The sequence below is a fragment of the Mus musculus genome, chromosome 7 (genome assembly GCF_000001635.26).
Source record: "Mus musculus strain C57BL/6J chromosome 7, GRCm38.p6 C57BL/6J".
Taxonomy (NCBI): Eukaryota; Metazoa; Chordata; class Mammalia; order Rodentia; family Muridae; genus Mus; species Mus musculus.
This window is the reverse complement of record NC_000073.6, coordinates 92,731,796-92,856,282: the sequence shown is the minus strand read 5'-3', so window position 1 is coordinate 92,856,282 and position 124,487 is coordinate 92,731,796. Positions and strand designations below refer to the sequence as shown.

The 124,487-nt window shown below is 42.1% G+C and overlaps 1 protein-coding gene and 1 long non-coding RNA gene across 6 annotated transcripts; one reads left to right on the top strand and one right to left on the bottom strand.

Moving 5' to 3' along the window:
- Positions 1 to 11,747: 11,747 nt before the first annotated feature.
- Positions 11,748 to 114,646, bottom strand: Rab30 (RAB30, member RAS oncogene family). 5 transcript variants are annotated; one of them, XM_006508294.3, is made up of 6 exons: positions 114,441 to 114,646; positions 53,622 to 53,955; positions 36,200 to 36,300; positions 32,402 to 32,485; positions 26,574 to 26,757; positions 11,748 to 20,594 (listed from the first exon to the last, which is right to left on the bottom strand). In XM_006508294.3, exons 3-6 carry the CDS (start codon positions 36,290 to 36,292, stop codon positions 20,344 to 20,346), a joined length of 612 nt encoding a protein of 203 aa, XP_006508357.1. In that variant the 5' UTR covers positions 36,293 to 36,300; positions 53,622 to 53,955; positions 114,441 to 114,646; the 3' UTR covers positions 11,748 to 20,343. The 5 variants fall into 5 exon arrangements, with proteins under 5 accessions (XP_006508357.1, XP_030098935.1, XP_006508356.1 ...); XM_030243075.1 differs by lacking the exons at positions 53,622 to 53,955; positions 114,441 to 114,646 and adding an exon at positions 114,124 to 114,170; XM_006508293.4 differs by lacking the exons at positions 53,622 to 53,955; positions 114,441 to 114,646 and adding an exon at positions 78,593 to 92,153.
- A 177-nt stretch (positions 114,647 to 114,823) lies between these two features.
- Positions 114,824 to 115,577, top strand: 4632427E13Rik (RIKEN cDNA 4632427E13 gene). The gene is made up of 2 exons (NR_015510.1): positions 114,824 to 115,221; positions 115,307 to 115,577. It is a non-coding gene; the product is annotated as an RIKEN cDNA 4632427E13 gene (long non-coding RNA).
- Positions 115,578 to 124,487: the final 8,910 nt, after the last annotated feature.

Below are 124,487 nucleotides of genomic sequence, written 5' to 3'. Positions count from 1 at the left end.
AAATGCACAACAAAAATATTTTTGAAAATCAAAAATCCACGTTTTTTGTTTTTGGTTTTTTTTGTTTTCTTTTTTTTGTTTGTTTGGTTTTTGGTTTTTCAAGACAGGGTTTCTCTGTGTAGCCCTAGCTGTCCTAGAACTCACTTTGTAGACCAGGCTAGCCTCGAACTCAGAAATCCACCTGCCTCTGCCTCCCAAGAGCTGAAAAATCCAAGTTTTAACAGGTTTTTAAATCAACCCATTTTACACTGCAATCTAAATATACATTAATTTGTTACTGACCTAGTTAAGAGTGACCATAGAAATTATGTCTTTGTTTTCTGTAATTAAACTGTAGGCAGAAAATTGTTTATGAGCAATGAAAACACTATAGTTCCTGCTACACTTGTTAGCATTGCATGTTATAACATGCACAGCTCAAAGTGCATGGTATATGTTCAAAGCCAAAGCTACACTGAAGTCAGAAAGAAACACAGGCACCTTGGATTTCCTTTTTTTTTCTTTTTTTCTTTTTTTAAGATTTATTTATTATTATACATAGGTACACTGTAACTGTCTTCAGACACACCAGAAGAGGGTGTCAGATCTCATTACAGATGGTTGTGAGCCACCATGTGGTTGCTGGGATTTGAACTCGGGACCTTTGGAAGCATAGTCAGTGCTCTTACCTGCTGAGCCATCTCTCCAGCCCCTTTGGATTTCTTCTACATTGCTTTTTTAATCCAGAAATTGGTACTACCAAAATTATTTTTTAACTCCCAGCAGTAAATTGTACAACCCCTAATGGGTTCACAGCTCATTGATTAATAAGCTAGGCCTAGTGTATGTAATCAAACAATCCAAATCTATTATGTTCTGTGATAGGAGATGAGCTTAGAGTGTTAGTATTTGGTTGTCTCTTTGTCCTTCCAATGCCTTAGCTCTTACTTTCCATAACACTGTCTTATATGAAATTACTTTTGAAATGTGTCCTACATTGGGTTTGTATGTTTGATTCTTTACACTATCTTTGTCCCTCTAGTCCCAGTATTTACTGTAAATCAGCTCTAAAGATTTGATTAGATTCAGATTGCACAGAAGTGTTTTGTGGGTTTTCTTTACAGACTTATTTATGTCTTTTATGTATGTGAGTTCACTATAGCTGTACAGACGGTTGTGAGCCTGCATGCGGTTGTTGGGAATTGACTGCTTGCTCTGGTCGGCCCCACTAACTCCAGTCAACCCCTCTTGCTTCAGTCAATCCTGCTAGCTCCGGCTCAAAGATTTATTTATTATTATGCATAAGTACACTGTAGCTTTTTTCAGACACACCAGAGAGGGCGTCAGATCTCATTATGGGTGTTTGTGAGCCACCATGTGGTTGCTGGGATTTGAACTCAGGACTTTGGAAGAGCAGTGCTTTTTTTTACCTGCTGAGCCATCTCGCCAGCCCCTGTTTTGTGGTTGATGTTGTGTGTTTACATTATCTCATCAAGATACACCATATCAAATTGCCCAGCTCTATGATAATAAGGTTAAATTGCTTAGTTAAGATGTTGCAGGAGTGCCTCAGCAGTTCACAAGCAACTACTGCTCTTGGAGAAGACCCAGGTTTGGTTCTCAGCACTCACATTGGGCAACTCACAACCACCTGTAACTCCAGTTCCAGGAAGTCTGATACTTACTTCCAGCTTCTGCAGGCACCTGCACTCAAGTACACATATACACACAAACTCATGTGCACACAAGTATATTTTGAGTAATTTTTAAGAGAAATTTGGTCTACCAGGAACTCTAAAACTAGAAGGGAGGTCCAGTGGATTCGCTGAGGTCCATGGTAGAAGAGATTATTATTACTACATGGAAGCGGCTGTGGAGGACCTGAATGACTTGGAGTAGCATATATTGAGTTTGTAAAGGGCTAAAACAATAAAAAGGGACGAGAAGGCCAAGAGCCACAGTGGGTTCCTTAAAAAAAAAAAAAACAAATATGGTGATTTCCTGATAAAATAGTGGACTAGAGGGTGTTTTTGTGGCAGCCAGAGAAAAATAATAATAATAAAAATAGTCTCAGAGAGGAAACAAGAAAGGCTGCAGACATCTGTGGAAGAAGAAAAGGATACTAGACAAGAGCAGAACTAGAGACATCATCGCATAGATTAGGCCGGATGCTGCATCATCTGGACAGTTTCCTGGTTAGGGGACAGGACCCAAAAGCTGCTATCCAAAAAGTAAGCCAGGCAATTCTTACAAGCCCACAGTCTTCTATCTTCAGATCCCCTTGTGGGTATGAGGGAAGCAATGATTCTCCAGCAAATGGGGTAAGCAGAGAGAGATCTCACTTTTTGTCATGTTCTGTGACTAGGAGGACAGTGGAGGAGCACCATCCTGAGAATATTATACACAATGACCCACTGGGGTTAAGAGCCTCAATTTGACCTACCACAGCTCCTGGGTACAAGAAAACCCAGACATTTTTAGACAGCAAGAATCCAAAGGATGCAGATGACAGAAAGGTGGCTCAAGCTAAAAAGAGCTCAAGGATCTAGCACTCTTCCTGGTATCAGGGAACAGATCTCTTCAATTGAAATCACTATGAAGTTTAATAATTCTGCTCCTGAGGCCAGCAGTTGGATCAAAGCCTGGAGTCATGTATTCTGTCATTTGCTGCTGGAGAGCCAGAGAACTCTTGAGATTCCAGGGCTGTAGATGATTGAAACAAAGCAAAAACAGCTGGATAGAATTGTAAGTTAAAATCAATGTACACCAGGAACTCTGCTATGAGACTTTTGCATATTCTGTGCATATGCCTATAATACCTACCGAGGGTTATACACTGTTCTTTCTTTTCACTTCCCGCACATCTGTATTGAAGTGACATGCTATTGTTGAGGCCCTATCCTATATAAAATAACAGCACTGTACCATCACTACCTTGCTTCCTTGTCCTGGCCTTACTGTCTCCATAGTAACTATCAACATTTGACATACTATGAATTTCCTCCTATTTCTACCACTTTCCATATAATGCAGATCTCTGAGAAACTGAATTTTCATTCTTGCAGTGACTAAAACATGATTTGGCTTATAGCAAATAATAAATAGGCAGACGCTGATTTTGTTGTTGTTATTCTATACAAGAAACTCAAGATTCTATTGGCCTGCTGCCTGCAGCAAGAACCCATTGGAACATGACTTGAGCAGGATCAAGATACTCTTTCTACTTTCTTCCCTCTTGTTTCTAGAATCCCTGGGGAGTGCTCCCTGAGGTGTAGACTTCCAACCCTGCCTCCTCATCTGTGACCTCCCTGATGCCAGTTGTGCGCTTTATGTGAAGGCACTACTGGCCGCACTGACCTTCATAAATCAGCATTCTCAACTAACAGCATAACATGAGAGATCCAAGGAAGCCTGAGATTCAAAGAGGATAATTTGTTAAAAGTGTTAGATACTTTTATTGAAAACCTTTGCCTAGAATGCTATCTTCATCTGTCTTTGCCTAAAACACAGTGCTTTTCCTACTCCAAAGATTGCTTTAAAGTGTTGTGATTTCAATAGGTATTGTTTCCATAGACTCATGTGATTGAAGGCTTGGCTACAGGAAGTGACACTATTAGGAGGTGTGACCTTGTTGGACTAGGTGTGTTCTTGTTGGAAGAAGTATGTCACTTGGAGGTGGGCTTTGAGGTTATATACGCTCACGCTACACCCAGTCTCTTCCTTTCTGCCTAGAGATCAAGATCTAGAACAGAGATGTATACATGATATTCCTTCAGTACCATGTCTTTCTGCAAGCTGCCAAGCTTCCTGCCATGATAATGGACTAAACCTCTGAAATAGTAAGCCAACCCCAGTTAAATATATTCTTTATAAGAGTTGCTGTAGGCATGACATCTCTTCACAGCAATGAAATCCAAACTAAGATGAGTTTAAAAATGAATTTTAAATGAGCATCAATAAATTGTATAGTTTCTTAAGTTCCTACAGTATAGATCAAAGTAATAAAGACTGTTTCTCTTGCTTATTTTTATTTAGATAAGAAGATACAACTATTCTCTGGAAAATCAAATATGTTAGAGGTGTGAAAATTGAAAATGTCTTGTATTATTAGCGTTGTTTCCTGAACCAAAACAAAACAGAAATTTCAGTTCCAGAAATAGGCTACAGTTCTTGAAATATTTGGTTGTGAGCACCTAGCCCAAAGCACACATGTGATTGTTACTGTAAATATAGATCCAGGTTTCATCTCGAGACTGGATCCACTTAGGGGTATACAGAAAGCTTATATTAGGTATTGTCTGCCAGTTACCAGAAATGATTAAGTCTAATATAAAAATTATTCTCATAGTTTTTATGATAGTTTTTTAATTTATGAAATACTTATTTGGAACATTGCATTGCACACATGAAGTGCATAATGATTTAAATCTGGATATTTGGGGAATAAGCAATATTTATACCTCTCTTGTAGTGACCAATATTGATGTATTTATGAATGAGGGTTTTTTAGTTTTGTTTTGTTTTTTAGGATTTATGCTGATTTACAAGGCATCTATCTCATTTTGCAAAAGGAAAAAACAATGTGTGAGATATAACTTTCTAAAGACTCTTGATGGAAAACTATGATTTAGGGTCAGTGGTTTTCCTCTAGCTAGCTATAGTTGTTGAACAGTCCCTGCTACTTAGAACTAAGTAATATTAGAATCATGAAATTGCCAATATATGACTAGTTTTGACCTGTAGTGACAGTAGTCTTAAATGATTCAAATGGTAAGAGAACAGTTAAAAAATGTAACATGGGTAAAGTCAGAGCAGAAATGTTGGCAAACATCTCTGTTGTGTGTTCCAAGAATATACTCAACTACTGAGGTATACTCCTCAACACTCTAAAAGAAGGGACTACATAACAAAATTGAGAATCTCATATCAACTTCAGAGCTAGTGTCATTGTATAGTAACAAAGTCATAATTTTATTTTGTCAGCCCCAATAATTTATAGACTCTTAATAATGACATTCAATACAGTTACATTCTACCTGTGTTCAACTAACTGAAGAACAATGTTCCGGGGACCTGAAGTTTATACATCTGATCTTTCTATCATCCTATAGATTCTACCTGCTTTTTTTTTTTATTTTTTAAGGTTTTATGTAGTGGTTGTGAGCCTTCTGTGGTTGTTGGGAATTAAATTTGCGACCTCTGCTCACTCCAGTCTACTCCACTCACTCAGGCCCAAAGATTTATTATTATAAATAAGACTGTAGCTGTCTTCAGACACAGAAGAGGGCGTCAGATCTCATTATGGGTGGTTGTGAGCCACCATGTGGTTGTTGGGATTTGAACTCAGGACCTTCGGAAGAGCAGTCAGAGCTCTTACCCACTGAGCCATCTTGCCAGCCCTCTACCATGCATCTTAACAGACTGTACTCTTTAAGGCACACGCCAGTTGTGTACATACTGAAGTTGCATGAGATAGTCCCATGCGTATAGATAGTGTGTATTAGACACACAACAACCCTTCTTCCACTCTTATTCCTCCCTACCCAAAGCACCATTTGAAATCCTTAGCAGTGATCACCAACTTACTTTCAAAGCAACTGATAATATTTTTTAAATTTACATAATGAGCAAAACATAAAATATTTGGTTTTTCTATACTTGGTTATTGTACTTGATACTATATACTGTACTAAAATTTGGGTGCAAATGATATTCTCTTTGGCTGAATAAAACTTCTTTGTGAATATATACAATATTTCCTTATTCATCCATTGACTAGCAATTGGTTTCATTCTATACTTAGATATTACGAGTAACGCTGTATTGACTATATTTTCATACACACCTCCCCCAGATAGAAAGTTAGATAAATAGATAGATACATAGGTAGTAGATAGATGACAGATAGATAGATAGATAGATAGATACTGAATGGCTGCAAAGAGACATCATAACCAAGGTAACTCATAAGAGGAAGAATTTAATTGGGGCTTGCTTACAATTTCAGAGGGTAGACTATGACCATCATGGCGGCAGGCAGGCCTGGTACTGGAGTAGGAGCTGAGTGTTTACATATGACAGGAGAGATGGAGGTAGAGTGAGACTGGATTTGGAATGGACTTTTAAAACCTCAAAGCCTACCCTCCTTGACACGCCTCCTAATCCTTCCTAAGCAGTATTCAAGGACAGAGCCTCTCGGAGCCAATCTCATTCAAACCACCACAGTAGCCATTAGCATTTTGTCTATTGAGACAAGTCCATTCAAATCATTTGCTCTTTTAAAAACAAATTTTTTTATATATTTTAATGGAACCTTTGTATATATCTGGGTGTCAAATGAGCCCCATTCTGTGGGTTGTCTCTCACTCCATTGTTGTTTCCTTTGCGATACAGCTTTTCAGTTTGATGTAATTTCACTTGTCAGTACTTTTGTTTCTTATACTTCAGAGACTCTATCCATACAATCATTGCCTGCATCATGGTCTTGGAATATTTCCATATCTTTTCTATTAGAATTGATATTGTTAGAATCTTGAGTCTTATAGTTAGATCTTTAACTCCTTTTAAGTTGATTTTGTATAGAGTGAGAAGTAAGGACCAACTTTCAGTCTTCTAGAGATGGATATGCAGTCCCCAGCAACATTGGTTGAAAGACGGTCCTTTCTCCAGAGTATGTTTTTAGCAACTGTGTTGAGAATCATTTGGCTACAGATGAGTTAACTCATTTCTGAAATCTCTCTTCTATTCTACGGGTCTAGTTTTATATCAGTACTGTACTGTTTTAGTTATTATGGCTCTGTTGTATATTTTGAGATGAGCTATATAGTATATATGGATCACTATATATCAGCTATATAATGATGCCTTCAGCTTTGATCATTTCTTTCCCAGTTTGGCAAAGAATATCATTGTATTTAATGGGGATTACATTGTTCTGTAGGCCATTCTGAGTAGCATGCATACTTTGACAATATTCTTTCAAACTGTGGGTCTGGGAGGTCTCTGAATCCTTTAATCAGGATTCATCAGGGAACAATCTTACTTTAGTTAAGTTCATTTCTAGAGTTTTTTTTGTTTTGGTATATTGGGGGGAGTTGTGAATCGTGTTGGTTTCATGATTTCTTTCATAATAAATTGATGGACATATAGGAAACTCATATATATATATATATATATATATATATATATATATATATAAAATATTTACATCTCAAATGTTATCCCCTTCCTTGTTTCCCCTCCACAAATCCCTTAAGCCATCCCACTTCCAACATGCTTCTATGAGGGAGCTCCCCCACCCACTCCCCCACCCACTCTCACCCCAATGCCCTATCATTCTCCTAGCTGGGGCATAAAGCCTCCACAGGACCATGGATCTCCCCTCCCATTATTCTGATTTTGCATCCTATTTTTATATACTATTTATCTCCTCTGATAGTCTTGTGGTAGAGTCTTTACAGTTTTCTATGGACAGACTCATATCATTTTAAAACAGGAATAATTTGCTTCCCTCTTGTTCTAATTGTATATGACTTTTATTTTTGCTGTTGTTGTATTGCTCTTGATAAAATGTACTACACAGTGTAAGAAGGTTGTCCTGGTTAATTTTTTTTTCATCCTGACCCAAGCTTGAGTAATCTCGGAAGAGAGAGCCTCAACTGAGAAAATGCTTCAGTCGTATTGGACCTTAGGCAAGTCTGTGCAGCATTTTCTAGAATACTTGACAGATATAGGAAGGCCCAGTCCAATGTGGGCAATACCAGCCTTGGGCAGGCAGTCCTGGGTTGTGTAAGAAATCAGGCTACGCCAGCTTTGGGGAAATTAGCCAATAGCAGTCATTTTCTTTATGGCCTCTGCTTCAGTTCTTGCCTCCCAGTCTGTGCCTTGCGTTCCTGAACTGACCTTCCTTCATGATGTACTAACTAAGCTGAAATCAAGCCTTTCTTCCCCAAGGCTTTTTTGTTTGCTTGGTCAGAATGTTTATCACAGCACTAGAAAGCATACAAGGACAAGTGATAAAAATAAACACCAGCACCTCCTTTCTGTAAGGCTGTGCTTTCTGTTTCATATTGGCCTTGGGGCTGTGTGCTTGCTGTACTGAGGAAGAAGCCTTCATGCCAGGGATTTTACCACGAAATAAAGTTGAATTTTTTTTTCTTTTTATTCATCTACTGAGAGTATGGTATTATTTTTCTCCTTCATTCTCTTTATGTGTGGCATATTTATTCACTTGTATGTATATTGGACCATCTTTGCATCCCTGAAATGGAACCAATTTGATCATGCTGGATATCTTTTAAATGTGCTGTTGAATCTGATTAACTAGTATTTTCTTGTGTCTTTTTGCATCTGTGTTCTTTTTGGATCTCAATCTAAAGTTTTCTTTCATATGTCCTTTCTATTATTTCTCCACTTACTAAGATCGAGGGTGGAGTCTTTTTGGCAAAGGGATGACACTGGCCTTAAACATTTTAGTATAAGAGTTTAGCCAAACAATCTGTTCCTGGGCTTTTCCTTTTTTTAAGATTTATTTTTATTATTTTTAAATATGTATAAGTGTGTATATGTATGTTTATCTGTGGGTATGTGCAGGAGTGCAGGTGCCAGGGAACACAGAGACATTGTATCCCCTGGAGCTAGAGTTACAATTGTGAACTTACAAATGTGGGGGCTGGAATTAAGTCTATTCTTGGGTCCTCTAAAAGTGCAGCAGGCAGTAACCGCTCTTAATTGCTGATCCACCTCTCTAGCCCAGCCCTATAGTTTCTTTAGGTGTGATTAGTGAATGTGAACACAATGTATACACTGTTTGGGCTCTGTGGTCCACAAACACACCCAGCATTAAGCAGAGTGAAATAAGGTAATCTAACCTCGAAGTACATCAGGCAGTAGTGACTTCCTTTGGCGTTGTTGATGTTGGCTCTATTTCTAAGGGTCTTTGGCACTACCTGTACCAGGAGGAGTGAGGGGCCTAAAGTACTTGTGGTCAGTCCATGGTCATAAGCGGTACAGGGCTGGTAGAGGAGGCAGTATAAAGCAACAGGAACTGTGGTGTTCTTTGCTGCTACTGTAGAGATGTCAGGAGCTGTCCCCTTGCCCCTGCCCTGGCATGAGCCAGGACAAAAACCACTGACTAGGGCTTTTCTCCTTAAAAATCTTTGAGCTGAAGCTGAGTATGTTACAGCCATTCCCAAGGAAAGTTTCTCTTTGGACCTAGTTAGGGCAGGTAGCCTAGGACAGGGCAGCAGCCCAGTGCTGGGACATTGTTTCCAGCTACCTCAGAATGGCCTTGTGAGTTTTGGGCATCTATAGAAGCCAAACTTCCCTCTCCTTCTGACAGATGCCCAAGTACCACACTGAGGAGTGATTAGACGGGCAAGGGTGACTGATGGTGGGAACCTACAGTTCCCTGTGTTTCTCCTTTCAGAGGGCAAGTGTGGGGATCTTGCTGCCCTTTTCTTTACAGAGACATTTGGTTCAAGGGGATAGCACCAATACCGACTGGAGCTTTTATAAAGGCTTCATTATTGATGGTATCACAATGGCAAGAGCACACAGGGGAGATTGTTATCATTCGGCAAGATATGCCAGACAGGATCATTCTCTCCCTTCCTCTCTCCCACTCTCCTTCCCTTTTCCCCTCCCCCTCCCTCTCTCTGACACAGGGCCTCTCTGTGCACCCCTGGCTGTCCTGGAACTCTCTCAGTAGACCAGGTTAGCTTTAAACTCAGAGATGTGCCTGCCTCTGAGGAGATGCTGAGCAGGATCTCTCTAGTCTAGATCCTCCCATTTCCCTGAATTTTATATCACCCATCTGTTTCAATATAGAATGAATGTTCAGCAGTTTTTGTCAAAGTCACTCTGTTGGGCCTAGTTTTGTTTTCAAGGCCATAGAATATTTGCAACATCTCAGAAATTGTATATACAGGGATTTCTGATATTCCTTTTTAAGATGGTTCCTCAGTACAGCTTAGAGTAGGCTTGCTAGGAAATGATATGAAATCCATTCCCAATGCAGTGCTACTAAGTAGATTTCAGGCATATCTAGTTACACAGGCCTACAAGGGTTGCAAAACTTTCCAGTGTTACAAGAAGCTTGCTGGTGGCTTTTTTATCCTCCTTTAACCCACTAGAGGGTCAGTAGATACTGCATATTTTCTCTTACTATACTGTATACTTACTATACTGTTACTATACAGTGTAGTATACTATACTATACTGTTGCTAGCCTGGTCTACTGAGAGAGTTCCAGGACAGCCAGGGGTGCACAGAGAGGCCCTGTATCAGAGAGTGGGAGGGGGAGGAGAAAGGAGAGGGGGAGGAGAAAGGAGAGGGGGAGGGGAAGGGGAGGAGGAGGGAGGAAGAGAGAGAATGATCCTCTGGATCTTACAAGGTTCCAACTTCTATTCAGCTGATGACTCTTCCTAAAATGTAGCTATATACTTGTTGCTTTGGTTTTTCTTTAGAGTGGAGCAGCTGAGTGTTGGGCGCTCCTAAAACAATCCACCTGTTACAATCAATCTAAGTCGGGCACCTGTCATATGAATATTAGAAGACAGAAGGTGAGAGAGAAGTATTGGAGGTAGAATGAACTTTGAGAAAAGGTACATATCTTTGGCTCTTGCTGTAGAAATAGTGAGAGGCAGGGTGACTCTAAAAGGCACATTCCTGTTTGCCTTATTTTCTTTATTATCATTATTCTTTAATCTTTTTTTTTACAGTCCAGTCATTAACCCCCCTCCCACCCACCCTCTGACTGTTCCTCATCCCATACCTCCCTCCCGCCTGCCCCCCCCCATCTCCAAGAGGATGTCCCCACCCCACCAGCCCTCCCCATTCCCTGGGATCTCAAGAGTTAGGTGCATCTTCTCTCACTGAGGCCAGACTAGGCAAGCCTCTGCTCTGTGTGTTTCCAGGGACTCATATCAGCTGGTGAATGCTGCCTGGTTGGTGGCTCAGTGTCTAAGAGAGAGACCTCAGGGGTCCAAGTTAGTTGAGTGCTGGTCTTCCTATGGGGTTGCCCTCCTCCTCATCTTCGTCCAGCTTTTTCCTAATTCACCCACAGGGGTCCCCAGATTCTGTCCATTAGTTGAGTATAAGTATCTGCAGCTGACTCTTTCAACTGCTTGAGGGCAGCCATGCTAGGCTCCTGTCTGTAAGCATACCATAGCATCAGTAATAGTGTCAGGCTTCAATAATGGTGAGTATGTAAACGAATGGATGGATGACTTACTAGTAATTAATAAGTACTTCCATTTTGAATTGTGTAGAATAACACCTTAAGTGATATCTCTTCAGAACTATGCAATGTATTTAGCTACACTTAAGCTAAACTTAGAGATACTCATATTTTGAAGTTGAAAAAATTAAAGGTTGAAAAGTACAACTCTAATGTCATACCTGAGACAGGAATATAGTTTATATTCCTGCTTACCATTGCATTGCCCCATCTAATGCATCACAGGATAAAGTAACTTTCTCAATAATTAACAAAGATGATTTTCACATCTGAATATGACAGGGTAATCTTAGTGTTCTAACCTAAGGAAAATTTAAAGGTGATCTAGTATAGGCCCTATCATAGAGGAGAAAAAAATATACAAAATATTCAATGACTTGTCAAAGGTCTGCCAGCTACAGAATTAACACTCAAACGCAGAAGATCTAGAGCCCTACATGCAGGGCACATTCCAGGTTATACTGAAGGACACAAGTATACTTGAGCTGATTCAGTTTTGACGTATTGACATGGTATATAATCCTCCAACTGGGGGCAACAGGAAATGTTTATTTATGTACAAGTACATGAGAAATCAATTTCCATTCAACTTTTAAAAAAATTGTTACAAATAAGAAGATTTTGTTAAATACATTCATTCTTTGCACACAAAATACATTCTTGACACTTTTGCTCTCGTTATGAATTACTTCTTAATAATAAAAACTTAAACTACAACACTCAGGAGGCTTGGCAATTTGATGATCTTTTTTCCAAGATGCAAATGTTGAGATAGTTAGAATGTAAGAAACCACACCTTTAAAATGCTCCTTCATTGACTGAATGGTCCTACCAAGTTTAAGGAGTGCCCGCTCCAGTATGATTGATAGCTGTCTTTCAAGGAATGTGGAGAACTTTGAAATTCTCAGACAATGTAATTTCTACAAGGACTCATGAAATTGATAACCATATCAAAATGACATCCTCACAAAAATATTCTTACAGACATACCTGACAGGCATTATTCTAGAGTTCAATTGACCACTTTAATCAAGATCATAAGTTTCATTCTCCAAGCAGGACTTTAAAAAGATTCTATTTAAATAAATACAAATTACTTAATTTGTTAATCTGTTTTTGAGATGTGAAAGAAACCATGACCACATACAAAAATTACATAAATGTTCTAGCAGCATTACTTATACTAGCCAGAAAGTAGAAAAAATCTAAATGTCCAATATTTGATTAACTTGCAAATAAAATCTCTCTCTCTCTCTCTCTCTCTCTCTCTCACACACACACACACACACACACACACACACACACACACACACAATATTACTTAGCCATAAAAAGAACATACTGACTCATGCTACAATACAGATGAGTCTTGAAAACCTTAATAGAAGCCAGGCACAAGAGGCCACATTGTCTAATTATATTTATATGAAAGGCAAATCCATAGTCAGAAAGCAGATAGATTGTTCCCAGATACTGTGGAAGGAGAAGGTTTGGCTGCTAATGGATACAGAGCCTTTGGGGAATGACATATTCTGAAGTTAGACAGTGACAATGTACAATATATTGAGTATACTAAAAACACTGAATTTTATACTTCAAAGGGGCAAGTTACTGTGTGTGAAATTATCTGAAATTTTTAAAGATACAATTTTACTTAAAAATGCTTTTTTTGAGTTCCTGGTTCCTCTTTGTCCCCCTTTTGAAATTGGACTAAATTTTTTACAAATCATCTTTCTAGACAATGTTTTGAACTAATTATACTCAGGTTACAAATGGCTTATATTTATAATGGCCTTTTTGTTAAGTAAATTCAATACATGGACACAAAATATATATTGTACAATTAATATCTGCATATCACATTTTAAACCAAGAACTATGCATCTATTAAAGCAGATGATTAGGATTTATATAGTGATATATATGTGTGGCGTTTACTGAGATCCTATGCATAAAGCCAGTAGCCATATATTAGGAACTGAGTTCATAAAATATACTGGTCAACCTGCTTGCTGAAACTGTATAAAATATTAGTGCTTTAATGGAGAGATAAGAAAATGAATAAAATAAGGGATTTTCTAAGTCTCCACAAAGCAGCTTCTACAAATATTTTAACTAGCTGTGGAGATTTCCAGAATGAAATATTTTGCATCGTATGTTATCCTTATGCTGAAAGTCATGCATTACAGTGTGTGCAATAACATACAGGGCACACTTTCTTCAAAGTCTTGTCTTTGTTCTTTATTAGTTGCAATTTTTAGAATTTTTTTTCTTTTCTGAAAACAGCAACTTTGCTCATGCACTACTTGAGAAAGATTTGTGCATCTCGTTTCCACACCATCAAAGGAGTGCTAACATCAGGCAGAGCTAGATGGACACTCCAATGAGCGAAGTGAGAAGCCAGCATTCCAATCATTTGAAATGTTTTATGTCAGGGACCTAAAAGTCCCAATCAGCCCTAAAAAGGATAAAAGTACTTTAAAAAATTCATTTAATAAATCAACTGACATTCATTGTCAAATAGTCTACAATAAACTTCCACTAACATTCTGTAATTGTATAGAACATGAAAATATTTACTCCTAATGATTACATTCCAGAAGCAGTACGCTTAGCAGCTGTTTTTCAGAGGGCTTTATCAAGTTTATTATTATTATTTAATCCAGGCATAACTGTGTAATATTAAACAAAAGCGATGTGCCATTCATCAGCTAGTGAATTATTCTAACCAAACAAATTCTTTTCTTAACCCTGCACTTGAATTTTTGCTCTATTAGGAAGTTAGTACCCTAATTTTTATTTCAAAATGTAGCACACACATAGAAAGGGAGATAAAAACATTTAAAGTATTAGTAATACATTCATACAATAATGTTGATGTAGAATTAAATCTAAAAGCAGATCACATAACTGGGATTTATGATATCATTTCTACCTATAGATGGAGAAGAGTCACAGAACCAGAATTAGTCTTGCTGGGATATCCACTATACATTATTAGTAAAGGGAGAAATGCATGGATAATTAAAGAACTAATCAACAATAGGATTATCTAAATCTGATCCCAGTAAGAAATTAAGAGCTAGTCAACAACTGTCCTGATGTTCACCAGGAGGATAAGGATCACCGCCACCTTCACACACTGTTACGACTTTGTTTTCAAATAGCTGACAATGGGCAATAACAGACAGCAAGTGGGACCCCTGACAGATAACAACCAAGCCATTTTCTTCCCATGGAGAATGAAATCAACAAGAGGTTTGTATTGCACTGTGAGGTATTTCAGTTCTAAGAGAAAGTTTCCTGATAACGAGGAGTTTGCAACCCTGGAATCGTCTATTGAGACAAAAATGTCTCTCAAGGTGTATGGGAAGAAACAGGTGACTGACATGTAAAAGCAAATCGAATCAGACACTTCCTTTTAAGGAACCCTCATCGAAATGGACTTCTTTTCTTTGTAACAGACTGACCCAAATCATTCCTTACAGTCTTGAGATGGAGTCTCCTGTGCTGCCTTAGCTCCCACCTCAGCTTCCCAAGTACCTGGGACTAAAGTCACATGTCACTGCTCCAACTGCCAAGGCCTATTCTTAACTAAGAGGAGAGAAAACAAACAAACAAACAAACAACACAAAAACCTAATATTTGAGTTTTTCCTGTTTGCTGGGCAACATATTTTCAGTTTATCTCATCTAATTTTCAGCATATTCCTAACAGGTCCGTCTCACAGATGGAAAAAAAAACTGTTCAAACTTTGCTTAAACCCCCAACTAATTTTTCTATTGTAGGGCTGCACACAGCCAGCCTAGTGCCTGCCTTTCATACCTTTCTATATATCATTGTCTGAGCTACCAGTCATCACTGACCAAGAATTTAATCAGAACATGGCTCAGCCTCTGTCATTCTCCTCTAACTCAGCTGGGGGAAAAATGTAACTCACACACCTTATAGGGTCAAAGCAGAACTAGCCTTTATATTCTGATTTCTTACCTAGTCAGAGAAAGTCTCACCATATTCAAGTGTGTTTCATTCCATACTGATTCAAGAGCAATGTTTTCCTTTTCTAAAAACCAAGTAAGTCTATCAGACTGGAAAGGGGGCAAGGAGCTTTACAATGTGATCATTTGGCTCACACATTTTAATTAGCAAACATTGTTTTTAGTTATTTTATTTTCACGTTAAAGACCTGTTTTGTACTTTGTGCATGCATTTACTTTATATATGAAGCAAATTGGCCTTCACTCTTTTAAATTCTCTTTCTCCACAATCAGCAAAATCTCCAAATGTCATTTGAGACTTCCAAAAGCAGATCTTAAGGATGCCGTCCTCCCTGTGATCCTCCTGTCCTCTCATGAACACTGAACTGTTGGGGATTCTCTAATGGAAGGTTCTCCTATGCTAAATTACTTCTAACATCCTGAAGAGAACACACTGTTTATTAGGCCAAATGAGATGAATAATTTCTATGATTTCATATAACCTCTGCCTAAATGATATTTCTTCCATTTTTAACCCGTAAGCCAGTTTGATTTCAACAGGGACGAACAAGAGTTTTTAGCTTAGGACTTAATGGCAGATCAGTGTCTTGGTCTAAGGACATGTGACCCAACCTTTTCCCTAAAAGGCTGTGACAGAATATAATGCCTTTAAAAAAAAATATCATCAACTGTTGGTCAACATATATTTAATTGAGCATAAGAAAAGGTACTGCTATTTAGGATTCTGAGTTTATAGAGCATCTGGGCCAATCCTCTCAACTCTATAGGTCCTGTGCACATTTTCTTTGCTCAGTTTGTATCTATCATTTGTTTGACAGGAAGGCGGCTACTACAGAGGGTTCCAATTTTTTTCACGATATTCTTCCCAACACAGCCTAATCTGTGTTTCTATGGCTTGGGTGTGATAGTCTTCATTCTATTTCTTTCAACTGTGAAGTATCTTTTATATTCCTCTCTATGCCATGTCCTACAAAAATCCTCCAAATAATCTTCAAATATCGTGTGTTAAATTCATTTACCCCCACTAGTTACCCCTCCATTTGTTTTTAGTTTCAAAGAATTAAACCATGGTGGCTTGTTAATTATAGTAAGACTAAGGGAAGAGAATTACCATGAGTTCAAAGCCAGCCTGAACTACATTGTGATTTCTATGCCAGCCTGATTTCTGGAGCTATAGACTGAGATCTTGTCTAAAAAAAAAAACAAAAAAAAAAAACAAAAACAAAAAAAACAAGATAAAAAGTAAAAAGCAGTGTCTCCCCCAGAGTAATTATAACATGAACATCCTGTGATTTAGGAAGGAGGCGAGGAACCATCTATATTACTCAATAGTAATGACTGACCTGAAGGGATACTATCATTAACCAATATTGCCTGTATGTATAGTATAAGGGAAAGACAGCTTTCATAGATAAACAAACATAGATAAACTCGTGCCACAGGAACAAAAATCCCAGAAAAGAACATCTATCTTCTTCATTTAGTGTTTAACAATAATTGCTTATGTGGAATACATCTTGTCAGAGAAGGAGATGTGAAACACACCTGTCAAGACCATGCTTGAAGGAAGAAAGGAACCGTCGCTGTTAAAAATTCTTTAAAAAACAAAACAAAACTACAACTTCTTTCAGAAACTAGTAAGAACGTGATCCCTAGTAAGTACATCCGGCCATGAGATGCAGAACATTCTGGAGGACTAAGACTCAGAACTTTCCCTGTCTTTAAGGCCACTGATAGGACACATGGGGGTAAAAATCAGGTTCGAAATGATTTGCAGCTGTTTGTTCAGAATTAGTCTAAGTGAAGTTGATGCTGTGGGCTAGCTCAAAGAGTAGACTGGCAAGTCCCTGCTCTAACACCGGGAATCACTCGGGTCCTTCCAGGTACACTCTGATGAAGAGAAGAGAAAGATTCTGCTTTCTTCCTCCCTCCATCGAGCCTCACTGCTTTCAATCATACTAGTCCAGACATCTTGTTTTGGTCAGTGGTTTCTTAATAATTTCAAAATCAAAACCTGACATACTAGAATGCTAATACACTTCAGTTTCATTTTTAGTTAGGGAAAGATGCTGACATAAAAAAATGACTAAACTACGGGTGGGGAGAGGGGATGAAAGCCGGAAAAAGCCAATGATGTAACTTTTGAAGTCTACACAAACCATGATTGGCTCTATGTAATTAAATATTAATATAATCCAACAGATCTAATGAAAGATACAAAGGAACACGGCTCTGTGTAAGAAAGGAGAAACCGCTAAGTTCTTTGAGGACACAGTCTATCAGAAACCTACAATCCTACAGAGTTTTTCCAAGCTTGACTCTACACCCTGAACATGTATTTTCATTGGAAATTGAAAAGGTGGTCACATATTTAATAATTTTATTAAAAAGTAAAAAAAAATTGTCATACTACAAATAGAAGAAGCGATGGCCTTGTCAGGATGAGCTGACATCACAATAAACCAAAACTTGGGGGGGGGTTTCACCATTGAATAATTATATGTAAAGGAGGCTTATCTGAGCAAATATTGCCCTGGCAATAAGAATTATTAGGCAAAATAATATTTATGTCCTGCCCTAGATTGAAATGATTCTATCTCAAGAACCACTTTAAGGACTTTCACTTTAAAATAACAAACAAACAAAACTCTTGGCACTGACTCATTTATTCAATTGGTATTTATTGCACCTACAGTATTGTCAAGGATTGTTCTCAAACTTGAGATACATCGCTGAACAAATATCCCAATGGCCTAATCTTAAATTCACAGAACTGTGGAACGGAAGGGCCCAGCTTCTCAAGTGTCCACACTAATAGGCCAAAGATTGGTGACTATGATTTACTCAAAGACTCAGAGACCCAGAGGGAGATGGACCTGTGGCAGAGCTCTCTGAGCTGCTTCTGAACTCGAAGGGACAGATGGGGGTGCTATAAGCCCAAAGGAATGAGAATAAAATAACATAAATGTGACCCCAAAAGCTGTTATTCTGGAGCTAAATTAGTCCAATCTAACAAAGCCCTTAAAGTTCACAAAGCAACGTTATTTTTAACACAGTGCTGTGAGACAAGGCTGAGTCATCTTATGCTGGGGAGATCAGAATTTTGCCATAAAGAAAAGTAATAAATCTAAATTTAGGGACATTCACAGTAGAAAGATATATTTTTCTGTAACTTTGATTAGTTTATCTTCTGATGCCTTTGGTTGCTGGCTATTAAGCAAAGGTAATTATAGATGATTTTGATTTCCATTAAAGTGATTTATTTCCCCTTCCTATATAAAGGGAAGACAGTTCAAACTTGTAGGAAGCCTTTTTCTTTCCTGTGGAATCAAGAAGAGCACAGTGAGCCAATCAACACCAACGACTGGTAATAATACACGCAGTCACAGGCGAGAAAGACTGGGCATTCTGGACTCTGTTAGAAATGCTAGAAATGTGTTATCAATATCCTGCCCTGTTGAATCATTGCTTTACAATTCAGTAGCTTTCCAAGAGTGACATGTCAGGTCCAGGATTGTCACCATCAATACCGACAGCGGAATTTCCCGTCATATCCTCATTCAGTGACTCATACTCAGTTATGCTATACAGCAAGCTTCAGCAACACCAAGAGCACACAGACTTAGTTACTGTCGTATTTGCAGCTATGACAGTGAACAAACTGGAAGGCATCAAGCCACGGCACTGAAGAAACAGGAAGTCATTCAGCAGCACGTGTCCCAACTTGAGTCCTGTTGTGAAATCGGCTAAGTAAAGGCATATACACCTCCATCGGAATTGGAGACTTCGAGTAACACGTGCATACCGGTATGGGGAGGAAAGAGAAAAAGAAGGAATGGGGAAAGGAACACTACAGGGGGAGACTAGGGAGAAGAAAAGATAAAGGGGGAAGAAATGTATGGTGACGAATCTGAGATCAATATTAATATTAATAAAGGACAGCTCAGCCTGCTTCCTGAGCACACTTTCCTAAGTTTATTGAAGATACAAAAATGATTTGTGAGACTTTTCATCTCTTGCTATTCTCACTTATTATACTAAAAATGTCTACAAAATCCTAAACCTTGGCCTCTCCAAGGCTAGTTCCCGAAAGGAAAAGGCGTGACCTGTTAGAGAGCTGCACTCTGTCTGGAAGTCTGCCCTGCAGTCAGTCCATAGTCCACAGTATTTTGGTCATATCTGCTCTGTTTTCTCATGCTACTCAACATGTCCTACAACTAATCTTCTTTATTAGAATGTCATAATTTATATTTTTCCCCATTTTTTTAATACTTTGATTTACCTAAAGGGCACGATAAGTGTGAAAGAATAGAAGAATGTTAATAAATTTCAAGGAGAATATGAAAGAAGAAGGGCTTCTCATATCCAAACCCATCCTAGAAATGGTGGTAATGAGACTGAAGAAGACTGCTGACTCATGGATTTCCCCCATTCTCTTTTTATTTTTAGGTAATACATCTAAGGGTATCAATGTACTAAAACGTTTGGTCTGTGAAATAGCATAATCATTAGCACCAAAAAGAGTCATGGAGCTTGTATATATTGTTAAACAATAATTTTTACTGTTGGTCGTGAGAAGAGTTCCCATTTTTATATCCCAAAGGTTTTGAAAGTGCTTGTGGACAAAAGAAATAACACTTTTCAAAATCTCCATGGGGTCCTCAATAAGTACTACAGAGACAGTACTTGGCCTTTCCAGTTTTGGTTTACCTGGTAGTCAAGAAATCCATGGGCACCAGATTACCACTGAAGCCTAAAGAATAGCCCCTCATGCACCCGCTGACACACAGAAGGATTCCTACAGTACACGATCCCCTGCTCTGTGTTCAGGAATGCATTTTTTACTTGCTTTTTTAAAAACAAAAGCAACATGCTCTGCAGATCATGGAGCGCTTAGTGCAATTTTCTCCTTGCTCCAACGCCAGACTGCAAAAGGGTGAAACCATTATGTGTTCTGCTAATGCTGGCCTGCAGTCAAGGCCCTTGGCCTGCATGCTTGGTAAGCTCTGGAGCCTACAGGAGTCAGAAGGTCCAAGAGCGGGAGCCATAGTCATTGCCAGATTCCCTAGCAACGTACGGCCCACCAAGGCAACTACTGATTCCCTTTGATTCTCTTTGCCTCAGCCTTTAGTTGAAATTACAACAAGTCAAATAGCTGATGCTTTTCCCCTCTCCGGGTAAGGGTGACGATACATTGTTCACCAGTGTGTTCTGTCTTGCTTCGCTGATGAGTCGGCATGCTAAGTCAAGGAAGAGTTTCTCCACATTGTCGGATTCCTTGGCTGAAGTCTCCAGGTAATACATGTCCTGAGCCTCTGAGAACTCTTCTGCTCTCTGCTGGGAGACCTCTCGCCTTTCAGCCAGGTCAATCTTGTTGCCTGTAACGAGGGTAAAACAAAGAATCATCACCTGACTGTGTTTCAGCCAGGAAGCATCGCGACTCAATTCCAGACTTGAAGTCCATCAGGAGGTTAAACAGATGAGTGAGCGAGTAAAGCCCAATAAATGTGACCGTGATCGCGGTGTTGTTGATTTTAAAACACCAGTGCCTTGCGTGCATTGAGAATATGAGCACAGGAAGCAGAAAAAAAAGTATAATCCTCAACTGTCTAAATTAAAAAAATAGACAGAAATTCCATTTTTTCTTACATTTTAAGAAAAATAATAAAGCAAGATTGTAGTTTAAAAGACAATGGGCACCCAGAAAGAGAAACGTAGAGAGCACAGGGGCGGAAACCAGCCCTCTCTGATCATATTCTGCTTTACAGATATGACCTTAGAATCTCACTTTACATAATTGAACAAGATAATTATGTACTTAATACAAAATTAAAATTTAAAAGTAACCTGTAAACTTGTTAGTTATATAGTTGCATAAGTACAAAGATTTCAATTGAATTTAAAACATTATGATTTAACCCTGCATCCTTAGGTGTGCATGCTAAGGACAAAAGGAAGTTGAAGGACAAAGTCTTGAACACATTCAGTAATCATAGTGCCAATGGCCGAGCTGGTATTGGGATTCTGAGTCTGCTATGTGTGTGTTAAGGGATGGAGCAAGTCATTAATTATGTTGGTGCCACTTGGAACTGAGGTTTTAGACATGAGAAAGATGAAATACAAGTATGAGATTAATGATAAGATAAAATTTTTACAGTTTTAAAATATAAATCTAAGTATTTGTACAATTAACTGGGGGGCATATATTTTATCTTTTTAAAGTTTTCTACTCCTTTTTCTAGGTAGGCTGACAATAATCAACTCTGTTATCTGGTAACACTGCTTAAATGAGCCAATTGATAAGTTACTCTGTGTATGAGTTATAAGTACCTAGTAGACAGACAGACAGTCATAACGCTGGAAAGTCCTGAGTACAGATTCACCACTGAATCAATTCTGTCCATGATGTTTGTGGAGCTGTTCGTGTGGGACACAGAGGCATCTAAGGCCAGTGACTCTCTTGTACTTGTCACAGTGAACTTTGTTTCCTGATACCTGGGTCATCCAAGCCTGCCAAGAGGACCATGAGACCTGATGCCAGCCTGCCATCAAGTCAAGTGAACTGTCCTGCATCTTTCTAAGTGAAAAGGATGCCATGTGTGGCTTAAGATTGTCCTGTAAGTCTGAACACAACTTGTTGAACCTAATAAGGCAACACAATTCACACACTTGCATACATATCACACACTTGCATACATATCACACACTTGCATACATATCACACACTTGCATACATATCACACACTTGCATACATATCACACACTTGCATACATATCACACACTTGCATACATATCACACACTTGCATACATATCACACACTTGCATACATATCAGCTTTTAATACAAAAAGTTTAGAAATGGTGACCTACAAGTAAAGATGATTCCAACACTGAGGCTGGGGTCCCTAACTATAATCTTCACATTAGAAAGAAAGATCACCTCTTAAAGACATTGTCAGCTGTAGGTGTGGGGCATTAAATGGTATGCCTGAATATTTGCCGTATCAGAGAGCGGGAAAACTGTTGCAAAGATGCCTGGAGTAATCCTAAAGGATTTGGGAGCTTATCTGAAGACGCTTCCCATGTCAATGACGAAATAATAGGAACTTGGGCAGTAATAACTGCACAGGATTAAAACACACTGAATGAACATTTAAGTCCAGAAGTCCACAGCATATTAAAAATACAAGTGAGCCGGCCGTGGTGGCGCACGCCTTTAATCCCAGCACTCGGGAGGCAGAGGCAGGCGGATTTCTGAGTTCGAGGCCAGCCTGGTCTACAAAGTGAAGTCCAGGACAGTCAGGGCTATACAGAGAAACCCTGTCTCGAAAAACCAAAAAAAAAAAAAAAAAAAATACAAGTGAGACAGGTGTGGTGGTGCATGCCTTTAATCCTAGCATTCAAGAGGCAGAGGGAGATGTATATCTGTAAGTTACAATTCCAGCTCACACTACAAAGTGAGTCCAAGATAGCCAGGGCTCTCTGTTACACAGGGAAATTCTGTCTCAAACAAACAAACAAACCAAAAAACAAAACCAAACAAAAAACACCACTAGACGAATGAATTTTAATGGTTAATTTTGGAAGATCCTAAGAAAGCAACTCATTACATTGGAAATGACTGAACAAAAAGGGAATAAAAGGCCAGTCATAGTGATGTGCACTTTTAATCCTTGCCCTAGTGGGGCAGAGGCAGGCAGATCTCTGAGTTCAAGGCCAGTCTGGTCTACAGACGCTAAGTGTCCATGACCCCAGCTGGCTTTGGCTGGCAATAAAGAATTGCTTTACAGCCAAATGGCTAGGTAGGTAGATAGAGCAGGGACTTTTGTATTCCACAGGCAAGGGACCTAGGGAAGAAGGAGAGGAAAATCACCATGATTCGGAGGCAAATGGAGCAGATGTAAGAGCTGTAGAAGAGAAATGAGCCAGCAATGTAGGTGGAAAGGGAAAGCGGCCCTATGAGGAGGCTGCCCAGAAGGTAACAGGGCAGCAAAGATAAAATAGAGATTTAGAAGGTGTTAAGCCAGGAATACCAGAGGGTACTATGTGCTAGCCATGGGGAGGTTTAGAAATGCCCAACTACTGAGCTAGTCAAGGCATATCAAAATTAGCTAATGTGCATGCGTGTGTCTGTCTGTCTGTCTGTCTGTCTGCCCGCCTTTTATTTGTGAATCCAGAGCTCTTGGGTGGGTACAGAGTGCATGCAGGAGCCAAAGAGCCAAAGTGGATTAACTATTCACTGCTACAGGGCTCACAACCAAAAATATATGCGATTTCATCTTATACACATCAGAATGACTGAGATCAGGAAACCAAGTGACAGCTCACGCTGGCCAGGGGGAGGAAAGGGAACACTCATCTACTTCTGGTGGAAGTGCAAATTTGTACAACCACTGTGGGAATCAGGGTGGTTCCTCAGGAAGATGGGAGTCATTCCTTCCAAGACCCAGCTATACTACTCACTCTTGGGCATACACCCAAAAACCACGTCATCCAACCACAACACGGACAGTTGCTCAACCATTCGCTGTTGTCATGATAGCCAGAAAAGGGAAACCTAGATGTCCGTCAACAGAAGAATGGATAAAGAAAATGTGGTACATTTGCACAATCGAGTAAAACAAAATGAAATTAAGAAATTCACAGGTAGATGGCTGGAACTAGAAAAAAAAGTCATTCTAAGTGAGATATCCCAAATCCAAAAAAAGCAAATATGTTTATGCATTCACTTACATGGGGATATTAGGTATTAAGTCAGTGATAACCAAGCTACAATTTAAAGAGTCGCAGAAGTTAGATATAAAGTAAGGGTTTAGAGGGGACAGTTTAAATAGCAGAAATGGTTATGAGGAGAGACAGCTAAAATTAAGGGCCAACTGAGGGGTAGTATGGAAAATTAACACGAAGAAGCTTCCTAAGACATAAACAGAAGTGAAGGCAATCTAAATGAAATCTCCAAAGAGAGAAGAAGAGTCCCCAACTGATCATCTCTTGTTAGTAAATGAAGTTTCCATTACTGGGATTGCGTTACATCTCCTTGAGTTGTTGGCCAAAGGGACCCCATAGGATCCCCCAAACAACCTTGGTTTTTGCCAAGACTATAGGTTGCTCTCCACAAACTGACAGCAAGGCCCCATTGCAGAAGACAATACCTATACAACTCACTAAGCATAGAGAAGTCAAGCTGGTGCCTACATTGAGCATTCATCCCTGTGGTCTAGTTAGTGTCTTTGGTACACTGGTTGATGTCTTTCTGTACACTACCAAAAGAGAATGTGAACACCAAGCTAGCCACAAAGTCTTAGATCTACAATGCTGTCCTGCCTACAGGATATACTAGGGCAATAGTAGCACAAAGCTTGTGGAAGTAACCAACTAATAACTGATTTGACTTAAGGCCCACTCAACAAGATTGCACTCATACCAACACTACTTGGGAGTCCAAGAACCAGAGAATGGATAGCCCGGAGACCTAAGGTAAAACCAAATACTACTGTTGTTTAAAGGAAATAAAAACGTAGCAATAAAATTACTCTTAATAACAATCTGCTACACTCATAGATCATATCAGGACCTTGCTCAGCTATAATCAGAGAAGCTCCCTCCTGCAGCAGATGGGAACAAATACAGAGATCACAACAAGACATTATGCAGAGTGAGAGACCTTGGAACACTCAGCCCTAAACAGGATGTCCCCATCAAATCCCTCCCCTCAAGGCTCAGGAAACCCTGTAGAAAGGAGGGTAAGAGCCAGAGGACACCAAGAAAACACAGCACTCTAAATTAATATGATCAAGGCAAATATGAACTCACAGACTGAAGTAGTATACACAGGCCCTATACAGCTCTTCACTAGGTCTTCTGCATATATATTATAGCTTCTAATTTAGTGATTTTACAGGATTTCTTTTTTTTAGAGATTTATTTGTTTTATGTATATGAGTCTTCTATCTACATGTATACCTGCAGGCCAGAAAAGGGCATCAGATCCCATTACAGATGGTTGTGAGCTACCACATGGTTGCTGGGAATTGAACTCAGGACCTCTGAGAGAGCAGCCAGTGCTCTTAATCACTGAACCATCTCTTCAGCCCCGTTATAGGATTTCTGAGTGTGCAAAAGACTGCATTTCTTATTCTTGTGCCTCCTCTTGGGAGTTTTCCTTCTGCTTGTCTTGTCAAACACCAATGTGTGAGTTTTTGTTTTATCTCATTATTTTGTAGAAGACTGTTTATTTTACTAATGAGAGACAGAAATGGTATGAACTTGGAAGAGTAGAGGGAGGAAAAACTATAATCAAAATATATTATGTGGGAAAAAAATCAATTTTCAGTAAAAGAAAAAAAAAAACATTTGCTCAGCTTGCTGATAGCCATAATTTGTAACTTAAGGATGCTTTCTGTAGTTTTCTATATTTCTAAAATTCAAGTCATGACAGCAGAATTCCTTCCCAGGGAGAAAATATTTTAACAAGTAGGTAGTTGATGCCGCTTTTTCATCACAACCAGAAGAGCTTATAATTATATGATCCATTTTATAGCAATCGCATGTATGTGTGCGTGTGCACACAAACATGTACCTGAAGACCAAAGGTCAAACTTGTTCTTCAGATGCATTCCACCTTAGTTGTGTTTTTGGGTTTTGTAACAGTCTTTCAATAAGGCCTGGGACTCCATGATTAGGCTGCCCACCAATGCTCAGGGGTGTGCCTATTCAGCCTTCTGTGAGATTACAAGCAAAGGCCAGCACACCAAGGTCTTTTCCCTGGGTACTAAGGATCTAACGTGGGTACCCATGCTTGTGCAGCAAGCACTTCACCAACTCAGTTATCCCCCAGGCCCTGTGATTCCATCTTAATGATTGCATTTGTCACCATAGAAAATCAAGGGTTATTTTTCTGGGTTTCTCCCACATTAAATAGACTCCCTCCTCCTACAGGATGAAACAAACTGCAGCATTTCCCTTCATGGATTTCCGAAACACAGGAGGGATGTCTGAAGTCAGCATAAAGTAAGAAGAAAAACATTCACCAAAGTAAGCTAAAAAAGAAACAACAAACAAACAAACAAGAAACCCTGCTTCAATATGAATTCCTCATCAACTTCAAAGATTTCTTTTATTTTTACACGATCTTCTATTACACCCACACTGATAGGAAAGTCAGCAATATGTTTATTTTCCTAAATCATCACTATCGTATAGAACTAATTTCAGGTTCTCAGTTCTATAACTGAATGTTGACTACAACTCAGGAACTATACTATATTCTTGGAAGGTACCAACACATTAGTAATAAATTATCATAAATTTTCTGATGCACTCAAATCAATTTCCTTCCTCATTAGCCCTTACTTACCTACTAACACAGTGATGACTTTATTGCTAGCATACTGTTCTATCTCCCGCAACCACTCAGGAAGGCAGCGGAAGGATTCCTCACAGGTGATGTCATAGGTAAGGATCAAGGCATTGGCGCTTCGATAGTAACTTTGAGTGATGGAGCGAAATCTCTCTTGACCTGCGGTGTCCCAGATCTGTAACTGCAGAGGCATAATACAGGGTTCAGCTTGGAAAAGCACAAAACCAAAGAGCACGGCCTTGCTAGAGCTCAGAAATGAGAATATCACACAAACAATTTCATGGTTGGTTTCTGCCCTGAAAAGTACTGTTTGCTGTCAAGTGTTTCTAAGTTTGGGGAAAGAGCTTTATCTCTTCCGTTTTTTTTGTTTGTTTGGTTGTTTGTTTGCTTGCTTGCTTGCTTGCTTGCTTAAGACTTTTTTATTCTCAAAACACCAAACCAAGGTCTGTTGTTCATTATTATATTCCAAGCTCTATTCTTTTCATTTTATATGTAATAATTCAGTCTTCACAATAACCCAATAAGGTAAGTATTATTATACTACACTTCCCTCATCAGTAAACTAAAGCACCGTGAGATCTAGTCACTTGATCAATGTCTCAGACAATTCGACACTCACTATGGACTCTGCGTTCTTGCCCATAAGCTGGGTACACAAACATTGCAATAGAGAGCAAGCTGTTGTTTTGTGGGCATTGGCACTTCAGTCAGCAAGCAAGAGAACAAAAATATAACCTCCTCAACTTCCAGCTTTCCCAGTTTAAAATTCTAATGACCATATCAAGACACTATCACTGTTAATGGAAATAGAAATGGTACTATTAGAGCCATGCCCCTCCTCCACACACCTAAGCTCTATGACTTTAGGTCACAGAGGCCTCTTCTCTAGATACAACTCTAACTATAGAGCAGAGTTTGGGGAGATAAGAATATCACCAAGAGCTTTCCTCCTAACTATAAACTCCATAGGTCACAGGTAAATTAACCTCCATACTAATTTCTCAGGTAAGGCCTTCTAGAACCTCTCCCCACCCCCCACATCTGCCCCCAGTCTCCCTGGCAGTATGTTGTATCATTTCTCCAACTGGCATATCTTAATCACAAACTTGAAATAATTTGATTAATGCCTGTCTGGCCTATTTGATTTAAAGTTTCGTAACAGGAAGAGTCACCTGTTTTACTCACCACAAACTGTGCGCCTGGAACAAAAAGCAGATGTTCGTCTTACACTGATGGTCTTAATTGTCCTTTACCCCTTCCCAGTGAGTGAAGTAGGCAAGTTTAATAATAATTGTTTCTTCTACCCGTGTACCTACAAAGCTGGACATCAGACTCCATGTCTTCTGTTTCCATGTCAGAACTCAGTCTGGCATGCCCTCCCTGTTGGTTTTGCCATTGCATGCTCATTAAATGGACATCTACATCTAGCAGTCACTTGGTGTCACTCTAGCCCCATAACAACTTAGCTGAAGACACTGAGTAGTGACCAGTAGCCCACGTTGCAAGCCGGCACACATATTCTCCTTTGATTTGAAGTTGCAGCAACTCTTTGATAATATAAAATGAAGTCTGTGTGTGCTAAATCCAAACATACACATGACAGTTTGTGCTGGAACAAAAGCTATTTCTCTTCTCTGCCTCAAAGTCGGGCCATGGTCCTCTTCTGCCAAGATGTGCCTTAGAATAGTAGGCTATTGTTTTAAAGCCCCATTCAGCCTCTGCAACTCCTTTGACCAGATTTAGATACTGTCAGTCATTAGAAAACACTGTGACCATGACTGTAACGTCTTAGGAACTGCTTTAAACATCAAAATATTTTCTAAAATAGATACTGTATGGCCTTGCCAAGATATTTGCCACCTTCTCATAGAGGACTGCCTGTGTCTAGCCTGAGAAATGATTATCTATTGCTCAAATTAGTTTCATCACCTTTCTCCATAATCCATTTGTCTCTTTTCATCCTTTGTAGGGTACCAGATAGAAGATGAATAAAACACAACCCTTGATCTAAGAGGTCATGGTCTACAAAGAACCCAAATCTCCAACTAATTAGCAATGTCCTCTCAAAGAGGAAGCAGAGTGTCTAAAAACTGTAGTCTCTCCTTTGTCAATGCGTCCTCGCAACACTGCAGCGGGGCATCCCCTTGCCACTCTCACCTACAGCACAGGGCACTACACTGCTCACCTGCCCTCTTACTGCACTGCTCTTGCTTTCCTGTCACAGCAATGCCTGGTCAGTAGTTTGCCAGGCTGTCCTCTTTAGCGGACAGAGTTCTTTAAGGACCAAGGTTGTCTCTCTGACTCCATACCTCTGCTTCCTTCCTAACACAGTATGTTGTGAGCACAGTTGAATGACGGTTAACAAGATGAACGTAGGATTGTGGGATCACAAAGGAGGAATTGATTATCTATTCTTAGATGAGTGGAGTTTGAAAGATCTCAAACAAAATGTTATCAGAGCTGGGTATTAGTGAGTTCCAAAGATTAGTGGTGCTTCACCTACCATGGAGCTCTGCACTAAGCATCAACTGTAACACAAGCTGGGCAAACAAATCATCAAAAGAATAAACATGTGAGATGGGCTCATCACTGGGCAGGCAGAGGCAGGCAGAGGCAGGCAGATCTCTGTGAGTTCAAGGCCAGCCTGGTCAACAAAGCTAGTTCCAGGACAACAAAGGGCTACACAAAGAAATTCTGTCTCAAAAAAACAAACAAAGACAACAACAAAAACCTCCTCTATTATAATCAGGCTAAGGTGTTAAAAAGTAGGCTGGGGATGGAGAGACGGCTCAGCAGTTAAGAGCATGGCTACTCTTCCAGAGGGCCTGAATTCAATTCCTAGCAAATACATTGTGGCTTACAACCATCTGTAATAGGATCTGATGCCCTTTTCTGACAGGCAGGTGTACATGCAGATAGAGCACTCACACATAAAGTAAGTAAACAAGTAGGAACACCAAAAAAATCCCTCTAGCTTTTAAAAAAAATTAAGCTAACCTTACATTTGTATTTGTTACTCATTAATTTGTGATAGACTGAAAGCCAGTGGGTGAGGCTGAAGACCATCATGCTACATCTTATTTCCTTATGCACAGTTTTCTTTTGTTTTTATAAGTCATTCAACATGGTAGGTTAGAAATAAACCACAGGCAACTTGACCTGGACTAGCCTACTCATTTCTTATGAGATGTTAGAAGTCTAAAGAGCTGTCAATGGCAGCGACTGAGCTGTGAATATAAACATGAGTAAGCAGAAACGCCTGCTCTTGGAGAGCTTGTGGTCTTATGGTGGAATCCAATGACAAAGAAGATGGAATTTTAGTCATGTAATAAGCACTTAAAAAATGAGATCAGGGCTAACAAAATGCCCCAGTGGGGAAGGGCCAAGTTTGATCCGCAGACTCCACATGGTGGAAATAGAGAACTCTTCTAACTTGTTCTTCAGCCTTCACATGCATGCCAAGCTCATGCTCAAACACATGCATAGACACAGAGATACAAGTTAATACAAATAAAGATTTAAAAAGTGAAGCCATTGGTTTTGAAAATAAAATAAACAGAATGCCTAAGCTTGACAGTCATGAATGGAAAAGAGCCCGTGGTGTAACCGTAAGACCATTCCTGATTTTCCCTTGTTCATGGCACAAGCCAAGTCCATGGTAGGCACCAACATTTCCTTTCTTGCTTTTTTTTTTAGAACTATTTCTTTATGTTTATGAGTATACTGTAGCTGTCTTCAGATACACCAGAAGAGGACATCGGATACAGACGGTTGTGAGCCACCATGAGTTTGCTGGGATCTGAACTCAGGACCTCTGGAAGAACAGTTTTAACCACTGAGCCATCTCTCCAGCCCAGGCACCAACATTTCAAGTCAAACAAATGAATGCACAAGTACATATGCAAATAGCAATTTATATCTGGGAAGGAAACTCATGAAAAAGTGGTTATCCTTTCCTGATTCCTTAGGTTGGCAACTACCTTCTCTAGAATAAAAGAAAACTACAAAAGGTTCTTTCTGTCAGAATCTCTTCAGCCTGCTCCTGTCTCCTGTCTCCTGTCCCTGGACCCTAGCTCGTCTTCTTCATTTCGTATAGGTTTCTGACCTTCTGGTTGGCATTTATGTAGATTTTAGAGCCTGCTTTTAGCTTCCAGTATCCCAGCTTTCTCTTCACCACTATACTTAGTATAGATGTCTCTCTAGTAAGGAACTATTTTAAAGAGTCAAGGCAAAAGAGAAAAAGAAGGTTCCTGTCTCTCATCTGGACATGAGAGGAGCCACATGTCAGCCCTTGTGTGTGATGCTATCTATGAACTGCTGAAAGAATGCCAGGAAGCATCTCTACCCTTCCCAAGGCACGCATAAGATGTGAAGGAACAATCAAATGGGAGAAGGATGCAAAGAACACAAACCAAATGTGGGATGCTTAGGTCGAGACTTAACTACCATTCTAGTACCAGTATCCTTTGATGCTCCTGACTAGAACTTTCCATGGGACTTGACTCTGAAGATCTGAACAAGAAGTTTCAGAAAGTGAGTGGCAGTACGAAACATCAGTATTCTTACCTCCTTTCATGCAGTTTAATTTCTCTTTGTATTTTTTAAATTTTGTGTGTGTGTGTGTGTGTGTGTGTGTGTGTGTGTGTGTAGATGGATATGAAGGTAAGTATAAGTACCTGTGAGTATAGGCCAGAATAAATTGTCAGACAGTATAAGCATCCCTAAATGGGTGCTGGAAACAAAACTCAAGTCATATATAAGAGAAGTATGCACTCAGTCTCTAAGCCTTCTCTCTAGCTCTTCACTTCATACCTCTTCCAGTCATCACCTTCCTCATTTTCTTGATACGAGGTATTGAGCCTATTGTGCCTTCCTTATCCTCTTATCCCACAGGTGACCTCACGGAGTTAGAAGACTAGAGGTCAGCAAGTGAGGTTCATATCCTGTTCCTCTCCCTTCCAGACAACAGCCCTGGTTAAATAAGTTAATTAAGTAACCTCTGAAGCGTATACAATCAGGACAATACCATCTACTTCCCAGAGATCATACTAAGAATTAGAGTGGCAATGGTAACATAGGTAAAAGGATCTATCAGAGGCACTGACTTACGATACATATTCAATGAACACACTACTCCTGTTTCTATACATACTACACTACTTCTAAGTACCAAGGCACCAAGTGGAAGGCAAAGTAGGGATCAAAGGTCTTTTCTTAGACATTTAGAGTTCTAACATAAAGGTACAGTGGGAGAAAGGATAATTTTAATATGTGACTAAATTACCTACAGCAAAATGTGGGGATCAGAAGGTTTTCTTAAATGGGCCTTTTATTTAGAATAGGAATGTTATTGGTCCAACTTTGAAATTCAAAAAGAAATTCCTACTTTGTTTTCACATCACTTCTGGTATGGCAGGAAAATGTATTTTCCTCACTGTCTTCATATATAAGCATACCATCCCTAAATTAATTGTGTATAATTTCTTTCTTCTGAGATGGCTTCTCAGATAAGCTGGGCTGGCCTCCAATGTGCTATGTTAAGGGTGACCTTAAGCTTCCTGTTAACCCACCTGACCCTCGTCCAGATCACAGGTAAGTACTACTGCACCCAGATCCATTGGTGCTAATGGTTTAACCCAGAGCTTCTTGCATGCTAGGCAAGTATTCTGCCAGCTGAGCCCTACCCCAGTACATCATTTTCAATTTGGGTTTGAATGAAACAGTTTAATAAATGTTATAAAAAACATACCTGTACTTCTTCCCCTAAAGTTAAAATTTAGAGAATTCATCAAAGCTTTACTATTATTTATTATTTAGCTTCTTACCTTCACTTTTTCACCATTAATCTCCACTGTCTTAATCATAAAATCAACTCCAATTGTGGCTCCTTGACCTGGGGGGAAAAGACCCTAAGGAAGAAATAATGGCAAGTAACATTTAAGCACATCTTCCAAGTAGGTGAACTCTCCTCACTTCCCGCCCATCCTTTGACTGAGGTAATTGTTAGAACAAGGACTCACACTGTTTCTTGTCACGTTTGAAGGGGAACAGAGAGCAGGGAGGGAGCTGGAGAGAAATGCTGACAGAAGCAAACATGAAGCTGACTGTAAAGGAAAGGTCTGGAAGGGCCAGTGGGCCGTGCTGCCTTTAAAACAGAAAACCCGGACAAAAGAGTGAAGAGGAATGAGTCACTAGAATGACATCAGGATTGTCAGGATGGGAAAAGAAAAGGTAAGACTGGTTAAAAACAGACAGGAAAATGAGGTGTGGAGGACCTCTGCTATGGAATGAGAAGAAGAGAAAGACACACAGCTGGGTTTTCCTGGGCCCTCAGGATGGTCACTAGCCTGAGGTACTGTACCATACATACAAAGACAGACAGACACATTACACGCAGTCCAGATGGACACATATACAATAGCACACAGTCTAGACACACATAGACACAATCCAGATACACACACAAGTACACAAGTACACAGTCCAGACACACACATATACATACACAATTACACACAGTCTGGACAGACACACACAATTAAACACAGTCTAGACACACACACATACATACATACATACAATCACAGTCCAGAAACACAAACACATACACATTTACACACACTCCAGACAGACACACAATTGTACACAGTCCAGACACACACACACAAGCACACTCCTGACAAACATACAAATGCACACAGTCCAGACACACACATACACACAATTATACACAGTCCAGATGGACACACACTATTACACACAGTCCAAACAGACACACATACACATAATTACATGGTCCAGGCTCACACATACATACACACACTCCTGACAGACACACAAATGCACACAGTCCAGACACAGACACACAAACAATCATACACAGTCCAGACACACACACACAATTACACACAGTCCAAATGGACATACACACATTTATACACAGTCCAGGTGGGAACATGAAAAATTATACAATTCAGACAGACATTCACATACACACACAATTACACACAGTCCAGACAGACAGACACATACACACACACTTGCACACACACACACAATCATACACAATCCAGATGCATGGCAAGTGAGGTCATCAGACAGACAGCAGAGTAGAAGCAGCAGCTCAGAACAGGAGGCAGAAGATGAGCCTGGACAGACCACTCCCCATCTCTAGGCCTCAAAATCATTGAGGTTGAAGTTGTTAGAAGCATGAACTCGGAGAAAATTGCTTTCCCTTAAACTGGAAACATAACAGTTTCAAGAGAATAGGGCCATTAGCAAATTTCACATCTAATGCAGCTTACTTTCTCATGTTTCCTGTAAGCTTAGGGAGAGGGCTGGGGTTGCAAGGACTTCTACCAAGAAAAAAGTCTTTACCTAGTCTCTTCCCTCTTCAGATTGCAGAATTCCAGGAATAAAGCAAAATGGGCTTTATTAGCTCTTGAAGCTAAGACTGGGACAGCTTTAATTAAATCCATTCCCTAACAAGAGAGTTCCTTAATTAACGTTTGAACTCAGAGCTCTGAGCTTCAAACCAAAAGCAAAAGCTTCACTGCAAGTCTGCAAATGATGCAAACATAAACATTCATAACTCTGTCTACAAATACTGAATCAATTTTCTTTTTTGGCTTGGTTCAAGCAGACGTCTGCCAAGCTTCAGGTTTATAACTCCAGCTGTTTGCAGACTAACAAATGCCAAAATAGATTTTTTTTAAATCCTTCCCAATGTCCCTCTCCCCCACTTTGTTCTCCAAACCTCCGTGTCAGCTGAAGTCAGTTCATTTTAACTGCTTGCTATATAACAAAAACATAGGTGATCCTGTCTACGAAATGTGAACTTTAGGGAGAATTAAAGGGATAGAGAGATAAAAAGTAGACAGAAAAGAAAACTAAAAAGGAACCATGCCCAGACTTGTGGGAAAAGTGCTGATCAGAAGGAAAAGAAAAAAGAAAAGAAAAAACCAACTTCCATCCTTCATGGCAGGATTTCTCTCAGGAAGTGAAGGAGGGTGGCACCAGAGGGTACAACACTGTGGAGAGGTTATCAGGGCAAGAAGCAGGAGATGAGGGTCCCCGCTTTGCCAGCTATATGCCTCAAGATCAAAAGCATGTCACTGGGTCCCTCTGGATCTGTATAAGAGGACTGGACAGATAATCTCTAAGTGACCTCTCAGTGAAAAGACACAATCAAGCAAATGAGTATAATGCACTAAAAACCAAAACCTTTCTCCTTGCAAAATCCGTGGGCAAGTCCTCCTTGCAGAAGCAGTGAAAACTGCCAAGGTTAGGGGATGGAAAAGCAGCTGGAGGCTCCGGGATCTCTCTGTGATAATTGATTGAAATCCTGACACTGGTGAACTTTAGATTTTCAATTTCATCAGACCCAAACTTGGAGAAAACACAGGCTCTTGTCTGTAGTCAGTCAGCATGGGAAAAACTTTGACATTTCCAGCAACTGTAAACCCTAAAATTGTTTGTGTTGCCCAATCTGTCGCTCCAGTTTTCCACAGACTGCAGCAGAGACGCCCTGCCTGGCAAGGGCAGATGGGCAGCAGAGCCAGGCCCAGCACCTGGGTAAAAAGCCTTGCGCCTCTGCTCTTCCCGTGGCACCGGGTCATCTTAAGCCTTAAAGGAGCTCATTTCAGTGTTCCCAAAGTGCCTGTCAGCAAGATCATGCTGTACACATGGCAATCCAGAAAAGGGCTTCACTGACATTTTTCAGTGAGTAACAAAATCAACCTGAGAGTGATTTTTCACTGCTTTCTGTATAAAAACTACTACTATGTCATCTTGGCCAGTGATTTTTTTAGAGGCCAACCTTGCAGGGGGACTTGTACACTCAGTTCCACTCTTCACTGCCCTCAGCTTAGTCCTACTTAAGAGACTTAGACAAGCAGAACATTCAATTATAAACCAAAAGAATCCATTTTTTTTTTTTGGATGAGAACAGACAGAGGCAGGAATCATCATTGGGGCTTTTTAAAAATGAATATTTGGACTCAGCTTAATACCCAACTTAATGTATTTCCACCTTGAGATGATTGTGAACCACTGATCTATTTTTTACCCAAATCTATTTTTGATCCTGCACACTAAAAACCAAACCACCTGACCACCTTGTAAGAGGAAGCAAAAGGAGGTGGGGGAGAAGACCTTAGTACCACTCTCCCTTAGGCAACTTAGAAAACCTTTGACTATAAAACTCTAGGGAGCTTCCAAAGGGTGCCTTAAGAACTTTCAATCCACTGGTTAGTGGTGGCACACGCCTTTAATCCCAGCATCTGGGAGGCAGAGGCAGGCGGATTTCTGAGTTCGAGGCCAGCCTGGTCTACAGAGTGAGTTCCAGGACAGCCAGGGCTACACAGAGAAACCCTGTCTCGAAAAAAAAAAAGAGAGAAAGAAAGAGAGAGAGAGAGAGAGAGAGAGAGAGAGAGAGAGAGAGAGAGAGAGAGAGAGAGAGAGAGAAAGAAAGAAAGAAAGAAAGAAGAGAGAGAGAGAGAAAAAAAAGAAAAAGGAGCATATAGCCTAGAGACTGGCACTAGGCCCAGTCACCCATCTAGAATACGGTCACTGTAAGACAGGCTAGACAAACAAAGCCAACCCTGGATTGCAGATCCCCTTACCTGAGTGAATCTTCGGACTAGGCACGTCTTTCCCACTCCAGCGTTGCCAATTAAAACAATTTTGAACAGGAAATCATAATCTTCCATACTCATTTACACAGCTGCAAGCAAGCACAGAGAGCAGTGAGAGCCCAAGCCTCCCGAGCAGCTCAGGCTGCACCAGCCCCTGCCACGGAAACAAGAGGTCTAACGCGTTTGCAGGGCAACTTAAGGCTCCTCTCCGGTGACGCAGCCAGTGAAAGAGGAACATAGGTGTTTGGTCACCGATGGACTTCATTCTCCCTAGCTACCTCGTGCTACGGAAAGCAAATGATACTGATCTATCTTGTACCTTTCACCTGGTAACCTTTGTTCCTCCAAGCAAACAGGTCGTGGGTTTTCAAGTAATAAAGTGTGTTTTCTGTTAGCCAGGCTAACCAAGAGTGCAGATGAGTAGGGAGAGACGAAAGCCATTCAGAAATTGACAGTTAATAAGCTATGTATTCCTCTTGGGGAAGAAAATGATAGCCACCAGGAGACCATAAAAAGAGAGACAATCATAAAAGGCCCTTCAGTCTCCTGCCAGTCCTAGGTTCTTGGGCCCTAGGCACCACTAGGAGAGTATCTTGCCCTTCTCCCACTACCCCTTTTCTAACTACCTGCTATCTGCCGCTCTGGTACTAAATGGCCTCCAAGAACACTCATCTTCTAATGACCATGAGCTGTGCTATATCCTCTCCTCCCTTGAGATATCGTCCTTCCACCTTTTTCTTCCAGTGCAAGCCTGTCATTGTCTCTGAGTCTTTTACTGGTCTTCAAATAGTGATAAATACAAACTGACACGTGTTCACCATGCCTCCATCCCAGCATTTCACTTCTATACAGATTTATTTGTTCAAATGTCTGCCTTATCCTTGAGGACGGGGACAATGGCTTTTCACCTCTATCTCCTAGCCCTAGAACAGAGTCACACTTAGTAAATGTCTACTCTGTAGACGGAAAGAATCAATTAAAGGGCACATTGCTTAGATATAGACATTTGCTTCTCCAATTGTGTGAAGAAGAATATTCCTATAATGTAACATAGAGGATGCCTTTCTTTTTTTTTTTTTTTTTTTTGGTTTTTTGGTTTTTTGAGACAGGGTTTCTCTGTGTAGACTTGGCTATCCTAGAACTTGCTCTGTAGACCAGGCTGGCCTCGAACTCAGAAATTCACCTGCTTCTGCCTCCCAAGTGCTGGGATTAAAGGCGTGCGCCACCACGCCCGGCCAAGGATGCCTTTCTTTTTTTTTTTTTTTTAAAGATTTATTTATTTATTATATGTAAGTACACTGTAGCTGTCTTCAGACACTCCAGAAGAGGGCGTCAGATCTCATTACAGATGGTTGTGAGCCACCATGTGGTTGCTGGCATTTGAACTCAGGACCTTCGGAAGAGAAGAGCAGTCAGTGCTCTTACCCACTGAGCCATCTCTCCAGCCCTGCCGAGGATGCCTTTCAAGATTAAAAACAAACAGGCAAAGAAAACAAAACAAAATGCATCCCATAGAGCTTGATGAGAAAATTAGTAACCTGAGTAGCTCCTATACCATTTTTCTATCACCTGGAGGCATCAGCCCCTAAAACCAACATGAGGAAGCTTAAAAATCAACCATAAAGTAAGAAACAACCTCAGCACTCAGGAGACTGAAGCAGGAGCAACTGTTGACTTTGAAGCCAAACAGCTACCTAAGGAAATTGTATCTCAAACAACAGACAGACAATTTCAAAACTAATTCTAGCTAAGAGCTGAAGATCTGTCCTAAGCGGAACAGGCTGGATATGCTCCGGAGGGAGAAGGAAAAACAGTGACTTCTAGAGATAAGGATTCTAGGAAAGTGAGTAAGCACGAGGCCAACTGCGCCAGCAAACCTAAGCCTCGGTGACAGCAGGCTTGCAGGTAGAGAACACAGTGTGCTGGACCTGTCACGGAAGGTGATTAGTACGTGGATTTCAACAGTCCTCGAACGACAGCTGACAACCAAGTAAGCATGCAGACAGCTGCTCATGGGGTTCTGTCTCACGTCACTGGAACTGTGAAGGAAAAACATCTGTGCAAGAATATGAGATGCACACCTTGCACTATAGTTGGCCTTCTATGTATATTTTCTCATTTTCAATAGTCCATGAAGCTAATACTAACTAATGCTGTATGTAATTTGAGCAAACTGAAGTTGAGAGATAGAAAAGTTGGCTCCAAATCAACACAGCCAGACACTGTCGCAGGGCATCAATGATCAAATGAATTCTACTGTAAAAACCAAAGAGGCCAAGGTTCAAATCCTGGCAGTTGTATTTTCTCAGTCTGTGCCTTTGGGCTAATGACTGTATCCCCTAATATCAATATGGAGACATAGCATGATGTCATGGCATTGTAATGGCTAGCAAAGTCAGGTCTTGAGGACAGTTCTTGGTCTTGGTAAAGCAAACTCCTCAAGAACATTCTCAGGTTCCCCATCATCTGATTTCTGTCTCTTGCTAGAGTCACGTCTTGCTACAACCCTCACAAGGTACACTGTTGTTCTCCAGCTTCCAAACACCATAGACAGGTCTGCTTTTCTCCTCAAACCTTTCTAGCTACAACAGGAGCCCATGGCCTCCTGCCACCTCCCCCAACCCAGCTAACTCTCACTTCTGCTTTAGATCTCAGCTGAAGCATCACATCCTTTGGTGGGTTTCTCTGGCCTGAGAGAGGCCTGGGCCCTCGGATTTCTACTTCCATAATGCCTTCTTCCTCTTAGACAGAGTTATGTATGTACCATAATTTGCTTACATTAACTATGTGTATCTGTCTATACTCCTCCAGCAGCTCTCAGCAAATGTGTGCTGAGACACATACTGTGTCTAGCTGAACCAAGGTCCTGGAATGACCATCCTCGTCACCATGCTCTCCATCATTTGCACCACCTCACAACAGTAACTATTTAACCTCACATCAGTCCTATGAAGCAGACATGGCTGACAGTTTTAACTTGACAGATAAAGACGTGAAGGCACAAGAAAAGTTAAATAACAAAAATACTATGAATTATATTCAACTGAAATTTTATAATTACATTGTCAGTACTTTAAGATATTGTTTGTTTGTTTGTTTTTCAAGACAGGGTTTCTCTATGAAGCCCTGTCTGTCCTGGAACTCACTCTGTAGATCAGGCTGGCCTCAAACTCAGAAATCCTCCTTCCTCTACCTCCCAAGTGCTGGGATTAAAGGCGTGTGCTACCACAGCTAGGCTAAGATATTATTCCTCTATCTCCTTCACCTAAGTGGTCCTGGTGAGACAAACTAATATGAATTTTTAAGACAAATGCATTACTTCTTTGAGAATACTTTTTTCTCTAGAACCACTGAAGAATGTCATTTTTGATGGTCCATAGTACAACAGATATAATGTATTCTTAGTTTTAAATTTTTAATAAAGTAGGTTTCTAAATCATGAAGAAAGTACTGAGCTCCTATAGTTCATGACTAGAGGAGCTGAGAGTCTAATTCAACCTTGGCTCATTTTCCCACTGGTGACTTTCACCAGGCCTGGGGCATAGGAAGAGTTGAAGTAGAATGAAATGGATTGAACAGGTTAGGCACTTCATATGTGAGTCTTTGTTGTGGTTTGAATATGCTTGGCCCATGGGAAGTGGCACTATTAGGAGGTGTGGCCTTGTTGGAGTAGGTACGGCCTTGTTGGCAGGTATGTGTCATGGTGGGAGTGGGCTTTGAGGCTCCTATTGCTCAAGCTCTTCCCAGTGAGGGAGGTAGCCTCCTCCTAGCTACCTGCAGAAGACAGTCTCCTTCTGGATGCCTTGGATCAAGATGTAGAGCTCTTAGCTCCTTCTCCAGCACCATGCCTGCCTGGATGTTCTCATGCCTCCTGCTATGGTGATAATGGCCTGAACTTCTGAAACTGTAAACCAGCCCCAATTAAATGTTGTCCTTTATCAAAGTTGTCTTGGTCATGGTATCTCTTCACTGCAATGAAACCCTAACTAAGACAGTCTTTGATTTTCTATTCCCCCTCTAGCTTCAAATTCAAAACCTTTTTTAATACTGCCTAAAGCAGAATCAATGCTAAGCTCCCAATAATGCTTAGAGAGACAGTACATCAGTTAAAAATTTGCTGTTAAAACCCAAAGAAGGCAGCACATGGTAATCCCAGAAGTTAGGAAGCAAAGGCAGGACAGCTGTTGCAAATTCAGGACCAACCCAGTCTACACTGTAGAATCCCAGGCTAGCTAGCCAAGGCTACATATAGAAACTCTGTCTCAAAACTAAAATTAAAAAGGGGAAAGGAGCCTCAGCACTGAGCACAAGATAGCAGGGGGGCCTGCAGCTGTGTGGAGCAGGTATCATCACTATCGTAAGTCAGAAACTGAAAAATGGGAGTGGGCTACCTCTGTTGCCTGTGCATAGATGCTTTGACACACTTATTCTAATTTTTGCCAGATGTCAAAGAAACAAAGCAAGAAATCACACACACACACACACACACACACACACACACACACACACACACACATATGTGTGTGTGAGAGAGAGAGAGAGAGACTCTAGGGCACGTGTGTGCACGCACGCACACACACACACACACACCTGAAAAAGTAGGCTCCTAAAGGAAGGTTATATACCCAAATTATACCCTTATGATATGAAAGAGAGGCTCAGTCATCATCAACCTTGGCTCACATGATTACCACCTGGACCATACTACAAAACAAAGGTTCAGATACTCTTTCTAGGGGGCTGGAGAGATGGCTCAGCAGTTAAGAGCACTGATTATTCTTCCAGAGGTCCTGAGTTCAATTCCCAGCAACCAGATGGTGGCTTATTCCATCTGTAATGGGACCTGATGCCGTTTTCTGGTGTGTCTGAAGAGAGTGGCAGTATACTTACATATATAAAATTAATAAATAAATCTTTTGTAAAAAAGATACTCTTTCTAAAAGAAATTAACTTTAATGCTTCATTGAATGCTTTATTTTGTGTATTTATAGTTGAATCTAGAGTCTTAAACATGCTAATTGTATGTTCTACCACTGAGCTACGAACAATCCAACCCTGAACATTTTGCTAAATGAACCTCCGGGACAAACAAGTTGGGTCTCTGTACAAGTGCAGGGTTAGGGAGATACAGCCAGGAAGGACTGTGTGCTTCAGGCTACAGGCTGAGGTGATTGCTCCATTTCTAAGAGGAAACACATTACCTAGCTGAGGAAGTCCATTTTATTTGGCCCATCATGTAAGCAGCCCAGGCATTGCCAATCACTGTGATGAGACAGGATCCCAGGAGGGCAAATCTCAGAAGCAGATTAACCCAGCCCTAGAGTGACAATAACAATGATACCTTGTCTACAGAGCAAATTTCTTGCATACTGAGCAAGCGTATTGTAGGAATTTTCCATTCTGCTAACTACTGTAGTAATAATGTGTAATACTGAGGCTTAATGTGTACTGGGCCTTCTCCATGTATTTATTCACAAGATCTACACAACAACACTATAATGTAGATACCCTTATGACCTAAGAGCCATTTTGCCCCAAACCAGAATACTGCTACCTCTACTCTTGTGATCAACAGTGTCTCTATCTCTGTCTGAAGTTCAGGCAAATGTTCCCCATGTCCTCTAAAGACAATGGTCTAGAAAGCCCTTGCTGCTAAAGCACCAACCCCACCCCCCCACCCCCGTCATGAGTCTGCACACTGATCCCAGGCCATGTGCTGCTGTTTGCTGTGGCTCTGTCTGCCAGCACACTCTCTTTGGGAACTAGACTTGGATCCCCTCAAATACCACTCCCATAACTCATTCACCATTCACTTATATAGCTAAGTGCCAAGCCTAGGGGATGAGGATAAATAGGAACACTGCTGAGATGAACAAGTGGGATCCCAAATACTGTCATTACTACATAGTCCAACACCAGTGGATACATCTGTGAAGATACAAAAAGGAAAAGAAAATAGATAAGGAAAAAGAAGAAGGGACTGTTTAAACATATGAGAAATGTAATTGAGTATGTTTTTAAAGGCTTAAAGAAAACCATCCTGAGTAACAGATTTGGCAACATACACCATGTTTTTAGGTATCCTTTAAAACACTACACTCATGGTGCCCATCCGCACATGGTCACTGTTGCACACCCACGCATGCTCACTGTTGCCTAGTCATACATTTTCCCTTTGCCCTTTGAGGTTCAGTAAATTAGATAAGCTCAAAAGTCATGTCCCCTCCTCTATGTTCTAAACCCCAGTTCTGTCCCCAGAAAAATTTAGAGAACTTGTCTTTGCTCACAAATTATGTTCCTAAGATCACCATGGTAATCACACCTATAACCCCACACTTGGAGTGCTGAGGCAGGAGGCACAGCAACAGTTCAAGGCCAGCCTAGGTTAATTAGATAGTGATGGTCTCTCAAAACAACTAGGAGGAAGGGGAAGGTAAGAACTCGGATCACACCTCTAACCCAGCACTGGTGTGCTGAGGAAGAAAGTTGTCAAGAGCCATCCTGGCCTACATAGTTTAGGGCTAACCTGAGCTACTAAGTAAGCTTCTGTCTCAAGAGGAGTTAAGAAGGGAGGAAGATGAAAGAGGAAGGGAGAGAGGGGAAAAAGAAAGCAGGAGATAAGAAAAGGAAAGTACGCTGTGTCTTGGGTCTTTTTTCCCTTCCTAGAGCTTTACCTCAGTCTATAAATGTAAGAGGCTGATTTATAAGCACCAACCCCATTGCCCAAAAGCACGTCTCATCCAGGTAATGAAGTCAAAAGAATCCATAAAACTTAGATGATACTAAAGTCCCTGAGCCCTCATCATTGAGTTGCTGGGTAATAAAATATGGGAAAGTATCCCTTTTCAATGTATTTGTGTTCTCCTCTAATAAGTGCAGGCACTACAGACAAAAAGAAAGGAAATTACCCACAATGTCTTCCTTCTGGGTACAATTAGTTCACACTTCTATATACATGTTTCTAACCTTTTAGTTTACATAGCCTTTATGTCTGTGTATTTGTTTTATTATCACATTGTGGATTAAAAACTCAATAGTACCACAACATTACAGAAAGATCTTTGCTGCTGTCGCTAAGTTCTGTCTGAACTCATGGTGTGCAGAGGGGAATGGCCACCAGAGACACTCAACACTCGTTCAGTTTCACAAACACTCAAGGTGAGAGACAATGTGTGTGCAGGAGTCTCACAGTGGTACCACTGAGAAACACTCACTGCTGGAACCCAGGAACTTTTAATACTCTGGAAACTGACAGAAGTCAAAACAAAACAAAACAAAACAAAACAAAACAAAACAAAACAAAACAGTAAACAGTCACCACTGTTTAACCCTAGATTTACCAAGCATGACGTAAGCTGGGAATTCTTCCCTCCCATAGCCTTTTAAGATCCCCTGCCACTGGGGTACTGTGAAGCCTTAGGGTGGTCAATGCAGTTTTATACCACTTGGAATCAGGACTGCCTGGGTAGAGCTGCCAGATCCGAAAACGTAGCAGAGGGCCAGGACAGCCCTTAAATTTCAATTTCAGATATTAATACATATGTTTTACTATTTCATGCATTTAATCTAATGTGTGCCTCCTGACAAATATGCTATGAGAGACATGTATAAACTTGTATATGTGGTGGTGGGAATGGAATATAAGTGTGGGCCAAATGTTATATGGGCATACTTACACTAAAAGCACTGTTTACCTACAACCCAAGTGACTTTATATTACTACCTCAGAGAGTGCAAATGGTCAGGGCACCCGAGGAACAGGCCAGAGGTACCACACTCACACCTGACTCCACGAAGGACTGTGCTTCAACAACTGCCTCTTCTCTGCTTAACCTGCTGCTGTGTACAATGAGTATACATTAAACTGAAGGCTTCTGATCCATCTTCACTCTAACAAGGTTCTGTCCCAGGGAGCTCATTATTGCTTAATTACAAAGATGCAATCACTAACCATTACCATCATCAGCGCTGCAATCTTACTTGCTTGACATCGGATGCTAATTTTGTATTGCTGCAAGTTAATTATTCTCCTCAGGCATATGTCAGACAGCCACCGGTGCTGGGCTACTTCTGTCTCAGGAAATAAATCCTAACATTTTGTTACGTAGCCCTTCAGAGGTTACAAGATATTTGAACATGTGATCTAATAAGGACCTCTGTCAGCGTCATGATCTAGACTGACTGTATCATCCATCAGGTGAGGAAACAGGGGTTAGATAAGAGAGTGACTCACCCTAAGTCACACTGATGAGTCACAAGTAACTACTTCAGCCCTCTAGGACTTTGTTTTGACAAAATATAGTATGTTTTCACGGGTTTCTGAGGATTTAAATCATGACCTTAACACACCATATTGGGAATAGGGCTAAATTTTTTCCATATAGAATCTTATTTAATCTTCTCAACAGCACATTATTAGTACTAGTTCCAATATGCAGATAAAGAAATTGAAGCGCTAAGTTAATTTGTTAAAAATCATAGAACCGAGAGGTGGCTTAGTGGTTAAGATTACTTCCTACTGGGATAGCAGGGCCTGGGATGGCTGGACACAGAAGGCAAAAGACATAGCAATCTCCTCTAACTCAGCTTCAGGGAACCCAATGCCCAGTTCTGGCTTATGCACACACCTAGATAAACACACACACACATAGACGTATTTTTTTTAATCTTAAAATCATACAGCTAATGAGTAAAAAGGTCACCTAAATTCAACCCAATTCTTAGCTATAGCTCCCAGCATTCTGGAGACTAGCCAGACAGATAGCTGCAAGCTGGCCGACACACGAAGTTCTAGGCCAACCAGACTATACAGCCATAGCATGCATCAAAACAAACAAACAAACAAACCCTAGATATTTCTGGAAAGAAATGAAATTCAGGGAGTTGGAGAAATAGCTTAGTGGTCAAGAGCACTGACTCCCTTCCCAGAGGTCTTGAGTTCAATAACCAGCATCCACATGGTGGCTCACAACCATCTGTAATGGGATTGGATGCCCTTTTCTGGTGTGTCTGAAGAGAGTGACAGTGTACTCACATGCATAAAATAAATAAATCTTTTTTTTAAAAAAAAAAGAAAGAAAGATGAAATGAAATTCAGATTCTGTCTCATAATTCAAATAAATTCTAGATGGATTCAAGGTACAAATAATGAAAACTAATTTATTTATTTATTTGATTTTGTTTTTTTTTTTTTTTTCCAAGACAGGGTTTCTCTGTGTAGCCCTGGCTGGCCTAGAACTCACTCTATAGACCAGGCTGGCCTCAAACTCAGAAATCTGCCTGCCTCTGCCTCCCAAGTGCTGGGATTAAAGGCGGTCGACACCACTGCCCAGCATGAAAACCATTTTATATATGCATAAGACCTTATAATTAGAAAGATTCAATCACTAAAAAATCAGAGCTGTAAAACTGAAAACTAACACAAGTAAGCAAGTTTTAGGGGCTCAAGAGATGAATCATTGGGTCAATGCTCTGCCAGAGAAGCCAAGCTTGTTTTCCAACATGCTAGTCAAATGGCTAGAAGCCACATTCCAGGGGTCCATTGCCTTCTTCTGGTCTCCCTGGGCACCTGCACACACATGTGCTAGACACAGACACAAGTACAGATTAAAATAAAATGAATCTATTTTTTAGGGAAGTACATTTTTCAAGTGCCTAGATGACAAAAACAATAAATAAAAAAGAAAGCTGAAGCATCCTGAACCATATGGTTATGCCACTAAATGAACCATATGGTTATACCATCAAATGTACTTTCAGAGATCTATCACACCTGCACATTTATATCCATAAACAATGGCACAGGTAGAAAGATAGTCATTACAAAAATGTTATATTTCTGATGGTAGTTATATGAAAAATAAAAGCCCACTTGTACAGAAATGGTCATATAAAGCACGGCAACCAGACATTAACAAACCACATAGCCTGCTCCACACATCTATCTGTAAAATTTATTAAAGTAAGGCGAAGAACGGAGACTAGCTGGTCTGTGGTGGTGCACAGTTTTAGTCCCAGCACTCAGAAGGCAGAGGCAGGCAGATATCTGTGAGTTCAAGGCCAACCTGGTCTGCAGAATGAGTTCCAGGACAATCAGGGCTACATACAGGGTACTCTGTCTCAAAAAAAAACAAAACAAACAACAACAAAAAAATGGAGAATAGCATATGAAAGGGAGATGGTAGATATAGTTCTATATCTGTATATTCTATAAAATATTCTTGGAATGTTATCAAATAAACAACAATAGTTGGCCTTGGACAGGCTGTGAGAGTTAGCTTTCTCTAGACAAGAATATAACTTCCAACTCTCAAATTATAGCTTCTTCTATTCTATGTAGTCTCCAAAACACAAGGAAAACGAGACAGTTTTCCTAGTTCACTGAGAGATGATCCTTTAAAATACCTGCTTTGAAGGGAAGGGGGGGATAGAGTGAAGAACTCTGGAAGGGGGGACTAAGGGGCAACATTTGAAACATAAATAAATAAATTATTGTTTTTAAATAAATCTGCTTTGAGGCCTGGGCTATAGCTCAGTTGGTGGAGTGCTTGCCTCGCATTCAGGAAGGCCTGGGTTCAACCGTCATGGGTAATCTTGGTTATGAACGTGACGTGTCAGGAATCCACTAAAGTGCAAGCTATTAAGCACTCCTGCAAAGGCTTTTCTTGATCAGATTATTGGAAACAGGAAGACCCACTCTCAATGTGGATGGCATCTTCTGGTGGCAGCCAAGTTAAAAGGACATGAAAGAACCTTCGCTTTTTGCCTGCTTGCTCTTACTCTCTAGAACCTACTCCTCCAGACTCCAACATCCCTGAAAAGCAACAGCTCTCCAGGAACCCTCCAGGTCTTCCGTGCCAGATTAGCACTACTGAGACATCCAGCTAATGGATGAAGCAACTACCAGACTGCCTACTGGTTCAGCTATTGTTGGACTAACTAGACTGCATCCTGTAGACCAATTTAATAAATCCCGTGTGTGTGTGTGTGTGTGTGTGTGTGTGTGTGTGTGTGTGTGTCTGTGTGTGTGTCTGTGTCTGTATCTGTGTGGAGAGAGACAGAGACAGAGAGAGAGAGAGAGAGAGAGAGAGAGAGAGATATGATAGAGGGTAGAGGCTATTCCAAAGGACTCTAGTTCAAATCCCAGCACCCACATAGTATGTCACAACCATCCAAAGCTCTGGTTCCAGGAAATCTAACACCCTATTTTAGCATCCAAGGGCACTGGACACACATATAGTACTGTTCCTTTATAGAACTTAGACTAATATAGTCCCCAATTCTGCATAAAACTTGTGATCGCAACACGTAAGAGTAGAAGCAGGCATGTCAGAAGTTCATCATCCTAAGCTAGGGAGCCAGTCAGCTGGAGATACACAATACACTTGAACCAAAACTGAGGCAGAACTGGCAAGATGGCTTGGCTCTTCACCATGTCTGATGATCTCCAGGCCCCACATGGTAGAGGAGAGAACAAATTCCACAAGTTGCCCTCTGCTATCCACCTGTATACCATAGCATGTACACATATATATACACAAACGTGTAAAACTTTTGAAAGAACCTGGGAAGTAGTTTGGTAAGAATGCTTCTTGTGCACACTTGAGGACCTGAGTTCATAATACCGACACATGTAAAAAGCCAGACCTGCCTGCTACGTGTGCCTGAAACCCCAGTACTGTGTGGAAGAGACAGGAGTATTCCAGGGCTTACTGCCATCAGACTAGCATCTAGTACAGAGACTCTGTCACAAAGGAATTACTTGGTTGCTCATGCCCATCTCTCTCTAACCTCTACACATGTAATCATGGGTATGAGAAAATAAACATGCCCATGCCATGGGCATACACACCATAAACGCATACACCTCCATTTTTCTTCCTCTGCCCTGTTTTATTCCTTCATGTGACTAAGCTGTAGGGAGGAAATAAATATCCCACCACACCTCTGGGCTGCGCCTCCCAGCTCATTGGGTACATCATAGCTGTCTCTGTTAAACCAAGCTGAAGTGTAGCAGTGTCTAAAAGATCTCAGGTCTTTAAGACTAACATCTCTCACAATTGAGTGTCTACTATATGAAAGGCAAAGCGAGAGTCAAACAATATTTTTGACATGGATAAAAGCAAAGCTCTCACACATTTGCACAGTTTAGAGTTAATCTTGCTACACTCAGGGCATCTTCACCAGGAAGCAGGAGGAGCCAGTCATTTCTCTCCACTTTCTAGAGACAGTACTGTAACCGAGCAGTGATTCGCCTCAGGTCATGCTGCACCTGAATGCTCTTACAATGGTCCCCTGACTCTAAATCAGAGCTGCTGTCAGGACAGATAAAATCTCTGACTATCAGACCTTACCAGGCAAGGCCAGGGGCAAGTTCCAAGGCTGGCTGGACCCATGCCATGGATTTGAAGTAGAGTTGTAAAGCTGAGTACAGGTCTGGGGCTGTTGCTCAGGAGACAGAGCGCTTATTCAGCACACACCAAGGAAAACCTACGATAATGGTGATGGACTCAGCTCTATCCCAGGACTTAAGAGCTAAAGACAGAAGAATAAATAACTCAAAAGTAATCTCTCAGACTCAATCTCAACTTTGAGGCCAGCATGGATTATATAGAGATCCTGTCTTAAAAAAAAAAAATAGCCATTGGTGATGACACACACCTTTAATCCCAGCACTCAGAGGCTGTTTGAGGCCACCCTGGTTTACAGAGTGAGTTCCAGGAGAGCCTGGGCTACACAGAGAAACCCTCTCAAAAAAAAAAAAATTTTTTTTAAGCCTAACAAGAATGAAAATAAAGAAGGCCTAAGATCTCCACAGCATATTTTTAAAAATCGAGACAAAATATCTTCTTCACATCCTCTGTATTTTATACTCTTATTTCTCAGAAATGGGAAGTAGATTTGAAATCAAACATGTATGAAAGATTAAAAATAATCCACAAAATTGCATTTGGCAATCATTAAAACAAGCAAACCTCTGACTTGTCTCTCAGTGCTCTCTCACCTGCTCTGTGACAGGCTGGAGGGATGTCATTTTCCACCAACAGGTGGTGAGTGGGGGCGGGGAGCGCTGCTTAGAGAGCAGCCCCTCGTGATTAATTCAAGCAGAACTCATCCATTTCAGAGCGTCTGGGGGCAGGTGCTTGACAGCGGCTTGCAGCACCTGCACATCCCGCGTTCTGTTGTTGGAAGAGAAAACGGCCCTCCTGCTCATTAATCCTCTCTGAGGCAGGAGCTTCGGTCTGCAAAGCAGGTTTGCACTACAGATCTAAAAAAGGTCCTTCCAGACCCAGTGTGCTGGCATTCGTAAAGAAGATCCCTCTGTCGTCCGCCATCCACAAAAGCAACACATCACCCAGTCTGGGGTTTGCGCCACAGTCCTCCAGTTTGTGTTCTCCAAAGCGAGGACTTTCTCAGCTGAAGCCTTCCCATGTCTGGCTTCCTGGACAGGAAGGGCTCCTTATCAACCTCTTCTGTCTCCTACCTCGCCCTCACCACCAATCCTCACCCCATCACCCACAGAGCCAATCCTGCAATGCAGCCTAGTCATGCACCCAGAGATCAGAGCTATTATCCAGAACGAATCTAAGCACTTCCCCTGATGGTCCTTCATCCCAGAGACCAGAGACCTACCACAGACATATCTCCTCCTGCGGAAGACTACCATGTCAAATTGGACCCTTCTCTCAGCTATTCAGACTCACTTTTCATTGGGTGCAGGAGCACCTTTAAAAAGGAAGTGTCTCCATGGTCTGGGAGACAAACCGATGAGGATAAAGCACTGGTCAACCAAGAACAAACTATCTGCCTAGCACTTAGATGCTTTGCACACTAGCCCACTTCATTCATAGAACAGTCCTCTATGGAAGGGTTTCTTAAACACCACCACTATCAATAATTTTTTATAGCTGCAATGAATAAATAAAATATAATGCATGCACAATGCATGAGTTATAGTCAGCCATAAAAAAGAATAAAATAAAAAAACTAAAAAAATAAAAAAAAGAAGAAAAAAATCTATGACATTTGTAGGAAAACGAAGGGAACAGGAGATGATCAAGTTAAGCAAATTAAGTCAGACTCAGACAAATATTGCATGTTTTCTCTTATGTGCAGAACCTGCATTACACATGCATATATATGTACATATACATGCATTACACATGCATATATATGTACATATACACTTGTATACACACATACCTATGGCATGAAAGGTTAAGAGGACTCTTTGGGATGAAGGAGGGGACTACTGGAAGGGGGGACAATAGAAGATGAAAGAGGTGAATATGTTCAAATTAAGTATTCCAATAAAATATCATTATGAAACCCATCACTTCATGCAATATCCACATGCAGACATTTTTCTATCGTTGTGTGTAAGAGAGAGCCAGAGAAAGTTGGGGGTGGGGGGAGAGAGCACTGGTGTGCATGGGCTATGGCATGCTCGCAGCTGAGAGGACAGCTTTCGGGAGCCCGTTCTTGCCTTCCATTGTTTTGAGTCAGGGCTTTCCCCTTATGTCTTCTGTGTGCTACATACATACTTGAGGCTATCTAGCTTGCGAGTTTGAGGGAATTTCCTATCTCTACCTCTCAGCTTGCCACAGGACTGCAAGTAGAGATGTAAACCACATCCAGCTATTTACATAGGTTCCAGAGAACAAAGTCAGGTTGTCAGGCATGCCACAGTACTGTTTTTACCCACTGAGCCACCACCCTAGTATGATAGAAATATAATTAAGATGTCCCATGCGTAGAGCACTTATAGATTGCTAAGTGGAAAATTTCTATGAAACAGATAGGGTACAAATTTTCCCACAACACACACACACACACACACATACAGAGAGAGAGAGAGAGAGAGAGAGAGAGAGAGAGAGAGCTTGCACAAAGCCATATGTCACCTGCAGATTTTCTGCCAAAAATGTATCTTGAACAGCCCCTCTGCTCCACCCTGGTCCCTCCTACACCATAGTAGCTCAGGCCTCCAGCCGCTCTCATGCTGTAGGCTACAACGATCTTCTAGCCTGGTTCACTGCTACCTGTCTATCAAGGATTTTTGCTCCAAGAGCCTACTAATTCTCAGCCTTCCAGACGGGTTGAGTTTAAACTTCATAGGTGGATATAACAGGACTCTTAAAATCTGATCCGCCCGTGCCTCTCTCCAATCCCCACAGAACCCAAGGCACCACCATGAAGGCTTGTATCTTTTCTCCAAATAGCCTCTGCCCTTTGGGCCTTCATCCCTGAGTGTGTCCTTCCCCCTCCTTGGCACAGCCTTCCTAATGCTGAAGAAATCCTTATCTTCACAGATGAATCTCCAAAAAACATATGATATGTCCCTTGTCCACACTTCCCCAGCCCTTTGTAAGGATAAAGCCCTCTCATCTAGCACACTATAAATATAATCCATTCGCAAGTATTCATTTTCCTTAAACACTGAGATTCTCAAGCCAGACTTCAGCGAGCATTACTAATGAAATACACTGAAGCTGGCAGTCCCTTTCCAGGAGCTCTAGACTTCAAGATGTCTAGTTAATCAAGAATCCTAGCAAAGACACTGCAGGACATAGTTAAAGGACAAGGAGAAAGTCGTAGATACGCAAAAATCACCAAGAGATGGAATCCAAAGAAAATCCTGAATAAAATAAATACATTCTGGGAAGTTTGCCTGGGAACAAGATGTCTAGGGACCAAAGGCAGAAGTCTAAAGCTCCTTTAAGATAAATGGATAAATAATTGGCCACTGACATTTACACTAGAGAATACAGCGGTGACAGCCAAACATCAAATGAGGCACTAGGAGTACATTTTCAATATTCATCAAATGCCCTAACAAGGTCCATCCTCTGACCCTGCACATCTGCTTCTAGGAATGTTCCCAAGGAACAATTCCAAGATATGCAGAAGGATATACTGATGAGAAAGTTCACTCCAGTATCACTCAGACTTGACCCTCAAGATGGAGGGAAAAACAAAACTTCTGTCTTACAGGAAGATACACTTTCAGAGAGCCGAATGATGTAACAGATGAGATACTTACAATTGACAGGACCTAGAAGCAAAGCCTCTGGGTGTGTCTGTCAAAAAGCATTTGGTTACTTATTTAATGTGGGGAGACCCACCTTAGCTCCTCACCCACATAAAAAGGCTCTCTGTTTCCTGACTGCAGATGCCATATGACCACTGTCTCAAGCTCCTGCTGCCATGAAGTCCCCCGCTATGATGGACTGTATCCTTAAACTAAGGAGGGTACAGCCTTCCTTATCTTTAAGTTACTTCTGCCAGGGATTATATCACAGCAACAAGACAAGTACCTAATTATAAAAGATATACTTGGGGGAAAAAAACACATTTTTAAAATCTTTACCTCAGGGTGGTGGTGTTATGTAACTAAAGAGGAATAATTACCAGGCTTGGAGGCCATGGAAGACAGGATTCCCCTTCATGTTGGACCTCACTTCCCACTTCCCTGTTAACTCTAAAAAGGGGAATATTACATCTTCCCCCACTTAAGATTTAAATTATGATATGACAAGGTGAAGGTTTTAGGGTTTTGCTGAGATCTGTTAGGGGAAGGCTGCTTAGTCCAGTTCTACCTCTGGTCCTTGATAGAAACAAGACATTCTGATCTGCTCCAGAGATGAAAGGTTACATCATTAAGAGTTACTCATTAAGAGTTAATCCAGCTAGGCTTGGCAATCACTTGCCCAGGAAAGCACTCTTTAGGAAAGCTGCTTCAGCTGATGACAAGCTAAGGCGATGGGAGGAATAATTATGCTCTTACTGAGACCTTCCCAGAGGCCCTCCCTCTGAGCAGCCTCTTAAACTCACTCTCTCCATACAGCAGTGCATGAAGCTGCCTGTTTCTAAGTTCTAACTCAAACTGTGTACCTTCTTTCTGTTCTTCCTACTTTTGAATACGAGCCAAAGCCTTTTGGTGTTTTCCCTGACACTCTGGGCTTTTCCTGCTTTTTTTTTCGGAAGTCCCCCTTCCCATTCTGTCATGTAGGCATTCACCAACCTCCAGAGCTGAGCAACCATGAACAACCAGCATCCTCAGACCCAGATGCCAATCTCTTCCTCCTCTTCTCCATCTCCCTCCTCCTGGCAGCTGCCAGGATTCAGAGATTGCCAACCCTGTTGGGTTTTTTCCTCTCAAATTCTAATAAAACTTTTCTCAAATCCATTTCTTTTTTCTTTTTCCTTTTTAGATTTATTTATATGAGTACACAGTAGCTGTCTTCAGACACATCCCCGAAGAGGGCATTAGATCCCGTTACCGATGGCTGTGAGCCACCATGTGGTTTCTGGGAATTGAACTCAGTACCTCTGGAAGAGCAATTGGTGCTCTTAACCACTGAGCCATCTCTCCAGTTCCCCCAAGTCCATTTCAAAATTGTTTTCTTACCAGTATTAAGAATCCAGAAGGGAACCCTGATTTCGCTGGTAACATTAAGATGAGGAAGAACTTATTTTCTTGGTTATCCATTTAGGAATCTCCCAGGTTTTCTTCAAAAGATGACTCATTGAATCAACAGGACTTACTGAGAAAAGATGCATATCCTTAAACTCTCATGGGGCTCAAGGGTGGTAAAAGAAATGCAGGTGGGCGGGTACACAAGTACAGTGCCAGTGACCATCCACATTCAAATGACTCTCCAGAACAGGGTCTCACCAAAGCCACAGCAGGCACGCCTCTCACGCAGGGAATTCACTACTGGGAGTTCACTCTAGGGGAAAAACTGAACAAATGGAAAATGTTAACTGAACAAAAAAAAAAAAAAGTGAATTGCCTCTTAGCTAAGAGAGCAAAGAACTGGAAGCAATAGAAATATCCAAGCAGGGTAGTTCATATAGAACACACACCAAGTTATGCAGGGCAGCCGTCAGAAATGCCAATTATGAAAACTATGTAGAAATATGAAATAATGTGAGCGATAAAAAAACCAATGCACAGAGCTGCACTGTTAGGATTACAGTTATATGTGTCCACATGGGAATTCTGCGAGTAAAACATATGCTATGTTAGAATATCGAATGCCGGGCATGTTATGGTTTAAAATTCATCTTCTTGTAATACTAGATCCAAACATGTGTTTCCAGTGTTAATTAAACAAGAAAATAAATTGACGATAGGAGTGCAATTACTGTCAGCATACAACATGGTCCCTTCATCTCTTTTTCCTCTTAGGGGCACATAGCTTTTCAGGTATGTGCCAGCACTCTGGGAGGCGAAGGCTGATGAACTATTCTGTAAGTTTGAAACCAGCCTACTTATTCTACACGAAGGGGTCCAGGCCAGCCTTCCAGCCATGGCTACATAGTGAATCTCTGCCTCAAAAAAAAACAAAAACAAAAACAAAAAAAACCAGGGAGCTGGAGAGATAGCTCAGCAGTTAAAAGCACATATTGGGGCTGGAGTGGCAGCCTAGAGGTTAAGAGCATTTGCTGCTCTTTCAGAGGACCCTGGTTCAGTTCCCATCACGGCTCAAACCAGCTGTAATTCCAGTTTCAGGAAACCCAATGCCCTCTTCTGGCCTCTGCAGGCACCAGGCACACATGTGTATACAGATATACATGCAAGCAAAAAACCAAACACTCAATTAAATAAATAAAGTAAAAAACAAATTAAAGCAAAAGAGATTTATGTGACTGGCTAGAGTGGCACCGGGGAGGCAGAGGCAGGCAGAATTTGGTTAGTTCAAGGCCAGTCTAGTCTATATAACTAGTTCCAGAACAGCCAGAGCTACACAGAGAAATCCTGTCTCAAAAAAACCAATCCCCCACCCCCCACCCCCCAAAAAAGCACATGCTGGTCTTACAGAGGACGTGACTGGGACTTGACTTGGTCCCATGACCCACATCAGGTGGCTAACAACTGCCTGTAACTCCAGCTCCAAAAGATCTGACAGCCTCTCCCAACCTCCAAGAGCACTGGCACACACATAGCATACACACATACACATAAATAAAAATAAGATAATACCCATTTTAAAAGTTATTATACAAAGTTATTTCAATTTTAAAAGGGGGGAACTTAACACAAGTCCTAAATGAAAACACCCTGGTGATTGTTTCAAGATCTATAATGAGGTATCATATAATGTTTGGGTTTTGTTTTGGTTTGGTTTGGTTTGGTTTTGGTTTTTCGAGACAGGGTTTCTCTGTGTAGCCCTGGCTGTCCTGGAACTCACTTTGTAGACCAGGTTAGCCTCGAACTCAGAAATCCACCTGCCTCTGCCTCCCGAGTGCTGGGAATGTTTGTTTTTTTAAGCAAAGAACAGTAAGTATGCCATTGTGACAAAACAGATACATTGAGCAATGTTTCTAACACTGCAGATACGTGAGTGTCACACTGCAGATACGTGAGTGTCACGCTGCAGATACATCAGTGTCACACTGCAGATACGTCAGTGTCATAAGTCAGGATCGCAGAAGCTCTGTTACTAGAGCTGAAGTAGCGGGTGAGCGGATGGAATTTTATAAGACTCCGAAAGCAGAAAGATGGACATGTAAACGCTCAGATCACAAGAGGCTTGAAAGGAACAGATCCACTTGGTTGTTTGTCCAAAATATTTAACCTCCCCTGCTCTGACCTTCACGGAGGCAAACTCCTCTGCAAGCAGCAGCTGCAGGCTTCTCCTCCTGCCTCCCCCACCTGCCTTTGCCTGCAGTCCATGCTGCACTGTGCAGCCTGTGGCCTGCACCAAAAATGATACATAGGCCTAACTTGCAACTTGCATCCTTAGGATTCTTCTACAGAGGAAAACAAGAGGGTATATATACAAGTACACACACACACACACACACACACACACACACACACACAAACGGCATGTACATTATAATGCAAGGGGTCTGCCACCCTGAAATGAATGTGGCCTGAGCAATGAGAGGACTCTGAGTGCAGTCACCATGGAGGAGATCCATTTCTGCAGGAGTGTGAACCTTTTGTGCTCCCACACAATGGGTGTCCACAACAGAAACCTACTATTCATCTACTGTATGCCCGCCTGGCTGCCTACAACACTGCCCTCTGTTCCAGGGGAGGAAAGCTGTTTTGTTGGCCTGGCTGAGATGCAGCGTGCTACCAACAGAGAGCTACTCCCCCAGTCAGGGAGAGACTGAACTAGGCATTTGTAGCCTGTGATGTTGCCTTTAGAAATCGACCCTGAACAAGATACGAGATGCAATGTGACTCCGCCACACCCTGCCAATGAACTAATCTGATCCTGTCATTGCGACTTGCAAACCTCCCTCAGGGTTCCCTGCTGCCACCTTCACAAAGTCATTTGTAGGAAGAAATGCAATGCTCTGTTAAATTCAAGCTGCTTGTGTCAGGAGCCCATATCTATTCTTTCATTATTTCTCTCTCTCCTCTGTGTGTGTGTGTGTGTGTGTGTGTGTGTGTGTGTTGCACTTGTCTGTATGCATGTGTGTGTGCTTATGTTATGTGCATGTGTGCTCACCTATGCCTGCATGTGTGGAGGTCAGAGGTTGAGTTTAGATGTCTGCCTCTCTTATTTCCTCCCTGATTTTTGAGACATAGACTCTCCCTAAACCTGAAGCTTGGTGTTTGTCTTGGCTAGCTGGCCAACATGTCCCCAAGATCTGCCTGCCTGCTCGCAACACTCCCTCAACACTAGAGTTACAGGAGCATAGCCCTACACCCAGCTTCCTCAGCTGGAGATCCAAACTGAGATCAGCATTTTTGCACAAGCACCTTATTCACCGAGCCACCCCCCCCCCCCCCCCACCGCCCTGGTCCCTGTGTTCCTTTACTTGCAAGTAAGAACTGTAATGATACCGACTTTTAACTGTGCCTACCAAAGAGCCTGCCACTCAAGAAATGCTCGGGAAAAGTGTGCAACTGTGTTGTTGTTATTATTACCGCCAGACTTCCTAGCACAGGCCAATTTCCTAGCAGGGGCTACAGAGCCCAGCTCCTGCACAGCTGTCTGGGGTTGTTTCTTGCAGTGTTAATGTCACAGCTGTCACTGGGATCACAAGCTCTAGGTAGCTCCTACAGTGTAGGCTGAGGCCGGCTCATTCCACCACACATTTCATTGCCGGGGCACCTTCTGGTGGTTGTCTGCTGAGAAGGACCTCTCAAGTCCCCACCTCCTGGGAGTTAGCCACTCCCTCCTTTGTGCTTCCTCTGTGGTCTACAGCAGTGGCTCTCAACCTGTGGGTTATGACCCCTTTGAAGGTTGAATGGCATTTTCATAGGGTTGTATATAAGATATCCTGCATATAAGATATTTATATTACGATTCATAACAGTAGCAGAATTACAGTTATGAAATAGCAAGGAAATAATTGTATGGTTGGGAGTCACCCCAACATAAGAAACTCTTAAGAGCTATAGCATTAGGAAGGTTGAGAACCACTGTCTATACCGACATTTCCTTCTATTTCTTGGTTTGCTATCTGTTCTCTCCTCTAAGCCTTAGGGCAGAGGCCACTGTGAATACTTACTTGTATCTTTATAATCTGCCACTCTGATAGACTCTAAGCAAATATTTATTCAGTAAATAGAAAGGAAAAATTGGCCAATGTTCACAAATCCAAGAACGTTACTCTGAGACAGTAAGCACCAGAATAAGGATGAAGAATAAAGATCGTATAACCAACGAGAAGAAAATGTGAGTTTCCCAGGCAAAAGCCATTCTGGATTAGGATTCAGCATCTCTATATGGGGGAGAGGGAACAGAAGTAACATGGAACTGGTTCTAAACTAGCTGCTGCTGGTCACTTAGTGAATAAACAGTGCTCTTTAAAATCTTCTTTGGTGGGGAGATGGGGGCTGGGCAGATGGCTCAGCAGTTAAGTACACTCACTGTTATCCTGAAGGTCCTGAGTTCAATTCCCAGCACCCACATAGCAGCTGACCATTGTCTGATGCCCTTTTTCAGTATGCAGGTGCATATGTAGAAATATACCCACATATACCCAAACACTTTTTTCAAGACAAAAAATAATCCTAACTAGAAAAACATCTCACCTTGCCCAAAGCAGCCAGTATTGTTTGTTTGTTTGTTTGTTTGTTTGTTTGTTTGTTTTTTCTAGCCAGGATTCCTCCAGGTAGCCCTGGCTACCTGGAACTTGCTCTGTAGATCAGGATGGCCTTAAACGCCTGCCTCTGCCTCCTAAGTGCCAGGATTAAAGAAAGGCACAGTGTACCACCACTACCTAGTCTTAAGAGTAGCCAGTGGTCTTGTGAAGGTTCTATGCCCCTGTATAGGGGAATGCCAGGGCCAGGAGGCAGGAGTGGGTGGGCTGGGGTGCAGGGGGAGGGGAGGGCATAGGTGATTTTCAGAGAGGAAACTAGGAAAGAGGATAACATTTGAAATGTAACAAAAGAAAATATCTAACTAAAAATAAATAATAATTAAAAAAAAAAAAAAAAAAGGAGTAGCCAGTACTCTTAAAGGCTGAGCCATCTCTCCAGCCCTGGATTAACATTTTAAAAAGATTTCCCAAGTCCCTACAGGAAAGGGTGCCATGCTATATGGACAAGTATAAACAGTAAGAAAAGTTAGGAGGCTACTCAGCCTAGCTGAAAGGTAATGTGGTCTGGACTAGAAGAACGGATACATTGGGGATTCTGTAGACAAGATAAGACATGCCGGAAGACTGGATGAGGATGACTAAGGAAGGGAAAGCTTGCAAGGTAAGAGCCAGATATTTGAGTGTGTGGAGGGAGTTAAGTGAGACGTGAGAAGCCTGGAGCAGCAAGTCTCAAGTGAAGGCAAGCTTAAGAATCTCCTGTTCCAGACAGACTTTAGGCAGAAGGCCGTTAGCAAAAGGTGGGTACTTGTTCTGTAAGTGGCTGGTTAGGAGAGGACAGCTGTGAACATGAGGAAGCAGAAACATGAGGGGGGGGGGGGTCTGGCGGGGGTGGGAGTGGGGCGCTCAGGATGCACACTCGGAGATCCTCAGAGACACAGAACGAGGCCCAGAAAGTCGAGTGGCCAAAACCAAAGTAATTCAGTCACGTCAAAGCTGTTGAGAGGGATGCTTGCCAGGAAACATCAGGGCCTGAGCCTGATTCGGAGAACATGTATAAATAAGTCAGGCATGGTGACACATGCTTACAATCTCAACACTGGAGAAGGAAAGAGAGGCAGAGGCCAGACCAGCAGACTCGGTGAACTCCAGACCAATGAGAGACTCTCTCACAAACTAAGGTGGAGGGGCTGGAAAGATAGCTCTGCAATTAAGAGCACTTCCTGTTCTTACAGAGGACCCACTTTGATTCCCAGCACCCACTCAGTGGCTCTACCATTAACTATCCCACATGTTGTGCACACAGAGTAATACAAGCAGACACACATACATATAAATAAATAAATAAAAATAAAAGGACATGATTGAGGGAGGCACTGATGGTGACCTCAGACCTCTACAGCCATGTGTGCATATCTCCACACGCACACGCACACACGGCCACAAACAGAGCACAAAATAAACCAATCGATAAATACAAACTTACCTAAAAGAAGTGGCCTTCGATTTGCCATAAAGGCTACTGGGTAATAGAAACAGAAAAGTTCTAGTGAAAGAGTGGGGGACGAGCACAGTGAAGACAGAACGAAGCCAAACCTGTGGGCAACTTAGAAATTTATATCAGAAGTGAGGGCAGAAAGGTAGAGCTAGGGTGGCCAGGGCTATGATATGAATAGGTTCTCAACTAAGAAAAGAATTTCCTGGGCTGGAGAGATGGCTCAGTGGTTAAGAGCACTGACTCTCTACCAGAGGTCCTGAGCTCAGATCCCAGCAACCACATGGTGGCTCACAACCATCTCTAACGGGGATCTGATGTCCTCTTCTGGGTTGTCTGAAGACAGCGACAGTGTGCCCACATACATGAAATAAATAAATCGTAAATTAAAAAAAGAGAGAGGAAAAGAGGAATATAGCTACAAATTGCCAAGGCCTTATAGTAAACTTAAAAGTCTGTAATGTCCTCAAGGTTTAAAAAAAAATCCCTAAACTAAACTGGTGTGCAGAAGAGCCGGGTCTGATCTGGTCCCTACTGCATCCTCTTGCAGCCATGCCACCGACTCCAGCACACACAGCGGGCTCCTGGGAAAGATCCCAAGCTCGGGCTCTGAAGAGAACCACAACAAAGCAGAAGGGATCTTCAGCAAGGCTGAGTGAGCCAACAAAAACATCCATCCCGCTTCTTGCATCTCTGTGAGCAGACTCTGTTCTCTATTACAGACTTCTATGACTAAATTTGTTTTCAAATGTCATTGATGTTTGCAATAATATCAGGGGTGTTGCCCCTTTATGTCCAGCATATGGATGGGAGATAACAGCATATGGATGGGAAAATCACATTTCACTGTCAGTAGAAAAGCTGAGGAATTCACTCTCCAGCGCTTAAGAAAGCATCAGAAAGACTTTTTTTTTTCTTTCCATTTTTTATTAGGTATTTAGCTCATTTACATTTCCAATGCTATACCAAAAGTCCCCCATACCCACCCACCCCCACTCCCCTACCCGCCCACTCCCCCTTTTTGGCCCTGGCGTTCCCCTGTTCTGGGGCATATAAAGTTTGTGTGTCCAATGGGCCTCTCTTTCCAGTGATGGCCGACTAGGCCATCTTTTGATACATATGCAGCTAGAGTCAAGAGCTCCGGGGTACTGGTTAGTTCATAATGTTGATCCACCTATAGGGTTGCAGATCCCTTTAGCTCCTTGGGTACTTTCTCTAGCTCCTCCATTGGGAGCCCTGTGATCCATCCATTAGCTGACTGTGGGCATCCACTTCTGTGTTTGCTAGGCCCCGGCATAGTCTCACAAGAGACAGCTACATCTGGGTCCTTTCGATAAAATCTTGCTAGTGTATGCAATGGTGTCAGCGTTTGGATGCTGATTATGGGGTGGATCCCTGGATAAGGCAGTCTCTACATGGTCCATCCTTTCATCTCAGCTCCAAACTTTGTCTCTGTAACTCCTTCCAAGGGTGTTTTGTTCCCACTTCTAAGGAGGGGCATAGTGTCCACACTTCAGTCTTCATTTTTCTTGAGTTTCATGTGTTTAGGAAATTGTATCTTATATCTTGGGTATCCTAGGTTTTGGGCTAATATCCACTTATCAGTGAGTACATATTGTGTGAGTTCCTTTGTGAATGTGTTACCTCACTCAGGATGATGCCCTCCAGGTCCATCCATTTGGCTAGGAATTTCATAAATTCATTCTTTTTAATAGCTGAGTAGTACTCCATTGTGTAGATGTACCACATTTTCTGTATCCATTCCTCTGTTGAGGGGCATCTGGGTTCTTTCCAGCTTCTGGCTATTATAAATAAGGCTGCTATGAACATAGTGGAGCATGTGTCCTTCTTACCAGTTGGGGCATCTTCTGGATATATGCCCAGGAGAGGTATTGCTGGATCCTCCGGTAGTACTATGTCCAATTTTCTGAGGAACCGCCAGACGGATTTCCAGAGTGGTTGTACAAGCCTGCAATCCCACCAACAATGGAGGAGTGTTCCTCTTTCTCCACATCCTCGCCAGCATCTGCTGTCACCTGAATTTTTGATCTTAGACATTCTGACTGGTGTGAGGTGGAATCTCAGGGTTGTTTTGATTTGCATTTCCCTGATGATTAAGGATGTTGAACATTTTTTCAGGTGCTTCTCTGCCATTCGGTATTCCTCAGGTGAGAATTCTTTGTTCAGTTCTGAGCCCCATTTTTTTTTTTTTTTTTTTTTTTTTTTTTTTCTTTCCATTTTTTATTAGGTATTTAGCTCATTTACATTTCCAATGCTATACCAAAAGTCCCCCCCATACCCACCCACCCCCACTCCCCTACCCGCCCACTCCCCCTTTTTGGCCCTGGCGTTCCCCTGTTCTGGGGCATATAAAGTTTGTGTGTCCAATGGGCCTCTCTTTCCAGTGATGGCCGACTAGGTCATCTTTTGATACATATGCAGCTAGAGTCAAGAGCTCCGGGGTACTGGTTAGTTCATAATGTTGATCCACCTATAGGGTTGCAGATCCCTTTAGCTCCTTGGGTACTTTCTCTAGCTCCTCCATTGGGAGCCCTGTGATCCGTCCATTAGCTGACTGTGGGCATCCACTTCTGTGTTTGCTAGGCCCCGGCATAGTCTCACAAGAGACAGCTACATCTGGGTCCTTTCGATAAAATCTTGCTAGTGTATGCAATGGTGTCAGCGTTTGGATGCTGATTATGGGGTGGATCCCTGGATAAGGCAGTCTCTACATGGTCCACCCTTTAATCTCAGCTCCAAACTTTGTCTCTGTAACTCCTTCCAAGGGTGTTTTGTTCCCACTTCTAAGGAGGGGCATAGTGTCTACACTTCAGTCTTCATTTTTCTTGAGTTTCATGTGTTTAGGAAATTGTATCTTATATCTTGGGTATCCTAGGTTTTGGGCTAATATCCACTTATCAGTGAGTACATATTGTGTGAGTTCCTTTGTGAATGTGTTACCTCACTCAGGATGATGCCCTCCAGGTCCATCCATTTGGCTAGGAATTTCATAAATTCATTCTTTTTAATAGCTGAGTAGTACTCCATTGTGTAGATGTACCACATTTTCTGTATCCATTCCTCTGTTGAGGGGCATCTGGGTTCTTTCCAGCTTCTGGCTATTATAAATAATGCTGCTATGAACATAGTGGAGCATGTGTCCTTCTTACCAGTTGGGGCATCTTCTGGATATATGCCCAAGAGAGGTATTGCTGGATCCTCCGGTAGTACTATGTCCAATTTTCTGAGGAACCGCCAGACGGATTTCCAGAGTGGTTGTACAAGCCTGCAATCCCACCAACAATGGAGGAGTGTTCCTCTTTCTCCACATCCACGCCAGCATCTGCTGTCACCTGAATTTTTGATCTTAGACATTCTGACTGGTGTGAGGTGGAATCTTAGGGTTGTTTTGATTTGCATTTCCCTGATGATTAAGGATGTTGAACATTTTTTCAGGTGCTTCTCTGCCATTCTGTATTCCTCAGGTGAGAATTCTTTGTTCAGTTCTGAGCCCCATTTTTTAATGGGGTTGTTTGATTTTCTGAAGTCCACCTTCTTGAGTTCTTTATATATGTTGGATATTAGTCCCCTATCTGATTTAGGATAGGTAAAGATCCTTTCCCAATCTGTTGGTGGTCTCTTTGTCTTATTGACGGTGTCTTTTGCCTTGCAGAAACTTTGGAGTTTCATTAGGTCCCATTTGTCAATTCTCGATCTTACAGCACAAGCCATTGCTGTTCTGTTCAGGAATTTTTCCCCTGTGCCCATATCTTCAAGGCTTTTCCCCACTTTCTCCTCTATAAGTTTCAGTGTCTCTGGTTTTATGTGAAGTTCTTTGATCCATTTAGATTTGACCTTAGTACAAGGAGATAAGTATGGATCGATTCGCATTCTTCTACATGATAACAACCAGTTGTGCCAGCACCATTTGTTGAAAATGCTGTCTTTCTTCCACTGGATGGTTTTAGCTCCCTTGTCGAAGATCAAGTGACCATAGGTGTGTGGGTTCATTTCTGGGTCTTCAATTCTATTCCATTGGTCTACTTGTCTGTCTCTATACCAGTACCATGCAGTTTTTACCACAATTGCTCTGTAGTAAAGCTTTAGGTCCGGCATGGTGATTCCACCAGAGGTTCTTTTATCCTTGAGAAGAGTTTTTGCTATCCTAGGTTTTTTGTTATTCCAGATGAATTTGCAAATTGCTCCTTCTAATTCATTGAAGAATTGAGTTGGAATTTTGATGGGGATTGCATTGAATCTGTAGATTGCTTTTGGCAAGATAGCCATTTTTACAATATTGATCCTGCCAATCCATGAGCATGGGAGATCTTTCCATCTTCTGAGATCTTCTTTAATTTCTTTCTTCAGAGACTTGAAGTTTTTATCATACAGATCTTTCACTTCCTTAGTTAGAGTCACGCCGAGATATTTTATATTATTTGTGACTATTGAGAAGGGTGTTGTTTCCCTAATTTCTTTCTCAGCCTGTTTATTCTTTGTGTAGAGAAAGGCCATTGACTTGTTTGAGTTAATTTTATATCCAGCTACTTCACCGAAGCTGTTTATCAGGTTTAGGAGTTCTCTGGTGGAATTTTTAGGGTCACTTATATATACTATCATATCATCTGCAAAAAGTGATATTTTGACTTCCTCTTTTCCAATTTGTATCCCCTTGATCTCCTTTTGTTGTCGAATTGCTCTGGCTAATACTTCAAGTACTATGTTGAAAAGGTAGGGAGAAAGTGGGCAGCCTTGTCTAGTCCCTGATTTTAGTGGGATTGCTTCCAGCTTCTCTCCATTTACTTTGATGTTGGCTACTGGTTTGCTGTAGATTGCTTTTATCATGTTTAGGTATGGGCCTTGAATTCCTGATCTTTCCAGAACTTTTATCATGAATGGGTGTTGGATCTTGTCAAATGCTTTTTCTGCATCCAACGAGATGATCATGTGGTTTTTGTCTTTGAGTTTGTTTATATAGTGGATTACATTGATGGATTTTCGTATATTAAACCATCCCTGCATTCCTGGAATAAAACCTACTTGGTCAGGATGGATGATTGCTTTAATGTGATCTTGGATTCGGTTAGCGAGAATTTTATTGAGGATTTTTGCATCGATATTCATAAGAGAAATTGGTCTGAAGTTCTCTATCTTTGTTGGATCTTTCTGTGGTTTAGGTATCAGAGTAATAGTGGCTTCATAAAATGAGTTGGGTAGAGTACTTTCTACTTCTATCTTGTGAAAAAGTTTGTGCAGAACTGGAATTAGATCTTCTTTGAAGGTCTGATAGAACTCTGCACTAAACCCGTCTGGTCCTGGGCTTTTTTTGGCTGGGAGACTATTTATAACTGCTTCTATTTCTTTAGGGGATATGGGACTGTTTAGAAGGTCAACTTGATCCTGATTCAACTTTGGTACCTGGTATCTGTCCAGAAATTTGTCCATTTCGTCCAGGTTTTCCAGTTTTGTTGAGTATAGCCTTTTGTAGAAGGATCTGATGGTGTTTTGGATTTCTTCAGGATCTGTTGTTATGTCTCCCTTTTCAGTTCTGATTTTGTTAATTAGGATTTTGTCTCTGTGCCCTCTAGTGAGTCTAGCTAAGGGTTTATCTATCTTGTTGATTTTCTCAAAGAACCAACTCCTCGTTTGGTTAATTCTTTGAATAGTTCTTCTTGTTTCCACTTGGTTGATTTCACCCCTGAGTTTGATTATTTCCTGCCGTCTACTCCTCTTGGGTGAATTTGCTTCCTTTTTTTCTAGAGCTTTTAGATGTGTTGTCAAGCTGCTAGTATGTGCTCTCTCCCGTTTCTTCATGGAGGCACTCAGAGCTATGAGTTTCCCTCTTAGAAATGCTTTCATTGTGTCCCAAAGGTTTGGGTACGTTGTGGCTTCATTTTCATTAAACTCTAAAAAGTCTTTAATTTCTTTCTTTATTCCTTCCTTGACCAAGGTATCATTGAGAAGAGTGTTGTTCAGTTTCCACGTGAGTGTTGGCTTTCTGTTATTTTTTTTGTTATTGAAGATCAGCCTTAGTGCATGGTGATCTGATAGGATACATGGGACAATTTCAATATTTTTGAATCTGTTGAGGCCTGTTTTGTGGCCTATTATGTGGTCAATTTTGGAGAAGGTACCATGAGGTGCTGAGAAGAAGGTATATCCTTTGGTTTTAGGATAAAATGTTCTGTAGATATCTGTCAGATCCATTTGTTTCATCACTTCTGTTAGTTTCAGTGTGTCCCTGTTTAGTTTCTGTTTCCATGATCTGTCCATTGGTGAAAGTGGTGTGTTGAAGTCTCCCACTATTATTGTGTGAGGTGCAATGTGTGCTTTGAGCTTTACTAAAGTTTCTTTAATGAATGTGGCTGCCCTTGTATTTGGCGCATAGATATTCAGAATTGAGAGTTCCTCTTGGAGGATTTTACCTTTGATGAGAACAAAGTGCCCCTCCTTGTCTTTTTTGATGACTTTGGGTTGGAAGTCAATCTTATCAGATATTAGGATGGCTACTCCAGCTTGTTTCTTCATACCATTTGCTTGGAAAATTGTTTTCCAGCCTTTTATTCTGAGGTAGTGTCTATCTTTTTCTCTGAGATGTGTCTCCTGTAAACAGCAAAATGTTGGGTCTTGTTTGTGTAGCCAGTTTGTTAGTCTATGTCTTTTTATTGGGGAGTTGAGACCATTGATGTTAAGAGATATTAAGGAAAAGTAATTGTTGCTTCCTGTTATTTTTGTTGTTAAAGTTGGCATTCTGTTCTTGTGGCTGTCTTCTTTTAGGTTTGTTGAGGGATTACCTTCTTGTTTTTTCTAGGGCATTGTTCCCGTTCTTGTATTGGTTTTTTTCTGTTATTACCCTTTGAAGGGCTGGATTCGTGGAGAGATAATGTGAGAATTTGGTTTTGTCGTGGAATACTTTGGTTTCTCCATCTATGGTAATTGAGAGTTTGGCAGGGTATAGTAGCCTGGGCTGGAATTTGTGTTCTTTTAGTGTCTGTATAACATCTGTCCAGGCTCTTCTGGCTTTCATAGTCTCTGGTGAAAAATCTGGTGTAATTCTGATAGGCTTGCCTTTGTATGTTACTTGACCTTTTTCCCTTACCGCTTTTAGTATTCTATCTTTATTTAGTGCATTTGTTGTTCTGATTATTATGTGTCGGGAGGAATTTCTTTTCTGGTCCAGTCTATTTGGAGTTCTGTAGGCTTCTTGTATGTTCATAGGTATCTCTTTCTTTATATTTGGGAAGTTTTCTTCAATAATTTTGTTGAAGATGTTTGCTGGCCCTTTAAGTTGAAAATCTTCATTCTCATCCACTCCTATTATCCGTAGGTTTGGTCTTCTCATTGTGTCCTGGATTTCCTGGATATTTTGAGTTAGGATCTTTTTGCATTTTCCATTTTCTTTGATTGTTGTGCCGATGTTCTCTATGGAATCTTCTGCACCTGAGATTCTCTCTTCCATCTCTTGTATTCTGTTGCTGATGCTCAAATCTATGGTTCCAGATTTCTTTCCTAGGGTTTCTATCTCCAGTGTTGCCTCACTTTGAGTTTTCTTTATTGTTTCTACTTCCCTTTTTAGGTCTAGTATGGTTTTGTTCATTTCCATCACCTGTTTGTATGTTTTTTCCTCTTTTTCTGTAAGGACTTCTACCTGTTTGATTGTGTTTTCCTGTTTTTCTTTAAGGACTTGTAACTCTTTAGCAGTGTTCTCCTGTATTTCTTTAAGTGATTTATTAAAGTCCTTCTTGATGTCCTCTACCATCATCATGAGATATGCTTTTAAATCTAGGTCTAGGTTTTCGGGTGTGTTGGGGTGCCCTGGACTGGGCGAAGTGGGAGTACTGGGTTCTGATGATGGTGAGTGGTCTTGGTTCCTGTTAGTAGGATTCCTCCGTTTACCTTTCGCCATCTGGTAATCTCTGGAGTTAGTAGTTATAGTTGACTCTGTTTAGAGATTGTTCTTCTGGTGATTCTGTTACCGTCTCTCAGCAGACCTGGGAGACAGATTCTCTCCTCTGAGTTTCAGTGCTCAGAGCACTCTCTGCTGGCAAGCTCTCTTACAGGGAAGGTGTGCAGATATCTTGTTTTTGGACCTCCTCCTGGTCGAAGAAGAAGGCCCAAAACAGGGCCTCTCTCAGAAGCTGTGTTGCTTTGGCAGTTCCCAGAAGCTGTCAGCTTCTGTGGTGCAGACTCTCACCTGTGCAGACTAAAATCCTAAGTTCCAGGGAGTCCTGGAACCAAGATGGTGACCGCTGCTCCAGAGGCCGAGGCCGTCTCCCGAGCCAGGCGGACACCTGTCCTCTGGTCCGGATGGTGGCCGGTTATCTGCGGCCCGCCCAGGCTGCTGCCTCAGCGGCTCTGTGCTTCTGCCCGTTCCAGAAGCTGTCCGGTTCTCTGGCACACCCTCTAACCTGTTCAGACTAATTTCCTAAATTCTGCTGAGTCCCGGAACCAAGATGGCGACCGCTGCTGCTGAGGCTGAGGTCGCCTCCCAAGCCAGGCGGACACCTGTCCTCTGGTCCGGATGGTGGCCGGTTATCTGCGGCCCGCCCCGGCTGCTGCCTCAGCGGCTCTGTGCTTCCGCCCGTCCCAGAAGCTGTCCGGTTCTCTGGTGCACCCTCTAACCTGTTCAGACTAATTTCCTAGGTCCCGCGGAGTCCCGGAACCCAGATGGCGACCGCTGCTGCTGAGGCTGAGGTCGCCTCCCAAGCCAGGCGGACACCTGTCCTCTGGTCCGGATGGTGGCCGGTTGTCTGCGGCCCGCCCAGGCTGCTGCCTCAGCGGCTCTGTGCTTCTGCCCGTCCCAGAAGCTGTCAGGTTCTCTGGCGCACCCTCTAACCTGTTCAGACTAATTTCCTAAGTTCTGCTGAGTCCCGGAACCAAGATGGCGACTGCTGCTGCTGAGGCTGAGGCCGCCTCCCAAGCCAGGCGGACACCTGTCCTCTGGTCCGGATGGTGGCCGGTTATCTGCGGCCCGCCCAGGCTGCTGCCTCAGCGGCTCTGTGCTTCCGCCCGTCCCAGAAGCTGTCCGGTTCTCTGGTGCACCCTCTAACCTGTTCAGACTAATTTCCTAGGTCCCGCGGAGTCCCGGAACCCAGATGGCGACCGCTGATGCTGAGGCTGAGGTCGCCTCCCAAGCCAGGCGGACACCTGTCCTCTGGTCCGGATGGTGGCCGGTTATCTGCGGCCCGCCCAGGCTGCTGCCTCAGCGGCTCTGTGCTTCCGCCCGTCCCAGAAGCTGTCCAGCTCTCTGGTGCACCCTCTAACCTGTTCAGACTAATTTCCTAGGTCCCGCGGAGTCCCGGAACCCAGATGGCGACCGCTGCTGCTGAGGCTGAGGTCGCCTCCCAAGCCAGGCGGACACCTGTCCTCTGGTCCGGATGGTGGCCGGTTGTCTGCGGCCCGCCCAGGCTGCTGCCTCAGCGGCTCTGTGCTTCTGCCCGTCCCAGAAGCTGTCAGGTTCTCTGGCGCACCCTCTAACCTGTTCAGACTAATTTCCTAAGTTCTGCTGAGTCCCGGAACCAAGATGGCGACTGCTGCTGCTGAGGCTGAGGCCGCCTCCCAAGCCAGGCGGACACCTGTCCTCTGGTCCGGATGGTGGCCGGTTGTCTGCTGCCCGCCGAGCCCCATTTTTTAATGGGGTTGTTTGATTTTCTGAAGTCCACCTTCTTGAGTTCTTTATATATGTTGGATATTAGTCCCCTATCTGATTTAGGATAGGTAAAGACAAGGGAGCTAAAACCATCCAGTGGAAGAAAGACAGCATTTTCAACAAATGGTGCTGGCACAACTGGTTGTTATCATGTAGAAGAATGTGAATCGATCCATACTTATCTCCTTGTACTAAGGTCAAATCTAAATGGATCAAAGAACTTCACATAAAACCAGAGACACTGAAACTTATAGAGGAGAAAGTGGGAAAAAGCCTTGAAGATATGGGCACAGGGGAAAAATTCCTGAACAGAACAGCAATGGCTTGTGCTGTAAGATCGAGAATTGACAAATGGGACCTAATGAAACTCCAAAGTTTCTGCAAGGCAAAAGACACCGTCAATAAGACAAAGAGACCACCAACAGATTGGGAAAGAAAGACTTTTAAATGATGGTTTACATTGAACAAGACTAAGATGAAAACGAAAGCACGTGTCGGTGCAGATTTTTCTTTGCTAACTATCTTAGGTTTTAAGTGGCCTCATGCTCTAGGAAGTGGCTTTTCCTAGGCAGCTCTTCTCATCCCTGACCTGCTTGTCACAAGGCAGCATAAGGCCACACTGCCTAGCTACATCGTTCTCTATCGGACCACTGCCTGTCCCTGGTATTCCTGCTTTCACGCAATGTCATCTCCCCCCAGAGTCCTCCAGGCCTCTCCTCTGAAACTTCACAAGGCCAGGTCATATGAACCGCACACTTTTAGCTCTTGATCATATCAAATCTTTATTTTAATAATTTATTTAATTTTATGTGCATTGGTGTTTTACTTATATATATGTCTGTGTGAGGGTGCCGAATCTTGGAATAACAGACTTCCATGTGTGTGCTCAGAATTGAACCTGGGTTCTAGAAGAGCAGTCAGTACTCTTAACTGTGGAGCCATCGCTCTAGCCCCATATCAAATCTTAAAACTACTCTCTTATTCAAGTATCAGAATGGAAGGAAGAGCACTTTAGGAAATCTAAGATGCTTACAGGCCACCAACAGCAGGAGAGGTGGCCTAGCCGTAAATTCAGATGGATTAGGGCTGGAATTTAAACTCTGTCCCTCTTACTAGCAGGAGGGTCCTGAGCAAGTCACTCTCCAACGCTTGGCTCCTCCATCTAGAAGGTAAAAATAGTATTACCTACCCCAAAGTCTCCTTAGTGAGGTGCTTTGGTAAAACATCCACCATGGTACCTGGCACATAGCCAGTGCTCTATAAATAATAATTCCTTGGCTCTAATGACTTTGTAAATGCCAGCTTCTACAATAAGCTCAGAAAGATAGATCACATTCTCTATATTGTATTAGAGTGCCCATAGTCCCACACACAGTTCAGCACATCTGTAGGCCCTTAACTAAGCAGTTTGCAATTTGATCTTAAATAAGAACAACAGCTGCAGATTTGTCCTATATCAAACCAGGAAATGCTGGTACCATGTAACTAGGAAGCAAACCTGCTAGATTCCTTTCCAAGAATTCCTGATTAAAAGTCTGCTTTGCTAACTTCTATTTAGAAGACACGGTTTTATTCTGGAGACAGGGCACATGCCTTTAATCTGAGCACTTGCAAGGCAGAGGCAGGCAGATCTCTTTGAGTTCAAGGCCAGTCTGGTCTACACAGTAAGACCCCTGCCCAACATGCCCTAAAAGACAGGGCTTTTGATTTTTTACTGAGGTATTTTGTTGTTGTTGTTGTTGTTTCTCTCTGTATTTTTGCATTTTCATAAGTATGCTTTATTTTATAATTTTAAAATAAGACAGGAAGCTTACCAAAATCAGAAGTGAAATTTAGACTATTACAAAGATTTCTTCCATTTAGCTACACAGATTTTTTTTTTAATTATGTGAAAACATAGTTCCCCAGCTGGGTATGAAGTATATCTGTAATCAAAACACTGGAAAGGCTGAGGCAGGAAGTTCCCCAGCTGGGTATGAAGTATATCTGTAATCAAAACACTGGAAAGGCTGAGGCAGGAAGTTCACTGAAATTTGACCACAGTCTCGTATACATAGCAAGTCTTAGGCTCTCTTGGGCTGCACAGGGAGACTCTGTCTCAAATTTAAATTTTGAAATTTTCTTCCTTCCCCATCCCTTTGTCCCTCCATTCCTCCCTTTCCTCCTTGTATCCTTCTTTCCCTCATTCAACTAAACCCAGAGCCTTATACATGCTAAAGAACTCAATTACTGGTTTATACTCCAGCCCCCAAATTTCTTATAATTAAAAGTTTTGAGGCATTTGCCTCTCATGTGCATGGTCCTGTTTTCAATCTCCAGCATAAAAATGAATGATTGAATGAATGAGAAAAATACTCGCAGGTGAATCTGATAGCAATCTGTTTGGGATCACGTTTTCTCCCAATAGACTACTCCTGGAGTCAGGCAAATACAAATTCCAAAACAAACAACATACAAGTGCTCTGATGTCATAGGTCTTTAAAGAAACTGCATGACACCATTTCCACAAAACACTATCTCCCAGTAAGTAATTCCTAAGTCTGCCTTTCACATAAGGTTGTCAAAGGTAAGAGATCAGAGACATGCCAGTAAATAATAATAATAATAATAATAATAATAATAATAGAAAAGGATACACAAGCCTAAAGCCTGAAAACTGAATTTGACTCCTCTGTTCCCTAATTCCTACTACTAGCTGAATATTTATGGAACTGGTGGTTCTCTCTTTCGTACGGTCTTGGCACAGCCCCATGACAAACTCGATCCTACCTCACTGTGTCCCCGTGGAGAGGTGTAGCGGGTTACTCGGCCTCTGTTCTCACTCAGCTGCCCAGCCCAGCACTCCAAGTGGGTTCCACTGGCAGCTCCCTATGCCTTCCCTCCTGAGAGAGACGTCTAACATTTATGAGAACATACTTTAAGAGACAACACGCTGTTATCCTTTCATGGTTACGTTTTTCATTTCGCACAGGACCTCACACAGATAACGACTCTAACATTGGGTTTTTTCAAGAATGCATTCAGTGATTTCCAAAACTCTCCTGATGTTTTGTCCAAAGAGAAAAAGCACAGGAACGCACTGTGCCTGTCAACGTGGAATAAATGATGTCCTTTTCTATAGGACAGTGGAGTGCAGACACCAACCTTTCTATCACGGGAGGAAGATTAATGCCTGTCTGACCGAGTTCAGCACATCCCTGTTAGGATGTTTACATTCATGAAAGTACCCTTTCCCCTCCCTCTTCGCCAACCTGCTGACTGAGTTTAAAAAAAAAAAAATCAGACTTGGACACAGAGAGAATGGTGTTTCGTAACAAGCCCACAAAGCACAGTTTGCTGTTTCATATTTACCACACGGTAGTGCCTTTAAACGATAAGGCCCCAGTGTACATCCGCCTGTCCCACCGTGCAAGCACAATGTTGAATTATCCAGTTAAGAAAGGTGTGCAGGGAAAGAGGCACTGTAGTCACAAGGCAGAGAAGAATGAGATCAAGTCTCCCTCCACAGGCCAATGGAGCACACAGGCAGGTGGGCACGCTGCAGGGCGGCAAGCAAAGGGCGGGCAGGCAGGCAGGCAGGCAATCCTGTAAATGAGAGCTGAGCTGAGAAGACTGAGGAGGCAGAAAAGCAAGGACTCCTCACTGTGCCGCAAGAGAGGGATGTGAACCTAAGAAGACTCCCCCATGTCCTGAAGAGCTCAGACAGCCTCCCAGGCAAATAAGAACACCAGTGAATAAATAAAATCAGGTCGGAGAGTTGACTGGCATAGGCTGAGGCAAGAGTGAAAAGGAAAGTGGGGAGCCAAGTTGGCTCACAGAACTGTGTCTAACTTTGCATATTCCCCAAACTATATAAAAACTCAGTCAAGTGTTCTTTTTCTCCCTTCTACTAACGAAACCTTGCAAGTACAGACACAGATGAGAGAAGAGAATGGTGCTGTCAAATCTGGGGAGGTTGGGAAGAGATGAACTGGGGAAATCTGAATCCTGAGACGTTCTCGGGAAAAGTCAAGACTCAGCTGTTTAAACGCCCAGATCCTCATAATGGACAGGGCTCGGGCCCTTCTCCTCCCAGGCGGTAGCTAGGATGCCAAGATTAAGAACACACGGCAAAGCTGCCCAAGGACATCTCTGGCTCCCTCCTCACTGACTAAACTCTGGAGGCCTAGGCACTGGGGAGCATCCAGCCAAGGCTGGAGAGGCAACAAAAGTACCCGAGCAAAGAGAACGCTGTTCCTCTTCTCTACGTTTGACATCATCAGGATTCCCCACAGTAGGAAGGCAGCATGTCTCAGCCTGGGAGTCCCCAGAGAGGCAGGGTAGGCAGCACACTGCTATAGCTACTTACGGTACAATGGATAGGCCCCCCCACCCCCCCACCCCACCCCCCACCCCCATCTATCGGCACATTGTCGGGTAGACTCTCACTCTGTAATGAAATGGAAGCAGCCAAGGAAAGCCTGAAGATGCTGACATCAGGGGTCCTCACAAAGAACCCACGGCGATCTCCCTGCAGTTAGACCAGAGCTAGTAATCAGGATCCTATGTTCGGACTTTCTGACCACATTTTTTGAACGCTTTATTGAAATGTAATTCATGTACCACACAATTGATCTTTTTAAAACATATGATCCAACATTTTAAAAGTATATCACAATCAATGTTAGAACCCTTTCATCTCCCCGTAAGAAACCCTATCCCCATTTGCAGTCACTTTGCATTCTCCAGCCTCCAGTTCTGGGCAGTTACTAATCTATTTGCAGTCTCCATCAGTTTGTCTAGTCTAGTCATTTCTTAGAAATGACGTCATATTCTAAGAGGTTTTTACTGAGAGGTTTCTTTCACTTACTATAATGTCAAGATCTTAATACTCCCATGTCCCCAGCCACACACACACACTTATTCTGGAGAAACACAGCCAAGAAGTCACATTTCAGAGTGACTTCTTAGGAAAAGTACTTGAGGGAAAAAAAAAAGCAGATACTACATGGAGAACAAGGAAAGATGCTGCTAATATTCTCATTAAGATAATTAAGTCAGGTGGAGGTGGTGCAAGCCTTCACAACACTCAAGAAGCAGAGGCAGCAGATCTCTGTGAGTTTGAGGCTAGCCTAGTCTACCTAACTAGTTCCAAGACTCTAGAGCTACACAGAGAAACCCTATCTCAAAAAACTATAATAACAATTATTATTATTACTATTAATAAATAAATCAAATGGCTTAGAGATGTCTGGAGAGATGGCTTAGGAGCCAAGAGTGCTTGCTGCTCTTACAGAGGACCTGAGTTTGGTTCCCAATAGGAACAGTGGCCCATAGCTACCTCTAACTTTAGTTTTGAGGGATCCAATGCCCTCTTCTGGCCACTGGGGGTAGCAGTCACACACAGGTGCACATACATACATGCAAAACATTCACACACAAGAAAAATTTTAAAACCTTGTAACCACGAAATAAACAAAACAGTTTAAGAGAAAATACTGTAAGAATAAAAAGAGTCCTTAGAAAATGTCAACAAAACCACAGAAAGTTTTTTAATGCAATGGAAGGTTTAGAAAATAAACATGATGAAATGCATAAAACAAAATCAAAAGAAAGATGTGGAAGATAGGAGAGAGAAGCTATGAACATTCTGGTAGACTGGTCCAAGAGGCCTGGAGTTGAATAAAATAAACTCCCAAGAAAGAGAGAAGGGAAAAATGAGAGAAATATCCTAACAATGTAATTCAACAAAACGTCAAAGAACTAAAGGATTCTGATTGTCGTGTTGAAATGATTCAGTTCACCAACCACTGTAAAGATTTTATGAAATTTCAGGAAAGGGCAGATGAAGAAAAGATTCCCTCCATAAGCTGTCATTCAGGGGAAAAGCAAATAGGCTCCATGCAAAGGCTGAGAAACCAGAACCCTTCTCCTGGCTTCCTTCTCCACAGCAGCAAGACGACAATGGAGCGAGCAATACAAGAAAACCACTTCCACACAGGCTGCAACGTCTAGGTGTGACGGTTCGTCCTCACTGTCAAGCGACCGTGTTTAGAATCACCATGGAAACACACTCCTGGGATGTCTATAAGGGTGTTTCCAGCAAGGTTTAACCAAAGACAAAAGACAGACCCTGAATGTGGGCAACACCATCTAGTGAGCTGGGATTCCAGACAGAATAAGAAAGCTAGCAGAATGCCAACATTTGTTGCTCTGGGCTTTCTGACCACTGACACTGGTGCTCAGCTGCCCGAGGCTTCCTTCATGATGACTTCCCTGCAGAGAGAGATTGTACCCTCCGATGGTAAGCCACAATAAATCCTTCCTACCTGAAGTTACCTTTGTTGGGTATTTTATCACAGCAACTGGAGAAGTAAGTAATGTGCTAGGCAAAAGATAAATCAAGTCTAAAAGCACTTTTCAAGCACAAGGGATTATAGGAATTCATATTCCATTCATTTTCTTAAAAGATGCTCCCAGAGGATGCTCTTCATCAAGTGATAGACAAGAAGTAGGTCTCCAGGGCAGGAGGCCCCCACTATGACTGCCACACACAGAAGCCAATCAGGTTGGAAAGCACTCAGGGTACAGGCATGTTGAAGGTGGTCACTACCAGCCACTCCACTGGCAGTAAGTCCTTTCTTGTGTCACGGTTCCGTTTTATATGTCTGATTACTAAATTTCAAATACAAAAGGAGACCCTTCTTACACCCACTATGTAGGCTCAACAACTGTCAAGTAGTTGGCACACTAACTTAATCGATCACATACCTTTGCTTAAACGTTCTTTAATTCTACTTCACAGCACCTGATGGACCCCTCTCCAAGCCCATTAGTATATCACCTCTCCTTCAAAATACTCTTATCACTCCTAAAAATACCACTAACTCATAGTTATCACCTAACAATCTGTGATAAAAATTCCCCCAAAATCTTTTTTAATGCCTTCTTAAAAATAGGATTATATGTTATGAGCTGAACTGTGTCGCAATCCCCCAAATTCCTACTGAAGCACTAACCTACTCCCAAGCCCTCAGAATGGAGCTATAATTGGGGTCAGGGCTTTTAAAGAAGTAAGGAAGTTAAAGCGGCCTCAATCTGACTGGGATCTTTTCAGAAGAGGAGACTAGGACACAGAAACAGGGCCATTCTAGAAGGGTATACAAAAAAAAAAAAAAAAAAGGCTTTGGAGGAAACTGACATCCGCGCACCTTCACAGTGGTCTCCCTACTTACAGAATTGAGAGAAAAGTGTTCTTTAAGCCACCCAAGCCTGTGGTGTTTTGCTATGGCAGTCCTAGCAAGTGAATTCACACTGTATCCCAAACCAAAGAAAGATTCACATACTCCTGTCAGCTATATTCTTTCTTTTAGATGAGTCTGACTGTACTACCTCAGCTCAAGCGGTCTTTCTGCCTCAGCCTCCCGAATGCCTGGAGCTACAGGTGTGCACTTCTGAGTCCAGCTCTGGTTATAATTCTTAAGTCATTACTCTTTCTTTCTTTTTTTTTTTTTAATGTCATTAACTTGTTTCAGAAGCCAAGCCAGTTATCCCACACCATGTCCTACACTCTAAATTTATGTGTGTGCTTGCTCAACCTGTCCTCTTCCCACCTTGTCTCCAGGAAATCTGAGCCCTGATGCTTGACTGGTTTTAGGGTCCACTGTGAGGTCAGGGCAGTCGCTGGGTACTACTGCATACTTACCTTAACCTGACAAAGAATGCAAGAATGCATGTGGGCGGGGGAGCAGGTTGCTCTCTGCTCTTGACTTGAGAGTTAGCTGTGCACCTACTCTTCCATGCCTGTTTGGGTTTAGGGATGGCTCTCACTTTAACTTATAGGAGTTTGACTCTGAGCTACTCCTAAGAGCTGAAGGAAAGTCAGGGAAACTACAAACAAGAGAGCAGTCCACTCTGACCAGGTTATAACTCTTGGATACCCCTCACACTTATTCTCCATGTCTCCTACTTTCTCCTTGGAACCTTCCACAATCCCGAGGAGCTAAGAACCGGACTGACCCAGGGTTACACCCATTTAGGTTTGTGCTTGCTTCTGTTCAAACAAACAAACAAACAAACAAACAAAACAGAAGAAGAAAACGCAGCATATTTTAAATAATACAACCAGGTCTGGTTAAACCCAAGAAAAGGAAGGGAATGATAACCACAAAGTCAGGAGAGTCACCGTAAACGCTGTTTCTAGGGAATCAATGATTTCCATCTAATTAACTGAACGACAGATACTTCATTTTCATTTTAATCTTCGAGCTTAAAAGCGCTCCTTAGTCTTGTGTTTTGTTTCAGGTTACCTTGATTTTCTTGTGAACCATCCACCGAAACTAAAACGCAGGGTTTACAGATAAAGGTACAATGAGAATGCCTAGAACTGCAGTTTACGGGAAGGCGGATGAGCCCCCGTCAGGGATGCTCTTTTGAGGGTATCATTGGAGGATATTTATTCCCAAGATCAATTAAAATGGCTTTCTCAAAATCTATCCATCAAGAATGATTAAAGAAAAACCCTTTCCTTCCACCAAGTTACCTAGTGATGAACTATCTGACATCTTAAACTTCTTCCTGGGAAACCCAATAATATGGCTTCATATGTTTTTCCAGTAAGAAGACTTCCATCTTGCCCCAGGGAATTCATTTGCCTCAAATTCATAAGTGGCATAAAGCTGGGAGGGGGGCTTCAGATGACAGAACTGGGATACGGCTTGGCAAGCCGAAGTGACAGGTCAAATCTAGCCCGATTTATAATAACGTCTGTGGTGGTTGAGAATATAGGATTTGCCAAGAGCTTTACATAATTTGTCTCCTTTAATCCTCAGAAGCACACTAGCAAGTCCAGGCTGGAACCCTAACTGGTACAAGGTCCCGGAGCAAGTTAACCACAGAATCACAGGTCACCCAGCTTTCCAGGTGTGGGGTTCCCTCCCAAGCGAGATAACTTCAGCACCCAGAAACTAACATTTTAAAAAGTCTGGCACCCTCAGAGAACTGGCCCAAACCCTGACCCAGACCCTCTTGGGCACACAAAGGTATTAACACCTTCAAAGAAGTATCAGGTAGAACTGATTCATTAACATTAACGGAGATCTCCGTTTGCCCTCAAGAGCTAGCTGCAACCCACCCATCCCCAGCTTGGCCGTGGCTGCTGTCTTGTATGTATCTGGGACTCAGCAAACTCAAACTTTACAGTTTAGGGGTCCCCCTCCGCAGACCCCTCTGCCAGGCTGTCTCCCACCTTTTATTCTCTCCTCCTCCTCCTCCTCCTCGGGGTCACTGGTATTTGATGGGGGTGAAGCTGAGAGAGCGGCACGCACAGCTACAGCACAGTCATATCCAATGGAGCAATCTCCAAAGACAGCCCAAGAATTTTAATGAAAACCAGAAAACCCCTGGCTGCGAGGCAGGACTGCAGTCCAAGCCCGAATGCCCCTCCTTCTGCAGCTAAAAATCCCTGAGCCAGCTTCCTCCCAGAGTGCAGAGGGGGAAAAAAAACCCTCTCTGCATTCAGTGCCGCCTTTCACAGCAACTGCTTTCTGAGATTATTTAGGTTAAAGCAAGGCGCATGCTGACTGCAACAGGACCTGGGACCCTGCGGAGCACGGGGTGTGGCTGCAGCAGATCTGTGCCAACAGATTATGAAACAGTCGTCTTTCTTCTCTTTAAAGGCTCCTCTTTCCTTCTGCCAAAGCTGCCTGCCTGCCCACAGCTGCATACAAAGCTAGTGGAGAATCTTAACAAGCTTAAAGGGAAGGGACCAGATTTCACAAACTCAAAGCAGAGGGAAAGGCAGTATGCATCCGAAACACTTGCCGCCGCAGTGATGCTGATCTCAAGCTTGCCCCCATCTCTATGCAGATGGCAACTGTGAACTTGGTGTGATGGAAAAGAATACCAACGCAGAGAGGCGGGTTAACTTCTTCAGGGTACCAAGACCAAACTTTAGCTCAGTATAGCACATCGCAAACACAAACTCCAGGGCTTGGGATGGGGATGCAGCCTGCTGGTGGACTACTTACCATGGTTGCAGGAAACCCTGGGCTGGATCCTTAACACCACATAACCCAGGCACGGTGACAAATGCCTGTAATCCTAGCACTTGGGGAGAGGCAAGAAAGCAGTGGTTCAAGGTGAATTTGAGGCCAGCCTATACAACATGAGTCCCAGGAGACAGAGAGAATGACCACAAACTAAAGCCTGAATGTTGGCTCACATCTGTAGTCTCCACATTGGAAAGCTGGGGAAGGAAGACTGCTGTGAGCCTGCTTCTATACCAGACAGAGTCACAGAGTGAGCCTCCCTATGCCCCCCACACCCCACCCCTGTCTTAAAACAAAACAAAAGCTCTTAGCGCCTGTGAGGCCCTGGGTTGAATCCTCAGCACTGAGGTGGAAAAGAATCAAGCTAAACACCTTGGACTACCTCCCTAATAAGAAGAAGAGGGAGCGAGAAGAGAATGTTCACTAGCTGTACACTGGTTATGTGCCTGGCACTAAGCTAAGCTATTCAATGACATTCTATCATGTAATCGGCAGAACAATTAGATAGGATAGGAGTCACTTTTACCCCCAATTTACTATGAACAAACTATGGCTTTGATGTTAACCAGCACCAGGATTTTAACTCTAGGCTATTGAATTTCCACCTTAAAGCTCCTGCAGCCTGCCTACACAAGGAAATAGCTTAGGCCATCAGGCCAAGCAAGCAAGTCTCACAGAGCTTGGTCCTTCCCAGTACATTCTAAGCTTACCTTCAGTCCCTCCTGGTACCCTGCAGAGTCAGAACCACTGGCCCTGGGAAGTCTGATCACTAAGCCCCTCCCTTCTCAAGCACGTGGACTCTGCTGACTCTGCATGTGGGGAAGAGGAGGCTGCCACCCTTAGCCAGAGACCCCCATGTGTGAGAGACCAGCAGCTCCTTCCTGCACACTACCTCATCAATCCACACAAGCTTACAGCAGCCTCCACCCAACCACACACAGGCTCATTTCATATTCTTAACAGGAGACCATGTGCCTCTACCTAGAGCAACTGATTTCCCAAAGGAAGGGACTGTCTAGACAGAGCATCCCAATCCATCTTGACAAGACAGGAGCTACGTGTTGCCAGGTTTGCTCACATAGCTCTCAGGAACTGTGTTCTGTGCCCCAATGAAAGCTCTGTGCTTGACACTCCTAGGTGATCATACTGAGCCCCACCCAGTCTGACAGCTCATGCACTGAGTGGGAACCATTTTCCAAGCCAGGCAAGTGTCTCTTGAGAAGGGCGTATCACAGGGACATGACACCCTCACTTATGGGCCAAGCACACACAGGCGCAACAGCCAGTTTCAGGAAGCAGGCTGCAACTTGAAGGAATTCTTCCATGCACAGACAATAAGGCTTCGTGGTGGCTCTGAGGCAGACTAAGCACTCATATGCCAGGCAGCCGTGTCTTAACCTGGAGAATATTCTATGAGGCAGACAGGATTGCTAGTGGGCAGAGACAGCAATGAAGCTCAGAGAAGTCATATAATTTGCCTAAAGTCACACAGGAAGGGTTAAAGCTCATGTTCAAATCTGACTTGTTGGTGTTTGTTTGTTTTTTAGTCTGTTTATTTGATTGGTTTTGGGGTTTTGTTTTTCGATTATTGGTTTTTTGATTTTTGGGTGCACACACACACACTTTGTGAGACTATGCTGGTCAAGAACTTGTTATGTAACTGACACTAGCCTTGAACTCATGATTCTCCTGTCTCTACCTCCCAAGAACTGGGATTACAGGAATACCCCACCACACTCAGCTGGCCTTGAACTCAGGACCTTCTTGCCTCAGTTTCCTGCATGCTGGGATTGCAGACAAGCACTTCCACGCCTAGCTTCAGATGTGTTTTAACATGACTTCAACACCCTTGCCTTCTGGCTATGAGATGAGAATGCAGGCCAGCCTCTCTGACAAAGGAGGATTCCAGCTAAGACCTGAAAGAGGAGGAGTCAGCCTGTTAGGAAGTTGGTGGTGGGGGTTGGAGGAGTGTGGGCAGAAGGAACAGGAAGTGCAAGGACTAACAGCAGGAAGAGGTGGGAGCGCATGGGAACAAGAAGAGACTGAGCGCAACATGAAGATGGATGGTTCAGAGGAGGCAGGGCCTTGGGAAACACGACAAACAATTTGATTGTATTCTAAGGGCAACGGAAAACAAAAAACAAATTTAATAGGGGAAATGATGTGACTCAGTTCATGTTTTAAAGAGATAATACTGACAGAGGAGCCCATTCAGCCAAGCCCTTACTTTGCAATAACAAGGACCTGAATCTCATCCCTAAAATCCGGAGGGAGGTGTGGGGACACGACCCTGACGATCATGGTATTATAAAATCATTCTTGTGTATGCTGACCTTACAAATAAATTAAAAAATAAATTAAAAAGATCTTAGGGCCGGTGAGATGGCTCTGCAGGTTAAAGCCCTCACCACTAAGCCTGACAACCTGACTCCCCTCCCCAGAGAACCCTGACTTGACCCCATCACAATGGTGCATGCACAAACACATACAAATGTAGATACAAAAATAAATAGATGGAATGAAAAAAGTTAAAAACTTATTTTAAAGGAATATTCAAGAATTCTGGCTGCTGTGTGGAGGAAAGACTACACAAAAGAGGCAGGAGTTGGAACAAGGAGAGAAAGGGTCTGGGCCACAGGGAGGGCAGTAGAGATGGATTTTACATTCACAAATGTGTGAGACTGAAAACACTTGCTGCTGGTGTGTATGAGAATGCTGCCGGATACAAACTCAGAGGTCTCTAGCTTGAACTGGGTCAACGTCAGTAACTTCCATGCCACTGGACAAATATGCAGCTCAGCTGCTGGGCACGGTGCTGTATTCCTTCAATTCTAGCACCCAGAAGGCAGAGGCAGGCAGAGCTAGCTCTAAGAGTTAGAAGCCAGTCTGGTCTACATAAAGTTCCAGGCCAGCACAAGGCTACATAGTGAGACCCTATCTCAATAAACAAACAAATAAACAGACCAGAAGTATATAGACGGCCTAGTGGGTAACTTATTTGTCACACATGTATGGAAACCTTAGTTTGGATTCCAAGAACCCGTGTCACGCCAGACACAGTATCATACATCTGTAACTCCAGTGTTCCTATGGTAGGACAGATGGTGGAGAAGCTCAGCTAGCTTGGCATCCACAGCAGTGCACAGAGACCCTGTCTCAAAAAAGGTGATGGGGAAGGGGAAGGATCAGTACCTAAGGTTGTTCTCTTACTCACACACACACAATGGCAAATGTACATGTATACACATGAGCATGCACACATACACACATACACACAGCCCAATACATACCACATATACACATGCCCATATACGACATAAATACACAAAGTCAAACAAATTTAAAAAAAGTACACAGCTATCTCCATGGTGACACTGAGTCTTCACTTCCAAAAACAGGACACACCAGGCAGGAACAGACCATAATCCTTTCCACCCAGCCCTAGCCCCTTCCTTTATTAGTGAAGACAACTACTAACTATTGCCACTGAAGAGCAAAGGGAACAGTTACAGTTATAGTAAGAGGATGGATGGATAGATAGATAGACAAACAGACAATAGTTTTATTATTTTATACATATAAGTGTTTTGCCTGCACATATTTATGTGCACCTCATGCATGCCTGGTGCCCAAGGAGGTCAGGCAAGGGCATTGGATGAGATCTCCTGAGACTGGAGTTTCAAACAGCTACGAGCTGCTATGTGGTGCTGAGAATCGAACCAGAGTCCTCTGCAAGAGCAACAAATAGACTTAACTGCTAAGCCAACTCTCCAAGCCGTTGAGACAGTTATACAGAAGGTTAGTTACTAAGTAAGGAATGTTTAAAGGTAGGTGTTAGCAGGAAACAATCAATGAGGGAGATGTTCTTATTCATATAGTCAAAAACATCATCAAGGGTTGAATGCGATATGAGAAGAAACATGAGCAGGCCATCAAGCTATTCTGTATTTAAGAAGAAATGTTCACACGTTTCCCTATCTTGAGGGATTTTTCCAAATGCCTACAAATGATAGAGTATTCCACACTCCATCTCTGCCTTTAAGTCCCTGAAGAGTCTTGACAATGGAATATAAATCTGCCCTGCCTCCAACGGCCTAATAAAGCTGCCTTTATTTAATGTGGGTTATCCTTAAGTGATACGAAATAAGTATTAACCAATCCAGGGGTTTAAGTTCAAAGGATTCAGAGCTAGGAACTCAAATCCAAGGACCGTGGCCATATAGAGAACCTCTGCTTCACAAGGAAAGGCAAACAAAGTCTGTGTCATCCTTCTCATAAAAACAGTAATCTGGATAGGTGGTTATTTTTAGAACAGTATCTGTAAATCTATTTTAAGGCTTTGGGTTAGATGGAGATTAACACACAGATCTGCAACTGGCCGAGAGAGAGAGAGAGAGAGAGAGAGAGAGAGAGAGCAGGATGTTCAGTTCTCAATGGGACATATACTGCTCCCACTTCTCCTAAGGCTCAGGGATGATTTTGGAAGAGGGAGCAGAAAAACTGGCTGGTTTTCTGTCAACTTGACACAAGCTAGAGTCATCAGGGAAGAAGGAGCCTCAGTTGAGGAAATGCCTCCAGGAGATCCAGCTGTAGGGCATTTTCTCATTTAGTGATGAGCAGGGGAGGGGTGGGGCAGCGGGTTGTGCCAACCCCAGGCTACGGCCCCAGGATCTATAAGAAAGCAGGCAGGCTGAGCCAGTCACATGGCTGAGCAAGTCAGTAAGCAGCACCCCTCCATTGACCCTGCCTTGTTTGAGTTCCTGCTCTGACTTCCTTCATGATAAACAGCAATATGAAAGTGTAAGCTAAATAAACCCTTCCTCCCAACTTATTTTTTGTTCATGGTGTTTCGTTGCAGCAATAGAAACTTCAACTAAGACAAGGTGGACGACTACAAGCAATCAATAACAAGGTAACTGCACATATGAACTCACAGTAGTTGCAATAGCATGCAGAAAACATGTACAAACCCAAGCCAGACCAAATCCTAGCATGGAGGGAGGAGTTGAGCACAAAGGAGCTATTGGCAATTTTTAGCTTCCAGCAGAGGGAAAGTGTGGTGATGTAAATAGAAATGCCCCCCCCCCATAGGCACATATATTTGAATAGCTGATCATTAGGGAGTGGCACTACTTGACAAGGATTGGGAGTTTGACCTTGTTGGAGAAAATGTGTCACAGGAGGTGGGCTTCAGGGTAAACCCAAGATCTTTCCCTTCCTGCTGCCTACTGCCAATCCAGATAGAGAACTCTCCACTACTTCCTCAGGCACCATGTCTGCCTGGGTTCCACCATGCTCCCTGCCATGATGCCAATCAACTAAACCTCTGAATGGAAGCAAGCCCCAGTTAAATGCTTTCTTTTATAAACTTTTCTTTTTCTTTTGCCATGTTCATGGTGTCTCTTCACAACAACAGAACACTAAGAAAAAGAATCAATTTTCTCTAAGAGCATAGCCGCTGGTACTCCAACCATATTCCAGCAGGAGGCCACACATTCAAGAATACTTGGGTACCACAAATCAGTCTTGTTAAAGTTTGTTAAAAAGACACACAAAGTAGAGTGGATGAGGTAGTGGGGATAGATATGAACAAAACACATTGTAAGAAATTCTCAACAAACTAGTAAACATGTTTTAACTATATATTACCATTTATATATTTTAGTACATGAAAATAGGTATTACCATTGTCAGGTGAGTAAAGTGTCTTAGTTAGGGTTTTACTGACGTCAAGAGACACCATAACCAAGGCAACTCTTATCAAGGAAGACATTTAATTAGGGCTGGCTTACAGTTTCAGAGATCAGTCCATTATTATCATGGCGAGAAGCATGGCAGCACGCAGGCAGACATGGTGCTGGACAGTTGTATATCTTGATTCAAAGGCAGCAGCAAGAGACACTTTCCCAGGCAGCCAGGAGTAGGTTCTCTCCACACTTGAGTGGAGCATGGGGCACTAGGAGCCCTCAAAGCCCTCCTATACAATGACACACTTCCTCCAACAAGGCCACAGCTCCTAATAGTGCCACTTGCCCATGGGTCAAGCTGGCAAGGACCAGCCTCAGCTTGGAGAGGGGTTCCTTGGAGATAGAGTGGTGTTTGGGGGCAGCAAAAACAAATGACTCGAAGTCAGATCGTGGGTCCAAGTTGGTCAGTTGCTCTGTCTCTGTCTCTCTCTCTGTCTCTTTCTCTGTCTCTCTCTGTGTGTGTGTGTGTGTGTGTGTGTGTGTGTGTGTGTGTTTTCTCCTCTGCTCTGCTCTGCTCTAGACAGCTTTTTCTTGTAATTCTAAAAACTGTTGAGACAGCTCTTTACTAGTAAAAATTCTAAAAGGTTCTCTGGATAGCTCATGGGTTTTCTGACAATAGTCAGAAAAGCTGCTATAGAAAAAAATTCTTGGGTCTTCCAACCAAATCAGAATTACTGTTAGAAAAATTCTAACAGTAATTCTGACCGAGTCAGAATCCTGTTAGAAAACATTCCTGAAGAGCTACAAAAATTTCTAAAAGAGCTATGCTTGCTCTCCATGGATTTTCCAACTAAAATCAGAAATCCTATTAGAAAAAATTCTTAAAAAGCTGTTTTCTCTCTCCAGAGATATCCAGACAGCTCAGCTCTCACTCAAGAAAAATTCTAAAAAACTGCTATCACTTTCTTGCTAGCTCATCTCATGCAGACCAAAAGCCCTGTTTTTATTTACAGATCAGTTATTTACTCCAGGTTCCCTTTTGATTACCCTAGGAATCAGCATCCTGTAATCCCAGCCCCTTAATCCTTAGGAGACAGCAAGCACACATTTTCTTTTAACATTGCAAAAGAATTCAGAGATCTTCTGTCTCTGTTAAAGTACAGCCTGTAAACTACCTTGGAGGGACCCCATCCTGAAATTACCAAATCTACCATACCTGGGCCTGAACTGGCTGTGTCCCGGGCTGACCTTGAACTCAGGAATCTGACTGCCTTTGTATCTTTCTCACAAGCTGGATCTTAGTGTAGCTGCCTCTCTTCCTTTAGATCTGTGAAGCTCCTTAAACAATTCACATTGCATCCTTATATTTTTGCATATTTAAGAGATTATATATTTTTGAACTCATGTCTTTAGAGTTCTTTTTCCACAGCCTTAAGGGCTGTTGTGAATGCTCAGCATCTACCATTTTGCTGAGACATTAGCCACACCTTTGCCTCCCAGACTCATACAGTGTCTAAGATTATCATGGAGTCATTAGCATTAACAGGGAGGACGTTCCTCAGAGGAACATAATAATATGTACAATATTATACAAACAAGCCTTATGCCCATGGCAGCCAGGGACACTCATGGCTGGCCCTGTCCCAGAGGCAGGAACCATGTCACCAAGGGCATACAGAACATATTCAACCCATCACACAAAGCATTCAAATTTTATAAGTAGGAGAAAGGAAGGCATTGCAAGATCCTGTGCATTTAATGAGCTGGTTGCACCTATTTGTCAGAACTAAATCAATTATGTTGCAAGGGTATTTGTTTTAGGCCTTATTTGGCATGGGGTAAAATCCATGTCTCATTTCTCTTGCAGAATTCCTTAGTTCTCTGGCCCACAAACCCCAGGATGCCTCAGAATATAGTTCGAAATCACATCTTTTAAATGGCTATGCAAAAAGGTAAACCTCCCACACAGGCACAGAGAACCTCCCAGCTGCCCACACAAACTTCATCAGGTCCCGAGGCACCAGCCAGGCTGTCACGCCTTCAAGGAACCTTTGATGCTCAGTAGAGCTCACTGTGCACACACTCTCTCTCTTGTAAGTGCTCAGAAAGCATGGGGCAGAGCAGTGCGGGTTTGTCATCCTAACACTCCAGACACCCAGGCAGGAAGCCAGCCTCGTCCACGGAGTGAGACCTTATCCAAATAAATCTACAAGTAAGTAAGTATCAGGAACATGGTAAAGCCAGCGGTGGAGTCATCCATCAGCTTTGCTGGCCCAGGTCTCCATGCTCACGTTTCTGCCTCATGAAAAGACTAGACACCACAAGACTTGGACATGGGGCTGGCTCAGCCTCTGAGTCCTTATCTCCTTGTTACGAGGAGTAGCAACCACTGAAAGAAATATAGACTTGCTAGCCCGCTTATCTATACATGGCTGGGCAAACTGTACACTGATGGTCAGAATGAGACAACATTAATGAAGGGGCTATGGTCCCTGCCCACAGGGTCCCACAGACTAACAGAGAAGGTGAAGCAGAGTATACACAAACACTTAGGCAAGCTGGAGGGCATGATTCTAAGCACAGACTGCCCTCGGGCTGAGCGTGAATCCTGACTCTACCACTAACCAAGTAGGATTATCTTTGGCAATTTTTACTTAACCTCTCCAGATTTAACTTCCTCAGCTACTATACAGGAAGGAAAATCACACCAATCACATTGAGCTACTGTTAGAATTTAAATAGATAATGTGTATTACTCTGCAAGCCACAATGAACTTTAGATAAGTCTATAATTCTTAATTATATACGATTCTCACCGTGGAACTCTTCAAAATGAGGTACACAGCATCCCAGCCCTGTGCTCTTTATCTGTGACATGAGAGAAGACAGTTTAGTGATCCCCAGATTCCGTCAATGTTTACAACACTAGAAGATGATCTCGCATTCGCCGGGCGTGGTGGCGCACGCCTTTAATCCCAGCACTTGGGAGGCAGAGGCAGGTGGATTTCTGAGTTCGAGGCCAGCCTGGTCTACAAAGTGAGTTCCAGGACAGCCAGGGCGACACAGAGAAACCCTGTCTCGAAAAACCAAAAAAAAATAAAAAAAAATAAAAAAAGAAGATGATCTCGCTTGCAGGGTTGCACGTCTCAATGTCACTGCTCAAATAAACTAGTGCTAAGACGCAACTGTCAAATGAACAGTTATGGGGGAGGGGGACTGGCTGAACCATTTTTTCATCTTAGTTCCTTAGCCTCATTATCTACACCTGCATAGATGACGTGCCCCCAAAGAAAGCAGCAGCTGCAGGGGAAGCTAAGCATCTGTTCCCTTCCTTGGGGTTGAAGAGTGGCTCCTCAAACCTAAGTGTGGGAGGAAGGGAAAGGATGCAGGCAGGAGTGCCGTTGGGCGCATCGCCACTAGTTACTCATCTGTGCAGGCCCCTTTCCACTTTGTCTTCTTATCTACATGCAATACCAGCGACACTGATCCACAGATGAGATTTTGTTATACATGATTTGCATCCTCAACCCTAAATAGAGTACCTGGATATGGGCTAGACACAACTTTCTTTACCAACTAGGAGTCACAGCACAGGTGACTTTATGATATGTCACCAACCCCACTCTGTTAGTCATTAACTCTGTGACACTGGGGAAGGAGGAGGCCAGGATATTCTTCTTACTCATGGTAAGATGAGAGAAATCTATTAGATCAGGGCTCAAACTGTTCCTTGCACACCTAGCTTGGAATGACAGCTTACAGCTGCTAGAAATTAGAAAGATACCATACACATTGGATACCATATGCGGTCCCCAATGACCATTATATTTAATTTCTGGCTTTTTGCAGAATATGCCAGCTAAGCCCTGGATTCCATCACCTAAGTCTCCTTAATTCCTAGCACTCTGATTCAACCCGATTTCCTTACATCCCGATCTGACTCGGACCTTCCACACAGAGTAGGGACAAAACTAGAAACACAACAGAGTTTCAGCTGCTATTTGTTTCATTTGGCTAAATGGTCTCTGAGACAATAGCCTCAAGAATTAAATCCTTCCCCCAGTAAGTTGGGTCCATGTGTACCAAAAGATTTCCTGACAAATGCCTTCAGGGAGTCCACAATGAGAAGAACAAACCCATAGAGCTATTGATAACACAGACAACAATAAGGACCCAGACAACCAGGACCAAGAATCACGTTGTTCCGTTAAATAAAAAATGTACGTGAGCATCCCAGGAATGGCCCACCTCGGGCAAATTATAAAGCTCCCAAGGACACAGATCATCTGAACACATCATCCTAACAGCCATAGACCACAGTGAATAAATCCTGTCTATCACAAAGCACATAAAATAACTCAGCTCCCAACATTCTGTTTCTATTTCCCCCTGTTGGTGTTAAGAACATAGAATACCAAAACAAGGAATTCAACCATTTATGTCAGGGCAGCGAGCCAAGGAAAGCCTAGGATATATGATCCTATTAACATTAATGGAAGTGTGAACAAGGTAAGAGGAAATAAAGCTCCCTGCCCCGACTCTAACTACACACAGTTTTCCAGAATAAACAGCCGGCAATTAGTCTTTTAACGTGCCTCCTCTGCACACTGATAAATCACTGCACAGCATACAATTTTTGCTGAGTTCAAAAAAAAAATAGCTTTACTCTCTTTCTCTTGTTCCTCTTCTACTTGTAAATTTACAAGTTCTGAAAAGGGTAGGGGTGCCTGCCCTCGTCAATCAAGCTTCTCTTTTGCTGTCAAATTGCTATTAAGTAATCACAAAGTTGGTCTAGAAACACACACACACACACACACACACACACACACACACACACACTTCTGCTCTTTTCTAAAGAAGTGCCTGGTTGGCTGCTCCTTCAGAGGACTGGGGGGTTCAATTCTCAACACCCACATGGTGGCTCACAACCATCTGTAACTCCAATTTCAGGAGATCCAAGGTGTTCTGGCTTCTGCAAGCACCAGGCATGTGTGCAGTGCATACACACATAAATTAAAAATGTTTTTAAAATAAGGAATCCCTCTCCCAGGGGACCAGAGATGCCTCTTTTCCCTCAATTGCTCCTGTGTCCAAATGCAAGGTAGATTCACGTGCCTTAACCATCTCTCCCCGAACAGCTACCCTTGCTAAGTACCCTGCTCGGGACAAGCTGACCTGAAGGAACGGACAAAATCCTGCCTGTCTCAGTGTTCCTGTCCAGTCTTTTCAGAAGCCTAAAGAGAGAATAATAGAAACTTGGTTTTTGTTTCTGACATATTAGGAAGGCATGTTCTAATAGCCAGAACAGAAAGATCAGACACTGGGCCTCCCTGTGGGTCTCTGATACCTCCACAAAATATTTATTACCAGAGTCTTTTTTTGTTTTCTTTGTGGTTTTTCTATAATGGGTCCACCTTCATCAACATCCTAGCTTGAGGGATAAGGATCCCTCAACTGTTTGAGCCCTGGAGCTCTGGCTTTGTGAGGAGGCTTTATCACTGATCCCTGATCTCATCCCAAATAGCCTCACCCACACGCTCTCCAAAGTGCATTCCCCGAGGCTGGGACACTGCACATGGCCCTTCTTGGCTGCGTCTCCTTTCTGCCTGCTGGAGCATGTGATCTACAGAACTCATTGGGGCCAGAAAAAAAAAAATGTCGCTCAGCTAAAAAGAATCTTGCGTGCGTGTGTGTGTGTGTGTGTGTGTGTGTGTGTGTGTGTGTGTGTGTTTATGTTCACGCTTGTGTGCACGTGAGTTTACGTATGTATTTGTATACACGTGTGCCAGATGTTGCTATTGGGTGTCTTCCTCAATTGTTTTTCCGGCTTACTTTTAAGACAGAGTCTGTGCTAGATAGTTTTGTATCAACCTGGCACAAGCTAAAGTCATCTGAGAGAAGGGGACCTCAATTATGAAAATGCCTCCATAACAATCATAAGACAGGCCTATATAGTATTTTACTTATTTGTTTGTTTATTCACTTTATATCCCGATATCAGCCCCCTCTCCTCCCAGTACCTCCTCACGCAGGTCCTCCTCTCATTCCCCTTCCCTCCTCTATGAGAAGGGAGAGCCCCGCTCTGGGTATCACCTCCAGCACTTGCCACAGTATTTTCTTAGTGACTGGTGTGGGAGGGCCCAGCCCATTGTGGGAGATGCTATCCCTGAGCTGGAGGTCTGGGATTCTATAAGAAAACAGATTAAGAAATGCAGAGGGCACAAACCAGTAAAAAAAAAGAACTCTCCCATGGCCCCTGCATCAGCCCTTCCCTCAGATTCCTGCCCTGTCTCAGTTCCTGTATTGACTTTCTTCAATGGTAGACTATGATGTGGACACATAAACTAAATAAACCCTTTCCTCCCCAGCTTGCTTTTGGTCAAGGTGCTTCATCACAGCACAGAAACCCTAACGAGGACAGGGTCACTCACTGAATCTGGACCACATCAATTAAGCTAGAGCTGCAGGCCAGAAAACCTGTGGATCCTCTTGCCTCTGCCTCTCCAGAGCTCATACCATCCATACACAGCCAAGCATGGCTGTTTATATGGGAACTGGGTATGTGAACTTGAGGCTTCAGGCCTGTTTGGCAAAATACTTAACCAACCTGCAGAAGGAATCCTTTTAAAGGAATTAACTAATGTTTTTTCTTCAAATGGAGACCACTTCCATTATAAGATAAATCTGATTATTCCCTACTTTGCCTCTATAAAAGATTCATTAATGTTTGTACGAAGAAAGAAGGCACACGTGTCTCTTGAGCACGGCGTTCAGTAAGAAGTGTGAGGGGAGTCACAAGAGCTTTGGAGAACACTACAACCTACTAGTGATTATTATCTATGGAAATAATTCCATATTGACACTCAAAGGAGACTACTGTCTCTTGTCTTTATAAAACACAATCATTTTAAGCTGGGCGTGGTGGCACACGCCTTTAATCCCAGCACTCAGGAGGCAGAGGCAGGCGGATTTCTGAGTTTGAGGCCAGCCTGGTCAACAGAGTGAGTTCCAGGACAGCCAGGGCTACACAGAGAAACCCTGTCTCGTAAAAAAAACAAAAACCAACCAACCAAACAAACAAACACCCCAAAACCAACCAACCAAAACAACAACAAAGCAACAATAAGGACAGGGGTGGGGGCAAATAGAAAAACTTTAGGTGACGGAAGCGGCCATCCTCAGAAGAGAATGTTGGCCTCCTGGAGTGAGTCTCATGAGAACAAGTTGTATAAAAGTTTGAGCAGGATCCCAGTCTCTCTCTGACTTCTGTTCACCAAGTGCTCTCTCCCTGACAGCACTCACAACTGTCATCAACCTCTGGATCCTGGGGACAGCTTGTGCCTTGCTCTTGGACTTTCAGGCTCCAAAACTGCAAGCTATATGAAGCTTTGTCTTCATAACTGACCCGGCTCACCAAGCTTTTGTTAGAGGAATTAAAATTTAAAAAGAGAGACAGAGAAAGAAAAAGAAAACTAACACTGTAAGACTAAAAAGAGGAGACACATGGGGGCTGGAGACATGCTCAATGGATAAAAGCACTGGCTGCTCTTCCAGAGGACAGGGACATCATTCCCGACACTCACAATGTGCCTTACAACCATCTAACTCCAGTTCCAGGGCATCGGACACCATCTTCTGGCCTCCACAGGAACATATGTGATGCACACACAAACACAAAGGAAAAATACTCAGACACATAAAATTTAAAGAAAACATTCTAAAAGAGGAAATGGTAAGGGGAGGGAGGAGCAGCAGCTGAGAGTTAATACACTGTTCTCTGATGCACAAATGTTTTGTAAATAGGTAGATGAATGGAAAAAAATGATGAGCAATGGTCCAGGGGATGGAATTATAGAGCTTTGTTGTAGGACAAATACCATCTGCTTGGAAATTAGGATACATTCCACAGCAGATGACATCTGCACAACAGAAGATGACGTCATAGGTTTGAATGCCACCCTACCTGATTTTGTCTTTCTCAGGTATATATAAAATAGGAGTGCATGTTGAAAACCCAGACACTATTGCATATGCCAGAAAGATTTTGCTGGCAGGACCAGCAAAATCTGATATATATGGCTGATATAGCTGTCTCTTGTGAGGCTATGCCAGTGCCTGGCAAATACAGAAGTGGATGCTCACAGTCATCTATTGGATGGAACATAGGGCCCCTAATGAAGGAGCTAGAGAAAGTACCCAAGGAGCTAAGGGGTCTGCAACCCTATAGGAGGAACAACAATATGAACTATCCAGTACCCCCAGAGCTCGTGTCTCTAGCTGCATATGTAGCAGAGGATGGCCATCAATGGGAGGAGAGGCCCTTGGTCTTGCGAAGATCATATGCCCCAGTACAGGGGAATGCCAGGGCCAGGAAGTGGGAATGGGTGGGTTGGGGAGCAGGACGGGGGTAGGGTATAGGGGACTTTGGGGATAGCATTTGAAATGTAAATGAAGAAAATATCTAATTAAAAAAAAGAAAATCATGGTATCCATACACTCAGTAAAGTAAACGTATTTGGTGTACTTCTGTAAGGGAGGTTGAAAAGGCAACTGTACCATTGTGCTGGCTTTTCTACAAGAGTAGAAATAAAGGAAGAAGCTGGGCCTCATTCCTGGTTGGCTGTTGTCTTACTTAACTTTCTGTTATTCTCTCTTCTCTAAGAGCAAAATAGGGCTCCCACTAGGTACCCAGACGCTAAATCACTTTGACTTTCTAGGCCAACCATTACTCTTAGAGACATTCTACCAAGACCCAATCAGAGTATAGGTCAGGCCTTTGCTGTTAACAATAGTGAGATTTAAAGGAACTGGAATGATTACTTACATTGCACTCAATTTTCTGCACTCCTACAAATAGAGAGGGGAACTCAATAGCTGTGATTCTTGCCACACAAGAGAGAAACAAAGACAAGGAACAGAAGCTTGACAGTTGGGAGATCCCAGTGTAATTTAGGTGCCCAACCAACCCACTGCCCCCCACTTCTTAGGCATATAAGATATATTCTTAGCACTCTTTAGTCAGAGACCACACACTGACTGTACTGGCTCTCATGAACTCAAGAAAGATAACATTCCCACACCTTGCTCATCAAAACCTTCCATGGGGGATCTTCTCCAACTTCACATTCAGAGGGGAAAAACTCAGAATTTGGAGAGGACACAAGAAAGAAGGCGCCTGGCCTCCTTACACTTTGAAGGCAGACTAGTCAGAACAGCTAGGTTTACCTGGTTAACATGAGGCTGTTCCATAATTAACTTCTCTAATACATCCTAGTTTCAGCCAATTCTTCTGACAGATCTATAATACCTCAGTGTCCTTTCTCAGGGAAGAAAAAGGTTCCCTCTTTGCCCAAATAAGAGGTTCTTTCACTTAGAGCTTTGTGCGTTCCTACAGCCAGGCAAGATAAATAACAAGCATCTGAAATGCCAAGGAAATGGAAATATAGACAGTCCCCAAATGTCTTGGGAACACCTAAACATTTCCTCAGAACAAGGTGACAATTCCAACAGAAGATGGTACTGACACACAAAGACCCTTGCCTACTTCCAGGGCCTCCTAGCTTTAAGCTCACCATTGCAAGCTGCCCTTTTCTACATCCTCTTCATCTTAGGAATGTGCATGAGGTTGTAGCAGCCCTGCCTTGGCATTTCCTTCTCTCGATGCCCTCAGGAGCTATCATCCAGAATTTTGGCAAGCATGGTAAAGTTCACAAATCATAAGCAGCCTCTGCTGCTGCCCCAGATCTTACCAGGAAAGGCATCCAGACGCAACTCTGAGAATTTGAGTCACGAGGCGGAGGGAAGCAGTCCTGGGTGTGAGTGTCGGAGCCCAAGCAATGTTTGCAAAGAGTCACCAGAGCTTGGCAGCGCTTATAGGTCAATTAATGAGAAGGTTACAAATACACAGGAGAGCGATGCCAGAAAAGCCATCCTGGCCAATGATAGCGCTGGGGACAGTGGTGATAAAGGAAGCACGCTAGGCAGGCTCCAGAATGGTCTCTCAAGGAGCCAAATTAGGTCTGCAACAAAAAGCATGGTAGCACAGTATAATACATTCCACAGGCTTGCTAATAAGCCCTTTGACACTACATGGCGACTTTTCTCACTTCCAGAACAACCAAATAAACCTGGGATTGTCATCAGCCCTCACTCACAGTAGGACACAGACCCAGACAGGTTGATGCCCCCAGCCCTAGATTAAGTGACTTGAGTCAAGTCTTGGCGCCAACCTCCTGAACGCTGGTCCTCTGTCCACTTCACCACAGCTCACGCTACAGAAGACTAGAGCACAGGCAATCCTGGAGGAGAGTCTGCCAAACACACAGTTTGTCAACACGCTGGCAGTTGGTTTCAGTGTCTCAAAAAGCCACATGTCAGAACTTTCTAGAGGGTTTAAAAGTCCTATGATAAATGTGTGTCTTCTCTCCAAAGCCTGCTGGGAAAACGTTCCCTGACTAATTAGCAGGCCCACCAAGGATCCTGAGAGGAAAGAAGTATCCAAGGACTGGAAGTCCTGACACCTCCGTGTGATCCAGCCAGAATTTTGTTCAAAGTCTCGGAGGACAAGGAGACAAGATCTAGAGAATACACGGAAATTACCCTTAGAGAAAGAGTCAGGATCAAATCATTACACCTACCTGGCCTCAGTGAGCATTTTCTCAGGTGATTTTAATGAGCCCATTCTAAGACCCTAACTGGCAAATACTAACTGGGAGAAGCCAAAAAAAAAAAAAAAAAAGTCTATTAATGAGTTAGTGAGAACAATTGACCCTCAGGAGCTGATGATCTATACCACCTTAGAAGGTAACACAGAAAATAGGAGGCGCAATCCCTTCACTTTAGCAAGTTAGCAAAATTCAAGAACTGTTACCATATAACGATCATTGCTCTCTTAGGATTCATGGGTGAAGGGGGGCTCATGTGTTGACTCACTTCCTTGAGAAACACAAAAAGTTTAGATTCCCTGAAGAAGCACAGAGTAGAACAAAGACTTGGACGAACTTGGTCTTGAACTACTTCTCCTTCTCCAGTTAGCTGTGACTTTAATCAGGCCATAATCTCTGTAAGCCTCAGGTTCTGTACCTGGAAAGGGAGAGGGAACGCAGTGTGTTTTACAGGACTGTGGGGAAAATAAAATGTAAAGAAAGAGCGCGGGGGCTGAGAGAGGGGTCAGTGGCTCAGAGCACTTGCTGCTGCTCTCGACACAGGTTCAGTTCCCAGCACCCACATCCGGAAGCTCAAGACTACTTGAAACTCCAGCCCCAAGTTTAGGTCCGGTGTGAACTTACTTACAGACAGACACACACACACACACACACACACACACACACACACACGTATGTACATACGTAGGGCTGGAGAGATGGCTCAGTGATTAAAATTACATGCTGCTCTTTCAGCGGACTTGAGATTCCCTTGTCAGCATTCACACAGGAATGTACAACTGCCTGGAACTCCAGTCCCACAGGATCGATCGCCTCTTCTGGCCTCCATGGACACCAGACACACATGTGGTAGATATACTTGCATACATTCAGACGAAGCACTCATACACATAAAATAAGCCTCTTTGAGATTTAAGTAAGTAAATGCTTTTTTAAAAAAAAATATTGTAACACAGTGCCTGGCTTAGTAGCTACTTAATAAATCTTAGAAACTGATTATCCACCCCCAACCCCCACCACCAGCTTCTACCTTACTCCTTTGGTATCCGAATTCCAATATTCAGAAATGCTTATTACTTCACCAGCCCTCTGTATGAGAGGATCATGAAATCTACCCAGGATCTTGGCCACCTCATTAACTTCTATGAAACACAACCATCTGCAACTTTAGTTGTGAACATCTCAAATAACTCTGAGCCCTTTGGGCCCCTTACCAATCTGCTTCAAGCTTGCTAATTCCTTTTAGAATAATGTAACCATCATATCTCTCTCCAATTTTATAAGCCTTCTCCAATACAAAAGAAACACTTTGTAGACACCTACCCTTTGTGTGTGTGTCTGTGTGGTATGTGTGCACTTGTGTCTTCAGGTCTACATATACACATGCCTGCCCCAGGGAAAATGACAGCTGTCCTCTCTCTCACCTTCCACCTTACTTTTTGAGACAGGGTCTCTCACTGAACCTGAAGCTGCTGGCCTCTGCCTGTCTCCACTCTGAGTTCTCTTACCCATAGAGCTATCTCTGCACCCCCAACACTTGCATTTAACTGCCAAACTCAACTAGTCTGAACACAAGGTTAAAGGGAGCTTAGGGTTTACCAAAGCTTATTAAATATGTACTATGAGAACGACAAGGAGAGTGAGAGTCTGTGGTCTCCCATGTCATCCTCCTGGTCTGCGGGGCCATTTCTTCCAAACATCCTCCTATCCAAAAAAGAGTCTGGTGCCTGTGCTCTGTGTTCCCAGGTCCTTTGTGTACACCGGTGCTGGCCCTAAGACCAAAGGGTATGATGTGTCTCTTCTGCTAGACTCAAACTGTCTACGGGCAAGGTTCTACCAAATTGCAATTGCTAGTATCTATAGTAGCTGGTCGTATAGCAGATAGCAATGTTTGGTTAATGAATTAGAGGTGATGGGACATCAACACTCAAACCATAGTACCCTTTACCAGATGGCAGAAATTGGTCAGTGAGACCACGAGAAACTAGAAATGATCGGATCTAATACACATCAATGACCATCACCTGTTCATTGATGTGGAAACTGAGTCTCAAAGATGTCAGATAACTCAACCAAGGTACCCTCAACAGTAGCAAGAAGATGACGAGTGGTGGCAGTCACCTTGCCCTTGTGACTGAGTTCAAAGGCAGCCATCAACTCACACTTTGCCCAGAGAGAGGCCACGTGGTTTACTGGATACGTGGGCTGCAGGTATCATCTTGTTCCTGCCACCTGCCAGTCATGTGACCTCTAGCAAAGTGACTTTATCTGAGTCATAATTTCTGCATCTGTTAACTGGGCTATTAATAGCTCCCAAGTCGTTGGGGCTATTAAATCTGCCAACATACGTAAAGTGCCTAGCAAAGTATCAACACTATGTGCTAAACAAACATTTCCTGGGTGAATCATGACTGAGTCCCTGTCCAGCATAGCACAACATCACAAACCTGGTTTAGACTTTGCTTTTAACTCTCTGCCAACCTGGAAGGTGGCAAGGTTACCTATGATTATAGAGCCATATAATTGGAGACTGCTTCCTTGGTAGAGTTAGATCTTAATTAAAGGTGCTCTTCAACGTCACCTCTGACAACACTACTCACTGTTCCCTTCCTCTGAGTTGACCTCCCAACTGTCCTCATGTCACACAAAAACTACCTAGCCTCTACTGCCTAGCCAGACTTACCCTGTCATGGGACATAATGATTTGAATGAGAAATGCCCTCTGCAGGCTCAGATATTTGAACACTTGTTCCCCCAGTTGGAGGTACTACTAGGGGTGGTTTAAGGTGTGTGGTCTTGCTGGAAGGAATACATCACTGACGGTGGGCTATGAGAGGTTAAAGCTCCGTGCTTTCAGTAAAGGATGTGTGCCCTCAGATTTTTGTCCCAGCTGCTACACCTGCTGCCTTCTGATATGCTGTCCCTGCTGCCACTGGGACCCTAGTTCTCTGGTACCCTAAGCTAAAGTGAACTAACACTTTCTTCTATAGTTGCCTTGGTTACCGTGTTCTAGCACCATAACAGAAAGTGACTAATACAGAGAAGGAAGAAAGCATCTCTAATCCATGTGACCTCACCAGTCCTCCCTTGTCTCAATGGTCACTTTACACTACACTGTGAAGCATCCTACAGTCTGAACGGCCATGTCCCCTCCAAAATTTACATTGAAATTGCAGTTTAAGTGCAGACAGTGTTAAGAGTATTAATGACTGATTCAACCATGAGGTCTAGTGATCTCATAAATGCATTAGTGACCTAGAAATGTACATGAAAGGGTTGGAGAGATGGCTCAGTAATTAAGAGCACTTAATTGCTCTTGCAAGAGGACATGAGTTCAGGCTCTAACACCCATGCTAGGCAGCTCACAATCACATGTAACTCTAGTTCCAGGGGATCTAACAAGGTCTTCTAGTGTCTTTCGGCCAACAGGACTTACACAGGCATGCCCAACAGGCATGCACTCACATACATAATTTAAAAAATAAGAATAAATAAATCTTTTCAAAAGTCCCTGAAGGGCAAGTTCATCCCCTAGCATATGAAGACACAGAATGGAAATACACAGCATCTTGGGGGCAGAAAGCAGCTACCAGTAGATGCCTGCGGTGCCTTACCTTATCCTCCCAGCCTGCAGTGCCTTAGAAATAAGGAAGGTTAGGAAGCAGGAGCTGATGCAGAGGCCATGGAGGGATGTTACTTACTGGCTTGCTTCCCCTGGCTTGCTTAACCTGCTCTCTCATAGAACCAAGACTACCAGTCCAGGGATGGTACCACCCACAAGGGGCCTTTCCCCCTTGATCACTAATTGAGAAAATGCCTTACAGCTGGATCCCATGGAGGCATTTACCCAAATGAAGCTCCTTTCTCTGTGATAACTCCAGCCTGTGTCAAGTGGACACACAAAACCAGCCAGTACAGTTGGTTGGTTGGTCTTAATCATGGGAAGGTACAGCCAATCTAAAATCATCTTAACAATTTATATAATCAACCATTTGACTGGTACAAAACAGGTCTAGTGGCAGAAATCAAGACTGTCAAATGATTTTAAGCATTTCACTGAATCTCTCAGACATAAGGCATCCTCTTTAGACTTTTGTCAAAATTAAATGGCATAATTTATCTAGTCAGTGCAATGGTTGGAATATCATAAAATTTTAAAATGTGTTCAACATTATAAAGTTATAATAAATACAGTTTATTGCACATGCAATCATGTCTTAGCCATAACTATAAAAGCAACAAGTAGACAAACTTTTTGTAGGTAACAGTCAAAATGGAATTAAGTCCTACAGAAATAATCCGTCTAGGCATGGTGGAGGCAGAGGCAGCCATGAGTTCAAGGCTAGCCTGATCTACATAAGAGTTCCAAGCAAGCCAAGAAAGGCTAGCTACATCATGGGACCCTGTCTCAAAAACAACAAAACAACAAAACAACAAAACAAAACAAGACAAAATCTACAGCTCCAAGAGGTGTAGACTTCCTCCCCTCAAAGAGAAGCACTTAAGCTATAGTAAAGATTGTCTTATCATCTAGCCCATCAAAAAATCTCATAAATATTCTTTTTAATTTTATTATTTTAATTTTTATTTCCTGTGTCTGGGTGTTTTACCTCCATCTTTGTTTGTACACCATGAGCATGGCTGGTGCCTGCAGAGATGACAATGGACATCGGATTCCCAAAAACTACATGACAGATGGCTCTGAGTTACCAGGTGGTTGCTGAGAATCGAACCTAGGTCCTCTACAAAAGTAGCCAGTACTCTTAACCACTGAGTCATCTCTCCACTCCCTGATAAATATTTTTAATCAGTATGATTTGAGAGGCTTTGTTTCTTTTTGGTGTATGAACTAAGTCTGTTCTAAAGTTATTACATGCATTTACTAAGCATACTTATTTGTTTGTGTGGTATGTGTGTATGTATGTGTATGTGAGCATGCAGGTGGGGTATAAACACATATGCCATGGTGTACATTTAGAGATTAGGACATCTGAACGAGTAGATTCTCTCTTTCTATCACATGGGTCTTAGGAATGGATGGCAAGTAGTCAGAAGTGCCCTTACCCACTGAGCCATCTCACCAAAACTGAATCATTCATATATAGAGGCTTGAAGAAGAAAAGACAAAAACGAAGTAATTATTTCAGATAGACATATTTCTTTCAGTTTTTCTCAAAAGCTTAGTTCCCAAGCCCACTCATATACATACAAATTTCCACAAGCATACCAATTTCTTCTGAGGGTGACCTGGATTTTCCGGACTAATGGCATTCTTCCCAAAGTTAGCTCTTAAGAGATTCACCTGCCTCTGCCTCCTAAGTGCTGGAATTAAAAGCATGCATCACCACTGCCCAGCTCCAAAGTTAACTCTTAGAAAGCAAAATTATTGAATCTTGACCAGAGAAGCTTATTCAGCTTTCTTTTTGTCTGCCAAAAACAATTAAAATTTGGCATGCCTAATTAAAATTGCTCTCTAAGACAAAAATCAAAAACCTATGTGGGGATGGGAAGGAGAAAAAGAAGAGACCACTGCACAAATGCTAATACTGGCCCAGAATTTCCCCAAACGGCAAAGGTGACCATTCCCCACAATCTTTCCGAGACAGTCCGAGTTCCACAAAAAACAAATGGTAGGTTAAGATGGTTTCTTCCGACAGTGGCTTAGTGATTTGGTGTGAGTACTTTCTAAAGCTTTTCAAGTCAATGGATTTATAAATAAGGGAGACATTTCTGTAAGACCATGATTCCCAGTTTGTTTGTTTGTTTGTTTGTTTGTTTGTTTGTTTTTTGAGACAGGGTTTCTCTGCATGGCCCTGGCTGTCCTGGAACTCTCTCTATAGACCAGGCTGGCCTCGAACTCACAGAGATTCACCTGCCTCCAGAGTGCTGGGATTAAGTCTGTCATCACCACCCAGCCTATTTATTTATTTTTAGTGAACGAATTTTTACACTGGGTCTTGCTCTACAGCCCTAGCTAGCCTGAACTGTGAAATGTTGAACATGTTGGCCTCAAACTCACCAAGCCCAGGCTGCCTCTGCCCCAGAGTGCTAGAATTAAAGGTGTGCACCACCAATGCTGGACGAGTTGCAATTTCGGTTCAATGCAATACTGTCACTATATACCATAGATGAAATTATTTAAATGTTTATTTTTTATTATTTTATGTATACTCAGAAACTCTGTGTGTGTGTGTGTGTGTGTGTGTGTGTGTGTGTGTGTGTGAATTCTTCTCTTAACTCCAGCCCCAAATAAGATAATTTCGACTCCCACATCATGTCTAAGAGTGACCATTTGTCTTGCTCACTGGAGGATGTTCAAAATCAACCAGGTCAGGCACCATCCCGAGATCAGACTGGGTTTAATCCTTACAACCACATTACACCCTAAGGAGTGGTACCTCCCCTCCAACTCTCTTCTTTTATCTCAAAGTTCGTTTCAGTCTTACCAAAAGATTTCAAGTCGGTTACTAAGAATTTATTTCCTTAAACTCACAGAAATCCTCTTGCCTCTGCCTCCAGAGTGCTGGGATTAAAGGTGTGTGTTTTTACTCAAATTACTCAAATATTAATAATGTTGTACCCCATTTCCCCTTATCATTTTCTTTCCTATAGATACTACTTTATCTCTAAATATGTAGTATTTCCTTAAAAGCCAGGAACACTCCCTCCTATCTCCATAATATGGTTATCAAAATCAGGAAATTAATATTGACCCTAAATCTAATCCAGTTTCAACCCTTAATTAATTTTTACCCACTTTCCAGAAAGCATTCATTATGGCAATATAAATTATATCAATGGACAAAGAGAACATGTCTTTGATCCAAGAACTAGCCCAGGACCGCGTGTTGCATTAGTGTTGATTTGTCCTTCAGTCTCCTTTAATTTAGAAGCAGGCCAGTCTTTCACACCCCATCTTATTTTGTGAGACAGGTCTTTCAAAGAATCCAAAGCCTAGCTCAGCTATCAAGAGACCCAAAGATCCACCGTGCTTGCACGGGATTTCTTGCTTAGTGGCCTCTTACCCAGTGAGCCATCTCCCTAGGCCCTCGTGGTTACTTTCTCGTTATGTATTTGAGGGAGAAATTCTACAAAGTGGTGAGGTCTTTTTCTCATAAGTCTATTTGTCTCATCATTGATATTAACTTTGGTCAGTCAGTAAAGCAATATCCTCCATTTTTCTCAACAATTTTGCTTATTTCCCATCCCCACCCATTTACAACTAATGAGTACCTATCTGTGAGGAGAAGCTGAGGCAGGCATCTCCTGCTACAGACAATGAGAACTTTAGAGAAAATGGGACTTATCCAATGTCATAAAGCTTAAAGATACCAAAACATAAATGCAAAGCCATATGTAAGTTCCCACAGTGAGATTTCTCATAAAGGCCCTCTGTTTCCCACATCAGCCACCACGGCTAAAGTAGCCTCGTCTAACTCCTAACCCTGTGCAGAGGAAGCTCACAAAACGACCTCATGGCCCACAGAATCCTAGTCTTAAAGTCTAGGACAAAAATAAGGTGGAGTGTGAAAGATGGGAATGCTTCTAAATTAAAGGAGACTGAAGGACAGATAGACCCTAAATGTCTAGATCAAGTGATCAATCAATCACTCTGTCTCTCATGTTCTTTCTACTTAACCCTAAGGCATCCTGAGGGCAGCCCATCAGACCAGAAGGAAGGCCTCCAGAGCACAGCCCTTTACACAGGAAGGAAGGCTCTACACTCTGGGCAATGAATGTGATTGTGCTGGTGGAAGGAAAGTCGGGGGACACTATAAAGTCTGACAGGAAACTCTGTGTGCATTTGGACACCCAGCTGAAAGGGGAGACCTGGGAACTGACTGCCTTGAAACCATCTCTCACACCCTGACCATTCAACTAGCTGGCTGAAGCTCTCCTTTCTGAGCTGCTGCCGCTACTGCTGCGCTCTCTCTCTCTCTCTCTCTCTCTCCCTCTCTCTCTCTCTCTCTCTCTCAGGATTCTTTTTTTTTTTTAATTTAATAAGGATAAGTGTCTTGCCTACACGTAAGTCTGTGCACTGCATGCATGCCTGGTACCCACAGAAGCCAGGAGAAAGCGTCAGATTCCCTAGAGCTGGGGTTACATGCAGTTGTGAGTCACCATGTGGTTGCTGGGAATGGGACTCAGGTCCCTTTGGAAGAACAGCCCTTAACCGCTGAGCCATCTCTCTAGTCTCTCTTCCTAGGTTTTTTATTTTAGTTTTAGAATCAATTTTACATTGTTAATGTATTGAAACAGTTAAGAAAATCAATATGCTATATACTCACTAGAATAGATATAATGATTTTTTTTAACAGATATTGGCATAGGAGTAGAAAAACTTGAACTCTTTTTAAATAACTTATTATTTTATTTTATGTATATGAGTGGTTTTTTTAATTTTTTTTTAAGATTTATTTATTTATTATATGTAAGTACATTGTAGCTGTCTTCAGACACTCCAGAAGAGGGAGTCAGATCTCGTTACGGATGGTTGTGAGCCACCATGTGGTTGCTGGGATTTGAACTCTGGACCTTCAGAAGAACAGTCGGGTGCTCTTACCCACTGAGCCATCTCACCAGCCCCGTATATGAGTGTTTTGTGTGCATGTATAGGTGCACCACAGACTTGACTGGTGTCCAAAGAGATGAGAAGACAGTGTCATACTTCCTGGAACAGGAATTGCAGAAAGTTGTGAGCCTCCCTGGGACTCAAACCCAGAGCCCCTGGAAGAGTAGCAGGTGTTCTTAACCACTGAGCCATCTCTCTGTCCCATATCCTGAACATAAATTATCAAAACATATATCCACCTAAAAACCTAAAATATATGTTGACAGCAGCATTTTTCAAACTGGCCAAAAAGTATAAGCAACTCAAACTATGCATAATATGATAAATGGATCCATAAAACGCAGAATAGCCATACACTGGAATATCATTTGATAATAAAAAGTTATGCGGCACTGATACAGAATGCATGATGGGTGAAGTTTGAAAATATTATGCTAATGAAAGACGTCGTTCAAACAAGACCACATATGGTATAATTTCATGCATGTTAAATGACTGAAGTCAGAAATGTATACAGAAAGTATAATAGAGGTAGCCTTGAGCTGGGCAGGTAGGGGTGTGAAAAACAGCAAATAACTGCTAAGGGCTTTGAAGTTTCTTTTGGTGGTGATTTTTAAAAAATCTTAAAATTGGTTGTGATAACATTTTGTGGTGAGGAAAAAAATTCTAAAGTTGACTATACAACTTGACCAACATATTAAAAATATTAAATTGTATATTTTTAAAGGGCAATTTATGTGGTATGTGTTAACCACACTTCAATAGAGCTACTTTTAGAATCAATACTCTATACTTGTTAGGGTAGCTCCAACCTATAGAATCCCAGCACTCAGAACACCAGACATAAGAACTGTCTTAAGTCTGAGGCCACCCTGTGCTTCAAAATGAGTCCAGATCAGCCTGGGCTACAGAGTAAGAACCTGTCACAAATATGATATATGTATATCAAAATATCTCAACACACATGTATACACACACACTGTCCATAATCCACACGTTGTCCATCACCTACCTTCTACCAGTAACCCTTAGCGTAGTATTTTTCCATAGCCTTCCAGGGTTTCTTTGTGCAAATTCAAAATATTATTATCCCCTCACAAAATATATTTCACACTTCCTTCTATCACTTACTGTATATATATATACATATATATACACATATATATACACATATGTGTGTGTGTATATATATGTGTATGTATGTGTATATATATATATATGTATATATATATATATATATATACATATATATATATATATCCTCAGAGAACACCTGAACTCTTGTTTGTAGCTTTAAAGATTTTCCCTTGTGTAAACATATCCAGTCCCCTGCTGTTGCACAATTCCAATCACTTTCTAACAGCAAGATGCTGCAATGATTGCACTCCATCCTTTAATTTGGTTTCGACAGATGACACTCTGTTCCCAGACAGCCAGGACAACGTGTGGAGCAGAAGGAAGCATTCTGGAGTTAGGACAGTATTTGCAACTGGTCTCTCCTGTTAAGTGGCTATGTGACTAATCACACCTTGAATTACTTGTGGCTTCTAAGACTTAGTTTCCATACTTTCAAGAGCATCTTGCCTACTTTATCACATGCTTTTAGGAATAACTATAAGATTGGTCTCATAGTTACATCTTAGACAACTGAATATCAGAAGCATAAAGGGAAGAAGCCTGATAACGATTATAATACATTGGAGGACAAACACTTGGAGGACAGTAGTGGGTGTTTGAAGTGGCAAGGAGGAGCCGGAAGCTAACTGATCATATGATACATGTAAGATGAGGGAATTTAGAAAATATTAGATGAAGGTTGTAGAGAATCCTCATACTGGTCATTTCAATATGATGTCCTTTTCATGGGAAGTCCTGACTTTCCACCCTAACCATGGTCTCAACCCTTATATCACCAGGGATCTGACAAACTGACCCTACACATCCTTAAGATACAAGGGGTTGAAGTGCAGCTGAAAATTCCAACCAAAATCCTTAACCCACACTTACTAATGAGAAAATGATCAGAAAAATCCAACTTCAGTCTACAGAACAGACTTAAGACTTTCAAAGATCTTAACACCAAGACAAGAAGACAGATATATATTATCCTCCACGAAAAATAAACAACTAAAGGACACAATTATCTTGTATGAATCATACCTGACTAGATTTTGAATCAAGCATCTTTAAAAAAAAAAAAAAGGGTTATTAAAGGGACATGGTTCGGCTGGTAAGGTGCTTGCTGTGGAAGCCTGAGGACATGAGTTCAAATCCTCAGCATCCATTAGATAGATAGATAGATAGATAGATAGATAGATAGATAGATAGATATAGATGTATTCATTATATATTGCAACATATTATATATATTATGAGTATACTATAGCTGTGTTTGGACACACCAGAAGAGGGCATCAGATCCCATTACAGATGGTTGTGAGCCACCATGTGGTTCCTGGGAATTAAATTCAGGACCTTTAAAAGAACTCTTAACTACTGAGCCAGCTCTCCATCCCAAGCATACATGTTTTTAAAAAGCTGAGCTTAGCCAGGTATGGTAGCACAACACCTTTGGGAGGCAGGGGCAGGCTAGCCTAGTCTACAGAGCAACTCCATGACAGCCAGAACTACACGAAAAACCCTCAAAACAAACAAACAAATGAATGAATGACTGAATCAAAAGCTGAACTCAGAGGCACATGCCGGAGTTGTAGCACTAATGAGAGGTAACAAGAGGATCGCTGGAACTCATGGGCCAGACAACCTAGATATTCAAGTTTATTAAGACACCAAGTCTCAAAAAATAAGGAGAGGGATAAAGAAAGTCATTAGACACATCTTAACCTCTAACCTCCAAACACACACACACACACACACACACACACACACACACACACTATCAATCAATGTAATTTAAACATTTTAAATTTGCATAGGATTGAAAGAGAATAGCATACAGAATACACCTTCATGGTGTATCTCCTTCTGAAGACCTTACTAAGTAAGAGCTCTGAGTCTCACAGAATCAAGAGGGGTGTAAGAAAACCTCCACCTTTGTTTCTCTATCAGAACACCCAGTACAGGACCTTGTATTTAACCTATGCACATAAGTTCTGGTTGACAAAGTAGAAAAGACTTTATGAGAACAAGAATAACATTCTTCCTTAAAAAAAAAAAAAGTCATTGGAATCACAGGAACGATTGCGGTGCCAACACCTTTCAGACAGCATATATTTATGTGCTTATGCACATGCAAATTTATCAGAGCTATTTTACACACATGTCCTGGTTAGGTTTCTGTTGCTGTGATAAGACACTAACTAAACCCAACTTAGGAGACGAAAGCCAAAGTAGGAAGTGAGGCAGAAACCATGGATCAGGACCCAAAGCAGAACGAGGGAGGAAGGCAGTTTGCTGGCTTGCTTCCAAACTCAGGTTCAGGTACCTTATACCTGTCAGAACCACTTGCCTAGGAGTGGTGCCACCCACAGTGGGCTCCACCCTCCTGCATTAATCAATCAAGAAATGCCTCACAAACATGCCTTTTTGTTTTGCTGTGACACTCTTGAAGACAACATTTAACAGCAGCACATATTAGACTAAATGAAGGATTCATTATATCCAATAAGGATTTATTTTTATTTGTTTGCTTGTTATTTTGTTTTGGTTTTCTAGACAAGGTTTCTCTGTCTAGCCCCGGTTATCTAGAACTCTTGTAGACCAGGCTAACCCTGAAATCGGACATGCACCCACCAGAGTGCTGGGATAACAGGCTTGCACTACCACGCATCAAGGATCTTAATGGTCACCTAATGTCCTGCTCCCATTCAAATGTCCCCAAATGTCCTCATAATAAGATTTTGTTTTCTTTTGTTTTTAGGGCTTCATTCAAAGATTACAGGCTGCTATGTTGTCTTATCTCTTTAACCTTCTTTAATGTTTACCTTTCATTCTATTCCATGAATCATTCATGATGTGGTGAAGATCACAAGCGGGCCCTGTGTATAGTGTATTCCACAACTTGGATGTGTTTAATTATTTCCACATGATTAGATGCAAGTTAAACATTTCTGGTAAACATCGGGGTTTCTACTCCAGCAACTCAGCCCTGACGAGGTGAGCGCCAGCGAGTCTCATTACACCATTTCTCCTTTGTCACTGTGAGGATGAAATAGGCACCACCCAATAAATAAAACGTTGAAAGTTTCCAATAAATGTAATATTTAAAATAGCTGCATGAGGGCGAGCAGATGGCTCGGTAGTTGAGAACACTTTTGCCATTGTAGATGTCTTTAGTTCAGTTCCCAGCCCCCACATAATCATCAGTACCTCCAGTTTTGGGGGATCTGACATCCTTTTCCAACCTTTGCAAACACCAGGTGTACTTGCAATACACACATGTATGTATATACATGTGGTACAGACATACTGTCAGACATTCATACAAATAAAAAATCTTTAAATTTCTTTTTAAATGTACTATGAACAACAGTTATATCAGGCTTAGTGCCAGATGCTCAAAATATAGTCTCAAGCCTAGAGACATGGCATGGTGGTTAAGAGTATTGATCCTCTCGCCGGGCGTGGTGGCACACACCTTTAATCCCAGCACTCCGGAGGCAGAGGCAGGTGGATTTCTGAGTTCGAGGCCAGCCTGGTCTACAGAGTGAGTTCCAGGACAGCCAGGGCTATACAGAGAAACCCTGTCTCGAAAAAAAAAAAAAAAAATATTGCTCCTCTCACAGAAGACCCAGGCTCAGTTCCCAGTACTCATGTGGTGGATCATAATCATCTGTAATGTGTTTCAGGGGATCTGATATTCTTTGCTGGCCTCTGAAGGTACTAAACACACACACACACACACACACACACACACACAAATACACACTTATGCGCATACAATAAATAAATCTGAAAATATATTCTCATTTAATCTTCACTATAATCCTCCTTCAAAACAGGTTCAAAGAAATTAAGGTATTTGTCCAGGAGTATGCATAATGATAAGAGTAATTGCTTAAACGAACTATGACACAAAAACACATATAAATTAACTGGGGATCACATGGGTCATGTCTTCCTGATAACCTTCAAAGGACCACTAAGTTACAGGTTGGTCTACAACATTGAAAGAAAAATAAAATCCCAAGAACCTTTACGATAGACTAATGTTGAGGCTGCTAGTTTTCAAAGGTTAGACTCCTGTGGGAAGGAACCTGAGAATGCATTATCTATGGGTGACATAAAATTCCTCTTCACTCGGAAATGTTCATTTAAAGACTGGCCACATTTCTACTACATCCAAGAAAATACAGCAATGATTTCCTAAGTAATGATAACACTGTAGAGTTTTGACTTTTAAACTTTCCTGTGCAATAAAAAAAGGGGTTAAGGTACATTAGAGAATTCTTCATGCTACAGAAAAATCTTTCTTTGCCAAGGAAAAATATTGTAAATAGTTCACCCAACTGTATTTATCTGGTGTGATGTTGCTGATCTGTAAAATTCAAAAGTCCATTGATTAAGGGAATATTATTGGTCGTTAGAATGATTTTGGGGAAACTAATTTGAATTTAGGAAGCTGAGCCCTAAAAGAAACCAAAACTGAAATACTTCTGGATTTCCCTAAACTTATCCACAAAACATCTCAAAGACTATATATAAGTCTCAGAAAATGAACTGCTAGCAGCCATTTACATTTGACATTTCATTATTACAAGCTGCAGCTTTCAATACATTGAAAATTTTCTTTATTTAGAAAGTTTCCTTAGAGGGACTGGAGAGATTGTTCAGAGGTTGAGAGCACTGACTGCTCTTCCAGGGATCCTGAGTGCAATTCCCAGCAACTACATGGTGGCTCACAACCATCTATAATGAGATCTGACACTCTCTTCTGGTGTGCAGGCATATATGCAGGCAGCACACTATGTACATAATAAATGAATAAATCTGAAAGAAAGAGAGAGAGAGAGAGAGAGAGAGAGAGAGAGAGAGAGAGAGAGAGAGAATCCTTAGTAGTTAATAAACATGCAAAGTCCCTAATTTGTGCAAGGCCTGGGAACTCCTCCCTAGGGCTGTTCCTTGCCTTCAATTCTAGAGCTGAAGGCTAGGGGCCACATCGTTAAATTCCCACCCTCCAAGAATGAATGCCTCCTGAGGGGTTGTGATATCCTAGGATTGCGATTCACCCCTCCATTTGTTCATGTGTCTTTCCCCCTTCAGAGAAATTTCTTGAAAGCAAACACTATTTCATGAGAGGTCGCATTCATAGCACGATGCACCTACATCTGGGTATACTGTTGTGGGATAAACCCATTGTATAGATGAGAAAACTAAACCTTGAATATGAATATGCCATTCCCAATATTATACATCAATAAATAAGTAGTACCCTATCCTAGCCTCATCACATCTCTCTTCCTTAGACTACCATGCCACATCCCATACAACCATGGGAAGAATAAAACAAAGATCTTAGATTGTTCCAGAAGCCTCAAATTCAACAGAATCCAGAGCCCTACCCACCTCTTCTTGAACAAACTCAGGTGCCCAATCAGCTTTCTCTTTCTCTGTAAAAGTCATCTGGATTGCTTAAAAAGAAAAACAAAAACAAACAAACAAACAAAAAAAACCACAAGCCATATTCTACTTTTTCTTCCTAGTCTCACATCTAATCAATCAATAATACATTTACACAATTATAATTTTCAAACCTAGTGTCTATCCAGTCTCCGCTGAGTCCAGCGTCATCACCTGTGGTCATGACTCCAGAAACGATATGCTACTTGGCCAAACACTCCTCACAATTTTTTCTCTAGCTTTTAAAAATATCTGTCATTTATTATTGGTGTGTGTGTGTGTGTGTGTGTGTGTGTCCTACACATCAGCACATATATGGAAGTCAGAGGACAACTCTTAGAAGTCAGTCTTCTCCTTCCACCATGGGTTCTAGGGACTGAACTCAAGTCCTGAGGCTTATATGGCAAGTTTACCCTAGAGCCATCTCCCTAACCATGGGGTGTTTTTAAATGTAATTCCACATGTGATATTCATCTAGCTAATTAAAGTACTTCCTAAGTTGCCATTACCTGAGGACAAAGACCTAAATCACCTTGTCATTCAAAATAGCCCAGGCTCCAGCCTCTCATACCTCTTCCAGCTCCGTCTCCTCCTCACCACTCCTCTCGGTACTCCAAATGTGCAGTTCCTTCTGCCTACAAACCCTAATTGCCGTACTCAAAGCAACTCTGACCACTCAAGTCCCTTCAAATGCCACTTCCTAAAGGAAACCTTCCCTGGTTACACCAGAAAAGGGAACAGTCATATTGGGCACTTTCATCCCATCTTGCAAACCCCCGGGAAGAAGCATGCAAGACACTTGGAATACCTCAATGCAGGGGGAACATTTCTCTTCCTTGATGCACCACAGAGCTTATCACACAATACCTGCTCAACTGACATATTTGCTGTTGGAGTAAGTTTCAGGCTTTACCATGGAGGATTGTAGCAAAAAGCCAAGGAAACCAAGAAGCAAAGGTTGGTGTCCCTTTGTAGACACCCCGAGTGTCCCTTTGTAGATAGACAAACTGAGGCAGAAAGAAACTTGCAGCTCTTGAAAGTCATAAGGACAGCAGTGACATCTAATCTTCATCTCATTCCTCCTCCCACTGAACCACCCCCACCCCCAGGAAGCAAGGGAGTATTGCAGGAAAGAGGGATTAGTACAGCAAGGTAGTACAAAAGAAGTCTCACCACCGGTCACCCAGGCAGACTTCAAATGGACAATGGCCTTTAAATTCCTGGTTAAGAAAAAAGAAGATATAGCTGCCACCACACCCATGTCTTGGGGAGAGCAGCATAGAACAACAAACTTCTTTCTTCCACAGAGAAGACAAAATGGCAAGGATTCTAACTACCTTCAAAATAAAACGCAGTTTGCCTGCCTGTACTGCTGTTACTCAGCATCAGGTTCAGGGGATCCACTGTTTTCCCACCACTCCCTGGAACAGGGAAGAAACACAAATACTACATGAAGCAGAAGCTACTCAAGACTACTTTGGGAATGACAAGAGCATTTTGTGTAAAGCATTTTGGCTGAACCATGGGACTGAGCAGTGCCATGGAAAGGAAGAGTCCCAGGCCTGCATGTCATTGTCCACATGCTCCCGGGCCCAGGTTATGTCTGCCATGGAAAGCACAATCCCAGCCCTGGGTGGGGGCTCGCTGGTGTCACCCTACCAAGCACAGATTCCAAGGGGGGGGGGGGGTAAAAATACCAGTACCTCTTCAAAGAGGACTCTGAGTAAAGATTCACACATAGCCTACATCCTCTAACTCCAGGGTTCCTTCCAGGACGGCAGGATGAAGGTGTGGAGGGCGGTGTGCAGAGACTGGAAAGTGACTTAGAAAAAGAGATGTGATACTCTCCTGCCACAGGGGAAATCCTCAAAGAGAAAGGGCAGTATTTACTACAAATAGACTAGGGGGAGGGGAAACGGAATCTGAAGAGATGAGAATTGGGTAGGGAAAGAAAGAAGGGCACAGAAGAGAAGGGCAGAGTGCTATTACAGAGCTGTAGGAAGAAGCAAATACAGCGTGCTGGTTTTCCCCCAAATCTAACCACTACCCGCTGCGCTCCCAATAAATCCCTCCACTTACAAAGCTGTCCTTTGCATTCGGTAACATGAAGCATTTAACAAAGTGTCACCCAGCAGCTCCAACTTTGGAGACCTGAGCATCTCAATTAAAAATGAATAAAATTGGTTCCCAGAAGCGAAAGACAGACAGTAAATGACTTTTCCTCTAAAGCTGGCAGAGGCTGTGAAAAAAGCTTTAGCCTTTTGGAGTTAAGCAAATACTCTGGCGGTTCTCCTTCTTTTGACATTCCTAAAGGGGGTGTGGTTGACCCAAAGTCCATTCATTTCCAAGGTTGTATATCTCTCAGCTAAGACTGGCCCCATCTGTTCCGGAGCCAGCCAGCTGTTTATCTCAAAGGAACATATTTATTGCAGCGTTCATCCCTGTAACTCTTAAGAGGAGAGCCAGCATCATACAAGTCAGAATGTTGCCTGCCTTATTAAACGTGTCAGTTCGTTGGAAAACAAAATTCAAACAAACAGCACACTACCACGCTCCCTAGTTTCCCAGGTCAGGTTCTCTGTCCTTGGATACCTTTCATTAAAGTCCAGTAACGGGGTGACACAACATTCAACTTTTCCTTCCCCTAAAGTGTTAAAAAGAAAAAGAACAAGAAAGCACCCAGGTTCCTAATCGATTCCGTCTGCAAACCGTTATTTCTGAGTGGAGACTAAGCCTCAGAAACGGCAGCTTGTTACAGTACCATTGTCAGTGGCAAGAGCCTATCGCGATGTAATTTAAAACACTCACACAAGCACAAATTCTACTTCCAAACCATCCCGAATCCCGCAGTCGGGAGAACACAAAAAAATGAAAACGCTTAACAAAAATGCAGCTTCTAGCAGCCGAAGAGATCCTTCCCTAGACACGTGAAATATTTCTGACTGGCACGGAGTGCACCATTAAAGGACACTGTCACCTCAAATCAGCAGGAAAAGGCGAGACAAACGACACAAACATACAAACATAAAATAAAGCCCTACGAAACTTAAGCGACTCAAGAGAAACCTGCTCATCTTAAAAATAGTGTGTGCTAGTCCAAGCGACACAAATGTTCTCAAGAAGTACGGCCACATTAAATTACTGTCTCCATTTCTCCCCACACATCACCCTTTCCCACTCAAACCTCAGCACTGGGGTCGTGGAATGACAGGACTGCAGTCCCCCACCTTTGCCCTCCTCGTGTTTTCCAAGTGCACTTCCCAACATCCTTCCCAGCCCAGCCCCCTCTCCTAGCCTTAAAAAGGTTAAAGGGAGTTGAAGCAAGGAAATTGGCAGGCACCAGTCCTCTGGCGGGGGCAGGTTGCAGGAGTTGTTCTTTGCAGTGACCCAAATTGCACAGAGCTATTTAGCTCTTAGCAGCGCCGGTGAGAACCTCCCGAATCCATACCCCCATTCCCGGCCCCATCTTCTCAAAAGAAAGCCTTGAGAACTAAGCGGGAGGGATAACTTGGGAAAACGATTTGAATAAATCACTTCAACTCACCTGGTTTGGGATTTTTCTCCCCACCCCAGGCATAAAAAGAAATGATATACGAATGAGTCACGCACGCAAGAGAAGGTGCTGCGGTGTCCTAAGTCCAAGGACTGGAGTCAGTCCCTGCCCTGGTCCTGCTGCTACTCAGGGCTCAGCTGGAGCGAGCGGCAATAGCGAGCCCAGCAGCAGCAGCGGGGGGGCGGGGGGTGGATAGACCGTAGCACAATGAATGCAGTAGGGTTTTGCAATGACATCATCCCTCTGTCCGAGCGGCCCCAATAGCCATGCTCCAGAGCTGTGCACTCTGGGATCTGTAGTCCTTTGAAGTCCGGGAGCGACGTAGAGGCTACAGCTGGAACTACAATACCCAGGATGCTCTGGTCAGAGCGCCCAGAGAAGAACTGGACCGGCCGCCATGTTGGAGCCCTGGAGCTGCGGCGAGCCGAGGTTTCGAGGGGCTCGTGGAGCCGAAAGGTGGCATGGTGAGAATGGTGAGGCTAGGATGTAGAACTTGATAGCCTCGCGCACCGGCTAGGACTGAACGGAGGCTACACTGGGGACCTTCAGGGCTGTCGAGCCAGAAATGCCATCGCGAGTCGGAGTGAACCGCAACCCGCTGGGGTTGCACAAGGCCTCGCCACCCCGGGACACAGGGAGTCGCTTTACTGAGCGTGGAGAAACCCTTAGACTTCCTGGGGAGACTCTCTGGGCAAAATGTGTCTTTGTTGTGGTGTGGGGACTCGGGACGACGGGCCTCGCGCCTGTAAGACGAAAAGCTCGCGTGCACCCTGTGAGTGGAGCTAAACCTAGGTTATTTTTATTTATTTATTTTTTGCCTTGTCATTTTTCTTAATCCCTCATGATCATTTCCTCAGGTGTCAGACCCCTGCTCCCACCACTGAATTTTCGTTCGGTCGTGAATTGCAAAGGGCCTCAAAGAAATCCTTTGCTAGATAATGTGATCGCGAAGGGTTGTGGAGCTTGGCCCTGAAACTGACAAAGGAAGGATCTACCAAAAGAAGTTAGCACCTAACCTTTCTTACCCCACCAGCGAACGTAAACGACATTGAAAAGGGACTGCAAGTGAGCAGTCTTTCTCGACTAACGCTAAATGAACTGTGCTAAAATACTGCGTATATTCGAAGTTGATAACTGTGGAAAACTTCCCTTTTCTTTTGTTACCTATATTGTGCAAAATAATGTGTTTTGTTGTGACATCTTCGTGCAGATAACGTTAGTTAACACATCATCCCCTTCCCTTAACCACTTGGTACCCTTACCGATGAAAATACATTCAGAATACTTAAAGAACTTTTGAGCCTATTTGCTCAGCATCTCAACACCTTTTCTCCAGTAACTCAAACAGTACTGTGTGTTTGTTTTTCAGGTTCTGAAGTTCACTATAGAAAGATGCCAAAAGACCTACTGAGGGTCTCTGAAAAGTTAAAAATGCTGATATGCGTAATTTGAGTGTTTTATTTTTCCCCTCCTGAGCTTTTCGAAGGAGATGGCTAGCTCGGTGGTGAGGATTCCCACAGCACAGTCAAGACCCTGGATTGTATCCCTAGCACTGGTCTGTTTGCATCAGTGAAAATATATACGGTGCCTCTGTTAGAAATTAATAAAGTTCCAGTAGGTCTTCCTTTCAAAAAGCTAGGCAGGCTGCTTTTTAAATTTCCAAAACACAACAGGAACCTTCAAAGATATATGGAGATGATGGTACTTAAAAAGGACGTTTTTTCAAAGATTGGCTTGTGGTGTGAGAAGCAGCCACAGAAGTGGCAGATGCCATTCTTGTGGATTCAGCAACGTGAAGCCTCAGAAATACTACGCTCTTCTGCTTGTAATGTTGGTAAGTACCAGAAGGAACCAATAGCTACCATTTTCTTTCTGTCCTTTGATGGAAATGTAGAAATGGTTCAAGCTAATGAATCTTTGTTTATATGAGCAGTAACCTTCGTTTGAGTTATGTGGAAGACTGATTTATTGAAAGAAAATAACAGGATGGGTGAAAATAGTGTGGAAAATGGGGGTGATATAATGTAATGGCTTCTATAATTTGTACGTGATTGAGTACTTTGAAGTATTTTAGCCTTCTCTATAGTGGGTAGTCAACCATAAATGCATGGAAAAAATATCAGTGTCTTTAGAAAGACTAAAAATTAAGTCTCAACTTTCACAGGAAAAAAATTCCATATTTAGAAAGTTAAGGGAAAACATTTTACCAGAAAAAAAAAAAAGTATCTTTAAGACCTCCTCTTTGATTATGGTAAATACCATACTCCCCATTTCTTCAAGTTGGCACAGATAGGCACACCATTAGATTTGCCAAATATGGTTTGGGGAGTTTTTAGGGGTTTTTGTCCCCCTCGGAGCAAATCTTTACTTCATTTTGGATAATAAAAAAACTAAAATTTTTCGTAGTTTAGGCGTTCTTTCACGTAGATTTTTGCTGCTGGATTTCCTGCATGGCTTAAGGTAAATGGAACAACTGTCTCTCAAAATTTGAAATCTAAATGACATCAGATTTATATTAATTAATGGCCATCTAGAAAAGCAAGCTTTATCTTACCATCTTATTTCTCAGATTTTAGCAGGCTCGGATAATTAAAGGGCACTAGAAAACATGTCTTTGCAAGGATATATGCTGATAAACTATATGTGTTAATGAATATAGCCATTTCCAGAAATTTAGGTATGCAGAGATGCTCAACTGTAACCATTTATGTAAGTAGGTATACATTCATAGTCTTTAAGAATTTTTGATGATGCTGTGTGTGTGTATATGGTCTTGTTATAAACTGTAATCCTGAGTTGTATCTCTTTTTTTATACGCAGCTTTATTGAAATGAAATTCACATATGCCCTTCACCTACATAAAGGGTGCAGTCCAATGGGTTTTAGTTTGCTCAGAGTTTGGGCAATCAACACAATTATACAAAAAACAAACAAACAACAACAAAAAAATGCAAAACCATGCTTGTAAGTATAAGGAAATAATTGGGGAAGGATTTTTGCCTTCTAAAGTGGTAATACAAAGCTTATTGTGGGTAATATCTTAGAGTACTTCAATTACAGTTGCAATACTGTAAGTAAATAGCATGTTCCTTGTATGTACTAAGTGGCCTTTACTGGAAACATACTATTTTGTAACATAGGTTACTGGCAATTACGTGTCACAGCACTGTCACAGCTGAGAATTCTTTAAGAGTGATGCATACTTACATTGATTGCTTTCTTTTTCTGTAGGATTATCATGCTGGGCATTATGCCTTCCTTGACTGTAGTCCCTGAGCCTAGTCCATGCTCAGTGTTCATGCTTAGTCTTTCTAAACCTTGGCTTCCTTTTTGCTTTTGAGAGGGTTCCTGAGCTTTTTGTTTCCCAAACTGGCATTGTTCCCCGTGAAGGCTAAGATTTGTTATTTTCATAAAAACTCCAAATTAATATAGTGAAGAGTCAACACATTTCAGGGTTTAAGGAATGAATGGAATAGAGAAAAGCAGGTACCAAATGAAGAGGTTTGAATCTCTGAAAGATAAATGTTTGTAGGGGCAGGCAGAATTAAAAGGGTTTATTTTAAATGTTAGAAGCAACAGCCTACTTACTTTTAAAGATTTATATGCTTGGGTATTTGCTGTCACGTATGTGCCTGCTAGGGTGCCCACAGAGGTCAGAAGAGAGCCTCAGATTGCCCTGGAACTAGAGGTTGTTTTGAGCCGCCATGTGGATGTTGGAAACTGAACTTGATCCTTTGCAAAAGCAACAAGTTCTCTTAACCACTGAGCCGTCTCTATCCTCGCACAACTTTCTAAATCCCCTCTTAGAAACTAAAGGCCAGTCCTAACTCAGTGCACAGTGATCATGTCCTCAAGGAATCTGAGGACATTTAAACTTAAACTCTCCTGGGAAACCCAGCCAAAAAGGCAAAGAAAAGGATCTCTGAAATACTTTTACAGTAATTTTCTTGTATAATACCCAGTGGTTTGGGTTTCTTTCTAAAACCCAGCACTGTGGAAGTAGAAACAGGGAAACTGTGACTTGGAGCCCAGCCTGGACTATGTGGGGAATTCCTGTCCAACCACAGGAAATTTTTTCATTGAATTCTTTGTCTTTTCATGATTGCCATTTTCTTTCAAGTCTTGGCTGCCTGCATGACCAAACTTGTGTTTTGTGAATTTTTTATGACACTACTCAAAAAAGAAAAGAAAAAAAAAGGACATAAGCAGGGTATTTACACTTCATTAATGCACACCAAACCCAACTGGGATCTTTAAAACCGTGATTGGAGAGGGTTAAAATTCAGTGAACGCGACTGCTCTCTGTTACTGACGAGAGAAATGCATAATGATTGAATTTGTTAGATTACTTTTGTGGGAAATGTGTGGTTGTACAGATACAAAAGATGCAAAAGGAGAGAAGCAACTGAGAGGCAGTATAGCCCTCTGTAAATGTCATAAATCCAAGTCTAACAATTAGGAATCAAATTTTACATTGCCTGAAGTTATTCTCATCTCATTACTTGCCTGTTTTCTCTAGAGATTTAACTAGAAAGATAAATGAAGAAAAAACAGCAAAGACAGTAAGAGTTCTATAAAATGAAAAACTAGAAATCAAGGTTCAAAAGACAGTTGGCCTGCACATATATACATACCTTCCCCTACCACCACCTTTTTTTTTTTCCCCAGAGACAGATTCTCTTTATAGCTCTGGCTGTCCTGGGGCTATCTGAGAAAACAGGCTGGCCTCAAACTGATCTACCTTGCCACCCTTTTTTCTCTGCTAAGCTAATTAGGTAACTAATTAATACTTGAGCAATGATCCAGAATAAATTTCAAGTAACTTAAGTAGAAATAAGTTGTTTTTTCTTTGAGACAGGATCTTTCTACGTAGCCTTGCCTGGCTGCTCTAGAACTTACTGTGTAGACCAGGCTGGCCTTAAACTCACAGAGATCCCCCTGCCTCTACCTCCCTAGTGCTGGGGTTATAGGCATGCACCGCATGTACTATGCTGATACAAAATGAGTTCCTGATAGCCTGCCATAGTTGAGGTAAGTAAATTTTTAGAGGATACTTCAGTACTATGACAGAATTGTCTTTAAAAGTATTTGACCATGTGGGAAGTGATTCCTGTGTGATAAAATACACATGTCAAATTAAAGTGTTTGTGAAGCCATTTCTTCTGTACACCTGTGGTCATGACTGATCAGAAAGTTGATTTTGTCATTTAGTATAGGCTTTATCAATAGAAGAATGTGTTTGTTTGAGTCTCACTTTAATATAATGTTGACATTCATTCTGGGATTTTACTGGTATAAAAATTATATGCCTACTTCATTGAGTTTTCCAAAGAATTAAGGAAGTATATGAAAAGTGCTTAATGTTCCCAAAGGCAGTGTTGTGTATGATCTTAGAACACAAACTGAGGGGAAAACAATCTTTTTCACTAAGATTCACTAAATACTAAAAGTTACCACTTTTAAGCATTAAAAATTGAATTTCCTTATTATAAATCTGTGTTCTTTCAGTTTTAACTGCCATCAATACTATATTTAGTAATACCCTATATAATATGTAAAATCTCTACATACACAATTTGCAGTTATCCGAAAGACTTACATTGACAATTGGAATGAGAGTATCTGAATAATAGAACTACCCATTTGGGAGATAGGATGTACACATACCTAAAGTTGTGCTGGTAGGCGGTCTGCTTAAAGAATGGCAAGTATATGAGAACTCCAAAATCCAAAATGGAAACAAGACTGTTAGTGTCGAGACCCTCCACTGTTGCACTGACTATGATGTCAGTTTAGAGGAGGGAGGTCTGAATCAGATCTTAATTTTAAAATGTTCTTAGCACATCACCAAGTTCAGTACTAAGAGAGACAATTAGACCCATCTCTTGAATTCAAGGCCAGTAGGGACTACATAATGAGATCCTGTCTCACAAAACAACAGAAAACACCAACATGAGTCATTTGAAGAATATTGTCCAACCACATAAGTGTTTAGATCCAATATATAGTTAGTTTAGGGAAATTGTAAATCACGGGGTTTATTAATGTGTCATTAAAACAAAGGTGTTGCCAGGCAGTGGTAGCGCATGTCTTTAATCCCAGCACTTTGGAGGCAGAATCAGGATTTCTGAGTTCAAGGCCAGCCTGGTCTACAGAGTGAGTTCCAGGACAGCCAGGGCTACACAGAGAAACCCTGTCTCGGGGAGGAAAAACAAAACAAACAAAAAAAAGGTGTTGAGTAAGAAGCTGCCCTATAATATATTGATACTTAAAAGTGTCAATATTTGAACCAAAGCTTGAGCTAATTGTAAAATTTTGACTCAGTAACAATTGTGTACTAAGCTCAAGGGCCTAGAGATACAGTGATACCCATGTCCCTCCCTCAAAGTCATGACGTAGCCTGTTTCAGTGTCATGGACCCCTTTTTCAATCTGCTATCTAGAGATCTCTTCTAAAACAAAACTTTTTACATGCATAAAGTACAGTGGATTGATTTAGGGAGAAAGTAATAAAAAGAATCTTAAAATTTAAGTTGTTACAGAGAAATACATGGTTTTTTTTAACTGTAGGTTGTCAGCAGCGCCTCAGCTAGTGTCCAGCAGATATATTTCAAACTACCTGCAGCAATATTATAAGAAAATACGTTTAATCAGGACAGTCTTCTTTACTGCTAATACTGTAATTTTTTACATTAGGCATTTTTCTTTAATTTTTAAGATTTTATTTACTTTATGTATGAATACACTGTCGCTGTCTACAGATGCACCAGAAGAAGATATCCGGTCCCATTATAGGTAACTGGAGTACCAGATGGTTGATAGGAATTGAACTCTTGACCACTAAGCCATCTCCCCAGCCCAGATTTTTCTTTATTATAAAAAGTACAAATAGAAAAACACATACACACTGAAATTTACCAAACTATATATGAAGTCTATAAATTTTATAATATTTTTATTTGAGAATTTAATACATTTTGACCATCCTCCCTGATTATATTCAGATTTTAATAGAAGTCACTAAAAGTAAAGAATTAACTTTTAACTAGTCTTGAAGCACTGTTTATAAACCCCTGATTTAAAACCTTGGCTACAAGTTTTAATAGAATTCCTTATGTTCATTGATAATTTCATACATGAAAATAATATAAACTTAATTCTAAGTTGGGCAGTAGTAGTGCATGCCTTTAATCTCAGCACTTGTTAGGGTTTGGTGTCAGAGGCAAATATATCTGAGTTCCAGGCTATCCTGGTCACAGAGCAAGTTCTAGGTCAGAACTACACAGAGAAAGCCTGTCAGGGACAAGGGGAGCCTTCTTAACTCTAATAACTACTCTCAATGCTGTACCCAAGGCCAGTTAAGGCTAATTTAGTGGTACCTCAAACAGAAGAGGCTAGTGGAGTAGGATAGACACCGGCCTGTGCAAAAAAAAAAAAATCTCAACATTGGAAAATGTGCCTTATCCCATTTAAGTCAAAATACTTATAAAATGAATTTAAGGGGCTGGAGAGTGGCTCATTATGAGCTGTAAATTCTTTTTCATGGAATCTATTTACTTTGACCTCTGGGCACATAAAAGCTCTTATTGGATCTCTGAGTTTGAGACCAGCCTGATCTACAGAGCAGTTTCCATGACAGCTAAGGTTACACAGCAAAAACCCTTGTCTCAAAAAAAAAAAAAAAAAAAAAATTAAAAGATACATGAATTGAAGAAATCTTTCTTTGATGGTGAAACCTTACTATTAGAATCATCCATTTGTTTCTTACAGCTCCAATACAGGTGTATTGAAAATGTGGGCCTGCCTGTGTCTGGTGCATCTGGTATTTGTGTGGTGAGAGCCTGTAACACAAGTGAATAGAAGAACAGTGTTGAAGAATAGTAAATTCAAGGAGCTTCATGGAAACAAAACATGGGATTACTCTGCCCAATAAATAGGCACTGGAAAGGTGGTTTCTAATGCAAGAATATCAGCTTTATAAGGTTATAATCTCAACAGAAAACAAATAGTGACATAGTCTATATCTAGCTGTCCTTTTCATTGCTTGCTATAGGAATTACCAGTTTTGAAATTTAAGCACAAGTCCAGGCTGTCCAGGTAACTCAGAAGGTAAACCTGATTTGTTTGAACCCCAGAACCCACATTACAAGGAAAACCTCTGGAAAGTTGTTCCCTGACCTTACCTGAACTCACATACACTGTTATACAGTAACAATAAAAACCCTAAGAACGAGGTTGACGGTATCCTTTAACAAGGAGAGGAGCTGAAAATATAACAGGTTTGTTCAACCTTAGTCCACTGTACAGGAACTGCTACTTGGATCAAGGAAAAGCAGGAAGAAAATTACATTGTTGAGTATTTTAAGTTTTCTGCACATATCCCAAAGAGGTGCAGCAATCATTGTCATACAGACCTGGTGACAAAAGTTCTGTTTAAAGCATACCATCTGTGCATGATTTCATAAACATACCGGGACTGAAAGCTTCAGTTAAGAGCTGAGTCGGGCATTCCAAGATCATGTCTCAAAAAACATCCTAGTTACTGGAATTAAAGGTATGTACCACCATTCCTGGCCTAGAACTGCATATGTTTTTAAGGCTGCAGATGTATATTATCTATGCTGCAATAATTATCTCTGTTTTGTCTTTACAGTGTAATCATTGATCAACTCCTCTCTCCAAGAAAAATGTACCAAGATTTTTGGAGTTCGTGTTCATAGCTCACAAGTCAACAGTTCTTAATCCTTATACACACACAGATTTTCACATGGTTGTCCAGAATGAAAAGCAATCTAGACAAAAACATTTCTTGGACAAACACAATAGTAAACGTAAAGAATGATTCCCAAGCCCCTCTGCTCTACATAGGAAGCCTTAGACCAGAATCTGACCTATCAGTACTGATACTGCTTAACTGTAAGTGGTACTTAGTAACAGAGGTACTGATCTCTGATTCCTAGTGCCAACCTGTGGTGGTGCCTGGGCATGTTACAATACACACATAGACCACTGCTATTCTAAGTTCCAAGAACTGAATACTACCTTGTTGATCCTAAGCATATAGGATACAGGGCTTTCTATGGTTATTTCCCTTCCAGAACAGTTAATCTGCCTGGGTCATATGGTACTGTTAGTACAGTAGATATATTACAGTTTTAGAATAAAGTGGCTTTTTAAGACAGTTTTACCTTGTAGACCAGCTTGACCCCAAACTTGTCAGCCCACCTGCGTTTGCCTCCTGAGTGCTAGTATTATAAAAGGGTTTATTTTTCTATAGGTGCAGGTGGGTGCTGATGTCAAAGGTGCCAGATCTCCCTGTAGCTAGTTAAAAGTAACTATGAGGTACCCAACTTAGTTGTTGGGACCCAAACTCCAGCCCAATGATAGAACAACATTCACTGTTAACCACTGCGCATCTCCAATTCCTTCCAAGCTACATCCATTCAGTCCTAGTCTTATTTTCGTGTACTCAACACCAGTCTTGAGACAGGGCTCAGGTTGCCCAGATTAGCCTATAATTTAGAACTATTGTTGCCTTCCAAAAGCTAAAGTTGGAGTCTTCTGTAGTCAGCTGATCCAGTTTTTATGTTTTAAAAATAACGCAGGGCAGTGGTGGCGTACGTACGCCTTTAGTCCTAGCACTTGGGAGGCAGAGGCAGGTGAATTTCTGAGTTCGAGGCCAGCCAGGGCTAAACAGAGAAACCCTGTCTTGGAAAAACCAAAAAAATAATAACATGCTTTAAGTCCCAGCATTGGGGAAACAGGTGAGAGGATCTTGAGTTCAAGGCCAGCTTGGTCTATATAAAGTTTCCAGAACAGGCTGGGCTATGTAGATTCCAGTTTGTTTTGTTGTTTTCTGTTTTTTGTTTATTTTTGTTTTTTTCAAGACAGGGTTTCTCTGTGTAGCCCTGACTGTCCTGGAACTCACTCTGTAGACCAGGCTGGCCTCTAACTCAGAAATCCACCTGCCTCTGCCTCCCAAGTGCTAGGATTAAAGTTGTGCGCCACCACTACCGGGCTTGTTTTATTGTTTTCAAGA

Bases quoted from the DNA above. Each gene is read 5' to 3' on its own strand.
- Rab30 (XM_006508294.3), bottom strand. From the start codon at position 36,292: ATGAGTATGGAAGATTATGATTTCCTGTTCAAAATTGTTTTAATTGGC. The intron at 32,486-36,199 runs GTAAGGGGATCT...TTTCTTCCTTAG, and splicing joins TAGTCCGAAGATTCACTCAG to GGTCTTTTCCCCCCAGGTCA. The intron at 26,758-32,401 runs GTAAGAAGCTAA...ATGCCTCTGCAG, and splicing joins TTAATGGTGAAAAAGTGAAG to TTACAGATCTGGGACACCGC.